Genomic DNA, 144,179 nt, shown 5'->3' on the forward strand with positions numbered 1-144,179 from the left:
CGGTCATTCTGGGAACCTTTGAACATTTTCACTGCAGAAGCAACCTCCATCCCTCCACTAGTTCCTTCACAGTTTCTCTGACAATTCATTTCATGCTTAGTTTGCTTTTCAGTACTCTTGCCTGCTTGCCTACAACCCTGACAGTACATGGTTAACACATCAATATCCAACACTTTCCCATTGTCGATGCTGATAATAGATGCACATGAATTCTTTGACTGGAAACCTCTTTTTTGCCAGAATCCGTCGAATGATATAGCTATGTCAGAACTACTATATTCTGCTACAGCCTGCTGTAGTCATTGACTCCATAGCACACGCCTTGACACTACTTCTTACTATGGAGTTGTATTTGATAAATTTTGTAGGGGGACTAGGGAGGTTCAGTAACCCACAAAGAACCTTACCAGCGTAATGGCCTTTTCCTATGCATCTAAGTCCATAGAAGTATCTTAGATAAGTGTCAGAAAGTCCATTCTTTACACTTACTTCTGAAGTCTTGAAAGTCTTTTCGCTTTTACAGTACAAACACATTATTTGTAAAGTGCACACCAGACCATTGCGTTGAGATAGCTTTTCAGAAATTTCAATTTCCCCTCCACATATACGACAACACAGTTTCACACAAAGCTGAAATAAGTATATGGAGATTAACAATGATATTGCAGTTCGTTTCACTGTCTGAAGCTGCGTTGTATTTTACATCATTACCCAGCAGTTTTTTCTTGGAAGCACTCGAAGGAGTAGAAGGACTGTCACTACTTACAACCAAATTATCACGCCATTCGGCGCTAATCACTCTTTTTACTGCTGCTATATTTGTTCTGTAGTATCTGTTTCCTTTGTTTCGTATTTTTTAAACACTCCTTTTTGTTTAGTCATGACGAAAGCTATCACAGGAAACACAGAAACTAAAACGCGGCTAGTGGATAACTGTTTTTGTCAAACACAAACAAATGTACAGTTCAAAGAGTTTACTGCGAAGTACCGCCAGTGTAGCCAAATCGTGAAACGGCCAGTTCTCTACAAAACAAAAAGATACCACAGCCTTCTAGAATATATAGTTCAAGAGAAAAATGCCACTATGCGAAATGATGGAAAACTAAATTCTCGGAAATGTCATTGCATGATTATTTTCAAATATTTATTTAAAATAGTAACTCATCGAATATTTCAATAAAACCAACACCAAATTAAGCATAAACATCCATATTTTCATAATTTGCATAAAAGTAAAAATGTCAAATTTTTTCATTTTGGGCAGTACGACTCCTCTTAAACGCTTGCACAATTTGGACTTCGTAAGCGTGCAAGCTAAGTCGTTTGTGCAGCGCCTTGTTATGTGCTGACCAAGAGATGTTTAGCTCGCGTGATGTTCAAGAAATTGTCTTTGATGGTCTCCTTTGGAAGGTCCCTCTGATCTCTACCATTTCATGAGATGTGCGTTTGCTGACAGAACCGCTCCGTCTGTTTATACTCGTTGGGAACTTGTCACACCACGGTTTAATCGTCTTGATGTCTGGTGGCTCCCTTTGAAGTTCACATCGGAAATTTCTTTTGATTGTAACGCTTCTAATCGTTAATACTTACTAAAAATGTTTACTTCGTTAAACGTTAAAGCGTTGCTTTACAGCAGATTTACTGGAATTTATAGTTAATTGTTAACTCGTAATAGTAAACCTTACGTCGTGGGTGCAATGAATGAGGAAGTGAATCAAACGTATTATCGTTGCATAAATAAAAATCTTTTGGTTGCGGAAGTTTAGGTGGACCGTCGAAGGTAAACAAAGAAGCAGTGTAATCTTTCAGTTTTATACTTATTTGGTTATCAACGTTAGATCAAGGGAGAATGAAAACACAAGTAAATCAGATAGTATCTAACACGAGGTGCATATTTCCCTTCATGAACATCAAGATATTAAAATTTTTATCCGCAGCTAGGCTCGTAGTTAAGACAAAATGGTTTTGCCCCCACAAAAAAGTCGTTCGACTGCAGCACTCGAGGATATAGGGGTAATAAATTTAATAAATACGTAGATGCACAGTCACCGTAATGTTTGTCAAGGTTTTCGTTAGTCAAATGGTTCTGAGCACTATGGGACTTAACTTCTCAGGTCATCAGTTCCCTAGAACTGAGAACTACTTAAACCTAACTAATCTAAGGACATCACACACATCCATGCCCGAGACAGGATTCGAACCTGCGACGGTGAACAGGTTAAATGAACAAAAGATCTTTATTGGTACAAACTTAAATACAACAGAAATGCCATCCTTCCGGCGAAAATAACACAAGACATTATAGTCGTACAAGGCCAGCAATTTTTTTTATGAATAACGTGTAGGAAAAAAAGAATAATAATACTGATGTAAGCTAAGAGGTGTTTTCTGGTATAGTGCATAAAAGAAAGGAGGCTCGTGTCCATGCGCCTACTCCACTGTGGGTTACAATGTAGAAAGTAGCGCGGGGGGTCTCAGATTCAGCAGGGGGGGGGGGGGGGGGCGGGGGCGGGAGTGCTGTCGGCGTGTGGCACCATCCAACTGAGCGGGGGTGACGTAAAGATCGCATGTAGGTAATTGGCGAAGAAGACGCAGTAGCGCGGTCGATGTTCGACTTCACTGTGGGCGGTTTGTAAGTACTGCCAGAAATCAAGGCGTGATTTGTCGCCCTCATTATAAATGTAGGTGATCGTCATCCCTTGACCCATACAATCGCATGATTTTTGGTGGCGGGGAAATAAGTATTCTCAGGATGGATAAAAGTCCATGGGCCAATCGAGTCCGGCGGAACGCGGAGGTAACAGGCAACGAACTGTCGGGCAAGTTTCCAGACGTCACTGGTGGCAGCACAAGTCAGTTGATGGACATCGTCATCCACGAGGTGGCAAATGGAATAAAGTGGAGAGTCCAGTAGTCCGATGGCGTGAAGACGATGATTTGTGGCGAATTTTTCATTTGCGACTTGATACCATGTTGCCCGGACGTTGGAGGGACGAAAAGGCTGGTGGATGTGACGCCAAACCGTGGGCCACCGCGTGGACGGATGTCTCAGTTCGATATTGTTGCTGGATATGGAACGAAGGAGTGGGGAGTAAAAATCCTTAGGTCGAGGAGAACGCGTGGTCGGTAAGTGTGTGTGAGCATAACTGAAGTCGACGATGAAATCAGAAATGTGCGTCAGATGGTGCTTGATGTGTCCGACTGGTACTGGTGGTGTATGGTCGCGGGCACAAGAATTTCCAGCAAGCTGCGCGTTAGGGAGGTGCACCCGTGCCACTGCTTGTGCATGGTGGACATGTACAAGGACGCCGCGCGGAGTCGCACATTGACAAGGCCGAGGCCCCCCGCTCGCGGGGGAAGGGTGAGCGTGTCGTAGCGGACCTTAAAGAGCGTACCGGCAGTAAGGAAGTATCCGAAGGCAGCCTGGAGGCTGCGTCCAATAGCTGATGGCAGCGGGAGGGCCTGTGCAATGTGGACCATTCTGGACGCCACATGTTGATTCAGGTATTGGATACGTTGTAAAGAATCGAGTCGTCGGAGAAGATTTTGTCGCACCGTCGTGCGGATAGTTTGGAGTGCACGCCGAAAATTGATGGCAGCGGAGCGGCGCACGGTGGAGGTGAAAATAATACCAAGGTATCGTAGTTTTCGTACACACGGGAGAGGTGCTAAGTCGTCGTGTGAGAGGCCGCGTCCAATGGGCATTGCCGCAGATTTAGCCACATTCATGTTACTGCCCGCTGCAATGCCGTACGTTGATATCAAATCAAGTACCGAATGTGTTTCACTCCGTGAGCGGATCAAGAGGAGGAGGTCGTCCGCATACGCACGACATCGGAAACTGTGCTGTCGCAAAGTGAGACCAGAAAGGTGGCTCGTCAGACTCCCGATGAGTGGCTCCAGGCTTATGGCATAGAGTAGGGTCGAAAGTGGGCAGCCTTGCCGTACGGAACGCCGGATCGCCACTGGTCCCGCCACACGGCCATTAACCTGAATCAGCGATTCGGCGGTGCCGTACAGGCGCCGGATGACGTCGATAAAGGCTGGTGGAAAACCCATGCGGTTCATCACTGAGAACAGAAAAAGATGCCGCACTTTGTCGAATGCGCTGTCAAAATCAATGGCAACCACTGCGGCGCGGAGTCTGCACGCCGCTGCGAGTGCAATTAAATCGCGACATTCTCCTGTGGCCGTTTGTTCTCCTGTGGCCGTTTGTATATTAACTGAGCCGCCCGGAGTTGTCTGTTCCGGGGATAGAATGCTGGGCAGGACCTTGCGGCATCGCGTTGCCAGCAGGCGTGAAAAAACTTTACAGTCTGCGTTAAGCAGAGTCAGGGGACGGTAATGTGCTATCGTCACACCTGGTGTCGGTTTGTGGATGGATATAATAATTCCCGTGACAAAGGACGGCGGTACGGCGTTCCCCATCGTCAGCAGTTCATGAAACATCGTTGTCCACCGTGACGCCATTAGTGTGAAGAAAGCGCGATAAAATTCTATCGGCAATCCGTCGACACCAGGTGACTTATTCAGAGCACCTTTTTTGATTGCATCGTGGATTTCGTCACGCGTAATGGGTTCCATCAGCTCGTCCGCTTCGTCGCTGGTGAGGGTGCGAGTTACGTGTGGTAACACAGACTCCTCAGAGTGGTTGTTGGTAGTCTCCTCCTGGTACATTGTGCGGTAGTGGTCGACAAAGGCACTGACGATTTCGGCCTGGCAAGTGACGTGCTGGCCGTGACAGGTGGTGATCTCGGTGATGAGTTGTTGTCGTCGATGTTTCCTATCGGAGGCGATATGATGCATGGTCGGATGTTCTTGTTCCGCCGAATCTTGACATCGGGTTCGCACCATAGCCCCCTGCAGTTTGCGGCGTGTCAAAGTTACAATTTGCGCTTTAATCCTGCTGCGTTCCCTCTGGGTGTCGGGGGTGGGCGGTTGGGCGTCCAGGTCGCGGAGAACGGCGTAGAAATAGTCGGTAGTGTGCCGGCGCCACATAGCAACTTCCTTTCCATACTGAATCAAAGTACGTCGAATGGCAGGTTTGGCACATTCCAGCCACCAGGTCAAGGTCGTGCAGTATTTAGGTAAGCGACGTTCACAGGTGGCCCATGTCTCGGTAACACGTTGAAGACATTCGGGATCATGAAGATGGGAGGTGTTTAGCTTCCACGGTGCACGACTACGCCAGACCACTTGCTTGGGGAAGAGAATGTTGCAGATGTAGGCACAGTGGTCCGAAAAGGCCAGGGGCCAAAGTTCTGCACCTTGGACTGCAGGTGTGGGTTCCCGAGAGACGTAAATTCTATCAAGGCGGCTCGCGGAGTGACTCGTCTGGTAAGTATGTCCAGGCGCGTCGCCGTGCTGTACTTCCCAAGTGTCGCGGAGCAACAGATCTCGGACAACAAGACGCAGTTCTTGACAGGTGTTGTAGTGGGGTACTTGATTTTTAGGGTGCAAGACACAATTAAAGTCGCCCCCAAGCAAGTAATGGTCGCAGCGTCCAAGAAACAAAGGAGCGATTTCTTCTGAATAGAAGAGTGCCCTGTCGCGTCTGCGGGTGGAACCTGACGGAGCGTAAATGTTGACGATACGCGTCCCCATGACGGTGACGGCCATGCCTCTGCCAGATGGAAGGTAAGTGATATCGGCCACTGGAATGCCTTCTCCGGCGTAGATGGCTACGCCGCGTCCCAGGTGGTCACCAGGAGAAGGATAAGTGTTATATTCCGCGATGTCTGGAAGTGTGGCCAAGTGTACTTCCTGTAGTAGTGTGATATCGACGTCCGACGCCCATATCATCTCTCGCAGCAGGTGAAGTTTCACTGGTGAGCTAATGGTGTTAGTGTTGATCGTCGCTATTCGGTAGGTTTGGAGCCGTACCCCGCCGTGGAGGGGAACTCCACCAGCAGAGGGTGAAGAGTGGCGAGGCAACGGCGAGTCGTGCCGTACGCCACCTGACGGCGTTATCAGCGGCGTAACGATGCTTCCGTCTGGGGTAACTCTGTCCCCAACGTGAGGTCCGAGTCCTCATCGACGTCCTCACTCCACACCATTGAAGGCGCTGTCGCTGTGATGGTCGTACGTTCCACTTCGCTCGTAGGGGCGGAGGACGTCGCGGCGGCAGTTGCAACGGGAGTCCATTGGTTCAGGAGCACCTGAGCGAGCCAGTAGAGTAGGCATCGACACAGCCAAAGTCGGCGTCATGTTGTCGTCATTCGTATCGTCGTGCAGGTTCTCCGAGGCCTCGTCGGGTCGGGCGGCCTCTGGAGCCTCCGGGGGAGGTGATCCGTCTCGTTCCGAGAACGTACGGCGCCTCCTCTTGCGCCTCTTAGGTGAACGTTGTTTGCGGGTTCGTCCCTCCATGTCGGAAGACGGAAGGGAGTCGCGTCGCTCTGAGAGGAAGGCCGTCGCGGGAACGTCAAATGAAGGGGCGTCCTTGTGTTCAGGCGTGTGGGTGTCGGAAGTCGTCGCTGTTGGTAGTGGCGCCGGAGTAGCGTCAGGCTTTGGGCGCGACGTGTCGGCCCCGGCGGTATCCGTAGCAACTGGAAGGGTCACATGGTCCGATGGGCGTCGGCCGGTGGGAGGTGAAGAGAGCGCCGATGCGTAGGTGATCGGTAAAACGTCGTCGGAGCTGGAGGTGCCACGGTAGCGGCTGGCAATTGGGTGATTCGTCGCTGAAGACACTCAGATCTGAGGTGGCCTTCTTTGCCGCACCCGGAACAGGTCTTGGGTTGGCCGTCGTATATGACAACCGCGCGGCACCCGCTAATTTGCAGGTAAGATGGCACGTGGCGATGGAGGTAGATGGTGATCTGCCGTACACCGTTAAGAACGGGGTACGTTTGGAATTGCGCCCAGCGTTCGGCAGTGTGGCCATGTACAGTGCCATAGGGGCGGAAAGCCGCGATAACGTCTTCCGCCGGAAGCTCGAAAGGGAGTTCGAAAACTGGTATGGTGCGCATTCCTAAGCCGGCATGGTCGACAGTGACGGCTCTGACATTGCCGTCGGCGTGGCAAAAGCGTAATCCATGATTGGTGTCACGAAGTATTCTTTCACGTACCGCGTCATTGACGACTTTGACGTACACAGTACTGTTTAATATGGACAAATGGATGCCCAAGATGTCTGAAGCAGGGATCTTAGCAACGTCACTTAGGAAGCGTTCCACTTCCAAGGCCTTTGGTCGTGCGTATTCGTTGCTGAAGTTGAATCGTAATGTTGATTTTCGAAAACGGTTGGCCATGGTTCTAGTGCACGTAAGCAACACGTAAGTGACGGCCGCTGAAATGTAAACAACAGCGAGCGCGCGCACTTCGCAGGCGGAAACAACAACACGTCCGCACTGCACGGCGGCGAAAGCCGGACTGCGACCATGGCCGGCTCTCGTTAGTCTAGTGAGGCATTTTGCCTTTTATAAAGTAATGTTTAATCACCACACGAAATTCTTTTTCGCTCATTTTCTGACGATCACTCGACTTCCTTGATTCACACGAATGCCAAACACAAAGAAATACACCAATATGGATGAAACTTGGTGTGCGTTCTTTCCAAAGATGCTACTAACTAAACACGACCTCCATACGCGCCGGTGGTGCCATCTCTCGGACTTCGCTGAATGAGTCTTTTGATATGATAACCAGCTACATTTTGAGTAGACTGTGGGCTTTTCTTTCTGCAGACGTGCCACCACTAGACTTCTCTTTAGACCGAGTAACAGACATTAAAAAATCTTCATCTTCGATGTTGCTGGTTCCACAACCGCCACTTAAAAGTGTCTATCCTTTGAACTACCGTCGGCTTCGAGTCTCAAAGCTTCTTCTACAAACTACGACTATTTGCATTCGTCTTCTTACTACCTCCACTCGACTGTTGTCATACATTTCTTGCCAGGTCAGCCGGAAATTCGGATGAAATACCGCAATCAATCCATTAATTAAAAATATTGGCTGTAGTTATTCTAGCTCGCAGCCTTTACATTAATCGTCGCACTCCGGCGTAGACACACACTTACATGACCAGAACTTTTGAGAAAATTGCTTCCGCGCACAGCAGGAACCCATTTTTGTCATAAAATAATTTTGTCATAAAATAATAAAATTAAACGGTTAACGGACTTCAAGGAAGTTGACCGAAGTTAAACAGTTCGTCAACGTTTTTTAAAAGTAACTTGATACCCAGAAAGGCGACTTCGTGAATTAAAGATTAGCGGATTAACAATCTTTTGAGTAGACTGTGGGCTTTACTTTCTGCAGACGTGTCACCACTAGACTTCTCTTTAGACCGAGTAACAGACATTAAAAAATCTTCATCTTCGATGTTGCTGGTTCCACAACCGCCACTTAAAGTGGCATTCGCTTCAGAACTGCTACAGATTCGTAAGGCAACAGACCGCGCCGTTCGAACTGTCAACACAACTGGCATTGCTAAGAGTATCCAACGATTTCCACATCGCTGACAACGGGTTATACACAATGCTGGTCGTTACTTTGAAGGTCAGTAAATCTTTGAAACACGTATCTATTTTGTACCAGCTGTAAATAAATAGTTGCCACTGTTAAAGTTCCAACCCTCGTATAAGTGCTTAAAAATTTCACATTTTACACCGCAATGAAATTTGCCATTGACTATACTTTTGCAGCTGACTTTCTGAAGAAACTTAGATACCATTTCACATTAGGTCATGGTCCCCTTCTGATATGAAACACCAATAATCTCTGAAACATCATAAAGAGAATGATTCTGGAAACCTAGCCAGCTCAAGATTGTGACATACACTTAGTCAGCTCAGAATGACAGTATGGCACATTTCAGCAGATGCTGCTGAAAGTTATAAATAACCCCAGGACTGCTACACTGATAAATAACCGCATCCGCAATTACTTATGTGCCGACCATGTGCGGAGGGATATTGTTTCTGCGTTTTAGTACGAATAAGTTATATTTGGTTGTTATTTGTAACCGTTATCGAAAATTAACCTAATTGCGACAACTGGTATTGGCAACATCCCTACCACTAACACTGCCAAAATCTAAATACATGCCGACCCTCTAGACTCTAGAGACACGAGAAAAGGCAAAGGATAGCGGTATGAAGAAGAAATGGTTCAAATGGCTCTGAGCACTATGGGACTTAACATCTAAGGTCATCAGTCCCCTAGAACTTAGAACTACTTAAACCTAACTAACCTAAGGACATCACACACAGCCATGCCCGAGGCAGGATTCGAACCTGCTACCGTAGCAGTCGCGCGATTCATGACTGAGCGCCTAGAACCGCTAGACCACCGCGGCCGGCTAAACGTTCTTCAATAGCAGCCTGTAGCTCGGGTAATCATGGAATCGGCCTGCAGCACTTGCTGATTAAACGACAAGTTGTATAGCCTCTAGTGAAAAGATGATGCTTTTTTGTATTTATTTTATTTTATTTTATTTTTGTATTTATGGCACATGAAGTTTGGAACTTAAATATCAGTCTTCCCAAACAGTTTAGTTCAACTCTCAAAAATTCTCTAGAAAACCGGCGTTAGGTTTTCTGGGCGTCTTTATAGTACAAAATAAGGGCGTTTTTCTGGTGGTCTGTACGGCTTTGTTAGAACGCTCACCTGCGGTGTGGGCTACCGGTGTTAGATAACCAGTCATGGTAATTTTTGGACAAAGGTACATGTTCCATGAGCATTTCTGTGAAGCATAAAATACATAAAGATGAAAAAAATTATTATTTTTTTATTTAAACAACCTTTATTAACAATCTTCTATAAAAGATAGCGAATTAACAAAGTATATTTGCAATGAAATCTTGATTTCTGTTTGACACGTAATTAGAAACAAGAAGACGTGCGTTTTTCATAAAAATGACATTACATTTTTAATTAGCATGTATTTGACGAATTTTGTATTTAAATGACGTAGGTATTCGGTACGAACAGAAAAAAAACGAAAAAGATAATGATCGAAACGTGACTCGAACCAGCAATTACCAGTCTCAAGTGCTACTGATTTTTTTCCATCCTCATGCGTTTTATGGTTCCCGAAATTAGTCGCAGAACATGGCACTTTGCTTAGAAATTTGCATTAGCTTTCAAACGAATACAGCACCCCTACGTAGGAGGTGAGCATTCTACAACACAGCCACGCTGCTGACAAAAAATAGACCACACCGCGGGATATAAAAGACGCTCGTAAAATTGCAAAGTCGGCTTTCTTGAGAATTTTTTTAGAGTACTGTAGGGCGGAGTCTGTACTTTACAGTGTCTGTGTAGTTAGATGCAGGCACTGCCCTACTGTATTTCATGCCAAAGCAAGGCAATATGACGAGCCGAACAATGTATCTTTCTGCGCCGGAAATATACGATTTGTATGCATGCACAGTTGGGACGTAGACACTAGGGCGTATGGAAGTCTAGGTCGGTCCTGGGAAGCTGCGGTATCAGCCACCACCCGGTCGACCGCACTTTAAAATACGCGCACCGCCAGTCGAGCCACCGCGTTTCCTACAACATAAAGGTGCTGCCACGAACGCTTACGCCGCAGCCAACGATATACAAGCAGGCGCTCTCCGGAGCTCCAGCGGCGAGTCTACTTTCCCCTATGCTTTGCGTCCGCGTGTGTACGTAGTTCGCTTGTGTCGTAGAGACTTTCATCTGCACGTGTCCTCGTTTTGTTGTCGCCGCCATGTTCAGCTGTCTTCCTATCGTCGCAGCAGCGTCTCTCCGGCTCCTTCGTTGCCGTCGCTGCCACCGCCAGCGCCACCGTCGCAGTCTACTCGCCATCGTCGCTGCCGTCGCCACCATCCTCATCCGCTGTCATCACACCGAACGTCGCTGCCATAGTCCTCCACCATCCAGGCGACGCTCTGCTCCATGTAATTATCATCGACCCTCTGTCCCCTGATTCCACTGAACCACAAAGGTCACTCCAGATACCTCCTCCATTTACACCGCTTCCTCCTTTGCGCCCACTATCATTATGTGGAGGCACTTCCTCCACCCTCTCTTTCCAACAGTATCGTCCCCATCCGCAATCCCTTTTCCTTTGCCTGCCTCCTCCACATCTTCTACCACATCCTCTGCCTATCCCCAACTTTCAACATTTCCCACACCAATCACCTCCCCTGCAACTACAGTCAAAATAACAACTCGTCTAGCTACTGTCGTAAAGCCTGGAATCACATCATAACCAACAAGTGACCGAACACACTGAAGCCTACTGCAAGGATCTGCACCATGCCACATCCTGCCTCCTCGAATTCCCCAACGCCCATCCCATTCCACAATGACTAAGAAAACATGGAAGCGCACTAACCCAGAACCCACTACTAGCACTTTAACCAAAAGACCACAAACAACTCCCAATCCTATCCATCACATGGACAACACTCCCTCCTCATTCTCTCCCGAGGTTTCCACTTTCCTTCTGTCCAACCACGACCCCAAATTTCCAATTGCCAAATTCCTCACTCTCGAAAGACGATTGAAGTACATGCCTCACATTCCCAGACCTCAAGTCATCCCCATCAAGGTTCTGTCCTTATCAAGTCCAAGAATTCAAACTTCTACTACAACCTTCACCTCAAAATCTCATGTGCTACCTTTGGCCCTTATGCCAACAACCCCAGTCTCCCCACTATCCTCCCCCTCTACCTTCACTGACGCGATTAGCCCTGGGATCATGACAGAGAAGGTGGTTTCCAAACTCAATTCCCATCCTGCTTTACACATCTGTACAGCCCACCATATCTACAATGCCTCAGCTCCCACCTACCTCCTGCGAGTCTTCACAGAGTCTGCCCCCTCCATCGATCACCTCTTCAAAGAGGGAGACCTAATTTACCCTCATCCTACTATTGCTGAAAATACTTTGTTTATAATGCTCACCTCACTCCCGATTGTAATAATCCCCCAGCTGTCCTCACTATAAAGACTCCCAGTTTCTCAATGTCCCAACCTGCTACACCTACAACGTACAATGATTCCCACCCTACAAATCCTGCAAAGTGCAAGGCTAAACTCCCACCTGTCAAGCGAAGATTGACACCCATACTTCCTACTGATCATCTTATCCATCCCAATAACTCTCTCTGCTCAACTCTCACTGCTACAGACATCACCAGATTCCTCACCACTGTCCTCCAAAATATCCACTCCTTCCAATGACCACATACCCTACAGCAAATTTCTCTTGCTGCCTGCTCTGCTTTTCAACTCAATACCAAGGCCAACTCCCAAGACCAAGTCACTTCATTTTCGCCCATAACAACACCCTTATTAAAACCTCTCCACCCTGTCACACACAGAAACCACTCCCTAAGCCCGCATCATACGTAACAGCAACACAGTATCCTATACCACTCTATCCACTCCCTACCCACCAACAAACCTCTTTTCATGCATCTCTGATGCAAGACAATGTCGATATCTTCATCCTTAATGAAATAGTTTTCGAACAATATCATACCATCCGAATTGCTCCATATACCCTTCACTGTATAGGTAACCCACTTTCTCTGGCCAGAGATGGAATTGCAATCGGCCGCCACAAAAACATTCCTGCTTGGCCACAACCCTCTCTCAGTAATCCCATCAAACACCTTATCTTAGCTTCTTCTTCAAAACCCTAACTGTTACCTGTTCTACTATATACATCTGACCGAATAATCCCATCCTCTATCATTTCCTCAACAACACTGACCATACATTTTCCATCTACATTATTTTCACTGACCTCAACATCCATAGTAGATCCACTGCAGAACTCCACCAGTGGCGTCAGTTTGCAAATTTCCTCACAGGTGATGCAGTCCTCATTCCACAGCACACCTATCCTCAAAGCAACACCACCCCAGATGTCATCCCCACATCGCCCAGCTTTCTTGGGCGCCTCATTGCCTCAAGAAATTGATCCAGTTGGAGGTGACCACCTATCTGTTGTCCACACCATCTACTAAGCACAACCTTATTCCCATACACTCCATCCCATGTCCTATCTGAAAGGACGCCTACTCCCGTGCCAACTGGAATGTCTACTAGGCATCCACAGATATCTAGACTGGAAGCCAACCCCTAACCTTCCAGCAACCCGACAATATCTCGCATGATATGGCCTTCCTGCAGCACACCTTGTCCAACGAAATAGCTACCTACATCCTTACCAAGGCCATATATCCCCATCGCCCCACTCTCCCCTCATAAGCCCTATTCCTTATTCAAGAATCCTATCGCCTATATTGCTCCTTCCTAAGGACTCAAGACCAAGACACAGTCATTCGCCCCTGGCAAATACAGAGTCACATCATGCTCCTGACGTATCCATTAACATCAGAACTAACACCACTTGCTTCCCATCAACCAGTATGGTTTCCTTCCTACCTTCTGTTCTGCTGACCTGATCCTGCACCTCACCCATTTCCTGTAGCTCAACGTCTATAAATCCCCTACTTTGTCTCCATCAACTTATTAAAAGCCTATGACTGTGTATGGCATTTTGGTCTCCTTTTCAAACTCCATACTTATGCACTTTCACCTAATTATGTTCTTTTTATTGCATGCTTCCTCTCTAATCGTCCATCCTTTGTCACCATTAACAACACCAACTCCCACACGTTCCATCCCACTTCAGGCATGCCGGAAGACTCTGTCATCTCTCCTCTATCTCCACTATAGGGCCAATACACCGAAAGTGTCTCCACCAGTCCACCTTCCTCGTATGCTGATGGCACTGCATTCCTCGTTCTCTGTCCTAAACTCCAGAAATTCCAACGATTCCTCCAAACCTACGTTAATAAGTTAATTCCAGGTGTAAGCAATGGCTCCTCAAGATTGACAATAATTATATTATGCCCCACCTGCACCTTCCATAGCCATTACTTCTACCACTTATAACTACCCCATCCAGCTAAGTAATACACTAAAATATCTTGGACTAACAATCGACTGGCAGCTAACGTGTAAGCCCCACCTGTTATCCATCCAAAAGAAAGCCTACAATAGACTAAAAGTACCCTCCAGATTCCAGAATGCCGTGCACTTTGGGTCACTTTCTGCATCTGTTTACCATCTCTCACAAAGATCCTTTACCAACTCACTAAATACCCACCTCTGCTCACTCACAATTAAGACCTCCAAACAATCTACAATATTTGCATACTCGATTCCAATAATCCTGTAGTTTATCGTCTATTTTCCAGTCCAGTCCTCATATGCTTTATCAACACATCCCACCAACCCTCCACTTACACATCCTCCACATGCTCTCCCACAGAAACATCAACCATCTCCCCTCCCAGATCATGAACTCCACCCATCCTATCAGCTATAGGTCCACCCCATCCATCAGGTCTTTCTCATCCTCCCCTCCCCACATTTCCTTAGCACCTTTTTCCTCATTTGCTTTCCTTTCACCACCAAACTTTTCCCAGCAACTACCAGTGTCACCAATTCCTCCATCTACCTCACCCCTTCTTCCGTCCCAACAGCCACTCCTACACCATTGCTGCTATGCACCGGTCCTCCATCCTTGTACCACCACATTCCTACCCTCCTCACTGGCCAACCTTTTCCCCTCACCAACGACTCCCTATACAATGGCAGGCCCTTCCAGTTTCTTGTGACAGGAAAGTGCTTCTTTTAAATATCAATGTTCTGGCACATGTTTCATATGTGCACTATTGTGTTTCATTTTACCTTTCATTGTTGCGCTTTTTATCTATCAATGTAAGAAGTCATGTGCCATACATCTAAAAACTTCCATTTTATTTTTCCCCATCAAAAGTTTTTAAATTAAATGTAAATACCTCCATTATGTATTTCTTGTTTTTCTTTTCTTTTATCTTATATTATCAATTGGCAGAAGATTGCATTGCCTGTATGGCTGACAGCCCACCCCCCTGCCCGTAAGGGGCATGGGTAGATGAAACAACAATAGTGAAAAAAAACACAGAGCTCTTTTTATGTGTTTGCCATTTCATAACATTTACTGACTTTCACAGCAGTCAGGGCTACGGAATAGTCATTGTATTGAAGACTGAGTGAACTGCAAAGTTTTGTGTCTGTATGTATCTCAACATCTACTGTTAGCAACTGACACTGCAACTACAGCGATCAAAGTTACGTCTCACTTTTACTGTTTGATATCAGATGAAGAATAAATTAATATCTGAATTCTGTGTCTACGAACCGCATCTGTTTGTTGCTTCTGTATCCACCAAAAAGCGTGAAAATGGAGTTACAACTTATTGGCGACGGGGAAGGGATTAGTGGAACATGGAGTTTTTGATACCAGAGAAGGGCAACTTTTCTTCAGGGTGTCTACGTGGACAAGCAAAAATATCCCGGATTTCCCGGTTAAAAATACACTTTCTCCCGGGTGACAGTATATTGTCCCTTATCAATCCTTGGTTTTATACACGAGCGTACAATTTCCCGGCACTTTAGAAAACGAAACTCAGGGAAAAAGACACGTTCTGGAAATATCTTTGACGTGCAGCAACACGTACACTGCGTATTTTCATATTATGAAAGTATACATTGGAATTCCACCAAACACCGTGTGTTACTTTCCGAATCATTGAACTCGAGATTTCGATGCGCTTTTGTAAGCCGTTCTTAGCTCATGTCACGTGATCTCGCCAGCCGATGACGCGTATGTTCAGAGCATAGGACACGTGATGTCAGCCAACAGCAACATCACTGTTAAGTAGCACAAACACACGACACAAGGAAAGTTAATAGTTTAAATTAATATACATAGTGATACTGCAAGAAAAGCAAAGTTTTCATATATAATATTGGTCTCAAGCTGCAAGAGAAGATAAGCTTTCGCATATGCTGTTCATCTTTTCTGCGCGTGTTACACTTTGAGATATAACACACAAATGTGATAGTAAAATTTTTAATAATGACATACATGTTTGATCTTCAGGGTTCGAAATTCTTCTAAATGGCTCGTCATCAAAGAGTTGATTTTTAAATGAGAGTCAAACGCTCTGTGATTTAATAAATTTATGGTACATTATTGCACATAGTTCAACTTACGTAAAAGGATATTCACTTTGAAAGTAACGCCTTTCAAACCACTACTCGCAACATTTTCCCGCGACCTGTAAGAAATGGGTTCGTTTCAGCAGTTGCCAGCAGATAACAGGCGACACCGCGCTTGGGTAGCTACTATGACGTAGGAAGCCCGTAAAATTTTGAAAGATCATACATTATGTCATAAAAGAAACAAGACGTCAGAAGATACTCCAAGAGCATCGGAATTTCGTGAACAAAACTAAAATGTCCACTTTCGTATGTCCAGATTCCCAATGAAGTAGACCTCGACCTGATATTAAGCTTTTCAGTGTGGTTTTCGGGATGTAATTTTCCCTGAAGCACCAGTACTGTATTATATCATGTTTGGTTCTTTATTATGACATAATGCCATACGTGCTAGAAAATGAAAACGTGCACTTGAAATGCAGCGAACAATTGAAACTAGCCAGTACTATGAAATTAAACATTTCGATTCAAATACATTGAACTGCCTCTGCAGAAAAAGGTAACAAAAGTCAAATTTGTTTCGCAAACAGACAAAAATAACTTCATTGCTCCGCAAGGCGATTAATGGTTGACTGTCAGAAAGGTGGAAACTAAATAAAATCTGAAACTAATGACATATTTCAGCCTTCCGTAATTATGTGAATGTGTTTTAATTCACTTGATAGCTCCCGGCCACAGATACCCATTTTGTTTTCATTTGAAGTGAGAGTAAACGAAGGGGAAACAGCAAAATCACTAAATGTAAACACGGGTCATGTGGAGACAACCCACTATAACTCAAGACTGCTCTGCGCATCAGCCCCGGATCTACGACATTTGCGAGTCAATATTAAAAAAAAAAAAAAAAATCGAATTTTCAAAATATGTTCATCTTGTAGCGCACATCTTCCTGAAATGTCTGAAACATAAAACATATGTATTCGAGGAAATGTGAGACATATTATTTGGTCTTAAGTATGCCAAAGTGCAGGCCACGCCTCTTCATAAAACATTTTTCTACCGCACGTCCAAACTATATTCAGGAGGTGGAAATTGAAATGTCCTGTGGTGCCTCTCCTGCTCCCAGTCGGCCGGTTTGACAGCCTTCCCCTCTTTAAAAAGAATATCGCAATTAATAGCGGATGGGATTATTTGTAATCGAGAGAACAAGAACTCTGCAGAAAATCTGAACTCTTTATTGCCTACTAGTTAATAACTTGCTGTTTCGTGTGACATAAAATTAAATATAGGATACATAAAACCAATACTGACAAGAGATGAGCAAGAAATTACACATTTCTTCAAATCATAGGTCCTAGCATTTTTTTTCTCTCTAATCTTGCTACAGCTTTACATGGCGTGCTTTCCTTCTGCGAAAGAATCTATTACCTCATCAAAGTTTGTCAAACGTTTTGCTACATGAAAAATCGAAATGTCGTTATCTAATACTGAAAAGGCTGTTAATACAAATAATACCCAAGACTGGTGTGGTTTCTCGATCTGATTACGTCTATTTTGTCACTGTCTGCTAGATAAAACAAAATAGGCCTTTCTAATGTGGCAGCAATTTTGTAACACACCAAATAAACGAGACTGGCACAAATGGCCATTTTTATAATACGACAGAATATAATCCAAGAACCAATATCAAATGTCTATTACGCCGAGTACAAGCAAAAAGCTTTATGTTAGGAAATAGTTTCACATTTCATTCACACGCACCAGCTTCTTAAGCATGAGATCGTAAAGTAGTATTACGAAATTTTTATATAAATTTGGAATCGTCTTATTTTCCATAATTTGTGTGATGTTCCCGTTTCTTCTCCTTCCTCGTCCTAACAAACAATCTTGTCATCATCACCAATTCTGTAGCTATTGCTGCCACTGTCAAAATTTGTTCGCCGATTAACTTCACTAACCCTGACAGACTCACAGGTTTAGTTAACCCGCGATTATTTTCCGGTTAGGCGTTGTTACGTGTTCGAACAGCACGTTTTCCGCGTTACTTCCAGAATAGAACTTCGCGGCTGCTAGCCGGGGACTGTACTACTGGTCCTTACTAGTGTAGCAATCCGGCCAAAAATTTTCTGTCAAAATTTCATTTCCTTGGATACACCGAGAAGATAATACGTAAACTTTCTCACCTGTTATTCCTGACAGTCGTTTATTTCCATTTGGGTAGTCCGAATCTATGGATTTCACTAGTAATTATAACAATGCTGATCATTCGCAAACCCAATAAACCACATAATCAGACAGCGATTGGCATTCATCCGTATAGCCCCGTCCCCTTTTGTCTGCGGAAAGTTCATTTCTAGATGCGACTAAGATTCTCCTGACAGAGACATCACGTGGACTATGCATGCATTCAAAAGTCAACTTATGATTCATTCAGAAATCAACTTAAAATGTGTTCAAAAATGTTCAAAAACCAAAGGTAAAGCGTTTCAAAATCACATGAATAATCGATAGACAAACGTGCGCTGGATGCTAGACGCTTTGTGAAACAAGTTTTTTTCCTCAAGAATATGAATTTGGCGCTCCCTTTTGCCGGTAGCATCTAGCTGCTTGCTGCGACTGCTTGCACAGCCAACAGCCACATTCCTGTAGCCAGAGGCGGGAGAATCTACTACTCAAACGAAACTCAACTGCGCATGCGCATGAGCCCGCGAGTAACTGCTAAAACAAATCGAATGTAAACAGTTGCGACTACACGCTTATTGGAGGCAATTTGTTGTTATGAAGCACTGCATAGTCTTCTTAAAGCCTTTGACACATTTTCAATTGGCAGACGCCTGCATGAGCACTGTGTGTCGTTGTTGTATATGGCGCATTTCCTTTGCAATTTAAGTTATTTTCGTTTTTTTCTCTCGTTTATGTTTTATTGTTGAAGTATTATTCTGCAACATTGGAATACAGTAATATCCTTTGTTAGAGTATCGGTTCTTACCAGTCAAAATTACAAAAAATTTAACTGAAAACTAAAACAATGAAAAATTCCCGGAATTCTAAAAATATCCCGGGTTTTTCCCGGTTTTTTCCCGGATGAAAAAATTCCCGGGTTTTTCCCGGATCTCCCGGTTGTCCGGGGTCGTATACACCCTGTTCTTTCTTTCTACTACATATTGAGTTGATATATGTAAGCTGAAATATTTAAGTTAAGATTTTAAGACATTATGGCAAACTGAGGAGAGCAATATCTAAGTGTTGAGCAGCGCCTAACATCTCTTTAGTTTCAGAGGCAACAAATAACAGACCTGCTGACAATATTTTCTTGTCTGGCAAGCAGCCCAACTGCAAAACGCATCAGAAGTTAAAGACGGAGTTCAACTGCTACCTCTGCCCTTCTGATAATAATGAGAAGAAGGAAACATGGAGTGAGTACATAACACAGCTGCATCAACACTTAGACGCCAGAAAGTCACAGATGAATCACTCCAGCATTTTTCTTTTCATGTGAGTGAGTTTATACATACCAGCTATTACTGAAATTATTTTCGCTCAGTGATCCCCAAACCAATCCTACGAGATCATAATTGAAAGATTGAATTATTCGAAAGTCAAATACATGTTGCTGCTGAAAATTATAAATTTTTCTGTATACAACGTCATAGTGATCAGTTCTATAAAGAATGGATTGCGGGATTGCAGGGTATGGGTCGAGACTGTAAATTTAACTTGCATCAGTGGCGCAACTTGCCAAGATGAAATGCTTCGCGATGCTATTATTAAGAATCTATTAGATCGGAGATTGGGGGCCGAAATTCTAAAGCATCGCAATTCTAGCCTCAGTAAAGTTGTAGATGAACGTAAAGCTCAAGATTTAGCAAAGCAAGATTTCTGTCTACCAGTTATTGCTTCACTTGTGACATACCGTGCCCCAGCCATACCAACGGCCCCAGCATTCGCCGATCAGCACCGCATAAACAAGGCCGGACACACAACTGCATAAAGCATTAGCCACGCCGGTGCAAAGCTAATTCCACTGCTTCAGGTTCCCTCACAGTAAAGGCAGATGTGTATTCCTACGTCACTCATCATCAGAAGAATTGCTTCTTCAGACAAGCTTAATGCAATTTTTATAATCGCACCTGATATACCAAATCGATCTGCCTGTAAAAGGTAGAAAGCCCTCCTCCTTTTCACGGGGATATAACGTAAAGAAGGAACAGATGGAAATACATAAATGCCATTTCGTATTCAGATTCTGCTCCCCATTCTGCTAAAAATGAAACAATCGAAGACGCAGAAGACGCACACACAAGAGTTCAAGGCAAATCCCACACACTTCAAAAAGGCTCTCCCAATCTTAAAATTCACGAAAGCGCTCTAGTGCGCGTGTGAAAACAGACAATAGTTTTTTACAACACAGAACGAACATTTGCATTTAGAGAGCACACTGAAAACTGTGGACTGCATTGAAAATTTGTAACTAGTCAGTGCCTTTTCAACAATCTACATCTACATGGATACTCCGCAAATCACATTTAAGTGCCTGGCAGATGGTTCATCGAACTACCTTCACAATTCTCTATTATTCCAATCTCGTATAGCACGCGCAAAGAACGAAAACCTATATCCTTCCGTATAAGCTCTGATTTCCCTTATTTTATCGAGGTGATCGTTTCACCCTATGTAGATCGATGTCAACAAAATATTTTCGCATTCTGAGGAGAAAGTTGGTGATTAGAATCTCGTGAGAAGATTCCGTCGCAACGAAAAACTCCTTTCTTTTAATGATGTCCAGCCCAAATCCTGTATCATTTCTGTGACACTCTCTCCCATATTTCGCGTTAATACAAAACGTGATGCCCCTCTTTGAACTTTTTTGCTGTACTCCGTCAGTCCTATCTGGTAAGGATCCCACACCGCGCAGCGGTATTCTAAAAGTGGACGGACAAGCGTAGTGTAGGCAGTCTCCTTAGTAGATGTGTTACATGATGTGCGGCCAATAAAACGCAGTCTTTGGTTAGCTTTCCCCACAACATTTTCTGTGTGTTCCTTCCAATTTAAGTTGTTCGTAATTGTAATTCCTAGGTTGTTGTTGTTGTGGTCCTCAGTCCTGAGACTGGCTTGATGCAGCTCTCCATGCTACTCTATCCTGTGCAAGCTTTTTCATCTCCCAATACCTACTGCAACCTACATCCTTCTGAATCTGCTTAGTGTATTCATCTCTTGGTCTCCCCCTACGATTTTTACCCTCCACGCTGCCCTCCAATACTAAATTGGTGATCCCTTGATGCCTCAGAACATGTCCTACCAACCGATCCCTTCTTCTGGTCAAGTTGTGCCACAAACTTCTCTTCTCCCCAATCCTATTCAATACTTCCTCATTAGTTATGTGATCTACCCATCTAATCTTCAGCATTCTTCTGTAGCACCACATTTCGAAAGCTTCTATTCTCTTCTTGTCCAAACTATTTATCGTCCATGTTTCACTTCCATACATGGCTACACTCCATACGAATACTTTCAGAAATGACTTCCTGACACTTAAATCAATACTGGATGTTAACAAATTTCTCTTCTTCAGAAACGCTTTCCTTGCCATTGCCAGCCTACATTTTATATCCTCTCTACTTCGACCATCATCAGTTATTTTGCTCCCCAAATAGCAAAACTCCTTTACTACTTTAAGTGCCTCATTTCCTAATCTAATTCCCTCAGCATCACCCGACTTAATTAGACTACATTCCATTATCCTTGTTTTGCTTTTGTTGATGTTCATCTTATATCCTCCTTTCAAGACACTGTCCATTCCATTCAACTGCTCTTCCAAGTCCTTTGCTGTCTCTGACAGAATTACAATGTCATCGGCGAACCTCAAAGTTTTTATTTCTTCTCCATGAATTTTAATACCTACTCCGAATTTTTCTTTTGTTTCCTTTACTGCTTGCTCAATATACAGATTGAACAACATCGGGGACGGGCTACAACCGTGTCTTACTCCCTTCCCAACCACTGCTTCCCTTTCATGTCCCTCGACTCTTATAACTGCCATCTGGTTTCTGTACAAATTGTAAATAGCCTTTCGCTCCCTGTATTTTACCCCTGCCACCTTTAGAATTTGAAAGAGAGTATTCCAGTCAACACTGTCAAAAGCTTTCTCTAAGTCTACAAATGCTAGAAACGTAGGTTTGCCTTTCCTTAATCTTTCTTCTAAGATAAGTCGTAAGGTCAGTATTGCCTCACGTGTTCCAGTGTTTCTACGGAATCCAAACTGATCTTCCCCGAGGTTGGCTTCTACTTGTTTTTCCATTCGTCTGTAAAGAATTCGTGTTAGTATTTTGCAGCTGTGACTTATTGAGCTGATAGTTCGGTAATTTTCACATCTGTCAACACCTGCTTTCTTTGGGATTGGAATTATTATATTCTTCTTGAAGTCTGAGGGTATTTCGCCTGTTTCATACATCTTGCTCACCAGATGGTAGAGTTTTGTCAGGACTGGCTCTCCCACGGCCGTCAGTAGTTCCAATGGAATATTGTCTACTCCGGGGGCCTTGTTTCGACTCAGGTCTTTCAGTGCTCTATCAAACTCTTCACGCAGTATCGTATCTCCAATTTCATCTTCATCTACATCCTTTTCCATTTCCATAATATTGTCCTCAAGTACATCGCCCTTGTATAGACCCTCTATATACTCCTTCCACCTTTCTGCTTTCCCTTCTTTGCTTAGAACTGGGTTTCCATCTGAACTCTTGATATTCATACAAGTCATTCTCTTATCTCCAAAGGTCTCTTTAATTTTCCTGTAGGCGGTATCTATCTTACCCCTAGTGAGATGGGCCTCTACATCCTTACATTTGTCCTCTAGCCATTCCTGCTTAGCCATTTTGCACTTCCTGTCGATCTCATTTTTGAGACGTTTGTATTCCTTTTTGCCTGTTTCACTTACTGCATTTTTATATTTTCTCCTTTCATCAATTAAATTCAATATTTCTTCTGTTACCCAAGGATTTCTACTAGCCCTCGTCTTTTTACCTACTTGATCCTCTGCTGCCTTCACTACTTCATCCCTCAAAGCTACCCATTCTTCTTCTACTGTATTTATTTCCCCCATTCCTGTCAATTGCTCCCTTATGCTCTCCCTGAATCTCTGTACAACCTATGGTTCTTTTAGTTTATCCAGGTCCCATCTCCTTAAATTCCCACCTTTTTGCAGTTTCTTCAGTTTTAATCTACAGGTCATAACCAATAAATTGTGGTCAGAGTCCACATCTGCCCCTGGAAATGTCTTACAATTTAAAACCTGGTTCCTAAATCTCTGTCTTACCATTATATAATCTATCTGATACCTTTTAGTATCTCCAGGGTTCTTCCATGTATACAACCTTCTTTCATGATTCTTAAACCAAGTGTTAGTTATGATTATGTTGTGCTCTGTGCAAAATTCTACCAGGCGGCTTCCTCTTTCATTTCTGTCCCCCAATCCATATTCACCTACTATGTTTCCTTCTCTCCCTTTTGCTACACTCGAATTCCAGTCACCCATGACTATTAAATTTTCGTCTCCCTTCACAATCTGAATAATTTCTTTTATTTCATCATACATTTCTTCAATTTCTTCGTCATCTGCAGAGCTAGTTGGCATATAAACTTGTACTACTGTAGTAGGCGTGGGCTTCGTATCTATCTTGGCCACAATAATGCGTTCACTATGCTGTTTGTAGTAGCTTACCCGCATTCCTATTTTCCTATTCATTATTAAACCTACTCCTGCATTACCCCTATTTGATTTTGTGTTTATAACCCTGTAGTCACCTGACCAGAAGTCTTGTTCCTCCTGCCACCGATCTTCACTAATTCCCACTATATCTAACTTCAACCTATCCATTTCCCTTTTTAAATTTTCTAACCTACCTGCCCGATTAAGGGATCTGACATTCCACGCTCCGATCCGTAGAATGCCAGTTTTCTTTCTCCTGATAACGACATCCTCCTGAGTAGTCCCCGCCCGGAGATCCGAATGGGGGACTATTTTACCTCCGGAATATTTTACCCAAGAGGACGCCATCATCATGTAATCATACAGTAAAGCTGCATGCCCTCGGGAAAAATTACGGCTGTAGTTTCCCCTTGCTTTCAGCCGTTCGCAGTACCAGCACAGCAAGGCCGTTTTGGTTATTGTTACAAGGCCAGATCAGTCAATCATCCAGACTGTTGCCCTTGCAACTACTGAAAAGGCTGCTGCCCCTCTTCAGGAACCACACGTTTGTCTAAGTTGAATTTAAGGCTTTTAGATTAGACTGATTTAGCGTGTAACCGAAGTTTAACGAATTCCTTTTAGCACTCATGTAGATGACCTCACACTTTTTGTTATTTAGGGTCAACTGCCAATTTTCGCACCATTCTGATAACTTTTCTAAATCGTTTTGCAATTTGTTTTGATCTTCTGATGATTTTATTAGTCGATAAACGACAGCGTCGTCTGCAAACAACCTAAGACGGCTGCTCAGATTGTCTTCCAAATTGTTTATATACATAAGGAATAGCAAAGGGCCTATAACACTACCTTGTGGAACGCCAGAAATCACTTCTGTTTTACTCTATGACTTTCCGGCAATTACTACGAACTGTGACCTCTCTGACAGGAAATCACAAATCCAGTGACATAACTCAGACAATATTCCATAAGCACGCAATTTGACTACAAGCCGCTTGTGTGGTACAGTGTCAATATACTGGAGCTTCTGTTACGTTGTTTAACCTAGATGCAAGTGAAAAAATTGGCGAACCACCTTTGCCGACATCAAATCTGCTTCTCACTGTATGCAACGGAGACAGCATTTCTATGCTTCAAACATGCCACTTAACTGCAAAATACAAAATCGACTACGGAAGTAGCGCGATCACACAAATAGTAAAAGTTAATGGTTTAAATTAAAATACATACCGCATACTTACAAGAAAAGCTTTCACATATAATAGATTGACAAAAATATTTTCCTGGTACTTCCGAGGGCGTGATAGGCAGAGTCCTACGAACACAGCTTAAACTGCAGCAGTTGAATATTTCCGACAAGCACGATTACAAATTTCAGTCCGTGCACCTAACACTTCTTCGGTTGCCTGCTGAGAACAAGTCCCGTTGAGCACTACTTCCTTTCCATGGAAAAGCCAACTATGTGAGCAGTTGCTCGGAAAATCGCTTCACACTTTTTTTTAAGGATAATAACACTTTTTGTCATCGTTATTGCATAATTTGTAATCCTTGAAAGAACTAAAATAAATATGAAAATTAACATTGAAATTTGGTCCTTTTTTAGGGTTCGTCACCCTTTGAGATATATCAAACACGAATGCACCAGCAAAATATATTTTTTCGAGTGGCTAGTCCTCAGTGTTAAGTTTTGAATGAGAGTCTAACGCTCCGTGATTTACGAAATTCATCTCACATTCTCACATGTAATGTAATTCATCTTGCGTAAAAGGAAATTTACTTGAAAGTAACGCTTCTCAAATCACAATTCGCAATATTTTCCCGCAATGTTACAAACGGAAACGGTTGTGACGTCACGCTCATAGAGACGAGGCCTACGAGAAGCAAAGGTTTCTGTGCTTGAAATTGGGCCATTGATATGGTTATGAGAATGGCTGACCCACGGAAGAGAGGGAGAGGGAAGCTATAGTGCCACGTTTCATAATCATTGAGATCATTAGAGGTGGAGCACACACTCTGACAGGCAAGCCTGAGAAACCCAGTCGGCTGTAGAATCGGCAGGATCCTAGAAGAAGAGTGGTTCTGACTATTTCCTGTGGTTAATCATCAATCGTGTAATCAAATTCACGATGCATACATAATATGTCACATTTGTAGCTGTGATGGTGAAACGTGTAGAGTGCTAGACTCCAGTCCCGGTGGTCGTAGGTTCATCCCAGATGGGGGATGGGATTTCCTCCTTGTTCCAGTTTCTCCAAGACGGCCGCTGGTCCACTCAACCCAAAAATCAACGTAAGCCGTGGATTTGCTTAGCGAATCTTCAGGGGCAAACAATTAACATGCATTGATTTCTGCCAATTTACTCTGCAGTCGTTGACACAGTCTGATGACTCCAAATACAGATCTTGTGAAAAATTCCGATTGCGAACTTCTAAATCAAGCATCGACGAAGGCAGTGTATATGATTAGCTTATCTTCAAAGACAAAAAATTAACACACTAATTTCTAACACTCTACCCGGCAATCGTTAACGCTACTACAGATCTTGTGAATAATTACGATACCTGATTTCTATATTAAACATCAACGGAATCTCTGGATTTTATTAGTGTATCATCAACGACAAAACATTGATATACTTTGATTTTCGCCACTTGATCCCGGAATCGTTAAAATGTCAAAGAGTTACTTTCTTGAACTGAGTAACTTCAGAGTTGTTATTTTGGAGCATGGAGACGTTAACGGTTTTGTTCTACGGGCAGAGTCAACATTTAAAATAGCTAACAGTAACTGCGTGATTCATTGAACATATAAATAAACGGGTACTGTAACGAGATCCAAGTCAACATTTCTCGAAGTAGATCAACGGCAAACAAGTTTCCTTCAAAATACCCGTCAGAAAAGTCTTACCAGATTACTTAAATAACATCTCAAATACCGGTGAATTCCAAGTCACGTACTCCATTAACAGCAGTGCTACGCTGTTAAAACGATAAGACTGGGCACCAGTATCTAAAATACATACTTGAATTGTAAGGAACGCAATCTGAATGGCCATGTTACCCAGCCCCACTACGGAAAAGCTGTGAAATATTATATAATGGAAGTGTGTACTCACTCGGGTACTTCCGCTTGTGTTCAGCGTCCACTTGCCTAGCTTGGGCGAAGTACTGGTCCTTGTCGGCCTTGGTCATTGATTTCCACATTGCACCGAGCCTGTAACACGGAGAAACTCGCCGTAAGCAATTTAGATAGTAATGCTTTTTAGCCACGCTACGGATCGATGCTAGATTCAAACGTTCCCTGAATTACAAAATACCAAATGATCCCGAGAAAACAATGAACGCCAAAAATCATTTGATGTGTCAAAAGCCGACAGTTTTCCGCATAGCAGGTGATGAGGATGGCGCCACAAAATACTTCAAGCGAAATCCAAACTGGGTGGATTGAGTAGTTCAGTAGATGCTGTTGCCAGTCCCAAGCCTACATAAAGGAAGAGAGTTGGAGTACAGGCGAACCGTAAAAATGTACCCATCCAGTGGATACCAAGCTTTTGAGGTGCTGGTCTCTTTCTTCTGATATTTACCTTACTTCTAGGCAAGGGGATAAGAGAATGAAAAATTCGATAGAATGCAGCGAAGCATACGTGAATATCAGAAAGACAGATGGGACCTACGAGAAATTAAATAATTCTTTGGAGAAAAAGAGATGCATCTGTACGAATATCAAGGTAGGCCGGTACTAAGCAAAGAAGAGAAAGCTGAAAACTGAAAGGACATGTATTGGGGCTGTACAAAGGGAACAAACTTGAAAACAATTCTATGGAGAGACAAGAAGAAGAAGAAGAAGCAGATGGAGATGAGATAGGAGATACAGTATTGCGAAAAGAATTCGACAGAGCACTGAAAGACCTACGTCGAAACAAGGCACCTGAGAACTGTTCAGATTATTAAGAGAACAAACCATGACGTACAATGGAACACTACCAATCATCAATAAACGATCTTGATAAAAGTTGGCGGATGTGTAGAGGGTCAAAATAATGTAATACGTTATTTTTTTGTTTGCGCCTAGTTTTACTTTTAAGGGGTAAAATACACCCTGAAAAGTAGTTTGGCATAATAGGTTTGGAGGGTATCAAGTTTTAGCAACAACTTGATATGCTTCAGGCACTAAAATAAAATTGTGGATTCCTAAATAAAGAAAAGAAATAAATTTAATAAGTATTCAGCTTCACAAAAATTATGTAGCAAATAAATTTAATAAACATTCAGCTTCACAAAAAATATGTAGCAGTCTCTAGTACAGTTAAATAGTTAAATTTAGCAATTAACCTGTCACAGACAGGTTTCAAATCACCAAATAAACAGCGGAATAAATATTTAAACACTGCAGACATAATCAAGAAAATTTCAAATTTATGGCGCAATTTTTGCACCTTACCCAAAGAGACGCCAAAACGAAAACAAGTTTTTCTAATAGAATGAAACGTGCTCTATTGAATAGTGTTAATGAATGTAATGTGACAGGTGTCCATTTTGAGACACATGACTTTGAACTCGGGTATATGTTGATACATTCATGTTTTTTAGTCAATTTACAGGATGGTAGCACGATTATTCAACACACAAGCCAGGCCCAAATTTGTGATTACTAAACACCCAGACAGACAACAGTTTGGCAAAAAACCAGGTACATAGCGCACTTTCTCCACTACATACGCCTTGTTAAAGTATGGGGAAAATTTCTCGCGACGTGATCTGTCGCCCACTTTGAACTGTGATTATGCCAAATGCATTGTTTTCCGAACTCTACTTCCATCATTTTTGTGTAGGGCACAAAAAGTTGTACGACTATACCCAGAAGCAAGAGTCTAGCTCTTTTACATTAGGAACAGTGGAATGCCAAACTTGAAGATTTCTTCGCGACTTTTCAGTCTCGGTAAAAGTGCTCTTCACAAAAGTGGCTCCAGCACCTCAACCAAGTTACAGGTGAGCCCTGAAACTCTGCATAAGTTCACGTACGGCCCTCAGGTACAAACTTTACAAAATTCATCAAAATTGAAGATGGCTGAGCTCGGAGCCCTAGGACACTTCACGTGGAATGACCCTAATGAGTTTTGCTATATGGTAAGCAAAACAACTGGTGATTGTTGAAGTAGAGAGCGCATAAAATGAAGACTGGGGACATAAAATGTAGACTGGCTATGACAAAGAAAGCGTTTCTGAAGAAGAGAAATTTGTTGACATCGAGTATAGGTTTCAGTCACTTTTGAAAGTATTTTTATCATGTGTAACCCTGTGTGGAAGTGAAACATGGATGATAAATCGTTTAGACAAGATGAGAATAGGAGTTTTCGAAATGTGGTGCTACAGAAGACTGCTGTAGATTAGACGGGTAGATCACGTAACTAATGAGAAAGTACTGAACAGAACTGGGGAGAAGAGGAATTTGTGGCACAACTTGATTAGAAGAAGGGATCGGTGGGTAGGGCAAGTTTTGAGGCATTAAGGGATTACCAACTTTGTATTGCAGGGAAGCGTGGAAGGAAAAAATCGTAGAAGGAGACCAAGAGCTGAATACAGTAAGGAGATTCAGAAGGATGCAGGTTGCAGTAGTTACTTGGAGATGAAGAGGCTTGCACAGGGCAGAGTAACATGGAGAGCTGTATCAAACCAGTCTCGACTGAAGACCACAACAACAACAATACTAAACCACAGTGGCATGTGTTATTTTAAAATAGATATAACTATACTTCATTCATGTTTATGGAATTATTTAAGCTTTGTGACCATGTTCTGAATTTAAGAAATAAATGATGTAAACATCTGAATGTGAAAGTGTTTAGGGAAAATGATATGTTTATTACTACGCTTTGTGTGTGAGACAAATTTCCAGCAAAAATGATTAAAGTAAGTGACCTAATCTCACTGGCACATCCAAAAGATAATACTCTAGATACTTCAGATCAATGTAATGCACCTGATGATGGCAGCATGCTACTGAAACGGATCGTACTAATAAATATTAGTAAAGAATGACTGAAGCAGTTAAAAAATTATTTCATAAATACAACTATTTCTTGAAATAGGGATGTGGGCCATTTTTCACTCAAATACGGTCAGAGAGTTCTATTTGCTGTAAATTGACTTCCAGGACTTCAAGATTCGGGAGCTGTTACGAATAAAAAATTCGAGTTTTTTTACAAGAGATGCCTCTGGATGCGTGCATATCATTCGAGTCTTGTTATCGGAGAAATTTTAAGTTCTATTGCTCAATGGTAATGCCTGACTACAAATGCAAAGGTCTTGTTCGATCCCCAGTCAGTCCTAGCGTTTTTATCTGTCACTTGCCACTTCTTTCCCCTCTGGGCAATTTTTGTTGATCTGAAAACTGCCGAACAGCACCGTGGTTCGGAATCCACATTAAACTGTAGGTCCCCACTTGTCTGCGTGGGTTACGTCAGCTCAAAGGTCGGAGGAAGGCAACGGCATACCACCTCCAACAGGACAGTACCTAGTGTAGCACTGTGGTATTCAAAACAATCTTCGGACTGATGACTACTTTACTTATTATAATTCTATTTTATTATCAAATTGAAGGATTAATTAACAAAGATATACTCATAATTTTCTAATGAAAGCAACATCTTTCATCTTTATTTTTAATTACCAATTGCAAGAAAATGTGAGTATTCATAATGAATTAAAATTTAATATAACAATATGAAACAACAAATAGAAAATAAAATCCTTTTTCTTTCTACTCTTTACGAATGAATACGTAAGCATAACATCTAAAACAGTTTATTCATTCGAGGGGACTTCAAAAAATAATTAATAATTAGTATGGCAGATCAAATACATGTTATCGAATACTTCACTACACATGAAACTGACACATATGCATGACACTATTTTGCAACAAAGTCGCCAAGTCTCTGTAAACAAAAGTCTGAATGTTCCACCAATTCATTTATTCTTTGACAACAGAAAACCGGTGCTTGGCAGCGGTGCCCTTCGGAAACCGCTGGGCGCACAGCCTCGTCGTTGGAAAGTCTCTTTCCCCCAGCAGTTATTTGAACTTGCCGTAAAAATTGCCTGGAGCCTCTCGTCTGTGATCGATGTCGATGTCTTTCCTTCCTGATCAGCAACATCCACGTCTGTGCAGCCTCGGTAAAATCTTTGACACAATTTCACTGCTGTTGGACGCGATATTGCATTGGTCCATATATCAATCACACTAAATCTGTGGACAATTTCGACGTTTTGCCCACAAGAATCGTACTGTTGCCCCGTTTGAGTACGTTTCCGGCTACTACGTCACTACACTCACATCCTGTTATGTGTTACCTGTACGGCAGCAGAATCCGCCCCAATAGCTGAACGGCTGCCGGCACGGTAGCTCAGCGTGTTCGGTCAGAGGGTTAGCTGCCCTCTGTAATAAAAAAAACTGAGCTAATCGATCAACAACAAACTTAAAACGGGTGTCTAACGACGCCCGCCCCGAGCAGATGCAACGAACGAAAGCGAACAAAAATGAGATTTAAAAAACAAAAAGCTCAGCGCGTTGGAATGCTACCCACGGAGCCCCGGGTTCGATTCCCGGATAGGGTGGGAGATTTTCTCCCCTCAGCGACTGAGTGTTGTGCTGTCCTCTTCATCATTTCATCCACATTCTCGACGCGCAAGTCGCCCAATGTGGCGCCCCACTCAGTAAGTCTTGCACTTGGCGGCCAAATTTCCGGCCACTGACGCCATACGATCATTTATTACTTTTTGAAGTCCCTTACGTATACAGCTTTTGGGTAAAATTGAAACAGGGGATAGTGGGCCCACAACAGATTACATCAAAATAGGAAACTAATGGTCGGAAATGCGTATTTACTGTGTTATGCACATACACAGCGTACATCACATAACGAAAAAGTACACAGTAACTGTTCAAAGCGACGACTACCAGTATCAATGCATGTATTGGGATGGCGTATACAGTTCTGCTTCACTCTCGCAAAAATCCTGGGTGTCTATTGTAAACTGAAACAGGCAGCGGGTGAAAAACAGCGTCACCCCTGACCACCAAACAGACTTGATGTATATAATTTAGCTCATAGCACGTGTCGTGTGACGACCGCACCGGCGCGTTAGCCTGTACCAAACGCACACCACTATCACCTGATGTCAGTTGTCCATTGCATCAGACAGCTTGTGATGTGTTAGTGGTGAGGCGTGTTACTGTGTACAGTGCACCACGCGTGGTCAAAAATGGAAAGTTACTCATCACGAAAGTTGACACACATGCATTTAACGTACGGTGCGGCAGGATGTAGTGCCCCAACGGGGGTTATCCTAATCGGAAGAATTTTATCTCCGTGGGTGCCAACTTACGAGTGGCGGGGTCGTTCGCACCACAGAGAACCGGCCAAGATTCCCGCCATGACACATCCAAACACCAGATTTAGGTTGCACTGCCGATCACCTAGCAATAAGCACCCGTCAACTTGCCCGTCAAATGCACACTTCGCAGAATGCAGCGAGGAGAGTACTGGTGGAACATGTATTACACCCCCATCATAAAGATCGTGTGCAAGCACTGAGAGCAATGGATTTTGAGCCCCACGTTCACTTCCGTAAATGGTTTGTCCACCACAGTGTTGTAGTTCCGAACTTTGTAGTTTGTGTTGTTCACGGATGAGGCTTCATTCACCCGTGATGATGTTTTAAACAACCGCTACATCCATGTCTGGAGTGAGGGCAATCCCCGCACCGACCACATCGGTGGCCACCAGGCAGGACTCTCTTGCCAATGTATTATCTTTAAGGTCGTTAGCGATTTAGCTCAAACTAGTGTTGTAGGGAATCGAGTGTGACCCTTCTGCAAGAATTATCCCGACATTCGCTCAAAGTAATTCAGGAAATCCGTGGGAAACAAACTCTAATTCGTCTCGACAGATGGTTAACTGAACTTGTGTGTGTGTGTGTCAGTCATTATTGTTTTGAGTAAAGTTTCTCTTCCTTAAGTATTGTGGCAACCAATAATTTACGTTTCATAGACGGTGGAGACCTGATTGACGTCATGGTGCATCCACTCTCGTTGCATTACCAAAGTAATGAGGATGCTCCTCTGTCTGTTAAAATTCTGATATTAACAGATGCTAAAGTTCTAGTAAGTACGAGGAAAGAAACGGCTCACACATTCGACTTGAATTGTTTCGATGAAACACTACTGTGCTGAACTGTAGTGGTCGTATTAGAATCTATCTTTTATCGTTGCTGCTACTCTACTGTGCTAATCTGTAATGGTCGTATTAGAATCTATCTTTTATCGTTGCTGCTACTCGTGTGATGGATTTCCTCCAAGGTCAATATTGACACTGTGCTAACAGTTAAAAATACAGTACAAAAATGGTTTTCACGCCATTTTCCATAAAAATTTTGGCAGTGGTGACTATGATGTGAAGTTCGTTTATTTGTTACTTATAATTAGTAACTTTTAATTTCAACTGTCAGCGTATTTATATCAGGATCTCCCCCACATTGTTCTCAGTTTGAGCAGCATCACTATTGATCCATAACGTTCGTTTACGGAGAAATGACACAGTTGGAAAATGGCAAAGTTGAGAAAAAAATTGTATTAATTTTATACTTTAAGTCCCTCTGGATTACCATAAATTACCAAGAAAATGTGGTATGAAACCTTATTTGCTGCCTCTACTGGTCCACGTTCCAAGGTGTTCCTGCGAGATGTGCTGCCACTGTTCTTTGAGACAGTATTACGAATACTTAGATTTTCATGCGATTAGCAATTAAAACGGAATGACGTAATTTTTATTATAAATTTGGATTAATATTTGTTAATTAATATTTCAACATGATAATAAATGCAAAATGCAAATAAAAGTAGAGTTTGTCCAACGAGAATCGAACCAGTGACCTTGCGGTAACAAAACTACAACGCTATACACGTGCACTCTGTCAATATCATAATATCTTTTTTCCGCGAATCGATGTGGTTTCAACACGACGGCACACCAGGCCACTTCGATGCTAATGTTCGCTAGCACCGGAATAACACGTACTCTCATCGTTGGATTGGAAGTGGGAGGTCCTGTCCCGTGGCCACAGCGGTCGTCCGATCTCACACCTCTGAACTTTTCCCCCCGTGGCTACAAGACGCCGGTGTATGAAGCCAAAAAGATACGGATGAAGACCGACTTGTTACGGTCCAAGCTGCCTGTCTTCTGGTTCAGGGATCATTGAGAGAGTGCAGCAGAACGTCATGCGCCGTTGCCACGCATGAATTGAGACTGGCGGTAGTCAGTTTGAACAATTAGTCTGAGCTACGTTGTTGTTACGTGGCGTATGCTATGTTGTATGTCCACAACATAATAAATATCCAACCATTAGGTCCCGCCCGAACAGGCCGTGAAGGTCCAACGGTATCGACCGGCCGTCGTCTCATCCTCAGATGGGGAGATGGAAGTACATGTGGTCAGCACACCGCTCTCGCGGCCGAATGTCAGTTTACGAGACCGGAGCCGCCACTTCTCAACCAAGTAGCTCCTCAGTTTGTCTCACAAGGGCTGAGTGCACCCCGCTCACCAACAGCCCTCGGCAACCGGGTGTCACCCATCCAAATACTAGCCCAGCCTGACAGCGCTTAACTTCAGTAATATGACGAGAACCGATGTTACCACTGCTGCAAGGACGTTGGCCCATTGGTTCCCTACCTTAATATAATCGTTTTCGGACCCACTATCACTTGTTTCAGTGTGACCCAAAAGGCTTTGAACATCCTGTTTATGATTGTATCAGACAGCAATATGACATTTCGAATTTTTGTACCAAATTGTAATCTGTTATGAAGACTTAGATTTTTATGCTATTAGCAATTAAAACAGAATGATGTAATTTTTATTACAAATTTGGATTAGTATTTGTTAATTAATATTTCGAAATGATAATAAATGCACAATTCAAATAAAAATAGAGTGCGTCTAACAAGAAGCGAACCAGTGACCTCTCGGTTACAAGACTACCGCGCTGCACACGCACTCTCTGTCAATATCTCAAGTTTGTACTCAACATCGCTCGGAAATTTTCAGTTTACGCTTATTTCACGTCCGGCAATGATTTAGTCATATGAAAAACGTCAAGCTGTAGCGTGGTAACAAGATCATGAAATTAAACTTTACAGTTCCTCAACAACTGGCTGGCTAGGTTTAAAGATCGGAGGAAGAAACTGCATACGAGCTCCAACAGAACTATCCCTAGTAAATCCCCATCCTGTTGGAACCAAACTTCTGTTTGAGGATACTTTCCTTTTGTTCTTGCAGCGTGGAGTAGACGCGTGGACTGGGGCGTTCGGTCACGGTTCGCGCGGCTCCTCCCGTCGGAGGTTCGAGTCCTCCCTCGGGCATGAGTGTGTGTGTTGTCCTTAGCGTAAGTTAGTTTAAGTTAGATTAAGTAGTGTGTAAGCTTAGGGACCGATGACCTAAGCAGTTTGGTCCCATAAGATCTTGTCAAAAACTTCCGAAAAAATTTGCGTTTGTTCCTCACACTTTAGGAAGAGGAACTGGGTATTAACAAAGTTTGTATCACTTACAAACTGTTAGATAAACAGGCATTCAAAGTGAATGACTGCAGAGGATTTCACTGATAATTCTGTCTGACGCCTGTCTTCTGCAAATTATCATCATTGCAGATGAGACCTTGTGCTAACAGTTCGATCCACCGTAGTGCAGGCAGCTATCATCAACGCAGTACACAGCTACCTACATCCATCAAAGTTTTTCAGAAATCTTAAAGTGTGGAACCTGTACACTCGAAAAAATTTCAATAATAAGACTTCGATGATTGTTGCTAGAGTCTTTACATACGTTACTACAAGTGTGTTACAGTGACTGGAGGTTATTTTGAATATGGTTGATGATATTTTTTTGTTTACTACGATTTATTTATTTTATAACAAACAAGTCACTGTATTCTGAATATGAACCTTGTTCAGCAGCCACCTCACTACATCACTTTGGCATTTTCGATCGCTGAACTGAGGCAGCTTTCAGCAGATCGGCTTCTGTTTTTAGTGGATTTTTTCTATAACAGACGGGCCAACACATCAGTATTCCTAATTCATACGGATACTTGTCTACTTCCAGTTCCTTTACTCCAGGGTATTTCATGTCAAACGTACTTGCTAATTAGTTGTAATCCAGATGGTCTTAAAATATAAAATTAACACTAATTTTTCCTGAACTGTGCCATTTTTCAGGCCGACGGAGGTGGCGCAGCTGTTACCAAACTGGACTCGTATTCAGGAGGACGTCGGTTCAAATTCGCGTCCGGCCATCCTGATTTATGTTTTACATGATTTCCTTTAATCAATTCAGGTAAATGTCGGGATAATTCCTTTGAAAGAGCACACCCGACTTCCTTCTCCATCTTTCCTTATTCCGATGGGACTGATGACCTCGCTGTTTTGGATGCCTCCCCCAAATCAATGAACCAACCATTTTTCGGCAACTGAGCATTATGGATCAATAGTGATGGTACACAAACTAGGAACGATGTGGGGAAAATCCTGATATAAATACGCTCATACACTACAAAGTAAAAGTCGCTAATTATAAGTCTTAAATAAACGAACTTCACCTCGGAATAGCTACTGGTAAATTTTTATAGGAAACGTCGTAAAAACTTTGGAAACACAAGTGCAGTAACTCTTTTATGTCCTATATTTTTAAGAGTTACCACAGTGTCAACATTGACCTTGGAGGAAATCCATCACACGAGTAGCAGCAATGATAAAACGATAGATTGTAATACGGCCACTACGAATTACTACACTCATGTTTCACCGAAACGATTCTAGCCGAATTTGTAAGCCGTTTCTTTCATCGTAATTACTAGAGCTTTAGCATTTGCTACTACCTGAGTTTTAACGGGCAAAGGAGCATCCTCACTACTTTAGAAATGGAATGAGAGTGGACACACTTTGTAGTCAATTAGGTCTCCACCATGCATGAAACGTAAATTACTGGTTTCCATAATACTTACGGAACACAAGCTTTTCTGAAAGTAATAATGACTGATCCACATAGACATACGCAATCAACAGAGTTCAGTTAACCATCTGTCAAGGTGAATTAGTTTCTGTTTCCAACAGGTTTCCTAAATTACTGCAAGCGAATGTCGGGATAATTCCTGCAAAAAGGTCACATTCGATTCCCTACAACACTAGTTTGTGCTAAATCTCCTCTCCGCCTCGTGATGACTGGGTGTTGCGTGATGTCCTTAGGTTTAAGTAGTTCTAAGTTCTAGGGGACTGATGACCATAGATGTTAAGTCCCATAGTGCTCAGAGCCATTTGAACCATTTGCTAAATCTCTAACGACCTCAAAGTGGACGAGATGTTGAACCCCACCCCTCTCTTTCCTTCAAGTTCGGAGGTACTTTCAACTCAGAAAGGAGCTCAAGCGAAATTGTTTTTTCGACTTACGCGTGGCATCCATCCCTATTGTTCCGTTCCCCAACTATATTAAGTTACGGCCGAAGTTAGTAACTTTATATTACTTTTTACGTCAGAGTCAAAGTATTACTCGCCTACCAGAAAGTTACATTCTGGATACTGTCCACAATTTGTTACGCTTTAGGGTAATATCTTTCTCCTATTTTTCACCAATACGATATCGCATTCTTCGGCTCTTAGTGTCCTTAAAATGATGTTCTTATACGTATATTACCTAACTTCAAAGCGAAATAATGACATAAAACAACTTGTTACCTGTTTTTTACTTCTTGTACTTGTTTTAGCAAGGTTCCATGTTTATCACAATAAAGCCTCACAAGCATTTATTTTACAATTTACAAATATCAGTATTCCAAACTATATTCAATAAACTTCAATGGAATTAAATCGTCTCAGTTAATCAGTATCAATAAAATACTTACAACGCTCTCCATAACTAACAGGGGTCCACATAATGACTGTGTGGAGACGGATGAAATGCACAAACATGGGGAAAAAACAAGATGATCAAGTTATGCTGCTCCCAATGTGACCAAATGTCTCAAGATAACTGTATTTGACTGTCATCTCAAAACAGGTTTCCACACCAGCTGTGTCATAAGAGATTTGTAAGGTTGGTACCCTTTTAGACACGCAGTTGAGTGGATCTATAAAACGTGTAATAAATCTAAGGCTTCATGACTCCATTTGTAGGCATTAAAGCCACTCGTTGCCCACCTGTACAGTTCCAGATTAGTTAGCTCACTATAATTATGTGTTGTTATTATAACTACCTTCAGAAAGATTGTTAATTGCACTATCCATTCAAGCTGACCAACACCTCAATCTGAATAATAGTTAGCTGACACATTGCTTGTTGAAAAAACAAATAAAATTCTGACCTGAAGTACTTCAAGCAAACTTAAAACACAAACCGATTTATAACTCTTCCCTTATAGAATCTATCATTATCCTGCTATGACATCTCATTAATTTTTTTTTACTGTGGTGTGAAGGATATGCACAAGACACAATAATCAATTTTATGGGGGAAGTGCAATGGTAGAAATCGTGACAAAAAAGCTTATCATACTGCAGCGTCAGATTCATCATGAAACAACAAAAATTATAATCTATCTCATCTTACGAAACTCAAACCGTAACACAATTTCTGATCTGTAATCTTGCTTTAAATTAATAACGCATGTTGTAAGACACTACGACCATGGACTAACAAGAAACCAAATCAATAAACATGTTAAAAGGCAACAATATGCTATGGTAACACTCCATAACCCATCCATGAAGAAGGTTTAGATTTGGAACTGCAGAGATTAGGTTCGGGGCTGTGGATGTCAAAAGATGACATTGCACCAACAGACTCCTTATGGCAAGACAGTAAAGCACCTGGGAATCGAGTGGTGAAGGGGTTGAGACTAGTCTGAATGTTGGAGAATGTTCGACAGCGTTCTCAAATGTCCCATTATCGTGTTTTGGTGTTAGTTCCAGTTGTGTATAGAGCGTGCCAGGAGGTACGGTCAACATTCAGGAATATGACAGGAACGATCATTCGAAGCAAAAAGTCTAGTAAACAGGCGATTCAAACTGCTTACCTTTGGGGATATGAGCACTTCTTCATCCTCGATTGTGTGAGACAGATCTCCTCTACCACAAGCTCTTTATTTTTTATATTTTGAAAGGTGGCTGTATCAACTAAAAAAATATAAAAATGTATAGGAAACATGTGGTCTAAAGTGCACATCTCAAGAGCTATGAGCACTTGTTCATCTTTGCTACTGCGAAATACAGCTCTTCCGCTGAAGTTCTTAAGGTATACATTTATAAACCGTGTTCATTAGATATCTTTTCTTGTTTTGGTTCATATTGCCTCCTCCCAAAATATTGGATGCAAAAAGCTTGCAGCAGAAGAGGTTTTTTTTAACAATATCGAAGATGAATACGTGTGCACTGCTCTTAGGTACGCCTTTGAAGAATCCATGTTTACTAGTCTGTTTTGCTTCGAATGATCGTTCCTGTCGTATCCCTGAATATTCACCATTTCTCTTGGGACAACCTGTATATAGGAGGTGACGAGACACATGCATCAGTGTACAGTACTTATGGAAATGATTACAGTGTATCAAGGAAAAGTGAAACAAATTTTAGTGAAGGTTGCGGGCTTTCAAATAACTACGCACCCTCCGACTCAACGTTAAAATATTGAAAGTTTTGGCTGGATCGTTGCCTAGGAACTGGGATACGTAGTTGCTGCATTTCAGGCCAAATACTGCTGAGTCTACAGTATACAATAGGAAAGCACACATGAATCGAATGGTCGAAGGTTTCTATCACTCAGCAATTGCGAGTTATGAAAGAAACATAAATTTATAAATGAAAAATTGCAATTAAATAAAATCTGCAGGTACTATCTTAACGACTTTAAATGATGAGTACGATAGTAGAAGTACTTTTGAGAATGCGGTATATTTCTGCAAAACACTTATTAGTGTTGATAGTCCAGCAATTAAATAAAATATAAGTTGAATAACAGGGAAACAATAGATTCCTACTGCACATAATTAACTATGAACAACATAGCTCGCGAAATATTCACTTCTAAGCGCACACTACGCCTTCGCAGTAGAGGCCACGGAAATCTCACAAGTGCACAAGTCGACACTCCGAAGTATTTCTATCTGCCGCGACCATGCGCAGACCACTCCACTCTCCAAGTCCCCGCGACTGTGCGTCCGTCGCGCCCAGCACTTCCCGTGTGCTGTCCCGTACTGTCCAGAACTCCCGCACTGCCAGAGTCCTCTCCGGAAACGATGCTCACGTACACTCACAAACATATTAAAACACGTACGAAATACTGGATTTACATTTAAATACACTCCTGGAAATGGAAAAAAGAACACATTGACACCGGTGTGTCAGACCCACCATACTTGCTCCGGACACTGCGAGAGGGTTGTACAAGCAATGATCACACGCACGGCACAGCGGACACACCAGGAACCGCGGTGTTGGCCGTCGAATGGCGCTAGCTGCGCAGGATTTGTGCACCGCCGCCGTCAGTGTCAGCCAGTTTGCCGTGGCATACGGAGCTCCATCGCAGTCTTTAACACTGGTAGCATGCCGCGACAGCGTGGACGTGAACCGTATGTGCAGTTGACGGACTTTGAGCGAGGGCGTATAGTGGGCATGCGGGAGGCCGGGTGGACGTACCGCCGAATTGCTCAACACGTGGGGCGTGAGGTCTCCACAGTACATCGATGTTGTCGCCAGTGGTCGGCGGAAGGTGCACGTGCCCGTCGACCTGGGACCGGACCGCAGCGACGCACGGATGCACGCCAAGACCGTAGGATCCTACGCAGTGCCGTAGGGGACCGCACCGCCACTTACCAGCAAATTAGGGACACTGTTGCTCCTGGGGTATCGGCGAGGACCATTCGCAACCGTCTCCATGAAGCTGGGCTACGGTCCCGCACACCGTTAGGCCGTCTTCCGCTCACGCCCCAACATCGTGCAGCCCGCCTCCAGTGGTGTCGCGACAGGCGTGAATGGAGGGACGAATGGAGACGTGTCGTCTTCAGCGATGAGAGTCGCTTCTGCCTTGGTGCCAATGATGGTCGTATGCGTGTTTGGCGCCGTGCAGGTGAGCGCCACAATCAGGACTGCATACGACCGAGGCACACAGGGCCAACACCCGGCATCATGGTGTGGGGAGCGATCTCCTACACTGGCCGTACACCACTGGTGATCGTCGAGGGGACACTGAATAGTGCACGGTACATCCAAACCGTCATCGAACCCATCGTTCTACCATTCCTAGACCGGCAAGGGAACTTGCTGTTCCAACAGGACAATGCACGTCCGCATGTATCCCGTGCCACCCAACGTGCTCTAGAAGGTGTAAGTCAACTACCCTGGCCAGCAAGATCTCCGGATCTGTCCCCCATTGAGCATGTTTGGGACTGGATGAAGCGTCGTCTCACGCGGTCTTCACGTCCAGCACGAACGCTGGTCCAACTGAGGCGCCAGGTGGAAATGGCATGGCAAGCCGTTCCACAGGACTACATCCAGCATCTCTACGATCGTCTCCATGGGAGAATAGCAGCCTGCATTGCTGCGAAAGGTGGATACACGCTGTACTAGTGCCGACATTGTGCATGCTCTCTTGCCTGTGTCTACGTGCCTGTGGTTCTGTCAGTGTGATCATGTGATGTATCTGACCCCAGGAATTTGTCAATAAAGTTTCCCCTTCCTGGGACAATGAATTCACGGTGTTCTTATTTCAATTTCCAGGAGTGTAACTTGAAATTAAATAATATTCCTGCGGGTGGACCATAAACACGCTCTAAAACACATTATTAGATACATAAACAAATTAAATAAAGATATATCAAAGGAATAGAACAAAAGGTAGGCCAACAGCCTAATGTGTCTGTGTTTTCTAAAACACAGTAAATATTTATCCAATTTCTTCATGAATAGCATATATCGGATATAAACAAAGACATAAATGAATAAATATATTTATAAGCATGCTGCTACCGTTTTTTCGTGTAACTGTGGAGGTCTTATGGCCTGACGCGATCGATAGTAATCGGCCACTTTGACCTCTAAGAACTCGTGTACTATTCAAGTTACATGCCTGTAATTTACACCTGTTTAGGTTTACACTAATAGCTTTCTATAGACACGTAGATCGACGAAATCGGATGAACCGTTCAGATTTTGGAAATTCGTTGCTGGATGTTACTTGTATAATTTACCGTCACATACTAAACTTTAAACTAATAAAGATATTGAAAATCCGTTTACACCATCAGAATCGTCATGCAAATAATAGTAATTTACATGTTTCTTTTAGAGGTATCATGATTCATCTGACTACTATTAATTTCTATACGAACTTTGAAATGTCTGCCATGATGGTTTCACAAAGTCCGCCATCTTGGCGTACAAGTTTCTTTCATTGACACAGCGTCATCAGTCACTCGGCTGGACCATGCGCTGGGGCTACCCCTCTCGTCCGGCTAACGTCAACACCGACTCAAAGGAAGGCCTCGGCGCTTGTTGGTGACGTCACGTCAGCTAGGCACGGCGACCGCCAGGTCTGTTGGCAGGCAGAAACGCCTGGGCGTGCTTATCACTATAAATGTCTTATTTTTGGACAAAATGTTTGGTATTGTTTTGGGTTCTGCAGTTTTATTTAGATGAAAGATTTTCTTACTATCGTAAAGCTGCAAATGAAGATCATAGTTCTGTATTACTGAATCCTGACGAAACAAACGTAGATCAATATGAGAAGACGCTTTGCCCCTTTGCAAGCTTCGGAAATTTTACATTCAAGTAACTATATTTACTTGATCCATTTTGTTATCGAAACTTACCCAAACCCCCTTACAATGAACTCGTTTCTTTTATTTTATTGCCGGCCGCGGTGGCCGTGCGGTTCTGGCGCTGCAGTCCGGAACCGCGGGACTGCTACGGTCGCAGGTTCGAATCCTGCCTTGGGCATGGATGTGTGTGATGTCCTTAGGTTAGTTAGGTTTAAGTAGTTCTAAGTTCTAGGGGACTGATGACCTAAGATGTTAAGTCCCATATTGCTCAGAGCCATTTGAACCATTTTTTTTGTTTTATTTATTTATTTTCGTCACTGGAAATGTGAACTAATTTACACGTGTAAATGTCCAACTGTTGCCAGTCATTAGATTGCAGTCGTTTTCAACGAAAGGAATTCTAAACAGTAAACAAAATTGCTTCATACATCGAAAATACTGCTGAGCTTAAACTTTTTTAAACATACACATTAGAAAAGATAAATATTCCCCTCTTGGAACGGAAAGGAGAAACTTTATAAGATAAAAAAAATTTGTTTGATAAAACAAGTATCTCTCTCTTGCCTCTTCTTCTGTCCCCCACCCCCTCCCCCAACGTGTACAGTCGCAAGATATTTCATTAACATTCAGTTCTCCTCACCCCATAGCCAACCAAGATACCTAAAGAAGAGCACCAATATGTTCACAGTTTCTTGTAAAAGCAACCCAGTACAAACGTAACTTCCTCAGATTTACAAATAAGGTAAAGAAGCACGAATTCTGTTGCTGCTGGACCATGAAGTTGTTATTGTATGTCAATCATTAAAACAGGTGGAAATTTAAGTTCAGGAGTACACAGTTTGGTAAGAAGTGTAATGAATTGCACAATTAATTGATTGCAGAAATCTCTCAGAACAATGTGTGTTGATCAACTACCGCCAATAGTTTCACATTTTCCTGTGTCAGGGAGGGAGACACCACCACTATGAGTATGCCTGCAACAGAGCTGGCGTTCGCCGTGCCTAGCTGACGTGACGTCACGAACAAGCGCCGAGGCCTTCCTTTGAGTCGGTGTTGCTAACGTTCGCCACCACGTCTTTGCTGCCGGATCCGGTTGGCCGAGCGGCCATGCGAACTTAGAATATTTTCAGGGCGCCACAACTCTCCCGTTACCTCACATAGTGAAGTGCTGAAGGTTAGGGACTGCGTATTAAGCGGAATTTTAGTGTATAATATTAACATTTAATACGATGCCGAACGTAAAAGAGGAGGAAATATTAGCAATGGTGATTCAAAATAATGAAATAGAAAGAAAAGCAAAGAAATGAAACAGACGAGGAGCGAGAAGCAAATTTAGCTTCACAACGAAAGAGAATAAATAAATTGAAAGAAAACGATGAAATCAGAGTAGTGGGTCGAGTGAGGTACATAACAAACAGACAGAGAGAAACTACTGAAGGGACAAGGCGTTTTTAATATTTATTTTTACTATTTTCTCAAACGTTTTCAACTGAGCTGTAATGTTCTCAGAAAAAACATTAAAATAAAGACCAAGAGAAGCGTGTCTTTTCAGATAGCTGTCAACTAATTTCACGCTCTTGATGAGCTGATGAAATTATTGTAAACGATGTTTCCGGCCGTTACAGAAAGTATACCCCACCAGCTGCTAATAAATTTCATTAGATGTTCAACTACAATAGGATAAGGGAAACTGTAACTTTCACAGCTGCTGCTAAAACTCCTAAGGGCAGGTCCAGCCGCTTAATTATGTTTTTCTGTCCTATGCGATGGCACCTTTTCTTCGCGAAGAGCAAGAATTGTGTGTTTAGTGTATCTGGTAAATGTAGGTGGCTGTAATGGGTGCGTGAAAGTGTGGTGTCACGTTTGTGTTGGATGATTATGAGAAGGGAGAGGACGAAACACTGTGTCGACATACAGTTTACTCTTCCAGAATAGCTCCAGGGACGCAGCCGAGCTTAACGTCCACATTCGACAGACGGATCACACTCGAAAATGTCAAAATGCCCTCACTTCATGAGACACAGTGGGTGGGTTTGGAATCTACTTCAGGACATTGACACAAAGATTGGTGTTCAGAAACTTAACAGCACCACCCCCAGCGGCACGTGGTTTACTCGGGCTGTTATCCACCCAAGTACTCGCCACGCCCGACATCGGTGACGAGACAACTGGTGTATTGAGCTAGGTAAGACCATTGGCGCCCTATTTACAGGGTGGCGCACGAAATGTGTTACCATTTTGTTTTTAAATATAAACTTTATTAGAGCCGTCCGTGGAGATTTGTTCTAACTCAGCACATGCTCAGAATGTCCACCGTTTCGTTTCCTGACTTCCTTGAAACGAACACTGAAGTTAGTGATTACCCTACGGCACATGTCTTCCGTAATTTCACTGCAAGCTTGAAGAATAAGTCTTCTGAGCTCCATTAAATCACGTGGACGTTTCGGGAAAATTTTTTCCTTTAGGTACCCCCAAAGAAAAAAGTCACATGGATTGAGGTCTGGACTATTGGGGGGCCAAATTTGTCCGTCACTGAAGCGACCTGGAAACCTGAGTGAAATGATCCGCATGTCGAAATGCTTGTGTAAAAACTCCAACACAGTGTTTGCAGTATGTGGCATTGCTCCATCTTGCATGAACCACTGCGTGTTGAAGGGCAAGGCAGTAGCAAGAAGATGTGGAATGAAGCTATTGCGAAGCATGCTCAAATAATGCTCGCTGTTCACAGTTTCTTCAAAGAAAAGGGTCCAGTAAGTCCGTGACTGGAAATTACTGCCCACGCTGTAATCCTCGGAGCATAATGTTGTTCATGAAGCACTTTTGGGTTTTCAGTGGCCCAAATGCGTACATTTTGTTTGTTAACCACACCGTCTAAATGAAAATGCGCCTCGTCTGAAAATCAAACGTTGTTGAGAGTTTCTTCCCTATCCTCCGCCCACTGAGCAAACAGTAGTCTCTGCCGCTTGTGTTGGCTAAATGGCTCTGAGCACTATGGGACTTAACATCTATGGTCATCAGTCCCCTAGAACTTAGAACTACTTAAACCTAACTAACCTAAGGACAGCACACAACACCCAGCCATCACGAGGCAGAGAAAATCCCTGACCCCGCCGGGAATCGAACCCGGGAACCCGGGCGTGGGAAGCGAGAACGCTACCGCACGACCACGAGATGCGGGCGCTTGTGTTCCTCAGTGAGCTTCCGTGCACAGGTCATCTTGTATGGGTACATATGGAGGTCACTTTTAAGAATGCGTTGAAAGGAGCGTCTAGATATTCCCAGTTGCACTGCTGCCTTTCTACAAGATTTCCCGGGACTTCTCTGTACAGCAACTCACACCCCTTCAATATTCTCCAGTGAACAAACAGGCTTAGGCCGAGGTCGCTTCGCTTCCAATACTGTTCCTTCCTGTACAAATTTATCGGACAGCTTGTGGCTGGTCTTCTTGTAAGGGACCCATCGTGTGTTAAACTGTTGTCGAAAACGCCTCTGAGTCACAACAAGGCTTTTCGTTTCATGAAAAAGTAACACAATCGCCGATCGTTGCTGTGTCGTCAGTCTTCCATTGTCAGCCATTGCTGCTTACTAGTCTCCTAGCGGCAGTATCGTGACTTACACGTCATTTCGTAACTCATTTGTTTTTCCAAGCTCTGCTGGTACTGCTGTAGAGATCCCAGCAGGATATCTTATGTGCGTCGTAAATTGTGAAAGAAACAATTGGTAACACATTCCGTGCGCCACCCTGTAGATGCAACAGTAGGCTCGAAGTCCCTCTGTTTCCGCTGAAAAAAAATCGTCAAGTTGGTAAGGCACTCACCGGACGCTGATGTCCTTGTTGCTCTCGCGCGGGTAGTTGACAGCCAGTTTCTTGCGCCATTCGTTGGCGAAGATCATGAAGGCGTTGGGAGGGCGCGGGATCTTCTGGCGGGTCGTGAATTCCACGGTGGACGGCGACAGTTCGCACACACGCACCGAATCCACCGCTACCACTGAAACATGCGTCAGCACTTTTACTCTTCGCGTGGTAGATAAACAGAGACCACCTCATACTGTGCCACATATGACGTGCTAAAATCTGAGACTGTGTCACATGAAAGAGAAACGAATAGCATCATAGCGCCACTTTTCAAGAAGGGTTGCAGGAAATTATGTCAAAATTATAGTAGATACTTTCTTGTCCCATTTGAGAAAATTCTGGTAAAGAGAGTACGACAGATAGAAGGAAGCGGACAGAGTCAGGAACAATACTTGTAGGGATGAGGAAGGTATACACTGTGCCAAATTTTTGTGTAATCCAGCTCCAAGAGGAACACTACATATACGGTAACGACTTAGTGACAGTGTTCCTGGATGCTACGAAGAATTATGATAATGTGAAAAGAAGCAAGATTTGGAAAGCCGTTTGGAAAAGGAAATTGGAAGGCTGACTTGAGAGGAAAAATAGAAATGCTCAGTTAAGTATGAGTTGCGTAGAAGTGGGAGGAGAGAAGACTGATTGGTTGGAACATAAATAATTATTTAAATAAAAATAAATTTTACGATAGCATGTTTTTAAATCGACCGAGCTCAACACGGATAGCCCTGAAATTTTGTCGTTGTCATTTTTTTATAGCTGTAAAAATACTCGTAAGATATAAAACGGAAAACGTGGTGCGTATGCAATAGACAATAGTAAGAAGGCGTATTACTCATTCATATCGGTGATGAATTGCTTGCGCCCCACGTTTTCCGCTTTAAATAATATAAGTAGCTATCAAAAATTCACAATCACAGATTTTCAGGACTATCTCTATAGGATTAAGAATCAGTATGGGGCTAGGAGAAATTATTCTATACCTTTTAATTTAAAAAAAAGTGGCACATTAAAAACTGATTTTTATTTAAATAGTTATTTCTGCTTTTTAGTCGTGTGTGTGTGCGTGTGTGTGTGTGCACGCGGGTGCGTGCGTACTTGCGTGAGTGTGCATGTAAGAGATTTTTAAACCGATTTCAAACATTTTGATGATATTACACCCAGAGGCAGGTGATAAGTTTCAGGCTAATTTCAGTTCCTCTTCACTTGAGTTAATGTACTGATTATACTAAACTCTCGCTAATACGGCCCTCAGTATTCCTGCCTCTCAGTAATCCGGTACACTTCCAGCTTCTCGACGTTCAACCTGAAATGACGCCTACAATAATACACTTTGAAATTGTGGCTTTCATTATGGATCATTATCATGCCTTATAAAGGAAAATGCGTTATGCTAGACCTCAAGCAGAAACCCGAAAGTAGATACAAACTGAAGTTCTTCACAGAAAACTATTGTTGCTAGCAACAGTGTTGGACGAACAATTATTTATAACCAACTTTGTAGTCCTGTCTTCCCCCGTTGCGTGTAATATTACGGTATATTGATAATTTTTACTTATGGACCGTCTGACAGCAACTGAATAAAACACAATATTAGTGCCATACGCGTTTCGCCTTTATTTTCTGCAAGGCATGATCAGTGGCAGGTTGCGTGGACAATTTCTTAAATATTATGCTCCTGTTGCATTTTTGGTGTTGTTCTTCTTCTTATGAATGCCAATTTGCGGTTTTTTCCCCACATTCCACAGCACTATGAACTGAACGCTTGTTCAATGCAACAGGAGCGTAATATGAAAGAAATTGTCCACGCAACCTGCCACTGATGATGCCTTGCAGAAAATAAAGGCGAAACGCGTATGGCACTAAAATTGTGTTTTATTCAGTTGCTGTCAGACGGTACATAAGTAAAAATTATCAATGTACCGTAATTTATAACCAAACATGAGCAGAAAAGAGGTAATCATACGCTCATCGGAAAGTTACGATAAAACTGATAAAGAAGAGGACATACGAGGAGAGAACATGAGGATATCTCAAACTGCTGGTGCTGAAGCTGGAAACGTCTTCCTGGAGTATATTATGCAACAATGGCAAGACCTATAAAATGATTGTAAAGCCGTTGTGTGAAAAGCATACTACGGTCGCGTATCATCATGGTGGCAACTAAAACTTTCGGACATGTTTCATAGTGAATGTCGCCTGATACTAATATGCATGTACACACTCAAGGCCTACGTTTTCTGTAATAATGAATTGATCTTTTGATTTGATAAAGTACAATCCCTATGTGTTTATACTAAATTTTAGACACAGTCAACAATCCGGCACTTCCGCTAATCCGGCACCCGTATGTGCAAGGAATGGCGGGTTTAGCAAGAGTCTAGTGTACTTCCTCCGACATATTTATACACACTACGTGATCAAAAGTATCCGGACGCCTCCAAAAACATACTTTTTCATATTATGTGCATTGTGCTGCCACCTAATGCCAGGTACTCCATATCGGCGAGCTCAGTACTCATTAGGAGCGTAATAGAAGAGAGTGGGAGTAATGATAAAAAGATAAGTGAAAGGGAAGAGCAAGCACATGGATTCCTGCAGACCGTAAGAAGTCTGGTCTGGAGCAAGGATGTACCACCATGCTCCAGTTCTCATGTGTGGTCTAGAAATGTGGGTAATGAACAAAGGGATCGCGAGATGTCTTTCCCAAGAAACAGGATAGAGCTAACAAGAAAGGGCAGAATAGGGAATAATACGGTGAAATAATTGTGACAGAGAAGCCGATGCAGGAGACCACAGAAACGAGTGGAACATGCAGGATACGAAGACAGGCTCACGGGATGTCAATAGGTAGCAAGACAACTAAATCAAGACAGAGAGAAGGATGGATTGCTGGAGTGAAGAAACTGTGTGGAGAAGGGAGGAGAACACGGGATAGGTGGGGAAGGGGGGGGGGGACGAGGTGCGAGGAAAAGAAAGCGTAAAGAGGTTTATGTAAACTGTATAAGAAGAAGAAGATGATGATGATTATGGGAAGTTCTCGATGTTATATATTCGAGTCGGAAGTAAGTACACTACAAGGCGTAATTACCACTACAAACAAAAGAAACGGATTTGTTAAGCTACGCTACTGTTGCCCAAACTCTTGCAACATCAGCAGCGCTCCGAGTTGCATGATGCAGGGCGTAGCAGACAGACCAGTGCGTATTCCATGGCGTGTTCTCCGCAGCCACAGTTGATGCTATCCACAGGCGGGTACCACTCCCGGAGGTTCCTCCTGATTCGTCCAACTTCAGAACGGAGACGAGTGAGTGATCTCTACATGATCCTGTTCTGTTCATGCTCAGGTGCGAGGGTTTCCGAAGGGAGTGGCCAGGTCGAGTTATTCTCAAGTCACGACATTCGCAGTTGTCTCCTTACTGTAACTCCTTTTTTTTTGGCAACACTGGAATGGTGATGATGAAACTTTTCCGGACATAAACACTGGTGCTGCCACAATAATATAATGGATGCTTTTGTGATAAGCCTGATTTGTTTCTTCCACATTGGCACCTACTTCACGATGAATATCTGGTTACACTTTTTTTCTCAAGTGGCGTAGGTTCCAAGCATCCTGTAATAAGCCTACACGTTTCGTTATGTGCCTTATGAACCTTGTTTGCTTGGGTAGATTTAACCAGACTGGGCACACATACTCTACAGCACTGTAATATATAACATGTTGCTAATGGCGTCGTTCTCAGTGCTTGTAGTCGAGAGTTCCAGGTGCTACCAGTGATCTTGCGGGGGATATTACGGTGCGGTCACAAACGTCGTGGAATACATCCTAACATTGTGTCGCACTTTCTTTTGCCAGGTTAGTGCAGCAAGTCGACGTAGCATGGACTGAACAAGTCATTGGAATCCCCCTGCAGAAATATTGTGCCATGCTGCCTCTATAACCAAAACTGTGAACGTGTTACCAGTGCAGGATTTTGTGCATGAGCTGACCTCTCGATTATATCCCACAAATGGCCGAAGGCATTCATGTCGGGTGATCTCAGTGGCCAAACCATTCGCTTGAATTGTCCGGAATGCATCAAACCAACCGCGAACAACTGTCTCTCGATGACATGGTGCACAGTGATCCACGAATGGCTGCAATTCGTCTCCAAGTAAGCGAACATAGATATTTTCAATCAATGATCGGTTCAGTTCGACCACAAGATCCAATACATTTCTTGTAAACACAGCACGCACCATTATGAACACATCACCAGCTTGCACAGTGCTTGTTGACAGCCTGGATCCATGGCTTTGTAGTCGACTGAAATCGGGACACATCTCACCAGGCCACGGTTTGCCAGTCGTCTGGGGCCCAACCGACATGGTCACGAGACCCGGAGAGGCTCTGCATACTTTCATGGTATCATGGTATCCGCTTTTGGCTGTCAATAGTTGTGTTCTATGAAAATGAATTTGTTGTTCTCCTGACTGCAAAGCATGTTGCGTAAAAGCTGATCTGACAACCTCTTCCTTTCAACAGTTAACCTCGTGCTCTTCTAGTTGTTTTTTGATAGTTCTTTTTTTTTCACACGTACACCTCCCCGCAACCCAAGGATGCTCACAAACCGCTGGAAAAAGCCCTTGTTCACGCGCAATTGAATTTCGTGAAACTGAATGACATCTGGATCCAGCTGCTGAAGACGATGTGTGTGAGCCTTCGACCATGGGGTGATGGCAACTGCGGACGACGGCGACCGATAACTGCCAATTGCACCGTATATTCACAGCATCTGACGTCACGCCATAAAGCGGGAGCACGCGTAAACGGAGGCTACGATCCCCCTTGAAAATGTCCTCCTTAGGTACGGACGAAAGATTCTAATGTCGAATACATCCTACCACGGCATAGTAACCCGGAATATTTTATTAATTGTGACATACTGTATTGATACCAGTGTTGCAATTGATCATGCAGTCACGCTTGACAAGGCTCTGCATGTACCTTCAAAACAGGCAACACAGTGAGCACGTGACACTGGAGAAAGAACTTCGATTGGCTGGTAGCTGGTACATCCTCTCGACTCACTGTAAGGTCCAGCTCAAATTTATTTTAATCGATATTTGGTCACTTGTTGCTGAAATGTATATAATCAGTTCTACAATGCGATTTTACATTAGACATCAGAGTTGAGATTTAAAATACAGGTGAATATATATTACACAATGGGTAATCTGTTAAAACTGTTGTACATTATTGCATGTATTTTTTAGTTTCAAAATATTTTTGATACAAGTGCGTTGCCATGAGTGAAAAATTATTATGGAGTACAAAGCTTCGTATTTGAAGCTATTTTGGTGCATATTCTGACGTATTTAGATACTAACATACATTCCTTTGTATTATGGGCAAATGCTCGTAATAAAAGAATTTCTACAGCCCAGTTGTGTGTGTTACATTTTAAGCTAACTTAACCAAGCTGTTTGTGTTACATTTTAAGCAAACTTAACATCACATGGCAAGAGCTATAGTTAGTAAACACGGCCCATCCAAAATATCTGGGAGTCACTCTGGATGGTACTCGGACGTACAATGAGAGGCAAAAAGATTGCCCGGCTCGAATAATTTATGAGTCCAACAACGAATCATTGCGCATGCCCAAGTTCAGAAGTGCCGGCGGTCCCTGGAGCTTCAGCCTGGTGTTTATATCGTCCAATAGAGGCAATGTAACGGTTGGGATGCAGTACATGTCGAGATTCGTTGCAATTTAACTCATCGTGTCATTTCTTTTGAAAATCATTAAACGATTGAAATATAACTCCACGTCGGTAGAATTATCACGACGAGCGTTTCACATCTGCCGGCCGGTGTGGCCTAGCGGTTCTAGGTGCTTCAGTTTGGAACCGCGCGACCGCTACGGTCGCAGGTTCGAATCCTGCCTCGGGCATGGATGTGTGTGGTGTCCTTAGGTAGGTTTAAGTAGTTCTAAGTTCAAGGGAACTGATGACCTCTGATGTTAAGTCCCATAGTGCTCAGAGCTATTTTTTTGTTTCGCATCTGTTTAATGGCTGAGCGCATAGTACGGCTTCAGCGGCCAAGCAGTGCGGGCGTGCTGTGTTGTTTCCGCCTGCAGTGCGGGCTCGCTCGCCTTCTTCACTTCCTTCGGCCGACACTAACGTTACGCCGTGACAATTTCATGGCGAATCAATACCGAAAATCAAGTGACATTCACTTTTAGAAACGACTTTGCTAGGCTAAAAGCACTCAATGTCGAGGGCTTTTAAAAGGAAGAGGCTGCTGACATCGTCGGCATCCACTTTTCGATCGTAAGTAACACCGTCTTTGAAATTTGCGAACGAGGTAACGTGCGACAGAGTTCTTCGACACTTAAAACATGGACTACGCTTCTGCCACGCAGACGGAAATGTTGGCAACATCGAGGTTGCTCATTTCGGACTGGGGCTGCGGACTATACACATATATGAACTATCTATTGGCGGTCGTTGTGACCGAGCGGTTCTAGGCGCTTCATTTCGGAACCGCGCTGCTGCTACGGTCGCAGGTCCGAATCCTCCCTCGGACATGGATGTGTGTGCTGTCCTTAGGTTAGTTATGTTTAAGTAGTTCTAAATCTAGGGGATGGATGACCTCAGATGTTAAGTCCCATAGTGCTTAGAGCCATTTGAACCATTTTTGAAGTATCCTTTGAACTCTCGGCGGCAGACGCCGTGGCGGCGCTCCGTCCCTATGATACATTACACGAACACGTGGCAGAAAAGCGGACCCAATTTAAGAAGTACTGGTTCCTCAATGGCGTACTACAGGTAGGCATCGAACTCCGAAGGCTCGTAACATCATACCTCCAAACAGGAGGCTATCGGGCCACAGTTATTTACGACGGGCAGCCCAAAACGTGTTCCGGATACGGCAAGGACGGCCACTTCCGTTCCGAGTGCCTCCAACGTCAGATGACATAACTTCCACCGCAGTATGTGGCACTTCCACCGAAGCCGGTAATCCTCCCAGTAACTTACGCGGCAGAGCTCACGACGTTTCCGTCCGACAAAACGCAACAGACCGACGTTGCAGTATCTGAACCACCATTTCCAGACAGACATCGGGTCGATTAGTCAGACTGGAAAGTGGCAGAACTTCGTCCAGTGCCATCGATACTAACGGACACTGCAGTCACTGCTGAGAGCAGGATGGTAATCGATACACTTATGGTACTGACGGAAGTATTTGTGGCGGCGAGGAGTGAGTCAGTGCCATCGTCAGACACGGAAGGCCACACATGAAAACAACGTTCTCCGAAGCGGCGAAAACTACCGCATCGGAACGCGACAGCTCCCACTCGCAGACGGAAGAAGAAATAATCCTCAAGAACGCCGACCCGGAGAATGACTCCTTCCCTGCAGAACAGACGGCGGGGCGGGCGTGGCCAGTCTGCCAGTCCCACAGCGAATAGTGATAATCAGGAAGGTTCCATTGCAGGTTGCGAAGCCGTTCGGTCCCTCCCTATCAACCACCACGATCTAGTGGAACATGAGCAGACTTCTGCTCCCACATTCCCACATCATGGGCCGAGGACGTCGAGACTCAGCAGGACCCCGATTCGGGGCCCGCTGATGTCTGAACAATACCGGGAGGGCCGCGGGTCGGTGGGCTGTAACGTCACTCGCGACGTCCGCTTCTCTCCATAATCACCACGGGTAACCCTACCCAATCACCATATCGCCAAGCCAGAATGAATACTAACATGATTAGCTGTCCAGCAAAGATCCAACAGCTTAAGAGAAACAATATGAGCCACAGGAGTCGACCTTTCATTCCTGCAAGAAGTGTGAACAAGCGTATTCTAGAACGTTTATGGCTAATCAACGCACTTGACGCCTGGTGGTCCCACGCACAGGACGGTATCAAAGCCACCGACATCATACAGAGTGTATACGTGGACAAGGAAAAAAAATTCCCGGATTTCCCGGTTAAAAATACACTTTCTCCCAGGTGAAAACAAGCGTTTTCCGTGTTATGTGACAGTATATTTTCCGTTATCAATCCTTTGAATGGTTATGGATTTATACATGGGGGTAGAATTTCCCGGCACATTTGAAACCGAAACTCAGGGAAAAACACACGTTTTGGAAATATCTTAGATGTGCAGCAACATGTACGCTGCGTATTTTCGTATTACGAAAGTATACATTGGAATTCTACCAAATACCGCATGTTACTTTCCGAATCATTGAAATCGAGATTGCAATGCGCGTTAGTAAGCCAGTCATAGGTCATGTCACGTGATCTCGCCAGCCGATGCCAGCGGATATTCAGAGCATAGGACACGTGATGTAGTCAACCAACAGCAAAAGCACAAGCAAGTAGCACAAACACAAAACAGGGAAAGTTAATAGTTTAAATTAATATACATAGTGTTGATACAATAAAAGCAAAGTTTTCACATATAATATTGGTCTCTAAGGTTAATAAGATGCAAGAGAAGCTAAGCTTTCGCATATAATGTTGATCTTTCATCCGCGTGTTACACTTAGAATATATCACACGAATGCGCCAGTAAAATGTCTGATCTTCAGGGTTAGAAATTCTTCTAAATGGCTCGTCATCAAAGAGTTGATTTTTAAATGAGAGTCAAACGCTCTGTGATTTAATAAATTCGTGGTACATTCTCGCACATAATTCAACTTACGTAAAAGAATATTTACTTTGAAAGTAACGCTTTTCAAACAACCATTCGCAATATTTTCCCGCGACCTGTTAGAAATAGGTTCGTTTCAGCAGTTGACAGAGAGCGCAAATAACAGGCGACACCCCGCTTGCGCAGCTATCATGACGTAGGAAGCCCGTATGTCATAAAAGAAACAAGACATCAGAGGATACTCCAAGAGCATCGGAATTTCGTGAACCATACGAAAATGTGCACATTTAAAGTGCATACTTAAAGTGCACATCTGTATGTCCAGATTCCCAATGAAGTAGACCTCGACCTGATATTAAGCTTTTCAGTGTGGTTTCCGGGATAAATTTCTTTAGCAAACAGACAAAAATAACCTCATTGTTCCGCAAGGCGATTAACGCTTGACTGTGAGAGAAGTGGAAATAAAACCAAATCTGAAACTAATGACATATTTTAGCCTTCCGTAATTATGTGAATGCATTTTCATTCACATGATAGCACCTGGCCACAGATATCCGTTTTGTTTTAATTTGACGTGAGAGTAAACGAGGGATAAACGGCAAAATCACTAAATGTAAACACGGGTCACCTAGAAACTATCAACTATAACTCAGACTGCTCTGCGCATCAGCCCCGGATGGATCTACGATATTTGCGAACCGAGTCAATACTAAAAAAATCGAATATTCTAAAATATGTTCATCTTGTAACGCATATCTTTCTGAAAAGTCTGAAACATAACACATATGTGTTCGAGGAAATGTTAAGACATATTATTTAATCTTAAGTGTGCCAAAGTGCAGCTCCACGCCTCTATATAAAGCATTACAACCAAAAAACTTTATGTTAGGAAATAGTTTCACATTTCATTCATACGAACCAGTTTCTCAAGCATGAGATCGAAAAGTAGTATTACGAAATTTTTATATAAATTTGGCACCGTCTTATTCTTCCATAATTTGTGTGATGTCCCCGTTTCTTCTTCTTCATCGTTCTAACAAGCAATCTTGTCATCACCAATTATGTAGCTATTCCTGCCATTGTCAAAATTTGTTCGCCTATTAATTTCACTAACCCTGCCAGAATCACAGGTTTAGTTATCCCGCGATTATTTTCCGGTTAGGCGCTATTACGTGTTCGTACAACACGTTTTCCGCGTTACGTCCAAATAGAACTGAAGCGGCTGCTAGCCGGGGACTGTACAACTGGTTCAAATGGTTCAAATGGCTCTGAGCACTATGGGACTTAACAGCTATGGTCATCAGTCCCCTAGAACTTCGAACTACTTAAACCTAACTAACCTAAGGACATCACACAACACCCAGTCATCACGAAGCAGAGAAAATCCCTGACCCCGTGTACAACTGGTCCTTACTAGTATAGCGATCTGGCCACAAATTTTCTGTCAAAATTTCATTTTCTTGGATACACCGAGAAGTTAATACGTCATCTTTCTCACCTGTTATTCCTGTCAGTCGTTTATTTCCATTCTGGTAGTCTGCATCTATAGATTTCGCTAGTAATTATAACAACGCTGATCATTCGCAAACCCAATCAACCACATAATCAGACAGCGATTGGCATTCATCCGTTCGGCTTTACTCCGCTCAGCTCCTATAGCCGCGTCCTCCCCTTTCGTCTGCGGAAAGTTTATTTCTAGATGCGACGAGGATTTTCCTGACAGATACATCACTCATTCAAAAATCAACTTATGATTCATTAAGAAATCAACTTAAGATGTGTTCAAAAACTAACGGGGAAGCGTTTCAAAATCATTTGAATAGTCGATAGACACACGTGCGCTGGATGCTAGGCGCTTTGTGAAAGAAGTTATTTTCCTCAAGAATATGAATTTGGCACCCTCTTTTCCCGGTAGCATCTAGCTGCTTGCTGCGACTGTTTGCACAGCCAACGGCCACATTCCTGTAGTCAGAAGCGGGAGAATCTACAACTCAAACGTGACACAACTGCGCATGCGCACGAGCCCGCTCGAAACTCTAAAACGCATCTAATGTAAACAGTTGTGACTTCTTAAAGCCTTTGACACATTTTGCTGTTGGCAGACACACTCATGAGCACTGTGTGTCGTCGTTGTATATGGGCCATTTCCTTTGCAATTTATTTTCGTTTTTTTCTCTCGTTTGTTTTTTATTGTTGAAGTATTATTCTGCAGTACCGGGATACAGTAATATCCTTTGTTAGAGCATCGGTTCTTACCAGTCAAAATTACAAAAATTTAACCGAAAACTAAAACAATGAAAAATTCCCGGAATTCTAAAAAATTCCCGCGTTTTTCCCGGTTTTCTCCCGGATGAAAAAATTCCCGGGTTTTTCCCGGATCTCCCGGTTGTCCCGGGTCGTATACACCCTGTCATCATATACCTCCCCTCCGCACAAGTATTAGCGATCAGGCACTTGACCCGATTCACTAACGTTTATGAACCGTCGGGCACCACCAGACGTCGTGACTAGACCAGGTTCTACTCCACTGACATTGCACCCCTTTTACTACGACGGTACGAACACAGTGTCTTCGCTGGCTATTTTAATTGCGTATTTCATTCGGAGAACCAAATCCCTCACTACACGCCTTGCCTGGAACTCGGTATGGTGATTCACGATCTTCATTTGCACTAAACGTGGGAGAAGATACACGGCGACAGTTCTCGACACACGCATCTCACCAGTCATACGGCGAGCCGACTGGATCGCGTATCTGCGTCACAAGGTCTTACACAGGAGTAAAAATATGAAATGATCGTGTGGTATTGTTGGCCGGGGGGCCCATCCGAGGAAGTTCGTCCGCCGGTTGCAAGTCTTATCTCAGGTGACACCACACAACACCCAGTCCTCAAGCGGAGAAAATCTCCAACCCAGCGGGGAAACGAACCTGCGCCCACTGCATAGTGGACAAACACATTACCACTCAGGTAAGCAGTCGGACAGACAGGGAGTGGTGGCTGCTGAACGATGGCCTCTAGCTTTCTCTGATCATAGTGGATATATCTGCACGACGCATCTCCACACTCAACAAGCCTGGCATAGCAACAGCTTCCAGAAGACGAATGTAGCGAACCTCCAGGAACCGGAACGCGAGCCAGCGGTGAACGACGTCACTCACGATAACAATCGACTTTGGCGTAGTGGCACATCTGCGCCAAACCAACAGTCCTCAAGATGCAGTTCATCAAGGACACGGCTGCATGGCACCGGGAGACTATGCGGCGCTTCGGCACCTCGATGTTCTATCCCCATCACCGGACGGACAACGAGAACAACACCGACTCAAAGCTCACACACTGTCGTTGACGAAGCGCTGCTTAGAAGGTACCATACTCCGCTCGCGCTACATTGTGGCGGACATGCACCGAGACCGCTGACAGTTAATCACACGCCTCACGATGCAAGAAATCGCTCCTGTACGACCCAAACGACTATAGCGAAAGCCATGAAGGTTCATTTTAATCATATTTATCAGGGAAAAGCTGTAGACGACAAGGCCTCTGCGGAAGCATTCCAACAGGTGACACGCACTACTGACAGGACAACGGCGACGAATCGTCTGAGGAGGTGGACGACACCTTTGATAAAGATGCGGCCATCAACAAGTCTCTTGGGCCCACTGGATTATCAGTCGAGTTTTACTGGCCTTTCCGTGCCGTCATGATGGGTTACAATGTTCTGAGATCTCATGTCGCCAGGCTGTGCCTTACCACCTTCCTTCACAAAAGTACTTCTCATACCAGTACACAAGACAGCAGGAGGACAATCGCTCAATTGACTATAGGTCACTTACAATGTTGAACGCAGACTGCAAGATCTTCGCCAGGCTCTTAGCAGGCCACGTTAAGAAGGCTTTGCCAATGATTCTCGCCCCAGAACAGGCGACTGCAGGTACTTAAAAGCAAACTATTTGGGCGAACTGCCGGATGTTTGCAACTTCCTGCCACAATATTTCGGCGCAGAGTCTTCTTGCCATCTTCAGGTGATACCGGCGGAAACTCTTTTTTTTTTCCTTTATTGTCATTTCCATTCCCCATCAGAGGCGGGCTGGCAGCAGCATAAGCGCTGCTCTTCAGCCAAGAGACATCAATAGACAGGAAGACATTTAAAATTAATACAAAGGAGACAACATAGCGGAATAAAGAAACAAAAAAGGCGGAACAGAAGTAAATAAGACATACAAAGCGGTGACTGTAAATCGGAGACAGAAATCTAAAAAAGTATGTTACACAAAAAAAAACCACACACTACATTAAAAGGCACCAGGCAAAGTACCGCCAGAGCATAAAAGTCCATAGAACAAGTAAAACAGCCACATGACGGGCGGCGTAGCAAGGAACTGTCATGGACAATAAACAGGTCGAGCACACAATTAAAACTCACATCACTAGATGACACTGTAGAACGGCACCGAAACACAACACTAACGGCACTGAAACACAACACTAACGTAGCACACTGATACAGAATAAAAACCTGGGAGGATCTCCACGGAAGGGGGGGGGGGCTACAATGGAAATGGGAAGAAGGGGAAGGAGGCGAGGAGGAGGGGAGAGAGAGGGGGATGAGGTTGGGGGGGAGGGGTGCGTGCCGAAGGAGGGCTGGGAAGGGAAGGGATGGCAGAGGAAAACAGCTGAGGAGGGGGTGCAGGGATTCAGGGAGGGAAGGAGGAAAATCCGCTCTGGGAGGAGGAGGGGTGGGGAAAAAGGGGGCCCTGGGGAGAGGGGTAGAAAGGCCAGGTTATAGTTGGAAGGAAGGGTATATGTCACGGCGAAGTTCATCATCCGGGAGGGGGAGGCGCTGGAAATTACCCTGATGAAGGAGATGGAGGGTAAGAAGGTGGAAGGTGGAGAGAGGGTGGGATACAGCGATAGAGGCGCGGCAACGGGTGGGGGCGGGGGTGTGGAGAGGAAGAGGAAACCAGGGGGTGGGGGGATCAAGCCTGTGGACAGTGTAAAGGATGCGGAGATGTTGGAGGAAAAGGAGGTGGGGGAAGGGGATGAGTTCATACAAGAGCTGTGTGGGGGAAGAAAGGCGGATACAGAAGGCAAGGCGGAGCGCATTCCGTTTGAGGATTTGGAAGGCCTTGTAAAAGCGAGTGGGTGCGGAGATCCAGGCAACGCTGGCATAACAGAGGATAGGATGGATGAGGGATTTGTAGGTGTGGAGGATGGTGGAAGGATGCAATCCCCATGTCCGGCCAGATAGGAGATTCAGGAGGCGGGGGCGGGAATGGGCTTTCTGCTTGATGGTCAGGAGGTGAGGCCAAGGTATCTCAGGGTGAGGGTGAGCTGAATGGGTCGACCGTAAAGGGTGAGATAGAAATCATGGAGACGGAAGGAGTGGGTGGTTCAAAATGTGTGTGAAATCTTATGGGACTTAACGGCTAAGGTCATCAGTCCCTAAGCGTACACATTACTTAACCTAAATTATCCTAAGGACAAACACACACACCCATGCCCGAGGGAGGACTCGAACCTCCGACGGGACCAGCCGCACAGTCCATGACTGCAGCGCCCCAGACCGCTCGGCTAATCCCGCGCGGCGGAGCGGGTGGTGCGGCCTATGATGATTGTCTGGGTTTTGGAGGGGTTGAGACGAAGGAACCACTGGTGAGCGAAAACTCCCTGAGCTCTGGTATTTAAGGCCCCTCCGGTAAGTGTGTGGTGGATGCACTTGGCATTGCGCGTGCGCTACTTGAGCGCGTTCGATTCTGCTGCGCCGCGGTTCCACCATAGACCTACGCTGGCTACGGAGGACACGACGTTTTTCGACGATTGGATTCCATGCCGAATTCAATTAGTAACCGCCGTCACGATTAATAAGAGACTCATTGTCAGACAGCCGTATTTCCACGGATTCATTAACAATAGAACTCCAAAAGTTGGCCATCTGGGCCACAATTTTTGTCTCATTGTAATTCATGGCATGACCAGTGGAAATACAGTGTTCGGCAATGGCAGACTTACAAGGCTGAAGAAGGCGAGTATGCCGCTGATGTTCTACAATGCGATCCTGTACAGTACGCGTCGTTTGCCCTGTATAAGATTTGCCGCATTCACACGGAATCCTGTAAACACCTGCCTTGTGGAGCCCTAGGTCGTCTTTGACAGATCCCAACAACGACGAAATTTTTGCAGGAGGGCGAAAGATTACTCTCACTTTATATTTTCTTAGTATTCTGCCTATTTGCGCTGAAATATTACCCATATACGGTAAATAGGCAATCGTTTTAAAGGCCTCTTCCTCTTCTTTGTTCCGTTGTTTACAGGTCAGCAGCGCTCTCTACACTTGCTGGGACGAGTACTCATTCTTCAGAAACACAGTCTGCAGGTGCTCCAGTTCCGTTTGCAAGCTATCGGTGTCAGAGATAACATGGGCTCGGTGAATCAATGTCTTCAAAACATCCATCGTTTGTGCTGGATGGCAGCAACTAGCTGCTTACAAGTGAAGGACTGTGTGAGTGGGCTTTCTATACACCGAATGACTAAGTGTGCCATCGCTTTTACGTCGCACTAATACGTCTGAAAACAGCAGGCAACCCTCCTTCTCCAACTCCATAGTCATTTTTATGTTTTCGTGTATGGAGTTCAGATATTGTAGGAACTCTCGCAGACGATCCAAACCATGAGGCCAAATTATAAAAGTATCATCAACATATCGCCAGAATACTGTTGGTTTAAAAGTGGCTGAGGCGAGTGCTCGCTACGACTCGAGTACACACTTCAAATTATTAAAGATGTCGGTTGCAGCTCCTACACAAAAATGAATACGAAGGCAGAAAGACCTGCTGCTATCGATGCTGCTGCCAGATAAACTTCTGCTAAACAGTCCTCGTGTTGCGCACTAAATAAAGACTGCACGCTAATTGACGAAGGGGGAGTATGGAACCTTTTGAATGTTGCAACTTACACAGACTCAGCAATAACCTGCAATATTTTACCTCAGACAGCAGCGAAGCTTGAGAAGAATCCGAGAAGAGTCTGGTGGTCTACCACATGCCTCAAAATCAAAAGTTTACGGGATAGAATCCAAGTGGCCACAGTTTTTTCACTGTTTTCTAACCTAGCATTCACCTCTTAACAATGCGGACATTCACCCGAAGTGAAACGTGATTCGGACTGCATGTTAAATTATAGGCCTTATTTTTTCCGCAGATCTGAGTCGAAGTTGAATTGGGAGGCGTAGTGGTAAAGGGAGGGCTTGATAATCAAAAACACATCAAATGAATTCGCAATTGCGAATATGGACTACCATCAGCTGTAGATTGGAATGATGACAATGAAAATTTGTGCCGGATCAGGACTCGAACCCGGATTTCCCGCTTATCGTGAGTGGTATTTTATTCGTCATTGATCGTTGCATGCCTTCGTGGCGGGTGGCCCATGACATCCGATAAAGTTCATCATTGATCTATTCACTCATTTTTTTTATTACAGAGGGCAACTATCCCTTTGACCGAACACGCTGAGGTACCGTGCCGGCGCTGTTTGGCTATCTGTGCACGATTCACTGCCAACCCCAAACTTCCATAGGTCGCCTACCATGAGTCTACAGGCATGCATGTCCAAAGGGTCTTTGCATCGTAATCAGGACAACACAGGCGCTGCAATATCGTGATAATCAAGCCAGCTGGTGTGGCCGAGCGGTTCTAGACGCTTCAGTCTGGAGCCGTGCGACCGCTACGGTGGCAGGTTCGAATCCTGCCTCGGGCATGGCTGTGTGTGATGTCCTTCGGTTAGTTAGGTTTAAGTAGTTCTAAGTTCTACGGGACTGATGACCTCAGCTGTTAAGTCCCATAGTGCTCAGAGGCATTTGAACCATTTGATAATCAAACGGCCGCGAGATTGAATCCCAGTCAGAAAACGAAATTTTCTCTCTGTTTTTTAACAGAGATAAAACAATCAGCTCTCAATGATGTACAGGTTTGCCAGAACCGAAATGTGTTCCGGATTCCATGTTATGCGGAGTTGGAGCGCCCTGTAACGACAATGTTAAATTTTGTCATTTGGCTACCCTGTAGTTCAGAAACCACTGAAGAAACTGGCATCAAGCCTTTATAGGACCTTACATGTTATATTCTGAGTGTACTGAACTACAAACATAGCATTTCAGTCACTGCTTTCGGAAATACAATTTTTTAACTACACGGTTAAAATTTTATATAATTTTTGTACTTTCCCCTAAATAATTTTAATTGGACTTTACATTATGTTTATTCTTTTAGTTCAGTAGTCTCTGGATATGTATGTTGCTACTCCCTGAAACTCTGACTACTCTACTCCATGGAATTTCTGAGTTTTAGGAAAAAATGCAACAGAAAATCTAAATTTTCAAGGGAGGCTTCTAGGATTTCAAATGACTAAAACTTACTTAATATATGCTTTATTTTTTTATTTACTCGCTCGGAAGTACCCTGCACCACATTGTGTACCATCCTCTTGATCTTTTTCCAAGGTTTCTTCTTTTCTTCTTTCGGTATTCCTTAGTGGCCAATTGTGCTGCTAACCCTGGTTTACCGGTTCCCAACTTGTCCTTCCGTTCAAATTCTCTGATGCAGTTCGCTCCAGAATTAATTCCCTTATGCTGTAGCACTTTCACCGTTTTGATGTTGCCATCATTAAAACATTTTACTGTCTTCAAACCAAAAAAACATCTTTTGCTAATCAATTCATATGAGATTATTGAAAGACTCATTTGGATTTTGAGTCTAACCATGCAGACACTTCTCCAGCAACTCAGCATTTGCCTTGTCTCCGTAAATAGATTTTATTACACTCATGACTGTTGCTGGGATGGAACGTTTATGACTGTACTAATTGTTGGAGTAGTGGGCATTGCGATAACTGCGTCATGTATCTGGTCCGAGAGGGTAAAGTTGGTGTACTGGTTTTTCATCTGCTGACAGTCTGTCGAAGAAGGTAGCCCATATTGCTTGCTTCATTTTCAACATGTCACCAGTATTATTTCTTACGGCCATCCCATAATACTGCTGGTCATCAATAATTTTGTCTGTTAGCCTGGGTCTTATGGTTTTCAAATGGTTCAAATGGCTCTGAGCACTATGAGACTTAACATCTGAGGTCATCAGTCCCCTAAAACATAGAACTACTTAAACCTAACTAACCTAAGGACACACAGACGCCCATGCCCGAGGCAGGATTCGAACCTGCGACCGTAGCGGTCGCGCGGTTCCAGATTGAAGCGCCTAGAACTGCTCGGCCCATTCGGCCAGCTTCTTATGGTTTTGCCAGCAGAAAGTTTCTTGTCCCTCAAACTTTGTTTCAACTTCCTCAATCTGGTGCCCATCCTCTTCTCGACATGACGAACACATTCCACTTTTGAGATACTCTGTGCCATATGGCTGAGCGGTCAGTACATTGTTACGTGCTTTTGAGCCCCCATCTCCTAATAACTTTGTGTAACAGACAACACTTTCATTCATAGATTAATTAAAAATTTCAGTAGCTGCAGATAAGGTCTTCTTCATTCTCTAATTTACATTTATAGCAATGTTTTCTTTCAATCTGGAAGTCTATTAACATTTCAGAATCCACACTTGTCACTGTAGCAAAAGAATTCTTAGAACTGTAGCTGCACTTCTGCCGAGTGCCATCAAAAGCTGCTAGTACGTCAGCCACACCATCATTTATTTCAACAGCTTCCTTTGTGGCACCTTTCATTGACTTACATGCAGCAGATTCCACAGCCGCTCCAATAAATCCTGTATGCCTGTAAGATATATAAGGTGGGCGTGGCATACTCACCACATCACATATGGTTTCTGCTGCAGTGTGTCCTTTGCCAATAGCTCTCAATCGATAAAAATCACGTAACATTGACTTCAAAAAAATTACCTTCACACTAATCAGAATTCCAAAAGAAATGAGTATTTTTACAAAACTGAAACATTCACCTAACACCTTTGTTAGGGTGTTTAAACTATCAGAATATAACCTAACATACCATTCACAATACTTTCGTTTTCAGAAAACAATATTTCACAACGTTTTATTTTAATCTTCGAAGCACTAACGGGTGTTTCTCTACATACTGACGAGTTGGGTTGTGTTTCGTTGTCTGTAACTTCACACACCACATGTTGAATGCAGCGTTTCCCTTTCTTCGAAAACCTATTACCATGAAACCCATGTTTTTTAAAAAGCACTTCGTTTCGGCGTCATACTTTCCTTTTTATCAGGTGCACCTATTAATTCATCGGTTTTCGTCGAGAAGACGTTAGCACTTCGACCTACAACGCGTGTTTATACCACGTTTTTGACTGTTTTTGATAGTGCTACCAGTACAAACGAAGGTAATTTCAGCTTTATAACACTGCAATCCACAGTCTTTTATGTAAAAAGCTACCAATTTTATTAGAGCCTGAAGTATCGCGTGTAAAAACTTTAACTTTTTCAACCTGTGTAGGCGCTATTTAAAAAAATACAAATAAAATACTCCCCGTGAGAGTTTATAAGTGATATACATACCGTTCTATTTATAAAACTGGAATCTGAAAATGTGGAAATTTTTTCCGTTCTAACTCCCCTTAAACTCAGACCGCATTTTCCGGGTTGGATAACTGGGTAGTGAGACGCAAGTCGCCGAGGTGACATACAGTAGAAAGACATATACCAGGACAATGAGCCACAAGAAATTATTATTACTAGAATCTATACATTCATTGCCGGACGGTGGTGTGGCCGTGCGGTTAAAGGCGCTTCAGTCTGGAACCGCGTGACCGCTACGGTCGCAGGTTCGAATCCTGCCTCGGGCATGGCTGTGTGTGATGTCCTTAGGTTAGTTAGGTTTAATTAGTTCTAAGTTCTAGGCGACTGATGACCTCATAAGTTAAGTCGCATAGTGCTCAGATCCGCATACTCGCTTGAGAGCCCTGCCGACAAACGAGCCACGGCGTGGTGCCTTTGATGCACATTTCGCATTTTTTCAATTTTGGATCGGACAGTCCACTCCGCCATTAAGGTGCATTAGTCAATAAGGAAGGAACAAAAAAATTCATATCACACATTTTTTGTGAAAATATTTAAAACAGTCCCTCTATTGTAGGCTATATAAAAAACAAAATGCGTTTCATTTTTAAATGTGAAAGAGCAAGACAAATTTTCGCTGAAATCATCGTACGCCCCCAGAAAATGTTAATGGTAACCTCCGAGTTTTAGCAGATATAGTACTTACCCGTAATCTTAAAAAATCAGCACAGATACTCGATTGCCGGCCGTTGTAGCCGAGCAGTTCTAGGCGCTTCACTCCGGAACCACGCTGCTGCTACGGTCGCAGGTTCGAATCCTGCCTCGAGCATGGATATGTGTGATGTCTTTAGGTTAGTTAGGTTTAAGTAGTTCTAAGTTCTAAGGGACTGATGACCACAGATGTTACGTCTCATAGTGCTCAGAGCCATTTAGATACTCGATTGTAGATCTTGATAAGATTTCCAAGTGGTTCAAAGATTAACAGGTTGCTTTAAATGTTCAGAAATACAAAGCTGTGCAATTCACAATTGGAATCAGTCACCTCATACAAATTTGAGGATATTTCAGATGGCAACATCACACAGGCTCGGTTGTAAATAAAGCAGATGGTAGTCTTCAATCCATTGGTAGGATACTAGGTTTTGGCATTTTTGCCTTCAGTCTACCACGTATATTGCATAAAAAACAAACGCGCCGATCATCGTCTACAGGGTGTCTCACGATAGTTGGTCAAGTTTACTCACTTCAAATATTGTTACTGTACGTATGGCGAAGGAAGTCGGCCGTGCTCTTTCAAAGGAACCATCGCGGTCTGGGCCCGGTCCTCAGGCAGAAACACCGTGTGCGTGTTTCTGTACTCTGTGGCTGAGTGTTCGGGCGTTTTGTTTTGAGTTTCCTGTCGAGTTTCCATTCGGTATGGTATAAACGTAGGGTCAACGAGTGTTTCTTGTGTTGCACTTTACAAAAACAAAATCATGTGTGGAATGTAGGCTTGAATTCATACGAAAAATTCCCGAAGTGTATGTTCCCAAAGATTCGATTACACGCAGATGATTATTGAAGAAATTTAAAAAGACTGGATCTGTTTAGCACAAACGAAGGCCAAGAAACTCTCGTGTTTTAACCGAAAATAAACGAGATAGAGGAGGCCTTGGAAAGAAGTCAGATAATATCTCTGCAGGCCAGAGTGGCCATTTGTTTTGGTAAATAATTGGAGAATCTACTAAACCTTAACTTTGTTTTTATATTCCAGGGTCTGTGCTCTTCTGGATGTTTCTTGCAACACGCGAGTAAGACATAAAAAGCAGACCAGTAAGTCAACCTACGCTCGTCTCCGCTGTAAGCAACATATCTACCTCCTGAGCCTAACATACAAGTCTTTTTGTACTGTTCCCTACCACAGAGACCTGAGAAATCTCATGACCTCGTCGCCGTTTCACTCCTACACGTAGCCGCTCGCGTATCATACGACGGCTGACATCAAATCCCGCGTCACTTCTGATCTGAGAGTGAGCTGCTGAAGTATGTCGCGACCCTCGTCAGATTACGAACATGTCTTCATCTACATCTGCATATACATGGTTACTCTGCAATTCACACTTAAGTGCCTGGCAGAGGGTTCATCGAACCATTTTCATACTACTTCTCTACCATTCCACTCTCGAATGGCGCGTGGGAAAAAGGAACACCTAAATCTTTCCATTCGAGCTCTGATTTCTCTTATTTTATTATGATGATCATTTCTCCCTACGTAGGTGGGTGTCAACAAAATATTTTCTCATTCGGAAGAGAAAGTTGCTGATTGAAATTTCTTAAATATACCTCGCCGCAAAGAAGACTGCCTTTGTTTCAGTGACTGCCACCCCAACACGCATATCATATCAGTGACACTCTCACCCCTATTGCACGATAACACGAAATGGGCTGCCCTTCTTTGCACTTTTTCGATGTCCTCCGTCAATCCTACCTAGTGAGAATCCCACACCGCGTAGCAATATTCCAGCACAGGACGGACAAGTGTAATGTAGGCTGTCTCTTTAGTGGGTTTGTCGCATCTTCTAAGTGTTCTGCCAATAAAGCGCAGTCTTTGTTTCGTCTTCCCCACAATACTATCTGTGTGGTCTTTCCAGTTTAAGCTGGTTATTCGCATCCTCTGTCACAATATTTCATGTTTTATTAATTTTTTACTAATTTTTGCTTATAAAATATACTAACCAGCGCACGGTAACGTATTCACTGACTCGTTCCATCATCAAGGAGCTTTGGCTCACATGATCCCTTGGAGCCTGATCAATAAATACCACACATATACGGGTTTCTCCCGGTCTATGAAGTATTCAAATATCTTACAGGAAAGTAGCAAGTGACGTCTTCGACAACCGCCAATATTCCGACAAGTGCACTCCCTGTCATTTTCAAGACACAAATGCAAACAAATGCAACGAGAGAGCAAGGACATCTAATATTTCGGTATTCAGAGCATATACCGAAAGATCAAACATATACAAACACAGAGACAAACACAGTAACACTAGCGCCACCACGTAACAAGAGATGAATATTAATACCCAACGGGTGAGGTGACATTCACTCTGTCCCTCAGATGTTTGATAAGAGAGTAAACAGAGTACTACTCAGCATTTAAGTAAAAACCTCCACCTCGATTGCTGATTTAATCGCAATTGCTTCCTTAATAACACTATCCGAATAACTATGAAGTGAATGTCAGAATCTCCGTGTTGTCATATTCCACAGGATGACCAATGTCAAGGCAGTGTTCTGCAATAGCAGATTCTACTGATCCTAAAACGGCCCCAATCTTACTTCACGTTCGAAAAATACAGTTCACGTTGTATTTCCGCAGATTATGACCAATCCTGTTGAAAATGCGTCGCGCATAAGGCAAATAAGCCGTAGACCTTGGTGCCACAACGTTATTACCGACGCTCACCCTGTTCACGGCTGGTCGAGAGCGCAACTCGGGTATGATCTGTCACCATGCGGCAGGGCCGACGTCATTTTAGATCTGAAAGTTTGTCAGCTGAGTTAGAAACAAACTTCATTCGAACAGGCCGCAGTGTCATCCACAGCCCATAGGCGTCACTGGATGCAGATATCGGGGTGCATGTGGTCAGCAGTCCGCTCTCCCGGCCTTTGTCAGTTTTCGTGACAGGAGCTGCTACGTCTCAATGAAGTAGCTCCTCAGTTGGTCTCACAATGGCTGAGTGCACCCCGCTTGCCAACAGCGATAGGCAGACCCGGATGGTACGTCATCCAAGTGCTAGCCAAGCCCGAAAGCGTCTAACTTCGGTGATTTGACGGGAAATGATGTGACCACTGTGGAAAGGTCGTTGGCTCAGCTGTGTAAGACCATCTCGAAATTATCTGTCATCAGAATGATTACAGTGAAAGACAGATATGACGCCCTTGCGCTACCGACTACAAAGTGCAACGAGTTGGAGAGGATAAAAACGAGATGACATAAAAGTCTACGACCGTTTTGGTCGTATTCTGTGGAAATATTATGTGAAGTGTGTTTAGATCACCATCTAAGGCCAGGCAGGGCCCTTTTAGTATCAGTAGAGGATGATGTTGGTTTGCGAAAGGTGGGTCTCTATCACGTTGCTTGTACTTGTGGCATGTCGTATATTGGTCAGACCATCAGAACCGTTGAGGACCGGTGTACCAGCATAAGCGTCACACAACACGCTTACAACAGCCGATCAAATCTGCTTTGGCAGAACACTGACTCGACATAGGTTATCCTATGGAATATAGCAAGACGGAGATTCTGGTAAAGGAAGCAGTTGGAATCAAATTAGCAAGCGAAAGGAGATTTTTTGCTTAAATTCTGCGTGGAATTCTGCTCTCTGTCAGATCAATGAACAGAGGGCCAAAGTTAATGTTACCTGACCTCCTAGTTATTAATATTCGCTATCGATAACTTCTGTCGTTGATCATCTTTGGTTGTGTACATGGGCCACATTGGAAGAAGACTAGTACTTTGGGCTGTACATAATATATACTAATCAGCCAGAACATTATGACCACCTAAATAATAGCCGGTACGTGGGCCTTTCGCACAGATAATGGCGGCGAGGAATTCGTGGCATGGAATCAACGAGGCCTTGGTAGGACGCTGGAGTGAGTTGGTAAGCACATCTCCACAACGAGTCACCTAATTCCCGTAAATTCTGGGCAGGACGACGATGAGCTATGACGTCACGTTCAATCACATCTCAGATGTGTTCGTTCGGGTCCAGATCTGTAGGAACTCGCCACTATGTCCCTTGGATCACTCCATCACACTCCTGGCCTTGTGGCATGGTGCATTATCTCGTTGAAAAATGCCACTACCGTAGAGAAACATGATCGTTATCAAGGGGTGTACATGGTCTGCAACCAGTGAACATACTCCTTGGCCGTCATGGTGTTTTGCACGAGCTCTACTGGACCCATGGATGGGCACGTGAATGTTCACCATAGCATAATGGAGCCGCCGCCAGCTTGTCTCTGTCCCGCAGTACAGGTGTCAAAGAGCTGTTCCCCTGGAAGACGACGGATTCGCGCCCTCCCATTGGCATGATGAGAAAGGCATCGGGGTTCATCAGACCATGCAACGCTCTGCCACTGCGCCAACGCTCAATGCCGATGACCACGTGCCCATTTCAGTCGTAGTTGCCGATGTCGTGGTGTTAATATTGGCACATACTGTACATGTGTCGTCTGTTGCGGAGGCCCTTCGTTAGCAGTGTTCGGTGCTCTGTGTGTTCAGACACATTTGTACTCTACCCAGCATTAGGTTGATGTCATTTCCCCCACAGTTTGCCACCTATCCTGTTTTACCAGTCTGTCCAGCCTACATCGTCCGACATCTGGAAAGAGCGATGGCCGCCCAGCCCCACGACGTCTGGGCGTGGTTTCAACTTGGTTTCGCCACGTGTTGAAGGCACACCACAGCACTCCTCGAAAACCCAACAAGTCGTGCAGCTTCCGAAATGCTCATCCTGAGCCTCCGAGCCATCACAATCTGCTCTCTTTCAAACTCTAATAGATCGTGAACCTTCCGCAATATACACACGAACAGCATGCTCGCTGATACTATAACCACCGTGCGTGCGTCTGACTGGCAGTCATTCCTCTCGCCTGGACGTGGGCGGGAGGGGAGAGAGAGAGAGAGAGAGGGAGGGAGGGGGGGGAGGGAGAGAGAGAGAGAGAGAGAGAGAGAGAGAGAGAGAGAGAGAGAGAGAGATGCATTTGTGCCTTGCAAATCTGCATCTACGTCTATCTGCTCTATCTGCATGGCTACTCTGCAATTTGGACGTGCCCCTCCCGCCGGCGGTTTGAGTCCTTCCTCGGACATGTGTATGTGTGTTGTCCTTAGAGTACGTTACTTTAAGTAGTGTGTCAGTTTGGTCCCTTAGGAATTCACACACATTTGGACATTTTTTGAAAAACGAACACTTAAATCTCCCCGTACCCGCTCTGACATCTCTTAAGACGGTCATTCTCTCCATGTAGTTTGACGACAGTAAAATATTTTCACATTGTGAGGAGAAAGTTGGTGATTGAAATTTCGTGAAAGGACTCGCCTTTGTTTTAATTATTACGATCCGCACTCGCTTGTCGTACCCATAATGTTCTCTCCCCTATTTCGCGATAATACAAAACAAGCTATCCTTGTGTGAACTTTATCGATGTTCTCCGTCAATCCCATACAGCACAGCAATACTCTAGCACAGGATGAACAAGAGTAGTGTATGCAATCCGTTTAGTGGACCTGTTGCATCTTTTAAGTGTTCTGCCAATTAAACTTGTTCTTTGGTTTTTCTTCTCCACAATATTGTCCATGTGATCATTCACACATAAGTTTTTGTAGCTATAATTTCTGGGTGTTTAACCGAACTGACAGCCTTTCAATTAGTGTGATTTGTAGTGTAATCGAAATTCAACGGATTTCTCTTGTACTCACATGTATGATCTCACGTCTTTCCCTCTCGAGGGGCAATTGCCACTTTTTGCACCATTCAGATATCTTTTTTTTATTTTTTGCTGTCACGTCTTCGTATGAAGCATCTGCACAACGATTGGAATTCACGAGATCCAGTTTTATGGCGCTATACGATAAGTTCGTTGATTTGAAAAAAGCATATGGGGCCTTAAGATGGCAAAATGAACTGTCGAAACTGGTTGCTTTCAGAATAAAATAAGGTATTTTAAAGTGTATGGCTGTTCGTAAAGTTTATTGACGTTGAAAAGTACGTCCCACCCAATTTCCCCTGGTCGTAATGGACCAACTGAGATTGAGATTTTCAGATATGGTATTTAAGCAGTTTTCAAATTTTTTCTGATCTTCTGATGAGTTTACTAGATGTAAATGACAGCAACATCTGCAATACGTCTACGAGGGCTGCTCAGTTTATCTCCTAAATCGTTTATGTACACATACCGAAAAAAGTTTTGCCTCATCCCGGTTCCCAGAACTCCTGAAGATAGACGTTGACTGTGGATATTGTATTAAGGACACAGTCCCTTTGTTCAGAGATGTTACTAAACCCGCCCAAAGGTGTAATCAACCATGCATGAGCAGCGCCTATTAGACGGAGGGGGTCCGACAGCCTATCAGTTCCAGACATTCCACCAGGAAGGAGGTACACGGCTCGTGTTGTCTGTAGTTCAACCATGCCTAGACGCTCAATACCGCGGTTCGATCGAGTCCGCATTGTTACTTTGTGTCAGGAAGAGCCCTTAACAAGGGAAGTGTCCAGGCGTCTCGGAGTGAACCAAAGCTATGTTGTTTGGACGTGGAGGAGATACAGAGAGACAGGAACGGTCGATGACATGCCTCGCTCGGACCGCCCAAGGGCTACAACTGCAGTGGATGACCGCTACCTACGGATTATGGCTCGGAGGAACCCTGACAACAACAACACCATGTTTAATAATGCTTTTCGTGCAGGCACAGGACGTCGTGTTACGACTAAACAGTGCGCAATAGGCTGTATGATGTGCAACTTCACTCCCGACTTCCATGGCGAGGTGACATCTTGGCAACCACGACACCATGCAGCGCGGAACATATGGGCCCAAAAGCTTGCCGAATGGACCGCTCAGGATTGGCATCACGTTCTCTTCACCGATGAGTGTCGCATATGCCTTCAACCAGACAATCGTCGGAGACGTGTTTGGAGGCAGCCCGGTGAGGCTGAACGCCTTATACACACTGTCCAGCGAGTGCAGCAAACTGGATGTTCCCTACTGTTTTGGTGTGGCATTATGTGGGGCGGACGTACGCCGCTGGTGGTCATAGAAGGCGCCGTAACGGCTGTACGATACGTCAATGCCATCCTCCGACCGATAGTTCACCCATATTGGCGAGGAATTCGCGCCCCCATCGTGCACATCTTGTGTATGACTTCCTTCAGGATAATGACATCGCTCGACTAAAGTAGCCAGCATGTTCTCCAGACATGAACCCTATCGGACATGCCTGGGATAGACTGAAAAGGGCTGTTTATGGACGATGTGACGCACCAACCACTCTGAGGGATGTAAACCGAATCGCCGTTGAGGAGTGGGACAATCTGGACCAGCGGTGCCTTGATGAACTTGTAGATAGTATGCCACGACGGATAAAGACACGCATCAATGCAAGAGGACGTGTTACTGGGTATTAGAGTGTGTGCAGTAATCTGGACCATCACCTCTGAATGTCTCGCTGTATGGTGGAACAACGTGCAATGTGTGGTTTTCAGGAGCAATAAAAAGGGCGAAATGATGTTTATGTTGATCTATATTCCATTTTTCTGTACAGGTTCCGGAACTCTCGGAACCGAGATGGTGCAAAACTTTTTTATAAACAGTAGAGGTTTCTTGGGGGAACGCTGGATCTCACTTGCGTTTTGCTTGATGATTTTCAGATGATTACTAAGTACTGTGACCTTCCTGACAGCAAATCTCGGATCCAGTCCCACAACTAACGTGATGCTGCATAAGCACGCAATTTGAACATAAGCCCCTTCTGAAATTCGGAAATTTGTGGTAAGGTTTTACGGGACCAAACTGCTGAGGTCATCGGTCCCCTAAGCCTACTCACTACTTAATCTAATTTAAACTAACTTCCGCTAAGAACATCACACACATCCATGCCCGAGGGAGGACTCGAACCTCCGACGGGCAGAGCGGCACTGACCGTGACAAAACGCCCTAGACCGCGCGGCTTCCCCTTCTAAAGAACAGTGTCAAAATCCTTCTGGAAGTCTAGAAATGTGGATTCACTTTGAGATCCCCTGTCGATAGCACTTTGTGCGAATAAAGAGCTGGTTATGTTGCACAAGAACGATATTTTCTGAATCTGTACTGACTGTGTGTCAACAGACTGTTTGTTACCTTCCGGGTAACTCATAACGCTTGAACGAGATATATGTTTAAAAAAATGGTTGAAATGGCTCTGAACTCTATGGGACTTAACATTTATGGACATCAGTCCCCTAGAACTTAGAACTACTTAAACCTAACTAACCTAAGGACATCACACAACACCCTGTCTTCACGCGAGATATATGTTTCAAAATCTTAATGCAGATCTACGTTAGTGATATGGATCTGTAATTTGCTTCCTTGAGTGTTGGTGTGACCTGTGCAGCATTCCAGTCTTTCGGTGCGGATCTTTCGTCAAGCGGTTGGTTGTATATGTGATTGCTACATATGGGACTATTGTGTCAGCATGACACGGTGTGTATCTGTCTAAACATGCGGCTGTCGAAGGCATCATTCCCTGCACCAATCTTAATTTGTTTGAACAAGTAGCAGGGATTTTATTACAGTAAATGAAACGACAGTCTAATTTTTTTTACACCAGATGAAACATATACTTGTTGGTTTAAATAAAAAAACTCGACGTGCCTCAGTCAGTAAAAACGGAACCCTTGAAGGGTCATTTTGTTGTCCGCCTGTCTGTTCGACTTTTCAAAGTCCTTTTTTTTCTGGAACGGGTAGACGTATGTAGTTGAAATTTTTGTCACGTGTTAGGACCTGCGGTCCCTTGGCGATATGAAAAAAGCGAAGGTTTTAAGTCAATGCAATAAAAAGATACGGTCATTTATGTCACATTCACTGGAGCGCCAAAGAAACTGGTATAGGCACGCGTATACAAGTACAGATATATGTAAACAGGTAGAATATGGCGCTATGGCCGGCAACGCCTATTTAAGACAACGAGGTGTCTGGCGCTGTTATTAGATCGGTTACTGCTGCTACATTTGCAGGTTATCAAGATTTACGTGAGTTTGAACGTGGTGTGATAGTTGGCGCATAAGAGATGTGACGCAGCATCTCCGAGGTGGCGATGAAGTGGGGATTTTCTCGTACGACCATTTCATGAGTGTACCGTGAATATCAGGAATCCGGGAAAACGTCAAATCTCCGACATAGCTGCAGCCGGAAAAAGATCCTGCAAGAACGGGATCAACAACGACTGAAGAGAATCTTTCAATGTGACAGAAGTGCAACCCTTCCGTAAACTGCTGCAGATTTCAATGTTGGGCTATTAACAAGTGTCAGCGTGGGAACCATTCAACGAAACATAATCGATATGAGCTTTCTGAGCCGTAGTCCCACTCGTGTACCCTTGACGACTGCACGACAGAAAGTTTTAAGCCTCGCCTGGTCCCATCAACACCGACATTGATAACTGGAAACATCTTGCCTGGTTGGACGAGTCTCGTTTCAAATTCTATCGAGTGGTCGGACGCGTACGGGTATGGAGACAACCTTATGAACCCATGGACCCTGCATGTCAGCGGAGGACTGTTCAAGTTGGTGAAGGCTCTGTAATGGTATGGGGCGTGTGCAGTTGGAGTGATGAAGGACCCCTGATACCTTTAGATACCTCCCTGACAGGAGACAAGTACGTAAGCATCCTGACTGATCACCTGCATCCATTCACGTCCATTGCGCACTTCAACGTACTGGGGCAATTCCTGCAGGACAATGCGACACCCCACACGTCCACAATTGCTACAGAGTGGCGCCAGGAACACTTTTCTGATGTCGAACACTTCCGCTGGTCACCAGTCATCACAGACATGAAAATTATTGAGCATATCTGGAATGCCTTGCAACGTGCTGTTGAGATCTCCACCCCCTCGTACTGTTACGGATTTATGGACAGCCATGTAGGGTTATGGTGTTAATTCCCTCCGGCGCTACTTCAGACATTAGTCGAGTCCATGCTACGTCGTGTTGCGGCACTTCTGCGTGCTCGCGGGGGCCCTACACGATATTAGGCAGGTGCACCTGCTTCTTTGGCTCTTCGGTGTATTTTGGTACTCCAAAACTCATTCATTAAAAACTTACAGGTACTTCCCCCTAAGGTAGAATCATGAAATTTTGGCAAGGTAAAAGGTTTAACAGTAAAAGTCAAGGAAAAAGAATCATAAATCTGTTAATTTGTTATTATATCTCACGGAAAAATATTTTTGTCATGTGTTAATTGACTTGAGACTTGAACCTAAAATATTCTCGAAAGTCTTTGGATCCCTGGGACCTGTATCTTGCCGGTATCAATGTCCATAGGAGGCAAAAATCGTTGAGATTCTCGAATCCCTGAATGGATTGAATCCGTATACATAACAAAACGTGTACGAGTCCTATTCGTACCTGGCCATCTTTTTAATATTCATATTCTGTAATTCATCTCCAACTTTCTCCACTACTTGTTCTCATAATGTTTGTTTTTGTCATAATGTTTCTTCATAGTGCAGGTCTTTTTACGCGTCTGTTATGAAGTACTCTGTGTCACTGGAGTTCTCGGATAGCGCTGTTATGAACCTACTTCTGTTTTGTTTTTGTTTTGCTTGGGTGCGCAACTGGTTGCGGCTGTGGGTGTTCTCCAGTTGCCTTCATTTTTACTTTTTTGTGCGAGTGTCTGTGTCGTGTGCTTACTTGGACACGTGTCATTTGCCAACTGCGCTGCGTCAGCGAATTGTGCAGCAAGCAACCTTCGTAATTAACAGCCACACGTGACAAAGTGTGCCGTTAATGTGACAGCGGCCTCATTCCCTCCCCCCCCCCCCCCCTTCGCGCTTCAAAAATAGTTCGAGGCACGTGGCGCTTAATACATTAGCCACGAAGAAAAAGCTATTGTTTACAGGTCATTCACCTTTTGGTTGATGTCCTGTTGCCGTAAGCATAGATTTCTTTTTCCTCTTTTTTCTGCCACTCGGCTGCCCAAAGCATGCAATTTGTGTAGGTCTGGGACAACAGCTGGGCAATTAGAGGTTAAATAAATATAATAAAAATATTACATTGGATCGAGAGCCAATGCTCTGACAGATGCCACGTGCGTCTTCTCAAGAAACTGCCCTCTCGATCTCTGCAATCGAAAGGTCGGAATTATCCCTTCCGCGCTGTCGAGATGAAGTTCTTGTTACTGATATGCAGTTTTATTTAATTGAAACGCAATAAAAATTTCGATACATACTCGAATTACCGATAAGACTCACTGTTTCACTTTAAATGCTTCCGCTCGTTTATCGAAGCTCAGTAGTACGACAGAAATGCTTGGAGTAAAGAAACCAGCATAAAATAAACATCTATATGTAGCTTTCTTCTATAACGTCTATATGAAATTGAGGTAGCACAATTCCGCGGGAAAACAGAAGTATCTCTTCGTCTGAAGTAAACTATCTATCGACAAGACATTAAATCTCAACAATAAAATAGATTTCTTTGTTGCACGCAGTTCACCGCCGTGTGTCCTCCTGTCGCTGGCTAAAAGCAAATACGTTATCATCAACAATGCAACGACGTTCAAACAATTGTGAATCATCCGCAAATACAGTTAGGCTGTGAGAAGTCATATAATTAATGCAAAGGCTGTACTCTTCAAATCATCCGTTAACCATTGTCTACATTTAGATTAATACCATATGTCTCCTTTTTCTTACAAAATGTGGCAGCACAGTAAACGAAATGGTTCAAATGGCTCTGAGCACTATGCGACTTAACTTCTAAGGTCATCAGTCGCCTAGAACTTAGAACTAATTAAACCTAACTAACCTAAGAACATCACACACATCCATGCCGGAGGCAGGTTTCAAACCTGCGACCGTAGCGGTCACGCGGTTCCAGACTGAAGCGCCTAGAACTGCACGGCCACAACGGCCGACGCACAGTAAACAACGCTCCGCATAATTATGAACATTAGTTGGAAAAGTTGCCCTTCTGACCTGCAATACGGCTTTAGTCAACAAGTCAACGCTGTATCCACTATAATTCGCAGCCACCTTCAGTAAAAAACAGGTGTTTCTTTTCTGAACAAAGTATAGACAGATGCAAGACATGAAAAAAACTGGAAATGCGTCATCAGTGCTCACCACGTGATTGCAAATACGCCGGCCAACGCAAGCATAATCGAAGGATACTTCAAACCTATGGGCCATGCTGGACAAAAATATTACAATGTTTTAACGAACTCCAACTGTGGAGGTTAATATTCCAGTTTGTTAACACTACGAAGGATGTAGTAAAAACGTAACAATGGGCACTCATTTGATGCTTTCTCAACATCTTCAATGTTGCCATCAACGGATGTCTGTTTATGATAGAAAAAATGAATTCTGAGACTGGCCTACTGTTAATAGACTTTGGCGAGAGTGGTGACCCCTGAATCAGTCCAAATTACGATCTCATTGGAAGTCTAAACGGGGAGCAAATGAATCTGTACTCTGCACCGCGTGAAGACAAGCAGGGAAGTTATCGAAATATCGTGGAGGGTAACGACTATATGAAATGGGAGATATCTCTCTAATTTGGTACAGTAGGACGGACACTGCCATGCACTTGAAGTGGTTTGTAAAGTCCAGATATAGATGTAGACATAAATTTTACCATGACAGTGTGCATCTGTGATGGCAGCGATATCTGTTTTGGCCATATGAATGTAAGTTACTCAATATCTTTCAACCACCGGTTCACCACACTGAAATGCATATCCTTTCACGCTGTGAGTTATTAGAGTGAAGATGCGAGTTATCTTCCTTTTTTTTACTTTTGAAGATCACTCATTTCCGCAAGTAGTGGTGCACTGGACCCAATTTTTCAATTTTGAATATCTCTTCCCACGCACCCCATTCGCTATAGATATGTACAGGGATTGCAGAGATCGAGTTCAGAAATATTTATCACTTCGATGTTGAAATTCAGAATAGAATGATTTCGAATCGAAGTTCTTACTCTACCGACAGGAAGATTGTTAAATAACATTCAGGTTTTAGGTCAGGAAAGTCATCTACTAGTCACATAATTTAACCCAACACATCGAGGAAAGGTGTCTAGGAAAGCAGATTACAAAGGGTTGCTTTTATCGATCTCACAGCTATAGGTTGACTCTTACTGAGAAGACAATTGCAACCAGCCACTTTTACAATGCTATTTATTTATTTAAATACCGTGAATCATTAACTAACAAAGAATTTGTATATAACCGACAGTTTATTCAGTGTCTGCTGCAGAACAGAAGATTTTTTTCTCACTCTACATGACTAAAGTGCCAAACGAATACAGAAAAATGGCATTCCCCAAAAAGGACTTTCGCTCCCATTTTATATGACATGTACAGCTACAACAATCACCAGCCACATATCACTGCAATCTAGTCCTTCGTCTATGCGGATAACACAGCTATCGCCGCTCAAGGAGCGAGATTTTAAGAAGTAGACTCCAAGATAACATCTGCTCTCGTAGAAGTTGGTATCTGCTATGACGACAATGACTTGAAACCTAATCCGGATAAAACTCAAGTGTGTGCATGAGCGGAGAGCAATGAGAGAAGCGTTCAATGACCTTCCAACTAAAATTTTGTCAACCGATCAGAGTAAAACCCCTAAGATGTCTTAGCTTTACATAAAAATGGTAAGCGGTTCTAAACCATCTATTCATTCATTCACTCAGAGACTATACTGGCACCGAAACGGATGATAACTAAAAGATCGCACAAATACCGAAATCGGTCTTCCGAAATTGTTTCACAGCGGAAGATCAAACGCAGGCCCTCCTTTCAACCATCGCAGCACGTACGTCAAAATGGCAGATACTGAGATAACCGATCGGGTAATAGAAAAGCAACTATGGCTGCTTAGTAGTGTAAAGGCATCAGGACCAGACGAGATACCTGTAAGATTCTTGAAAGATTATGCAAAAGAACTTGCTCCCCTTCTAAGAGCGTTTATCGTAGATTGCTGGAGCAACGAAAGTGACTTCGCGACTGGAAAAAAAGCCGCACCATTTCTGTTGTCAAGACAGGTCGACGTCCATCTGCTGTAGAATTATGGTAAATGTTTTATGTTGAATAATCACGACGTTTTTGTAGAAGGAAAATCTCCTCTACAAAAATCAACACGAATCCCGCAGAGATCATGCGAAACTTTGCACACACTGTTCCTCCATGAGACTCAAAGCGCTGTGGACAACGGCTCTCAGATTGATGTCGTGTCCCCAACATCAGGAAGGCATTTAACACCGACCCGCACTGCCGTTTAGTGAAAATAAAGAAGACGAGCTTACCGAGTATAAGACCAGATCTTCGACTAGATTCAAGACTTCCTTGCAGATAGTTATCAACACGTCGCTTGTAACGGAACAAAATCGACGGATGTAAAGGTAATTTCTTAAGTACCTAAAGAAAGAGAGATAGCACCGTTATTGTTTACAATGTATATAAATGATATGGCAGAAGGCGCTGGACGCTTTTAAGACTGCTCGGAGATGATGCGATTGTCTATAACAAAGTAGCAACATCAGAAGACAGAATCGATTTGCATGATATGGTAGAAAGCGTTGGGCGCCTTTAAGGCTGTTCGCAGATGATGCGGTTGTCTATAACAAAGTAGCAACGTCAGAAGACAGTATCGATATACAGAATGATCTGCAGAGGATTGATGTATGGTGCAGGCTCTGGTAGTTGATCCTGAATAAATATAACATATTGCGCATACACAGGAAAAGAAAGCCACAACTGGACAACGACGCTATTGACGACAAATTGCTAGAAACGAGTCTGTAGGGGTAACTATCGAGAGTGACCTTAAGTGGAATGACCACATAAAACAAATCTTAGGGAAAGCAGATGCCACATTGAGATTCATAGGAAGAATCTTAAAGAAATATTATTCATCCACTAAAGATGTAACTTACAAGGCGCTCGTAGTACCGATTCTTGAATATTGTTCATCAATCTGGGACCCATATCAGGTAGAACTGACAGAACAGAGAGGTAAGATCCAACGAAGAGCGGCGCATTTCGTCACGGGATCATTCCGTCGGCACGAGAGCGTTACCGAGATTTTAAAGAAACTCAATTGACAATCGTTACAAGAGAGGCATTGTACGTTACAAGAGAGGCATTGTGCATCACGAAGAGCTGTACTATTGGAATTCCGAGTGAGTACTTTCCAGGAAGGCGGACAACGCATTACTTGCTGCCACATGCGCAATGACCACGACGCGAAAATTCGAGAAATTAGAGCAATCCAGAGACTTACCGACACCAGAAGTACTCTCCCCCACACACCATTAGGGGCTTGCGTTGTATGATGTATATGCATATGTCCAGGCATTCCAGCTGCCCAAAAAGAACCAAGAAGAAAGCTGAACATGACCTAGAAGGACGCAGTTTAAATCACTGTGTTCATCTAAACACTTAGGGTTAAAATTGGATAGTGTCTTTACTTACAAACAACAATGTATAGGCACTAGACGGAGGGTATGCACCAGGATCTACCTCGTCCGCAAACTGACAAACATTGCGCGAAAAGCTTGGAAATTTGTGGTAAGGTCTTATGGGACCAAACTACAGAGGCCATCGGTCCCTAGGCTTACGCACTACATGATCAATCTTACACTAACTTCTGCTGAGGACGACACACACACCCACGCCCCAGGGAGGACTCGAACCTCCGACGGGAGGAACCGCGCGAACCGTGACAAGACGCCCTAGACCACCCGGCAAACGTTACGTGGGGAGCGTGGCCCAGCTACTCCGCATTTATAGAGGGCATTTAGTAGACCACGCGGCAAACGTTACGTGGGGAGCGTGGCCCAGCTACTCCGCATTTATAGAGGGCATTTAGTAGACAAAGTTTTGACAAGGAGTGTACCTTTCGGATGTAAAATGAGTTCATTGCCGAATCTCCCGCTTCACGGTACACACACACACACACACACACACACACACACACACACACACACAGCGGAGACAATCAACTCTGACCTGTGCGCTCTGCCGGCCGCAGTGGCCGAGCGGTTCTAGGCGCTTCAGTCTGGAAGCGCGCGACCGCTACGATCGCAGGTTCGAATCCTGCCTCGGCAAGGATGTGTATGCTGTCCTTAGATTCGTTAGGTTTAAGTAGTTCTAAGTTCTAGGGGACTGACGACATCAGATGTTAAGTCCCATAGTACTCAGAGCCATTTGAGCCTGTGCGCTCTTACAGGTGCCCGTAGCATGGGTAATGTTTAGAGCACCCGTTGTCAGGGGTTCTTCTAAGTGAGGAAGTGGAGAGGGCGTTGCGCCCGTGCTTCACCACAGTCAACCCTCCTAAGGCCGGTATTACACCATCACATTTCTTTGACAAAGAAATATGAGAAAGTATTCGTCAACTTTCTTTGACAAAGATCTTTGACGTGGCGTTAATAAGGGCTGTTACACTATCATCATAATTTTCATCAATGTTCAAGATATCGGACAGCAACCACTTGTAACTATGCGATACTACTGCTTGTACCATAACTGCATTGTGTAAGCATTTGGAAGAAAAGGGGCAGAAAAAAAAGGAAACAATACGTGGGTCTTACGTCGAGATAATAAAATCATTCAGCAATTTTTTACGAGAGCTGCAAGTGGAGGACGTCGAGTCTTATATGAATTACTTACGCGAGGACGTGAGTGCATTTCAATATTTGCTTAGTAAAGTGGCTCCTCATATTACAAAACAGGACACTCAGTTCACAAATGCTGTATGTTCACAAGTCAGGCACGCAATAAAACTGCGAGTTCTTGCTACAGGAGGGAACTATTGTAGCTTACAATACAGCACTCCAATACCATAGAGCACATTAACCAAAATAATTCAAGAAACGTGTGAGGCGATTTATAAAGCACTGAAGGAGGAATATCTGAAGGTAAATAAATGTTTAATACACACAACTTGGCAATAATAAATATTTTTATTTTTGAATAATTTAATTAATGGAATTAGTGTTCCATCAACTGCAAACATTTATGAAAATCACGAAACAGATGAAGCACTTTTTAACCAGTGTTCAAAAATCGACAAAGTAAAACGGAGAGCTAAGAATTTTTTATTTTATTTTATAGTGTTTCCTTCTCCTCTATACCTACTAGCTGGAAAGCTGACTGGGTGTTTCCAGACGTGGAGATGGGTGGCTGTATCTGCTCAAATGGTTGAAATGGCTCTGAGCACTATGGGACTCAACTGCTGAGGTCATTAGCCCTCTAGAACTTAGAACTAGTTAAACCTAACTAACCTAAGGACATCACAAACATCCATGCCCGAGGCAGGATTCGAACCTGCGATCGTAGCGGTCTTGCGGTTCCAGACTGCAGCGCCTTTAACCGCACGGCCACTTCGGCCGGCCGGCTGTATCTGTGATTGTGGATTGAAAGTCGCCTGTAGTATGTTCCAACTGCCAACCAGCACACGATTATTAGCGTGCGTTATGCCCCTTGCTCAGCCCTCAACCCAGCTGAAGCAAGATTATTAAAAAAATCAATGGAACACCCCGACTAAACTTTGTAGTCATGTTCACAAACACACTACAGACGTAAAATAGATGTAGCGATGCCAGCGCTCAAAGCGGTTACATTTCACATTGCAGTACACAGAAGACATACGACTTTTATAATCAAATCTACAGCGATGCCCTAGATTTGATTATAATTCTTTGAAGAAAGGTGAAATGTGACAAAGTTCAATACTACACTATCAAATTTCTTTGACAAAAATATTTGCCATATCACCTTTGAGAAAGAAATATAATAGTGTAATATTGGCCTCACCACAGTTTGGGCGCCGTTAGAAAATCCCTGACAGTTGCAATGGGCTCGGCGCGGCAACTTTGAGCGCCTAGTTCAACCAATCACATACGCAATTCTGTAAACGCCTCCACTACAACGCCTCAGTGTTGCCGCATCTCTATAGAAGGCTGTTGTCTCGCCTATAGCCGCTTGCAGTTCGCAGCTGAAAGCTGCCACCAACGTTACTACCTATCAGTGTACTTCTTACGCCGTCTGGACTGTAGGCGCAAACATACCAGTAGAGATGGGCAAACTGAAACACGTAACTGTTTCGACATGCTGTTTCGAAACAGTGAAACAGTTTGTGTTTAGTAATCTAATAAACCTACACATTTTATCATCTTGAATGTCTACTGTATAAGTATGTCCATATAAACACAAATGAGGAGCGAGAGCGCTAATCATATTGCAGAAAGTATGAAGCTATCACTTAGGCGTATAGGCATTTCGTATTTCCTGCAGCAAATGCACTGCTTTCGTGTCGTGTGACTTGCACACTTTTCAATTGGCTGAGGACAGCTATAGCTGAAGACAGAAGAACCACCACGAACGAAACTGGAGGTGGGAGCAAACTGCAGAAACTACGGACGTGCTACTGGGATTCCCACATTCCGTTAGTACGGGTAATATACCCATCCTGCTAATTTCCATGCACACAAAGGGAATCATTGTGGATAATAGGCACATTGACTATAGACTCACAGATAATTCGAATAAATAACAAAATATAACAGAAAAAAATGTTGTCTTTCAAGGTGTTTCGAACCGTTACTATAAATTCACCATGCTCCCCAGCCCTTCCCGTTCACCATTACACTATAAGTGATATGTCAAACAGATTGCTTGCAATTATACCTACATCAAATTTATGTATGTGTCTAATAACTGTCACTCTACGCCTTCGTTACTCAAAATGTTGTAGGTTTACTTGTGTTTCTTAATATGATTACTGTACATGAACAGAGAAGCGTATGTTATTTAAAAAGTGTAATTTAACTGAATGATTTTCACATATTTATTATTTTGAATGTGAATAGTATGTGTTGTTTTATTGTTTGGTTAGTGTTTATAAAGCAGATGTTACGCCATTTCGGAATAGAACAGTCAGCTAGAAACGAAGCTTTATTTTCAGATACCTTAAGCTTCATGCTATTGCCTGTCAAAAAGATTTCGACACTCTTGAAAGTGTTTCATGAAGTGGTATGTTGTGTTCCAGTACCTGTGCCGGCCCGAATCTCATCCGACACAGAGCGGAATGAAACATCACTGTTTCGATACAATTAGTCCGTTCCAAGCACAGGTGGACTGAAACAGCCTTATTTTGAAACAACGATACAGTTTCTGTGTCTGGCTCGAGATCGAATCTGGTCCGGTTATCCGAGACAGAGGCGGAATGAAACACCACTGTTTCGAAATAGTGACCCACAGCCGTTCCGAAACACTGAAACAGTTCCACGTATCGATACACTGTATCGAAACATAGAAACAGTGGCCAAGTCTACATACCAGTTTCTGGCAGCCGTTGTTATAGGTGGCCACAAATAGTACGTCATATCATAATTACGTCTGGGACTGACGACGGTGCTCTCTTCTCCGTGATTTGAAAATGTTCTGATCTTCAAATTCATTTTATATTCAAACGATACATTTCCGGACATAGGTTCCTTCTCAAAATGTTCCTCTTCGATACCTAGAAGTCTGTAATAGCCACTCTCTCTACATACAAAAATCTCAATTTCTTGCATAGAAAATCTCAGAACTTAAAAACTGTGATTGAGACATTAATTACCAAACATGCTAATGCTTCCAGCTTATAAAAATGTTCTTTACCGAGAGGTTTGTGCATATCATTTCCTGTTAGTCAGGAAAAACTCAGAAACTGTAATTACTTCCTATATACACAGTTTTAATAGTTAGTGACAAAATGGTAAGAAGTGAAAAAAATGCCGTGAAATGAACCCACAACGGCACTGAAAGCATTTAGAACCCAAACCCCTCTGGCGTTTTCGGTTTCAAGCACACAGTTGCGAACAGCGAAATAGTTCTTAATTTCACGACAAATGACTGTGTGCTTGTCACTATCCATTACATGTTCTGGCCTCCTTGAAGCTTCACTGGATTCATGGTTCTGTCTGAGTTGTAGGACAGCTTACAAGTTCGGGTTGCAAAGAACAAAGTTTATTTTTGGGGGGAGGGTGCTACAACGTTGGAAATAAATTCTCCATTTGAGTCGATATGGCAACACAACTGCACGACAGAAAAAAGTGGAAAATTCGAAAGAGAGAACATGTAGTAAAATCTCATTTCAGTATACATGAATTGCTTTGGATTTGCAGCAAACCGAAACTTCATGTTCTCACTTATATATTATTAATGACGTTTCACTGATTACAACAAAAAGCTTGGTAATAGTTCAATACATTGTACCTCAGTTCCTCGAATCAGAATACAATTAGTCAACCTATATACAATCAGGACTAATTTAGCTTAATCAGATATTTGCGTTAATGTATGCGGATATCAAGTGTTGCCAAGGTTTTATGCAGCTCTACCTACTAATGTGGTTACATTTAAAAATTCGGTCAGAAAACTACATTAAAATTATCAGACCTGAAACTTATTCATTTTTTAACACAACAGCCCATTTCTCATTATCCTAGAAATAGTTCACATAACAGCGGATAGAAGGCACGCAAGGCAAAAAAATAGACATAAAAGAAAAAATTAAGCTTATCTTTCAGAAGAACGTATGTGTAATAACATATCCTAAAATGAAAGACGATAATCACTTGCGAATTAGAGGTTACTTTTGCCTATGGAGTATCTTTCAATTTATGGAACATACCAGAAACCTCAGTGTTAAACTGGCTTATGGCATGCACACAAGGGCAGCGTTATGTTCTGATTCTCGAGCACTGGACGTGCATAAAGTTGGTCTGGAAAAACGTTTTGAAGGAGTTCAGAGATGAGCTGGAAACTTTGTTAGTGGGTGGTTTATCCACGTCTAATGTACGAAGATGCCCAGAAAAAGTAACTGGGATCATTGGAGAAAAAGTGACTTTATTTCCGCCTAACGGTGCTGTAAATTTAAAAAAGGGATTCAGATGCATCAGAAAATAATTCTACTATGTTCATTACATTTTTTTCGCAATGATCACAAAGTCACAGAAGATTACGTACGGCCCGTACCGTGTGTATAAACGTCGTGTCTCTTTGTTAACGATACGTTTTCAAAGCAAATACATAGAAAAATGTTGGTGCTAACGACTCTCTACCACACACCATATTTGAGTTCTGTAGAATAGCCATACTGATTTATCCCGATCGAGATGCAATGAGGTTTGATACTAAATGCTGAATAATTTCTCACAACGAGTAAGGGTTCATAATCATAAGACGTCAGAAAGATCACAATCTGATGTAAGAACACCTGTGTTTCATTTCAGAACTTTCGGCACGACAGTCACTGGGACATTAAGAAGATGCAGACACGAGTATCTCTAATACCACGTATGTCTCATATTGCAACAGAAATAGTTCTGTTGCATTACTACCCTACAACACGCAAAAAAGCATGCTAAGAACTTTAGTTCCAAAATGTTATTCGATGTAAAGGGGCAGACATGTGGTACGTGCATGATACCGTTATCTGTCTGCCGTTAGTGCTCATCTTTAATTGGTTCTTACACAAAAGATTGCTTATTTCGTCGCCGTTACTTCAAAAGATAGAATTTGTGAGAAAATCGAATGTCAAAACAAGCGAAATTTAGGAGTTTTGGATTTAGATATAATTATGGGAAACAACTGTGAACTTATTGCATCAGAATCTAATACTAAAAACACAACGATAAATACGTTCGATAGTTTTCTACGGTTCTCGGTTCTGCTGCTGGACTGCGCAAATATGTTGGGTAGATGCTGCATTGAAATTACACGTGATCTTAAGAGATGCACGGGAACCATAAATTCAACATGACCGCCGGAAAGTACGATGTGATGTTCCGGTTCCAAAGCTCTTTTCACCACATTATGGTTGGACACATTCTGTGCCCAAGACAATTATCTGGATTATTCCTGTCCCTATTCCACAGAAGATATTATTTACTCTAGGTTGCTGATATGAGGCATTAATTTATGCACCTTTGCGTACTGCAGTTTCAGACGCAACCGCTTTTTTCTCAAATTTCGGTGTAAAACTGATTTCTGACCATAATATCTCAGTTCATAAATAAGCGAAAAAAGATACACGGTACACCAGGTGCTACTGTTGACATCAGGGGTCAACTGTAATACGCAACAATACACTACATGAAAGCGAAAGTACCGCCATATTGTTGAAAGGTTGTCGGGAAAAGGAAGGAACGCAATACTCTCAGAAACAAAGATCAATCAGTCTAAATAACATTTTATCTTTTACATATTTCACATGAGACGTTTTACTTAGCCCACACAGCCTTCACCATTAAAATGTAACTAACGGACACATTTAAAATTCTCGCAATCTTGCAACATCCGTAATCAAACCTGATATCAATGCATTTAAATCATACTTTACGACCCCCTCCCAATAAAGCAGGTATTCACCCCAACGAAACTTGTGAAAGATGCGTTACGCGAAGAGTTAGTGAGCCAAATCTATCCGTGGAGGGGACGTTCGTAATTTAACATTGAAATACAGCCACATCCAGAACCATACGAGCTAAATATTTCATACGATTCATTCATAACGACTTCTGGCCAGAAATAGGAGCCACCGATTTGCACGACAGTTCAGAAACCACATACCAAAATTCAATGCATAACGTCCTAAATTTGGATAGAATGGTGCTAGCGTAAATTGACAACAGGAAAAATCCAAGCCACTTTTACATTGAGCTCTTAAAGAAAGAATTCCAATCACTGTGATACTGTGCTAAATACATTAACTAAAAATGCATATACCACGTTACAATTTGTTTCGCCCTTCCATCAGATATTTTAGCAATTAAGTAATTTTCATACAGAAAAGTACAGCAATTTGACGGGGCAACACCGAAGATTTTTTGGGCACATTTTGCATGTCAAATACTAGCAAACAGACACTCACGCTTGTCGCTGGGTGCCTTCTTGCCTCTTCCCCTTCCTCGCGGCATGCCGATATAGCCTTCACCCACCAGAAGGTGCCGTGCCACTAAATCGTCCGACAATAATTGCTTGCGCTACCCCCACCACCAAAAGCCAGCTGATCGCGGGTTGTGGCACTGTGACCAACACAATTCTCGAAAACCCCGCCCAGCGCGTCGACATGTGTCTACTTCCCCTTTCATTGAGGGCGCATCGTCGTTTGAGCGCTACTGCCAATGCAAACGTTCCGAGAATGTTACGATTTTCTGTGTGTTCCTGATTGTGAATTAACACGGCAGGAACACTCTTCCAAAAGCCATCTCATCTATACATTTGCGTAATTGAAATAACAGTAATCAGATTTACATTGTTCCGTCATTGATATTTCCTGTAAATACATAATGTTATGTTCCTGGACATAGTGTTAGGTGTTTCCAGCAAATATCATGATGGAAAAATGTACGTCGGATCACTGTTATTCCAATTACGCAAATGCGTAGCTGGGATGGTTTTTGGACCGATGATGGTTTGATCCTAGACCGAATTGATCGTCTCTAATAAAATATACCGTTACAGCTGTACACTGCATAATGCAGTTCCTAGCATATCTGTTTCTCGACGGCGAATCAAACATGTCGTCAGACCTCACTATTCCGTTTTAATTTCCACCTAGTGCATAACAGAATCAATGACAAAAATAAAAAAATAAAGAAGTAGTCTTAATGCCGTTCATCAGCTTTCTGAAAACTGCGGGGTGCCGTGAATACGAAACAAAGATCGTGTCAGTTTCTTCGCTTCAGAAGTTGGTATCGCGTCGCTCTTTTGGGGCATTCATACATAGAACTCGGCATGTTTACAAATCATTCCATACCTCCCGAACAGCGATTTCCAACACTTGTGAAATCATTACCCCTGAACGAGCTCCAATATTGTTGTTGTTGTGGTCTTCAGTCCTGAGACTGGTTTGATGCAGCTCTCCATGCTACTCTATCCTGTGCAAGCCTCTTCATCTCCCAGTACCTACTGCAGCCTACATCCTTCTGAATCTGCTTAGTGTATTCATCTCTTAGTCTCCTTCTACGATATTTGCCCTCCACGCTGCCCTCCAGTACTAAATTGGTGATCCCTTGATGCCTCAGAACATGTCCTACCAACCGATCCCTTCTTCTAGTCAAGTTGTGCCACAAACTCCTCTTCTCCCCAATTCTATTTAATACCTCCTCATTAGTTATGTGATCTACCCATCTAATCTTCAGCATTCTTCTGTAGCACCACATTTCGAAAGCTTCTATTCTCTTCTTGTCCAAACTATTTATTGTCCATGTTTCACTTCCATACATGGCCACATTCCATACAAATACTTTCAGAAACGACTTTCTGACACTTAAATCTATTTTCGATGTTAACAAATTTCTCTTCTTCAGAAACGCTTTCCTTGCCATTGCCAGTCTACATTTTATATCCTCTCTACTTCGACCATTATCAGTTATTTTGCTCCCCAAATAGCAAAAATCCTTTACTACTTTAAGTGTCATTTCCTAATCTAATACCCTCAACATCACCCGACTTAATTCGACTACATTCCATTATCTTCGTTTTGCTTTTGTTGATGTTCATCTTATATCCTCCCTTCAAGACACCATCCATTCCGTTCAACTGCTTTTCCAAGTCCTTCGCTGTCTCTGACAGAATTACAATGTCATCGGCGAACCTCAAAGTTTTTATTTCTTCTCCATGGATTTTAATACCTACTCCGAATTTTTCTTTTGTTTCCTTTACTGCTTGCTCAATATACAGATTGAATAACATCGGGGAGAGGCTACAACCCTGTCTTACTCCCTTCCCAACAACTGCTTCTCTTTCATGTCCCTCGACTCTTATAACTGCCATCTGGTTTCTGTACAAATTGTAAATAGCCTTTCGCTCCCTGTATTTTACCCCTGCCACCTTTAGAATTTGAAAGAGAGTATTACAGTCAACATTGTCAAAAGCTTTCTCCAAGTCTACAAATGCTAGAAACGTAGGTTTGCCTTTCCTTAATCTAGCTTCTAAGATAAGTCAACATTGTCAAAAGCTTTCTCCAAGTCTACAAATGCTAGAAACGTAGGTTTGCCTTTCCTTAATCTAGCTTCTAAGATAAGTTGTAAGGTCAGTATTGCCTCACGTGTTCCAGTATTTCTACGGAATCCAAACTGATCTTCCCCGAGGTCGGCTTCTACTAGTTTTTCCATTCGTCTGTAAAGAATTCGTGTTAGTATTTTGCAGCTGTGGCTTATTAAACTGATAGTTCGGTAATTTTCACATCTGTGAACACCTGCTTGCTTTGGGATTGGAATTGTTATATTCTTCTTGAAGTCTGAGGATATTTCACCTGTTTAGCACCGTGAATACGAAACAAATATAGATCGCGTCAGTTTCTTCGCTTCAGATGTTGGTATCGGCACGCTCTTTGGGGGCATTCGTACGTAGGACTCAGCATGTTTAAAAATCCTTCCATACCTCCCGAACAGTGGTTTCCATTTGTGAGATCATTACCCCTGAACGAGCTCCAATATTAGCCACCTATTACCCCCCTCCCCCCCCCCCCCCCCAAAAAACAAAATTTTATAATGAAAAGATAAATTAACATTTCTGTTTATAAAATGATCAAAGTAGGTAAAACTTAGTTAACATCCGGTCAAAGAAAATCGCATCTTCAAACATATTCTGCAACACATTGTCATGCGCATGACGAAGAGTACTTAGCATTCTACCACAAATGACTCTTTCTTCCCGTTCCAGTTTCATATGAAGCACTGGAAGGATGAATGTTTAAAGGCCTCTCTACAAGCGCTTTGTAGCCTATACTCCTGTCATTCGCCGTCCCTACGGGCACGACATGTAGGTTCGATTATCGAAAAATGTTCCATGACTACCAATGACATTCGTCACAACTTACACGTGTAAAACTAGTCTTGCGACTACGATGTCGATGAAGGCAACAGTGGGAACCCGAATGTATCTCGAATATTAGCGGACACCAAACAACATAAAAAGCGTTGTCAGAAATGAACAGCAACTATTAGTGACCCATTACTAACTCAGGTGATAAATTACGACGAATGCATGCTGTTGGTAGCGATAACACACTTGTCCACCACCAGTTCAGGTTCTCAAAGGTGTATGCCAACTTGGTCCCTCGCCATCTAAGAAATGGCCATTAAGAGCTTTGAAGGATCGTCTATGAGGAACTGCTTGCCCGTTAGGAGACAATTTTTTGTCGAATGTCGTCACAGACTATGAAACATGGGTTCATCACTTCGAATCGAAAACCAAACGGCAATCCATGGGGTGACTCTACATCACGTCTCGTCCGTAGAAAACGTTCAAATCCTCACCCGCAACCGGTAAAGTCACGGCGACGATCTTCTGGGGTTCTGCTTGATGTCCTCCCTCATGGTGCAACGATCAACTGTGACGTGTATTTAGTTAGCGTCAGCAAATTTAAGATACGACTTCAACGTGTTCGTCGCCACAAAAATGCAGACGAATACCTCCTTCTCCATGACAACGCAAGCCCTCACACAAGTCTGCAAACCCGAGAAGAGCTCACAAAACTTCATTGAACTGTTCTTCCTCATCCACCTTACAGCCTTAATCTCGCACCTTCCTACTTCCATCTGTTTAGCCCAATGAAGGATGCATTCCGCGGGAAGCAGTTCGTGGATAAGGAGAGGTTATTGATGCAGCAAGTTGTCGACCATGGTACCATGCGGCCATACAGATCCTCCCAGTAAGGTGACGTAAGACCGTCGCACTGAACGGAGATTATGTTGAAAACTAGGGTTTTATGGCCAAAAGACTAGGGAATAATAATATAGGGTATTGTATTGTATTGATCTGGAGAACTAGAAGTGACGGAGAGGCTTCGTCCCCGCCGTAGCCTCGGTGGTACACAACCCCACAACAGGCTACTGCAGTCCACTCATGCTACCATCGCCCCACACCGAACTGAGGGTTATTATGCGGTTCGGCCCCCGGTGGACCGCCGGAAACGTCTCACACCAGATGAGTGTAACCCCAATGTTTGTGTGGTAGAAAAAAAATGTTCAAATGTGTGGGACTTAACTGCTAAAGTCATCGGTCCCTAAGCTTACATACTACTTAACCTAAATTATCCTAAGGACCAACACACACACCCATGCCCGAGGGTGGACTCGAACCTCCGCCGGGACCAGCCGCGCAGTCCATGAGTGCAGCGCCTTAGACTGCTCGGCTAATCCCGCGCGGCTGTGTGGTAGAGTAATTATGGTGTACGCGTACGAGGAGACAGTGTTTGCCCAGCAATCGCCGACATAGCGTAACTGAGGCAGAATAAGGGGAACCATAACGCGTTCGCCGAGGCAGATGGGAAAACGCCTTAAAAACCATTCACACCGGACCTCGACACTAATCAACCGGACGGATTCGTGCCGGGGACCGGCACTCCTTTCCGCACGGAAAGCAGAGCGTTGGACTGCACGGCTAATCGGGCGGGCTATAATAGCGGGTACTGGAATCCTGAACAAAACCAATCTACTTTCAGAAAAAAAATGTGTTACATTACTAACTGAACGCTCCTCGTACAAGTGTCCAAAGTACTGAGCATGAGCACTGACTAATGTTATAGAGCGATTGTGGACTGACAGTTCTGTAGGTTGAGTATCATCCGCATTCATGTAGCACAGGCTATTTCATATCTAAGGAAATCATCGGAATCTCCTGTCGTTTTAATTTTCCCCATAGTTAAAAGTCCAGAAGTCTTGTAAGCGTGGAGACCGTTTTGCATCTCACGAGCAACCGATCCAACGATCTCTAAATAATGTCAATTAATAAAATATTCCAGGCTATTATGCCGTGGTCGAATGGAATTCACTTTGGATTTTAAAGTGAAATCCATTCAACCACGGTGTAATAGCCCGGATTTGATTAATTGTGGCATTTCCAGCCATGAAAGCTGATATTCTAAATAATCTGTTACCTTGGCTCCCACAAGGAATCATGTGACTCTCATCGAAAATGGGTCTCCAAGACTTCTATCTTAAATACACCTCCGTGATACTGGTAAGGGCGAAATTAAGTCAATAATTAAATCGCCGAAGACTAAAGACTCTCATGCTGAGAATGGGGTATCCAACAGGATACTAAAGCACTATGCTGCGTATATCAGCCCAGTACTTAGTCATATTTGTAATTTTTCCTCGAGGACTGATCAGTTTCTAGAACGAGTAAAGTACTCAGTAGTAAAACTGCTTTAAAAAGGAGAATGGGGTAGACAGACGATCTTAGACTTATTTCTATGCCACCGGTGTTTGCAAAAGTTATAAAAAGGCTGTTCAAATCACGATAATTGACAATTTCGGTTCACATAAGATGCTGTCAAATGTGAGGTTTGGTGTCTAAAGAGGGTTAACAACCCAAAACGTTATATTCCGTTTTCTCGGTGAGGCACTGGATGGATGAAACGAAAAATCTATTACTAGACATATTCTTTAATTTAACTAAGACGTTTGACTATGTGGATCCTAAGATATTGCTGCAGAAGTTGGACTATGATGAAATAAAAGGTACGTTTACACTGGGATCATGTATCGCGACATGTATGAGCGACATGTCAATTTGACATGTCGCGATACATCACCCCATACAAAAATTCACGGAGCTTGAATGCGGACCCTCGAGCTCATACATGTCCCGTATACATTTTATATATCGCTTTTTGGCCATATACGCGACATGTATGAGCGACATTTGAAGAACTCGCGCATGCGCTGTCCCGTATACATTTTATATATCGCTTTTTGGCCATATACGCGACATGTATGAGCGACATTTGAAGAACTCGCGCATGCGCAGTACTATCATTTCCTGTCGTCTTGCTCTTTAAAAGTAATTGCCCTCGTAAAACGAAGATTTCATGACAAAACATTTGCATTGTCGCGCGATTGCTAATGCCAACGTCTCACACACGATTGTCGGCATTAGCAACCATTGTCAACATTATCACGCGAGGCCGCCGGAATAATAGCAAAAAATTGATACATGTGCCAGATGCATGAAAAAATTATATAATGTATTACATACTCTGATATATATAAAACTTTTACCTTTACTTCTTCGGATAAAACTTGCACAATGGCCTCACAAACACGAAGAATAATATTGCATATGGCACTTTTTGATATTCTATGCAGATACATTAACGTCGAAAAGGAATCCCCAGTGGCCAAAAAACGGAGTGCTACTGCCAACTGATCCTCTGGTGGAATCGCTTCCCGAAAGTTTGCGTTGGTTTTGGACACAAGAGGAGCCACAAGAGATAACAAACCGCGGAAGTCCTCCATACTCATCCTAACATAATTTCTAAAATGTGCGCCATCCTCTAGCGTTAATTCCTGAACGAGCGTTGCGTAAGCTCCGTGAGTACCGCGTTTGCGAAGAAACTCTCTCTGCCACCATCTACGCTTCCTCCGCCTTTTCTTCCTATCATCTTCCAAAAGAATAAGTGTACCAGCACATAAAAATGTGAAATCTTCCAAATCGTCGTGGGAAGCCATCACACAGTGATACAAATCAACCAGTGTAAACGCACGCTCATACATGTATGACGTTGATACTTGTCAACTCATACAAGTCGTGATGCATGTCGCAAAGTCGCATATACATGTATCTCATACATGTGCCGATACAAATCGCAGCGTAAACGCACCTTCGAGGAATAGCTCACGACTGGTCACTCTCAAATCTTGTGAACAGACTGCGAAAGGGCATTCTCCACAGTAATGAGAATGGATGTTGAGTGGCGTTTGATTGCGGCACGTGTAGATGAGCGGGAGGGGGGGGGGGGGGGGGGAAGGGGGGAGGTGCCCCAAGCGGTCAGTGCTGCGACTGCTGTTATAAATGCATTATTCTAATATGGCAGGTGATCCTAGACTGTTTTTGTTTTTTGACACACTAGTTTGGTAGTGAAGGATGTTGAGTGAAAATAGGAAACGTATCAAATACTGCAGTTCAAGGTATAAGTTCATGGCTTGTAGAAAACAAATCGATGCTAAATCACTCTAAGACTCAGTTTTTACAGTTTCTAACACACAGTTCAACTAAAACTGGCCTTTTGATTCAATGGAATGGGCATATGATTAGTGAATCTGAACTATTCCAATTTCTACGTGTTCTGATACACAGTGAACAGTCATGGAAAACACATATTCAGGCTCTTGTTCAAAACCTGGACACTGCTGTATTTACAATTAGAACAATATCTGAAATTAGTTAGGGTGCAACACGAAAATTAGCCTACTTTTCTTATTTTATTTCGCTTTTGATATAAGGCATTATGTTCCTGGGTATCTCTTTTCACTTGCAAAGAGAATTTTTGGCTCAGAAACATGCAATACGAGCAATATGTGATGTTAAGTTCGTGTCCTCTTGTCGACACCTGTTCAGGAGTCTGGAAATTCTGACATTGGCCTCTCATAATTTACCTTCTTTTTTCATGACGTTTGTTTCTAACCGTTGATATATTTTACAACTATAACTATTTTCTAACTGTACTCTGTATCTTTACAATCAGCGGCTGGTAGTACAAGTGCATTCTTTGCCTTTGTCGTGTGCGTTGTGTCTTTTCATTAAAGCATGTGTTTACAAGTGTGTAAATGTACGTATTTGATGAATACTACCAGGATGTAGGCCCAGGAGCGTGTTAAAAGTACACTTTCAGGAAACTCAAAATATGATTCTGCTACAAGTTTTTCTGAAGTTATCTCCACGAAGCTGATTGTTTTTTATTTGTGATGATATTGATTCCAACAACCAACGATGGATTCCACGAAAATTATCAACATCAGACTTCCGGAAGAAAAAAAGAACTGGAATACTTCGAAATAAAAATAAGCATTCGTTTACGAGGAATTACTGGTGCACTTGATGATATGGAAAGCAGGTTAGTGAAACCTGAAGTACTTCTAGAAAGTGCGACCGCTGAACAAAAGGTGGCAAACAAAAGTGCATTAGAAGCTTTCAATAAAGCAGACAGCTAAGCTTTAATTCAAATATGTTGGAAGAAACTTTGTAGAAAATAATGCGTCTGAATACGAATATAATTGCACAAAATATTTAATGATGTCACTGAAGATAAAGTTTACAACCTTTGCTTGCAGTTCTTTAGATACAAAAAGACGATTTTGCAACAAACATTTCAAAACTGAAAAATCTGTGGAGTGATATGAAACGGGGAATGGATTAGGATTTAGTAAATGATCCAGAAATCCCTGATTTCTTTTGATTTGTAAAATATTAGGTCTGAGGCGCTGCAGTCATGGACTGTGGGGTTGATCCCGGCAGAGGTTCGAGTCCTCCCTCGGGCATGGGTGTGTGTGTTGTACTTAGCATAAGTTAGTTTAAGTTATATTAAGTAGTGTGTAAGCCTAGGGACCGAGGACCTCAGCAGTTTGGTCCCATAGAACTTAGCACAAATTTCCAATTTTTCAACAAAACTCTCAGAAACTACAGTTAATACCGACATAATTGAAGCAATGGAAAAGGTCCTACAGACTTTGACATCGATGCAGCAGTTGGAGGAAAATGGTACAGAATTACTCAGTCGTAAGTATGATATGTATCTCAGGTTCACAAGAATCTATTCCCAGTTCTTTCTGCACAGGAAAAACATCCAGAAAGTAAATTCATACCAACTGCAGAAATTTGTAATTTCAATGTTGATGAAGTCACTAGATTGGTAGGTGTGCATGATCGCCTTGGGGAACTTTTTAAACTGGCTATGGGAAATGTGAAACCTAGCTCCTTCGGTGAAGTCAGTGCCACTAACCAGACAATCTTTTGCAGCTTTATCGTGAAAGATTTGGTCACCTGAACAAGCACCATGTGAAGTCCGTACTTAGCAGTGAGCTGAATATCAATGTGGAAATGGACGGTGAGTTGTGTGAAGGACGTATTTATGATAAAGCTCATCGTTTACCGTTTGGAACTAGGAAGAGGACAGTGGTACTGGGTGAACTACTTCACACAGATCTGTGTGGTTCATTTCACAATTTATTGTCGAGATATCATTTATGTACATTTCAAAGATGATTACAAAAGTTTAGGGCAGCATATGTCATCAAAGAAAAATCTGGAGTTGCAGAAAAGTTAACGGAGTTCACAACTGAAGCAAAAACTGCGGGACATACTATCAAGGAACTTCCGAGTGACAATGGAAAAGTATTTGACAACAAAGCAGTGAAAGAAATTCTTCGGAAAAAAATGTACAACTCGCCGTCTCACAGTGCCGTATATTCTAGAGGCGAATGGACGCAGTGAAAGAGAGAACTGTACAGTCGCAGAAACTGCCAAGACATAATTCACGCACACGGAAATATTCCACAAAAGCTTTTGAGCGAGATGAAGAAAACTGCAACCTACACCATGAATTGAACAGGGTCTTCTAACATTCCAGGAACATTTCCAAATCAACCGATGTATAGTAAAAAGCCTAGACAGAAACATTTTCGGATGATAGGCTCCACGTACTACGGCCATATTTCGAAACAACAGAGAAGGAACATGAATAAGAAAGTAGTGAAAGAATCCTTATTGGATGTGATCACAGTGAAGGTTACAAAATTTATTGTGAGGAGAATTGTAAACTCATTAGATCACAAATGTCATCTTTGAAGAGAGGCCACTGAAGTGGGAGAAAGGTTCAATTTCTCCAGTGACTGTTTCTGGTCATCAGGATCCAGCACCTCAGACTGATGAGCAGCCTGTTATTGATATTGAGAGTGAGGAGGATAAAAGGTCCTTGAATGTAGATGAAGACCCGCAGGAGGAAGATGAGGAAGATATAAGTGAAGAAGCATTACTACTTCTATGTGAACGATCAACTCTCAGTTTAGAGATTATGTGATGCATCTCTCAACATTTTTCAAGGTATCAGGAACATACAGTGTAGCCATGAAGTCTGTTCAGAAGGATTTTGGAAGGAAGTCACGGATTGTGAAATAAAAGCTCTTCAGTAAAATAAAATATGGGACTTGGTTGAACAACCATCAGGTAAGAGGGATATTCCCAACAAATGGGTGTACAGAGTTAAAACAGATGCTGACGGATCCATCGATGAATTTAAGGTAAGACTGATGATTAAGAGTTACTCACAGTGGAGAGGAGTTGACTATGCCCAAACCCTGTACCATTTGAGCAGTACTCACTGTTGCAGCGAGTTAGGGCGTGAAACTTGTACTGTTCTAGCAGCTTTTCTTTATGGTGATTTAAAAGAAACTATTTACGTGCAGCAACCTTAAGGATGTGATCATGGGTTTATGTATGTTGCTTGATCAAAAGTCTGTACAAACTGAAGCAGGCTCCTCGTTAATGGGATGAGAAGTTCAGTAATCGTCTCAAATAACTGAGCTTCCTGAGGCGTGAAGCTGATCCCTGTCTTTCTATGAAACAGGAAGGATCTAAGAACATTTTCTTTGTGCTGTATGTTGGAGGTGGTTTAGGTATTAGAACTTTACAACATGAGAAACTGAAAGGCTGTAACTAGTCCGGTTATTAAAGACAATGACACAGAATAAATCCTCACAACTCTGGGTTTCCATACAGACAGGCTGTTGGTGCTCCAATGTGTCTGATGGGTGGGATACGTGCTGATATTGTGTATGCTGTTAGTAGGCTATCAAGAAATCTCGAGGTACCAACAGATCGCGATGTAGTTAAGGTGTAAGGATTTTACGATACCTTAGAAGTACAACAGATTTTGGGTTTGTTTACAAAAACAGATCAAAATATTGCACCCTGTGTTCGAAACCAAATTATTGTTTCTGTTTATTTTATTTTTATTGCTTCCATTTATGTGCCCATGTTCGTAGAAGGTTACTACACGTATGTTTCTTATCAAATTAGGGGATGCAAGGGCGTTATATTAATTGTAAAATTACAACGGGATTTCACAAGAAGTGTCACACATTTATCATAAAACATATGTGTGTATAGTATTTTGAGGGGTTACAACCTTTTTAAATTCTCAAATTCTGATATTTCATTCTCATATCAGTTCTTATATTAATTCTACACATTATTTATATGTTTATTTTTCAGGAAGATTTGGTGCATTCTCTTGGCTCATGCCGATCATAGAAACATTCAGAACACAGATATTACGGACACCAAGAGCATTGCGCGGAGACAGGTTTGTCACAGTGACATTTCTTCGTGTGAATCTCACTCGGGAAAGAAACGTCGTTAACACTGGTGCAGATTTCGCCCATTGGCAATAATTTCGCGGCAAATCACGTGAAAAGGATCATTTTTATGAAAACTCCCGCTTGCAGCTGATTACGTATCAATATACACAAAAAAAATTTCACCGGAAACGATTTCAAATAATTTTCTCAATTCTTTTTTTAAAAATTCATTCGCCTGATAATACTATCAGTAGACGAATAAGGACAACGTTATAACAATATACACAAGACACATTCGCGTAGTAATCTTCTAGAGACATGGCTATGTAAATGAAAAATAAAACTAATTATCGGGTTTCAACACGGGGCGCTAAAATTAGCAATCCGCGACGCTCACCACTGCACCAAGACTTCGTCTGACGATATCCCGCCGTATAAGGCACATATTGTGGCTGGAAAACATCTCGAAAATTTTAACCATCGTTTCTTCAGAAACAGTCGAGTATCTACGGGTAAGCCGAGACACGTGTTCGCCTATTTTGACGCCTCTTGCAGTGCGCGAAGTTTCTGGGAAATCGGGTGATGGCACTTGCCATGTTATACAGAGGGGTCCAAAAAATGTATCCACTGTTTAAAAGTCCATAACCGGCAAACTATTTGACGGAGTTGTCTCATCTTTGGTAGTGTAATAATTTGTAGTTCCGGCACTCGCCGCACAAGCGTTGTAATGCTTTGTTTAGTTTTGTCAGATGACAGTCGTCAGATAGTCAGTGTTTTGTTCTTAGTTGCACCTAGTTACTCGAGTGAACATGGCTGGCGCGAAGCTTACGTTCAATAAAGGAAGTCAGTTTTGAAGTGGTTTTTTAAGTACGAAAACGTTAATGAGGTTCAACGGCAATGGCGAAGTGAGTATCAAACAGAGCCACCGACACGTTTAACGACTCGTCGCATTCGAGACAAATCTGAAGCCGAAGGCTGTGTTAAAGACGTACACAAACAACGATCTGGGCGACCTGTAACAGTAACAAGTCCAGTTAACTCCTGTCGTGTGTTACAACAATTCACTCGCTCACCACAGAAGTCTGTGAGACAGTGTGCCCGTGAAACTGGAGTGAGTCGCTCAAGTGTTCGGCGAATTTTGAAGACAGCAAAGTGGAAGTGCTACATCCCACGATTGCTACACGCAGTGAACGAGGACGACCCAGATCGTACAATGGAGTACTGCGAGTGGTTTACTAACATGGTGCGCAACGATGAAGAGTTTGCAGAGATGATTGTGTGGTCTGATGACGCACAGTTCAAACTCAGTGGTACAGTAAATCGCCACAATTGCATCCACTTGGCCGCCGAAAATCCGAACGTCCATGTAGACAAAGCCGTGAATTTGCCAGGAGTAAATGTGTGGTGTGGGTTGTTTTACCGGGGCTTGATCGGGCCATTCTTCTTTTGACGGCACAGTTACCGGTGAGTTGTACCTTTAGAAGCTACAGACATCGATTTTACCTGACATCCGAGACTTGTATGGAGACGGAAGAGTTTACTTTCAACGAGATGGTGCCCCAGCCCACTACCAAAATCGTGTTAGGGCGTATCTCGACGAAAATCTACCAGGAAGATCCTCTGGACATTTATCTGTGGGGAACAATAAAGGACGTCGTTTATCGAAAAAAGCCACACACATTGGATGAACTTCGAGAATCCATCGTACATTCACGTGCAAATATCCAACTGAACACGTTGCAGTCAGTAGTGCGTGCTGCAGTTAGGCGGCATCGTTTGTGTGTGGATGTTTATGGTGACCATTTCGAACACCTACAGTGATATCTTTAAGTTGGACTTTAAGCTACACTTTCACCAAAAATTAGACATCTCCGTCAATTAGTTTGCAAGTTATGGACTTTTAAACTGTGGATACATATTTTTGGACCCCTCTGTATACTCGTCAGTTAACACTAGGCAGAAATCCAATACGCATTTGAATCGCACCTCCTTGACTACTGTGTAGAAAGGCAAACAGTAGCCCGCTGCATCCATTCTCAATAAGCTGCCACAAAAATTAGAAAATCTTAGCAGTAATTCTCGCACTTTCAAGTCTAAATTGATGAACTTATTCATCGTTCACTTCCTCTGTTCTGTCGGAAAGCGCCTGAAAAAATTGAAGAAAGTTCCTGTGTTATTCTATTGATTACGTTTTACAACGTTCAATTTGTCTTTTGCCACTGAATGGAGCATATCATCTTGCTGGATGCTTCGATATTATGTTGTGCTCGTTAGCTATGATAGCATCTTGTGTTGTATCATGTATGACATGAGACTTTTTATTTTTATTCTTTCCTGGATGATGGTTTAAGACCGAAACGGGTCGGAATGAAAACGAAACTAAAAACAGCACTGAGTCATGCGCTTTATGCAATATATTTCGACTGTTACCTGTCGCAAAAAAAAAGCATGAGTTTCGAACAGATGGACTGGTCGAGGGGAATCTACAAGTGACCAGCCCATACGCCAGATTTGAATCCAATGGATTTTTCCCCTTGGATACATATAGAATCCTTAGTGCATTCAGCGATGATGTTCTGTGGGAGCGTATCCAAAATGGATTCAACCACGTTCAGAACACGCCGGGAATTTTCCACAACGTACTACTAAGTACGGAACCCAGGTCCCGGGAATGAATGAAAGTAATAATGTCTGTAAATATAAATGTGTATGGTAAATGGATCGCTTTTGTGTCACGAATAATAAATCTTTTTGTACTTAGCAAAAGGCGGATTTTTGGATCCATGTTTTTGTGTACTGCTTGTAATGTGTGGATGACAAGAATAAATCCTTAAGGATCTGACACATCTTTTTATATACCCTGTATATCTAGGAAGGGAAGGGTCGTTGATAAACAAATAAATTCAGTATCAATTTCTGGAAAGTTAGAAGGTTTAATAGGTATTGGCTAGCAGCAAGTCCAACGAGAGGTATTTGTCTCGAAATCTCAGAATTAGACTATGTGATCAAAAGTATCCGGACACCCCGAAAAACATATCTTTTTCATATTAGGTGGATTGTGCTGCTACCTGCTGCCAGGTACTCCATATCAGCCACCTCAGTAGTCATCGTGAGAGAGCAGAATAGGGCGCTTCGCGGAACTCACGGCCTTCGAACCTGGTCAGGTGATTGGGTGTCACTTGTGTCATACGCCTGTACACGAGATTTCCACACTCCTAAACATCCCTAGGTTCAAATGGCTCTGAGCACTATGGGACTCAACTGCTGAGGTCATTAGTCCCCTAGAACTTAGAACTAGTTAAACCTAACTAACCTAAGGACATCACAAACATCCATGCCCGAGGCAGGATTCGAACCTGCGACCGTAGCGGTCTTGCGGTTCCAGACTGTAGCGCCTTTAACCGCACGGCCACTTCGGCCGGCCCATCCCTAGGTCCACTGTTTCCAATGTTATAGTGAAGTGGAAACGTGAAGGGGCACATACAGCACAAAACCGTAGAGGCCGACCTCGTCTGTTGGGTGACAGACCACCGACAATTGAAGAGGGTCGTAACGTGTAATAGGCAGACATCTATTCAGACAATCACACAGGAATTCCTAACTGCATCAGGATCCACTGCAAGTACTATGACAGTTATGCGGGAGGTGAGAAAACTTGGATTTCATGGTCGAGTGGCTGCTCATAAGCCACACATCACGCCGGTAAATGCCAAACGCCGCCTCGCTTGCTGTAAAGAGCGTAAACATTGGACGACTGAACAGTGGAAAAACGTTGTGTGGAGTGACGAATCACGATACCCAATGTGGCGATCCGATGGCAGGCTGTGGGTATGGCGAATTCCCGGTGAACATCATCTGCCAGCGTGTGTAGTGCCAACAGTAAAATTCGGAGGCGGTGGTGTTATGGTGTGGTCGTGTTTTTCATGGAGGAGGCTTGCACCCGTTGTTGTTTTGCGTGGCACTATCACAGCACAGGCCTACATTGATGTTTTAAGCACCTTCTTGCTTCCCACTGTTGAAGAGTAATTCGGGGTGGCGATTGCATCTTTCAATACGGTCGAGCACCTGTTCATAATGCACGGCCTGTGGTGGAGTGGTTACCCGACAATAACATCCTTGTAATGGTCTGGCCTATACAGAGTCCTGACCTGAATCCTATAGAACACCTTTGGGATGTTTTGGAACGCCGACTTCGTGCCAGGCCTCACCGACCGACATCGATACCTCTCCTCAGTACAGCACTCCGCGAAGAATGGGTTACCATTCCCCAAGAAACCTTCCAGCACCTGACTAAACCTATGCCTGAGAGAGTGGAAGCAGTCATCAGGGCTAAGGGTGGGCCAACACCATACTGAATTCCAGCATTACCGATGGAGGGCGCGACGAACTTGAGAAGTCATTTTCAGCCAGGTGGCCGGGTACTTTTGATCACATAGTGTATATCGCGGTTTCTAAAAGCTCCAAGTAGCATTATACTTTCACTTCAAAGTCTTTTTTTCTGTTGCTACCAGTCCGGAACCACGCGACTGCTACGGTCACAGGTTCGAATCCTGCCTCGGGCATGGATGTGTGTGATGTCCTTAGGTTAGTTAGGTTTAAGTAGTTCTAAGTTCTAGGGGACTGATGACCACAGATGTTGTCCCATAGTGCTCAGAGCCATTTGAACCATTTTTTGTTGCTACCACCCAAGTTAAAACCTACCTAAAGCTGAATACAGATAGTATTTCGATATGTCTAAATGTTGCCTTCCTAATAGTATCGTAATATGTATAAATCATTTAGATTGCACTGTCTCAGTGATGAGTAGATATTCGCCAGGAATGACATGTGGTTTGGTTCAAATGGTTCAAATGGCTCTGAGCACTATGGGACTCAACTGCTGAGGTCATTAGTCCCCTAGAACTTAGAACTAGTTAAACCTAACTAACCTAAGGACATCACAAACATCCATGCCCGAGGCAGGATTCGAACCTGCGACCGTAGCGGTCTTGCGGTTCCAGACTGCAGCGCCTTTAACCGCACGGCCACTTCGGCCGGCGACATGTGGTTTGGATTCCACATTAAACTGTAGGTCCACTTTCCCCGGCAGGATTACTCGGATAAGTTAGGAACAAGCAAGTCGCTGAAGTAGCATCCAACTGAAAGTTTCCATGAGTCCACCGAGCCACGTGAGATTATTATTATTAACCCTCCGGCCTCCACGTAATGCGATGAGTCGCGGGCGTCCGACAACTTGTAGGCTACCCGTAATTTCACTGTCCTTCAACCACTTTCCGTGGATTCTCACGACATTAGCACGCGAACTATCTATCAGCTTCGCCGTTTCCGAGGTGCTCGTTTCCAAGCACCGGGCAGTGTGCTCTTTGTCTAACAAGGAACCCCTTGAGTGCGAGATCGCAAAAGGCCAGTGATGTTTACGGCATTCGACGCCCCACATTTTGTCTACCATTCGACCACAGTATTGGCTGCTTAAAAGCAACGGGACGCGGGTTGGAGGTATCAGATGGTGAGCGCAGCATGCGGCAACAGAGCGCAGTTGAACTGCTTAGTCGACGAGTAACTCACGACAGTGTTACAGTGCTAATGGTGTTGATACAAAGCAGAGCAGTGGAAACAATAAACAAAACAAACATCGCATTGTACCTACAATAGCAATTGCCGAAGTTGGTATTTCGTCAGTAAGAAACCCGAAGAATTCCGCAGAGCGAGAAAGAAGTGGCAGATGAAATTAAAATTTCTGCAAGATGAGTCAGCGGAATATGTGGTATCATATATGCTCGACTGTGCGAACAATGTACATGAGTGGCACAGTGATGAAGAAACGTGCTTAACAAGTGAAAATGATATTGAAACATGTAGTTCATCATTCCTGTTGGACAAGGAGCCACAAATCCTGTCTCCAGTGAAACGTTATTAAGCACAATCGTTGACCAAGAAGCAGGCACTAAACATAATTACGTACATGGGTGATCATCCGCAGCATGGTTAAAAAAAATTATGAACAGATTTCGAATAAATCCGCCGCAATATGGCAGTGTAGTGCATAAGAAAAACTACGGATATCCAAGGGACAACAAGGTGCACTTATTACAAAAACTGCTGTTTTGTTGTTTGCACGTTTCATGGATACTCGATACAATTTACAAGATGTGCACGATACTGACCTACTACGTTACGCACATTAAATTCCGCGCGACATAGATTACAGTGATTTCAAGGGAAGCAGTGGATAGTTGCACAACTTCAAACAGTGCTACAGAACTGGAAGACGTAAGATAACGAAATTTCAAACAAGGCATCAACTTGTCTATTCAAAGCAAACTGCGGAACCAGTCCGATAATTTGTAGAGAAGATAAACAAACATATCCAATCGTTCAGCAAGAAATTTGTTTTCTGCTCAGATTGGTTTTCAACTCAGGCCAATCAGGATTTGAAGAAGAAAATCACATGAAAGGAACGCTGGAAATTATAGGTACCAAGAGGGTTGTATCAAGATCAACTAACATAAAGGCCTTAACGCTTTCGTATTCAATTATGCCGACTGTTAATCTTGATGATGTCCGCCCCTGGTAGCTGAGTGGTCAACGCGACGGAATGTCACACCTAACGGCCCGGGTTCGATTCCCGGCTGCCTCGGAGATTTTCTCCACTCAGGGACTGGGTCTTGTGTTGTCCTTATCATCATCATTTCATACCCATCGACACGCAAGTCGCCGAAATGGCGTCAACTCGAAAGACTTGCAGCAGGCGAACGGCCTACCCGACGGGAGGCCCTAGCCACACGGCATTTCCATTATCTTGATTGTTAATAGGCTAGAAAGTTATTTATTTTACTACGAGAAGTTGGAGGCGCTCTGCCACCTACGATTCTTTCTCGTGTGCGTCATCTTGTAAAGGAAGGAGAGAATATTTACGTCACAGCGAGCAAAAGTCGAAAACTGGGCGTAAGACTACTATAGCTATGGTATGAGCACTGAGTATGGCCATCAGCTGGTCAAAACAACGTGCTTTTGCATGATTCCTGGTCTGTGCATAAAAATCATACTACTTCAGAGCAAATTATCTGGACGTTTGTTTTTTCTGTGCCTAAAAACGTATTATCGCACTATCTGCAACTAGCCGTAAAGGGTAGCCAGTTTCACGATAAGCTTCACGACAGAGTGTTTCGCATTCGGTTGGATGCCATCACATTTCATCAGTTTTCATCCGCCCCGTTATATCAATATGATTCTATATGCACTCTGGATGCCAAAGAGATCGCCTTCGATCTTGACGGTGCGCACCTTTGTGATCACTGTGGAGCACCATTTTTCATCCGGTGTTCATGGTGCAAGTTAATGGTTTGTTTTGAACATATCTTAAGAGTCGATGATGTCCTATTTGTGGACTGTAAAACGTACATCCCAAAGAAAGTTGATTTCTGCGCCTCCCACACACTCATTTTCTCTCGCCCATCTGATGCACATGGTGAGTCATTAGCATTTAATATTTTTCCTGTCATAATTGTTAAGATAATGCTTTCCAGTGGGCCTTACTAAAGACTGAATTTGCTACCTCGTTCTCGTGGTTCCTTGTAAGACGTTTATGTCAGCGTAGCCGGCAGCTATGACCGAGCGGTTCTAGACGCTTCAGTCCGGAACCGCGCTGATGCTACGGTCGCAGGTTCGAATCTTGCCTGGGGCATGGATGTGTGTGATATCCTTAGGTTAGTTAGGTTTAAGTAGTTCTAAGTCTAGGGGACTGATGACCTCCGATGTTAAGTCCCATAGTGCTTGGAGCCATTACGTACTTTCCCTATCGCATCTCGTGCCTGCAAAGCCTTGGGTAACACTTGTAACGATTTGGCTCATCAGGGCGTGGTTGTGTGAATGTGTGTGTGTGTTTGTGTTTGTGTGTGCGTGTGTGTGTGTGCACGAGTAAAACTTCATTTGTTATCCTTACTGCGGTTGCTGTTTTAACGACCAGCAGTATGTTTCAAGGCTGATAACTTGGATCCATTCTGTTTGCTTTAAAAACGCTGAAACAAGATAAATAATGCTACAAATATCGGGGAACAATGTGAAATGATCATACAGCGTACTGTAACGAGCCGCACGCTAGCTTGAGAGACAGGAATGTGAGCCGCTGCCGTGGGCTGGTACTGGCCAGTCTGACTGTGGCTTTTAGGCAATTTTCCACATTAGTTTACGCAAATGCTGGGCTGATCCCCAAATTCCGCCTCAGCAAATACAGTACACAAACCGTGAAATTACAGTAAAACGAAGAATAAAGTTGGCACGATTCACAGATACATGGCGCGCTTGAGTTCCCCACATTATGTTACCTTGACAACTGTGGCCTCAGGAAGAGCATCTAGCCACTGAAATAAATAATACAACAAAATCTGCAAAATCCGGAAAATCAGCCATACACTAGGCGAGATAAACGCTAGGGGAAAGAAGAATTAGGTTAGCTTTTCATGTATGATTACTATCTGTAATTTTTCTTGCACGGAAAAAATGTAAGTGAAAGTAACGTACTTTTCAAAAGACACGACGTAATGTGCTTATTCTGCAGATAAATAATGCTTGCACATGGTCGTTAAGCAAGTACTTCACAACAGTGAGCTATTTCTGAACTGTTTATCATGAGATGTAGAAGCTTGTGTAATGAAACTAAGCTCGCCAAATGAAGAATTATCATCCTCGTGCGCAAGCACAGATGAATGGTTAAGCCTTTGCAAATGGCTCAGCGACTGAGTCACATGCTCAACGGCGTGCACACTTCATCTGTGTGAGCATGAGGCCGTAGCGATCAGTGAGACATTTGTGATTCAAGCGAACACTGTACGTAAACATGGGTAAATGCAAGAACGCGACAGAGTGGCAAAACGGGGCAATCTTATTTGGCCGCGCCCGTGGCCACTTGGTGTGTGAAATTGCTGGATTTGTTGGTGTTTCGCGGCGGACTGTTCAACATGTCTACAACCAGTGGGCCACGAAATGCGGCGACAGAACTATGATAGGAAGAAGATCCTGACTCAGGCGGACCGGAGACGCGTTTCATGGTTTGTGAATCAAAATCGCTTCCTAACTCGGCAGGAATTTCTGCAGACAGTGAATGAAGGTCTTTTCCCACCTGTTAGCGAGAGAAAATTGCCGTGAGAACTGTGTTCAATGAGCATTTGGAGTCAGTCTCATCGCAAGAAACTATTGCTGACACAAGCACATAAAGACAACAACAGCAAAGTTCATCGGGCTGGAAGAATTTTTGACTGGTTTTCTGAACACTCCTCCACGCTATCATATCCTCAGCGAGTGGCTCAAATTGATTGGTTGGTTGATTTGAGAAGAGGGGACCAAACAGCAAGGTCATCGGCCCCATCGGATTAGGGAAGGATGAGGAAGGAAGTCGGCCGTGCCCTTTCAATGCAACCATCACTGTCTGGGCCCGGTCGTCACACAGAAACACCGTGCGCGGGTTTCGGTACTGTGCGACTGAGTGTTCAGGCGTTTTGTGTTGAGTTTCCTGTCGAAATTCCATTCGGTATGGTATAAACGTAGGATCAACAAGTGTTTCTTGTGTTGAACTTTGCAAAAACAAAATCATATGTGGAATGTAGGCCATCCTGGCATTTGCCTGAAGCGATTTAGGGAAATGACGGAACACCTAAATGAGGATGGCCGGACGCGGGTTTGAACCGTCGTCCTTTTGAATGCGAGTCCAGTGTGCTCAGCAATGCGCCACCTCGCTCGATGCTCAAATTGTATGCGATTTATTTACACATACTTATGGACACTACCTAACCGAATCCAGGCGGTTATCAAGCCCAGGGGCGGAATTACAGGGTATTAAATGCTGCCTGTAATGATTTCTCTAGGGGTCACTAATTTTTTGTCCGGTAAAATTAGTATCTCGGAACTATTCACGTGGTGAATATAACAAACTGCGACTACTTTAAAGCGATTGTACGCACTGGAGACTGAAGTGCAATGGGTGCAGGCGGAAAAAGGTAGTCGTTTCGAAATCGACCGTAATTACGAGAATGCACTAAGAGTACAAAAGGTGTGCTTCATTTTCAAGAATAGAACAACACGTGTTGAAGACGGAACCCGAAACACGATCACACGTACACCAAAGGGCGTATCGCATCACTGAATATATTTACAAGATCGACCACAACAGATCTACGGATAATTTCATTTTCCGCCAAAATTCGGACGACACCACGTTCTCCTCAGTCGCAGGATTTCCAGTCACTACTTAATACACTCATCATTTCAGTAGGTTCGTGGTACGAAAATTACAGACACTTCAAATTAGGTATCTCGCTAAGAGCAGAAAACGAATCAGAGACTGTCAAGAAACAGTTGCACAACTCTATAAGTAAATATTGTTTACTTTTGAATGTTTGTAGGACGTCCAAAAGCGATGAAAGATATGTTGAGCGACGACGCTTCCTTCCTGAGTTACTGTATGACGAACAGTAGGAAGGAAGGAAGATTAAGGTTTAATGTACCATCGACGACAAGGTCATTGAAGACTGAGCACAAGCTTGGACTTGGTAAGGAAATCGGCCGTTTTCTTTTAAGGAAATTATCACGGAAGTTACCTTAACAACGGAAACCACAGAAACCCTACATCCAGCCTTACCACTGCTCCATGTCATTCTATGAAGTATTCGAGAAAAAACGGAGTGATTGCATGACTGGTAAGGAACCAAGACGATCGAAATATTGAAAGATAAAAATTACTTGCCGTGATCCGAGATAGCGCGTTAACATTGTGCCTTAAAAAGATATTGTCATTCGTGAACAATGCTCTGAATCTAACTACAGCTCTAATCTTCATATAAATTTTCCCTACAAAAACTAATAAATTTAACATCAAGTGCTACTCATTAGGGACATGTTTCTCCCATCTTCACTTCTCTGGAGATGCCTCTTCCACTGCATTTTTGAAGTCTCGTGCACTCCTATTATAACATTTTTTGCAATGTACAGAATTTGATAACCAGAAAATGCAGCACAAACCTTCAGCATCGATAATAATTTAGATTTTGTTCTTCTTACTGTTGTTATTTTTATTGTATTATTCTTTCTACAGCCAAAAATCAACCTGAATTGTAGAATGTCTAACGTAGCTTTCAATGCGTTTCCACTACTTTATGTAGTTTATATAAGGTGAAGTGTTATCATTCCCCTTTCTTAGATCTTCCCGTTTTGATAGGAATTTGCTTCCAAGTTTCCTACAGTGTTACGAAACGTTTGGTACTTCAATGTAAATCATTCTGAATGGACCGTGGATGACATCCACTGGATGTCCAAAAAAGTAGCTTCTTCGTTCCTGAGTCATGATCAAAGTCTTAGTGCTTCAACATTGCAAACGGTCGACTGCTTCTGCAACTCAACTCTCATAAAGCGTTGTTGTCGGTTATGCTACTGTTATACTTAACGGAACGCTATCATTTCATATTGTTTTCACTATGAAATTCCTCCGGTTAAATTTGTGTAATTACAATTCTTCTTGTACTGTAGAGCAGCCAAATACATATAACGAGCGAAAAGTCAAATTTTAGCAAGTGCTAGACATTATCATCTAATCGTCGGGCTCTAAAGCCACCGTTGATTAATAACACAGGAATTAGGGAGCAATCAAAGGAACACTTTAATGAAACTATTTGCTGTAATAACTTGTTCCATAACGTGACAAACGGAGAAGCAATTCAGGGCGGCGAGGAGGGGGGGAGGGGTGTTTAATAAGCCTGCTGGAATCTACCCAGAGTTTCGGAGATCCGAAGAAGTGCCAAGAATGGGAAGACGGGAAAGGTTTACTGCTGTTACAAGCCTACTGCTGAATTATTCAAGAAAGTCATGGAGTGGAGAGTATACGTATGTTTCAAACAGTACTTGCGATTCTAAAGAGAAAGAAATAGGAAGCCATCTGACTTTTCAGCCGCTCACAGGAAATGTAGGGCCGGTTCGGGAACATTTTCTCACACAAACAACATTTGGCGCCCTTCCCTTTTCCCTCGTACACTTTCAGCTGTGCTAGTTTTCGTTACTAATTGTGGTGTGCACTGTATAAAAATCTTGCACTTGGGCTTGCCTCTGACCATGGCACCACAAGGTGCCGCTACTAATTGTGATACTCTTGTATAGAAATCGTATAGTTGTGGTGCCGCTCTTAGCTTGGAGTCTCAAGCTGCGGCTTGTGTCGTTTGGATCTTAACCGTTTGAATACCAGAGGTTTTTGTCTGAAACCACCAATTTCATAATATTTTTTGAAGAACCAGTGCCTTTGCATGAAAGCAGCGATGCTGTTGCAAAACAGAGACGTCTAGTGGTGCAATGAGATACTTCTACGAATGCAGTGCATTAAATCAGTCACTTAGCGCTCAAAGTAACAGACGGCGCGGAGATAGTGCTACTTGATTGTAGGAGATTGTGAAATGTAGGATTTTTTTTATAGTGATAATATGAGTAGATCACTGGCAGTAAAAGTAGGTATACGTAAAGGTAATGTAACGTAGATGTCGAGACAACACTAACGCTGCTACTGTTATGACTGGTATCGAAACGAAACCACTGCAGAGTATGTACTTTTGATTTAAATTTATTGAATTTAGACCCATTTTGTTTTTTATTTAGGACTATACTTTTTGCAGCCATTATGAATTCACGGAAGTTTCGAGATGTGGGACTGCGTCTAGGACAAACGTGAAATTGCTTTCTAACCTGAAAGCAAAAGTTTAAAACAGTTGGTTGTTTACTTTTGCATATTTCTTCATGTATTCATAACTAACTATTATGATGAAGGTCAAATTAGCGAAAAATCTTAAAATTAATTTTTTATGTTGTTGGGACTCACGGGGTTAAACTGGTCCTGGGAAATCCATTATACGCTTCAGAATGTGACACTGTGCTTTGTCGCGCTGATACTTCCACCATCTTCTCGTGAACACATATCAGATTTGTTGTTTTCTGATAGGAATTCATTAAATGGTTTGGTGCAGAGCTTGCCCTGTGCTATTGGTGACGAAAACTAGTTCGATGAACAAATGGAATGTTCTGCACTAGCACTTTAAGTTGTAATTTGAAAGCCGCTAAAGCCTCTACAGGAAGTAATATTCGCGCAAACAAAGTTGACACTCGGAGCGATGGCTGATTGGGAGCGACTGTAAATGGGAAATGCCAATGTGTGCCGATCTTCAATGTGTCTGGCTCATTTTAGCCACTTAACTAAATTTTCATGTTATTATGTTAAGTTTCTCTTCTTATTTTGTTACTCTACTTGCTAGGTCTTTGCACTTATTCGTGCATGGAAGCTTATACCCATGTTAACAAATGAGTAAATTTGAAGAAGAGGCTTTCCTTTAATTCTGAACAACTATGTGAAATAGTTGTTATGAAATACCAGACCTGATACCCAAATAACACTTACAAAGGAAGATTCCAAGTGTCAATAAACGATCCGAATGAAACTTGGCGGGTGTATACAGGGGTCAAAGTAGTGCAATACGTAACCCACACAGAAAGGTAATTGGCATTTTAGGTTTGCAGGGAATATCTTCGAATCGATTACGTATGAAAAATGTTTTTTATATAAAGTTTGATATGTAATCAACGTTCTTGAAAACTGTGTAATCAACTTTTGTAATAATTTGTGATTTTGCAAAGTACTCCACAACCGTTATTAATTCTGACAAATGAAAACTTTTGTTACAACATAAAAAAGCTTTCAAGCTACATACATCCCAGTGTAATAAAGCGGTTTCTGAAATACCATTATGGGAAAATAAGCTTTCCCCAATGCGCTGTCGGAGTATTTTCAACATCTCTAATTAAAATATCTAAACATTCATTACTATTCTAATTATTTATTTTACTTATGTTTGGTTTATGTTTTGAATTGTTATTTTACGTTTTACATCTATATTTTTTTTTAGTTTACCATTTCACATGCACGAATTTTGTTAATTAAAAATAATAAGTAACACATTATGTGATAGAAAATAAGTACAATAACGAACATTTGTAAATAGATGCTTAAAAATAATGTATTTTTATACCATGCACATAAAATGAAAGAAATTTCTTCAAGTAATATACATGACGGAGAAACCAATATAAAACAAAATTCTGGAGGATTTCAAGTTTTCACAGGTGAATCTCTTAACGTCTTGATTTGTATCAGGCATATTTCAGTACACTGGTAAGCCTTGGCGAAGAAAATTGTTTATGTATTAATGACAGCAGCTTCGTTGTATTGTTTCCAAGTGGAGACTGAAATCATAATTATTCAACAGAAATTTATATGAATGTCTTCTCACAAAACTCTGCCAACATCGAAAGCTGTATACGTCCCACTGTTACGTAAAATACAAGAAAATGTTGTAACGCATTTATGTATAGGCAAAGAAAAAGACAGGCAAAGTACAACAAAGTTACAGTCCGTCCGCGCAGAAGTACTGGAGTATGGCACTCCACTGGCGGAACCTAAACTTGATTTCGGCCAGGTGTGATAACAGATTTCAAGACTAACACGAACAAATATCGCTAGTATGGATGATTTCATATACTTTATGCTATGACAAAAACGTAAACAACACAGACTGGAGAGCTGTAGCGGAAAAAAAAGAAATCGATAACTACTAAATTAGATCAAAATTCCCGACATTTACTTGTTTAAAACTAGGCTATATGCGACCACGTGCACAAAACGTTAAGTGTCACTAACGCTACGTAGAATTCTATAGGAAGTACAAGAATTTAAAATCACTTCTCCTTACGTGAGTGAAACACAAGGAGGATCCACTAGCAAGAACTATATTTAGTGGTATCGTTTCTGTTCACTCCCCTGACTTGTAATATATGTATTTACAGGTTTCAGCCAATAATACAGACACATATCCTTTCCATATTGCACTGTGAAGTGAGCAGCTTACACAGTTCGTCATCACTAACACTGCATTTGCCCGACAAATGCACTAAAACAGACTGGCTAGTGAATAATCGAAAGACTCTTCCATTTACTCGCTTTAAACACTTAGGGAGTAACGTCTCATCTGTTAGTCTTAAAGGCTGATGCAAATTGGAATAGAAAACGAAACTAAGGCATTTTTGTTTCGGGTAGAACTAAATATAATTTCGTATACGCCAGGAAACGAAATAAAACTACCTATGGGATACACACACACTCCAAAAATACTTCGTATTTGAAAGAATCAAGCAGTGATTAAAGCTGCTCGAACAGCAGGCATTTTGGATGCGGTATCCAGTTGTAAAACATGATGGTCAGTGATTTATAGCAAATTGTTCCAGTTATGTATTTATTTTAGGTTATTTTCATACGAGGGCTACAATAAAAACAAAATTTACCCTATCATATTTTTCCAGCGGTTAGGGTAGATATTATGGAACTAAATACAAGAAAACGTTTTAAAGCATTTATTTATAGGCAAAGAAAAAGACAGGCAAAAGCAACTAAGTTACAGTTCGTCCGCGCAAAAAAAGTGATAACGTATGAAACGCCACTGCCGAATTGTTTCCCTTCCGGCCAGTATCCATATCTCTATTCTAGTTTAACAGCGCGATAAATTTAATATAGTTATAACGAGCGAAATTTCTAGTATAAATCTTATTTTACAAGCGCTGAGTGATTTATGAATGAAATAACGCTGCATCTACAACCTACAGTGTTAAAAATGAATCGAGCGGCACTTTTCTACAATAATTTGTAAGCATTAATTATTGCTCAATAATTGAAATATGGATGCCATACCGTTCGAATCATTTGCAGAGTTCGTATGCAGTTCCATCAGAAATAGTTTAAATCAATGAAACAAAGTGCAGACAGCGTCAGATTGCAAATGCTGGTGGACGATGATCGTATTTTCGTCGATGTTTAAAGCACTTTTAAACAAATTAGTTACAACTGTTAGCTACAGTATCGTCCTCACTGACGGACGCAAAGAGTTTAGTAATTTCGTTATTTGTTTTCGGATTTCAATTTTTCAGTTGCATGGCAACAGCGCTCTGACATGAGTGTGAAATAATATTTCTTATCAGATTTATTGCTGATCAGAAGGGTTAGGAAAGCGTCGTGATAGAACTGTTCTGATGTCACAGTATCTGAACACAAGCTATTCATCTACTAACGCATACTACTAGTTTCTTTTTCATTAACGGTTTTTATTTTCCTACAAGATTCGCATTGAAACCAAAATATAGCACTGTGTGTTACAAGATACGATGAAAAATTTTGAAGACAGTCTTTAATAAACGAGTAGTTCATTAAAATAGCTGTTTATAAGGTAGATCATGACGGGCTCTTGTACCTCAACTAAAGGTTTATTGTAAGTTCCACATAATTCTTACTTGAATTTAAACTTGTAACAAATATAAATTGTATAAAATGAAATAATGTCTGTACGAGGGGTAGTTCCATCGTTATTCCCATCGGGATCCTTGTCCTTTATCCTGGTAGGCCCACGTTGCAACTTGAAGCGCAGTATCTTTATTACAGTACGTAAATCGAACATCAACCGTTTTGGATGCGGTATCCAGTTATGAAGCATTATGAGTTACAGCAAATTGTTACAGCTACACATTTATTTTAGGATATTTTCGTATAAAAAGCATACGAGATAAAGTGAAATTCGCGGTCTCAGACTTCGCAAAGTGATTCCTCACATACTAACAATACAAAAATGGCTCTCATAAAATTTCGTCCTGCTCATGTTTCCTGCAGTAAATGGACGTGAAATATTGGTAATCTGGCAACACTGTAATCAAATGTACCGCTACTACCTCTGTCAGCATGTAGGTTTAGTGCTGTGCAGTTGGTGCAGGGGATAGTGTTTTGGGTCCGCATGCGAGAGGGCGAGATTTCGGTTCTGGGTTGAGGGGAATTTGTTTTTACTTGCTAAATGTAGGCTGTGTGGTACAGTATCTTGCATCTTAATCGTCATACAGCGATTACAGTCGGTCTTCTACAAAACTTTTTCACTTATGTTCTACGAACACAGAAATGGAGATACAATCGTTTTCATTGGTTAGCTTTTAAAGGAGCCATTTGCACGTCGTTGACGCGAATTGTTTCCCGCCACTACATCTACTAGATTTCAAACCGATTTTCTATGTACCGTCCCCCAGTGCTCCAATCGATTAGTACCAACTATTATTCTTGCCATGTTCAGGAGCACTACATTTCGTTAGGAATGTACTATGTAAGTGTCAGATACGTATGGCTTAAGAAAAGATATACAGGGTGATTACAATTAAAGTTAAACTTTCAAAACGCTGTATAAGTAACACTACTGGTGAGAATGACGTCAAATTGCAACGGAATACTATCGGAGAAGGGGGAAAGCGTATGACAGAAGAAAAAAAATAGACTGAAAATTGATCAATAGATGCCGCTGTTTGTATCACAATACGTAAATGAAAACATCTGTCACGCGCACGACCCCCTGAAGTTGGTATAAACACGCCGGGTACACGGCTTTTCCTCCTTTCGCGTCTGCGACGTTCGCCGTAACTGTCTCAATGCAGGATCGCGCCGTGCTTGTAAAACTGTATTACAAGAATGATTACTGTGCACACATCGCTCCACAGAAGTTCCGGACACTGAAGGGTTTGGAAAAAAAAGGCGTTGGTCCGTGGGTCTGGAGAAAATGATACGGAAATTCGAAAAGACGGGTTCTTTTGATGTACAACCTGATAGAGGGAGGAAACCAATTGATTCGACGTCAGCGGAAACAATGGCCACAGCAATGCAGGAGGAGACGAGTGGTGGTGTGCAAACGTGTAGTGCATGGAGAATTGCCCGAACATTGGACATACCCGTCTGCACGGTGGGTAAAATCCTACGAAACATCCTCCTTTGCTATCCATTCAAAATTACCCATGTGCACGAGTTTTTTCCTGTTGACCTGCCAGCAAGAGGGATCTTTGCTTTGGAATTTCGTGCTCGCATGGAACTGGACGATGACTGGCCGTGGAAGATTTTGTGGACGGACGAAGCCTACTTCCATCTAGCAGGATTTGTCAATACTCAGAATTGTCGAATATGGGCAACGGAAAACCCACACGAAAATCAACCACTACCACTTCATCCTGAAAATGTCTCTATGTGGTGGGGCCATATTTTTCGAAGAGACAGGTGCTTCCGGCCCTGTTACCTGTACCTTCACTAAGCTATGAGTTGTGGAACATGCTGTTTCTCGATTTAAGCTTGTTGCAGAAAACGGTGGACAGCATATTGAAAATGTTTTGCGCCAGTCACACGGAAATTAATAATCCGATTTGTTTTTTCAATGATGCTTTTTATGCGGTTTTTGGCCTCAGGACAATTAAAAACCGATGTGATTGATGCTTTTTATGCGGTTTTTGGCCTCAGGACAATTAAAAACCGATTTTTCCCATCCGATGCCCATCTTGCCGCGGTGGACGGGCTTACGTAACTAACAGTATCACACCTGTACACCCATGCACACTGAGTAGTACATTTAGTTTAACGTCAAACGTACACCTTAGACACTGTTGTATGATTCATTCGTCATTTGTAGTCAACCACTATTAAATTATGATGCTTACAGCGCCATTTATTGCTACAGTTTGTAACTATTTATTTTTCTTTTCCAGTACTTTTTCTCCCTTCTCCAACAGTATTCCGTTGCAATTTGACGTCATGCTGACCAGTATTGGTATTTCTACTGCGGTTTGAAAGTTTAATTATAATCGCCCTTTATATTGAAGTATGTTATGGCAGAACGAAACTGGCAAAGAAAAACAAATACCCTCGACCCAGCATCAAACACTCGATCATCTGCATGCCAACCCAGAAAGGCTATCCATAGCACCACCCGGGCAGCACTAGCCGTGTGTGCTGACAGAGATAGTTATCGCACATTTATTACAGTGTTGCAAGACTGTCGATCTTTAACGACAATTTACTGCCAGAAATAAGCGCAGGACGATATTTTGTGACAGACATTTTTGTATTGCTAGGATGTGAGGAACCATGATGCGAATCTCGAGGGCGCGAAGTTTTCTTCATCCTGTATATCGTGTAAATACACTGCTTGGGGCAAATAGTGAAGCACCCAGAAGACATGGTCGATGTAAATGTAACTTCGTACAAATACAACCCATTGGCGAGTATATAAATGATTAGAGCTGTAATTCTCTATGGCATATAGAACGGCGACCAGGGTATGTTAGTGTTGTTCATGTTTAGTGTTATCACCAGGCTTGATAAAATACGAGGGCTGGAACTTAAATAGTGGCAACTATTTATTCACATCCGATACAAAAAACTTACATGTTTGCACCTGTTACTGTCCTTCAAAGTAGTCACCAGCGTTGTGTAGAAGTCGTTGCTAGCGATGTGGAAGGCGTAGTTTACCTTTAGCAGAGCCTGTTGTGTTGATGGTGCAAATGGAGCGGTCTATTGCCTGTCGAATCTCTGGAACAGTTCTGAAGCGAATGTCACGAAGTGCATTCATCTTCGGAATCAAATCAAAGTCACAATGACTTAAATCCGGGGAATATGGTGGATGGTACAGTACTTCCCAGTCCCATCGACTGAACAGAGCAGCCACAGATTGCGCTGTAAGCGCCCGCGCATTGTCGTGCAAAATGATGTGTGGGTTGCGCAGAAAGTGTAGCCACTTCTTTCGCAAAGCTGGTCGCAGGTTATGCTTAAAAAACGAACAGTAATACGACTTAAGTCCTTGTGACTTTGATTTGATTCCGAAGATGAAAGAACCACTTCGTGGCATTCGCTTCAGAACTGTTCCAGAGATTCGACAGGCAGTAGACCGCTCCATTCGCACAGGCTCTGCTAACGGTATACTACGCCTTCCACCTCGCTGGCAACGGGTTCTACACAACGCTGGCGACTACTTTGAAGAACAGTAACGGGTGCAAACATGTAAGTCTTTTGTATCGGTTGTGAATAAATAGTTGCCACTATTTAAGTTCCAACCCTCGTATATAAGGGGCGTGAACAGCTTCAGATGGTGAGTAATCATCGAGGGATACAGAGATGCCACTCACTCGTTTATGACAGCGTCATCAGCACCTGACAGAATTTGAAATAGGCTACATTGTGGGTCACCATTTGGCCCGCTGGTCGAGTCGTGCATATCTATGAGACACTCAGAGACGACAGTGCCCCGACATGGGATTGCATAGGAACGTGACGGTAGGCATACTAGTCGTGAATATCTCGGTTGACCACGTCTCACCAACCACAAGGGACGATCGCCGTATTGTGCACCAAGCACATCGTGAACCTTTACATCTGTGCTTGCCCCCTACCCCTGACGGCAATCGTCGTCAAGTATGGCGGTGACCTAGGGAAGGTCCCATTCTTCCAATATTTGCACAGCTTTGTTACTTCTGGGTTTATGGTGGGGAATCATGGGGTATGACTTCTGGTTATAAATGGGAGTCACTGAGGAAATCTGACGAGACAACGGTACATCAGGGACGTCCTAATTCTTCACGTGTTACTTCTCATGCGAGATTATCGTAGTGCAACTTTTCAGCAGAACAGATCTCGTCCACACAAAACACGTGTCTCTATGAACTGTCTGGGTGATGCTGGGGTACTACCGCGGCCAGCAGGATCCCCAGATCTGTCACCGATACAACAAGTGCCCCAGAGTCATATCCAGCATATCAAGGATCACTACAACAGTAGTGGGCCAGCTTGCCTCGGGAGAGGATTTGACGGCTTTATGACACCCTGACCAACAGACCAGCGCTGCATCCAGGCTAGAGGGAGTGCAACGTCATACAGGTAAGTGGATTCACGCTGCCAAGTTCTTTGTAACTTTGACTCGATTCATTAATCTGAAATTATATCACATAATCTTTTAATTGGAGAAGCTTCATTTCACTTCCTCCTTTCCTTATTGGCACCAAAACTTTCTTTGGCAGTCAGTGTAATTTATCAATTACGTTAAGAATTCTTTATTTATATTTTAAATTAATTCCTACAGAGCGTTCTGAAGATAAAAAAGTTGGACGATTATTTGTAACGATCTTGTTGAGAGCAGAGTCCCGTAGCTTCAATGGTAAGTTCAGGATGAATTTTAAGCAGCTGTCGGAAAGCTGTGACGTACTTCAACAGCAATGGCACAAATTAAGCGGAAATTCTGTCTTCAGCTACAAGAATCTAAAAGAAAATGTGGCCACGGTGAAAGTACTTGCAAGCGAAAATCAATAATTAATTACTAATCGCATCTTCACGGAATTCTCGCGCTACTCTCTGTGTTCATACAGTGAATTCACTGCTTCCCATACACGGGTCTGTCAAACAAGTGCAGAGACGTACCATCAAAGTTTATCAAATTTAACCTCACTTTTCGAGCAGGTGTCACACTGAATCGAAATATTTTGACACTACAGGAAGTGTGTATCAATGCAGACAAAGCGATTCTTGCATAGACTTCAGCACTGTGTATAACAGAAAAAATGAAAACAAGATGCTGGTCCAACGAAGCGCTGAAATTGAGAGATAAGTATACCACCATAACCTAATGAAAGTTCTTTGAAATAAAATGGTTCAAATGGCTCTAAGCACTATGGTACTTAATATCTGAGGTCATCAGTCCCCTAGAACTTAGAACTACTTAAACCTAACTAACCTAAGGACATCACACACATCCATGCCCGAGGCAGGATTCGAACCTGCGACCGTAGCAGTCCCGCGGTTCCTGATGAAGCGCCTAGAACCGATCGACCACAGCGGTCGGCTCTTTGAAAAACCAGGACGTGAGAATGTACGTAGGCCATCCAAGAACCGGAGAGCTTCGATCTTTGTTTTCTATTTATTGCAGACGTTTTTGTTGTTGTCCATCAAATACCGATTTACTTCTCAACATCTTCGTGCGTGATATGTGGCTGTGAAAGATGCAACACCCCTACGTTTTTGGTAACTGCCAGTGCTCTTTTGTTTTATCCACATACTTGACCGTAGTTTCCACAATTGTGGCGAGAAAAATTCTTTCTCGCTGGAAATGCACAGCGAAACTCCAACACAAACATCATTCGACATCTTGTCAGATCGGCCGTCAATCAAAATTTCTGTCCAACACAGTCTATGTGTGACACATACATCAACTGAAGCCGCACATAGGCAAATGATTTGACACATTAGTGAAGTTTGGCATTTTGTTTCATCGTTTACAGGGGCCTTTAAAGTGGATCAGTAGGTCTTGATTCTTATAGAACTGAGTATGCTACAGCATTGCTCAGGCGTCAAATTCCACTGTTTAATCGAGTCTAAAGCCGCCTGCAGGCAGGGGCAATAGTGGCGGCCAAGTGTACTAGCCAGTACTGGCCGGTAGTTATTATCCCTCCACTGGCCCCGTGTTTAGGGGTGAGTGCCCTTCATCGTCCAGTATCTTACTGGCGGCCAGCGGACACAAACATGTTTGATTTAGTAGATACCTAAGGATCAGAACACGGTCACGTAATCTGGTAGCAGCCACTACTGGACATGTCTTTAAAGGTACTGACGCTAGACGTTGTTGCGAGTCGAGCTACCGTTGTGCACATTGTCGCGAAGTGTATTCAACGTCTGAACAAGCGCAGTTAAAACCAACTGCCAGTGTTAAATGGAGTGCAGACAAAATAGGAACATTTTTAGTAACATTTGTAAACTATGAACTATTCTGGAACATACGTCATTGTGATTATGCCGACAAGGCGAAGAGGGAGATTTCTACGGTGAAGTTACAGAATGACTTAATGGGACTATGGATCGCAGTTCCCAACGTGTGCTTTTTAAGAGCCCATATTAAAACTTATAAAGGCCACGTACAGAAGTGAACTCTTACAAGTGATTTCATCAAAGACATGACATCTACGTACCGAGCTACCATGGTTCACTGCAGCCTACAGTTTCTTGAGAGATGTAATCATCAAGAGGAGTTTAACATCGAATTTGGTAAGTTTGCTTTTTAATCTTTGTGCGTGTGAAATCAAAACCGTGAGCCCAGCTAAATCAGTAAATAGGTATTCAGTTAATTGTCACCTCCCTAGACATTAGGTCATATAATTTCAGTTACCTACTAAAACAGAAACAAAATCAACAAACATATTTGTAAGCATAAGAAGGAAAGGATAATAATAATTACGTCAAAGGAAAACATTCTGAAGAGCATGTTTTTTAATAGGATACTAGGCTACATCAAACGACTACGACTGCGAAGCCATTGTGTTTTAAGACGTATTGTTAATGTTATCAACCATTAACACTTAAACGAACTTTGTGATTCACTTAACTATAACACTGGTAAGATGTTCAGAACAATTATTTTTACAGAGATAGTCAATAGCTAAGTAGGACCTAAGTACATTTGCCGTGCCTGTTATTACATGCTAATAGCCTTCATCTGCCAAGATACTCGTCCTTTGCCACTGAAGTTCTCAGTCAGTTCTAGTCTTGTTTCCGAGACAGTGTTCGAAAATGTGTTTGTCGAGCGAGCCCCTCTCAATGACGGTTGTTCTGCCCCAGTGGAACGCCACTGGCCGGGGTGAAAAACTCTAGTGCTAGTTTCTTCATAGTAAGGACTTCCTTTTCCATAGTACGTTACGGGTGACGTTGCTCGTAACCAGTTGTACAATCAAATCTATAGCTTCTAAATCAACTTAGATTTCCTTTCGAAAGATTCTAAATCTTGCTGTCGTTATGCAAAACGCATTTTCTACCACTCTGCGTGCACGCGTTAAATGATAGTTGAATACAAACTCTCCTAATGTTACATTTCGTTTTGAAAAGGGTTTCATTAACGTCGGTGACAAAGGGAATGGGTCATCACCCAAATAAAGTGGTCATTAGGAAAATTTAGTGTACGATTTTCTGAGGTTGACTTAAGGGATGAAGACGGGAATACACTTGCGTCGTTGGCTCTTCCATTGGTTCCCACATCTGTGAATAGAAACTTGCAATCAGCATCTACCAATGCCAAAAAGCATACCGCTGTAACATCCTCCGTAGTTGAAAAACTGAGAGTAACTCCCAAAGGGATGGTTTACGGCCACGTGCTTTCCGTCAATGGCACCACAACATAAATGAAAATTTCATTGCGTTTCAAATTTTTTTGTATTCCCTCTCATTCCTCCGTTGTTTTCTGAATCTAGAAAAGAAATATTAGCTACAATCAAAAATTTGCAAGTTCGTACAGACACATCAAGGCAAACATTGAGAGCTGTGAATGCGGCTAATTATTGGTAGTCAGATTACACCAGCCACCACTGGTAACTATGAAGAAGAAGAATAAGAGCACGTGTAAGAAAGTTGGCAAAAGTTGAAACTTGACAGTGCCATTGAGGAGTTACAGAAAATATCCGAGAGTCGTCCATAAAATTCAAACAGACCTTAGCCCGACGAGGTTGACTTATTTGGAAAATATGTTGCAGCTCGGTAGAGAGACCTTCCCTTGAAAAATCAACTTACATGCCAGGATCAAACTCAGTCAATGTTGAAATAAGAGAGACTCAAATTGTTGGAAGCCCCACAACTATGAACAACGCCGATGTTATCCACACCTCGTCCAACGCCGAGGACTCAGATGACGAGTTTGTAGATAAAGGATATTTTCTTTACGGACATTTGCAGTGAAATGGCATTGCCTACAAACAGGTTTTTTTCTGTATACAATATTTAATAATAAACTGCACTAAATAAAATGTATATATTTTGTTTAATCATCGCTTGCCAGTAGTGACAATCCCAAAATATACATTCATATTTCTGCATTTAATTACGTTTAACACCTCAGTATTGCTAAGAATGTGTTCCTATTTTTAGAAATGTTTATTACATGATGCATAAAGAGAGGCCCACTCTAAACTCTTCTTCTGCCAGATACTAGAAATTAACTAGTTTGCAAGCAATAACTTGTGAGATCACACCATCATATATTCTTGTAGTGCTGTAAGTACTGCTGTTAAGCACTTCTGGTATAAAACTTGAAATGGTGTTGGCTGGTCTTCGAAACGTGATTGCTAGAGTCACCAGCAGCAAAAAATCGTGTAAGACAGCCTCTAGTTTTGGACGGGCACGAACTCCGTTTCTCATTAGCGCATCTGCTTTTGATATTTCGTGTTTATTTAAATTATACAATTCTTTCTCATAATTCCCTCGTATTCTAGAGGATCCTCCTCGGCAAGCTCCCAGCTGATCTCTACGACACACTCAGTCTTTAACCCAGCACGAACTGCTTTTGGTTAATACTTCTTGACGCTCTTCACTTAAACGCTGTACTGTTTCACTCACAGCCTTATCAACAGCTTCCTCGTACACATCATCAACGTCCTTCATGTTCTCACACGTCCTCGGACAATGTTGCACACACGACATCTACGCACAAACTAGCTACTGGCTGCCACTAGAAAAAATTCACTGGAAGCCGTTACTATCTTCGTGTGTAAGCCTACTGTCCCAGCCGGTTCACAAACCGCCACAGTTGGCAGTCCCTATGTGCAACGCGCTGTTGACAGTGTTCTTTTTTTTAAATATCTTTTGCTCAATTCATCTCTTCCTATTTCATATGTGCTAATCTATGTATACCTAGCTACAATATTTGGAGTCTTAATTACAGTCTGCATTAAGTTAGCTCGCTTCTGACATTTAAGGTCCATAGTTTCGACGATGTCGCGACAAGCAGAGCTGTCAGCAGGCAGCTACCACAGCATTCCACTATGCTAAGGATCTCTATAGTACCTTTAAGCACGTCAAAAATGAGTTCTTAATTTTAAATGGTGTCGCATTGCTATTTTTTCTTGAAACAGACTAAATGTTTCCAACCGGAAGTTTTCTGCTTCAGAACTGTCGAAAGTGAGAGGAAAAAGGCCATAGCATACCGCTACAATACATACTGATTACTGGTTGTAGAAACGCACGGTAGTGTAAGACCAGTCTTCTGGTTGATGACAGCCAGGGCGGTTCCCTAAACACAGGGCGGCGCACGAAATGTGTTATAAATTGTTTCTTTCACAATTTACGACGCACATTAGATATCCCTCTGGGATCGCTACAGCAGGACCAGCAGAGCTTGGAAAAACAAATGAGTTACGAAATGACGTGTACTTCACGATACTGCCGCTAGGAGACTAGTAAGCAGCAAAGGCTGACAATGGAAGACTGACGACACAGCAACGATCGGCAATTGTGTTACTTTTTCATGAAACGAAAAGCCTTGTTGTGACTCAGAGGCGTTTTTGACAACAGTTTAACACACAATGGGTCCCTTGCAAGAAGACCATCCACAGATTGTACCATAAATTTGTACAGGAAGGAACAGTATTGGAAGCGAAGCGACCTTGGCCTAAGCCTGTTTATTCGCCGGAGAATATTGAAGCGGTACGAGTTGCTGTACAGAGAAGTCCCGGGAAATCGTGTAGAAAGGCAGCCAGCAGAGCAACTAGGAATATCCTGTCACTACGTTCAGCGCATTCTTAAAAGAGACCTCCATATGTACCCATACAAGATGACCTGTGCACAGAAGCTCACTGAAGAACACAAGCAGCAGAGACTACTGTTTGCTCAGTGGGCGGAGGATAGGGAAGAAACACTCAACAACGTTTGGTTTTCAGACGGGCACATTTTCATTTAGACGGTTTGGTTAAGAAACAAAATGTACACTTTCGGGCCACTGAAAATCCACGAGTGCTTCATGAACGACAACATTATGCTCCGAGGATTACAGTGTGGGCAATTTCCAGTCACGGACTTATTGGACCCTTTTTCTTTGACGAAATTGTGAACAGCGAGCGTTATTTGAGCATGCTTCGCAATAGCTTCATTCCACAGCTTCTTGCTACTGCCTGGCCTTTCAACACGCAGTGGTTCATGCAAGATGGAACAAGGCCACATACTGCAAACACTGTATAGGAGTTTTTACACGACCATTTCGACATGCGGATCATTTCACTCAGGTTTCCAGGTCGCTTCAATGACGGACAAAATTTGCCCCCCAATAGTCCAGACCTCAATGCATGTGACTTTTTTCTTTGGGGGTACCTAAAGGAAAAAATTTTCCCGAAACGTCCACGTGATTCAATGGAGCTCAAAGACTTATTCTACAAGCTTGCAGTGAAACTACGGAAGACATGTGCCGTAGGGTAATCACTAACTTCAGTGTTCGTTTGAAGGAAGTTAGGAAACGAAATGGTGGACATATTGAGCATATGCTGAGTTAGAACAAATCTCCATGGACGGCTCTTAATTGTAGTATATGTTCCTTTCAGATTGTATTGACAATAAAGTTTATATTCAGAAACAAAATGGTAACACATTTCGTGCGCCACCCTGTATGACTTCTCCATTACTGTCCATATCGAGCTTGTGCTCCGTATCAAATGATACCGACGTCGTCGGAACATTAAATTCTAACTTACCTGCCTCCTACTTTGTAGAAGCTCTTCATTTTGTACTCTGTCTTTCCAGTCACTTTGTAGTACACTCATGTAGCATTAAATTTCGAATCCTTTCTGTCTCTCTTCGTACGGTTTTCATCCGAGGCATGTCTCACTTCGTACACTGTCGCATTTCTGACACACATGTCAAATACTGAAGAAGCGAGCGGTATATAGTGCGTAACGGAGAAAACACCAGACTGTGATGGAACTAGTTGAAGACTCATATTCTTTCATTCAGACATCTCGTTCCTTAAATCCCGTCATAAATTAGAGCTTTCAGGGATGAGGAACGAGCCAAGTTTCACAATAATAGGCCATAGCATCTGCAGGCTACTTTTATAAGCTATACCGACAACAAATTATGACTAGTACTAGTCTATAGACACCGAAAATCAAAGGAATTGCTTCTAAATTTCTTTATGCAAGTTTATGTATGTTAGGAGAAAATCAGCTACTGTGAATTAAGCCTTTGATGCTGATCTTCTAAGTTCCTGTTTTTACCTAATCTTTCAAAGTGTTTATGTAACTTCACACAGATACGATTAGCTGTCTGTATACTGACGACGTCAAGGTCTGTTTAATGCTAACGAGTTATGCGGAATTCGTATCGTTGAGTCCAAAAATCTTGGTAAATTGTGGAAGGAGGGGTAATGAAGTGTTGTTTATTTTGGCTTTGAGTATTTGCGGATTTTCAGTTTCCTGGCTGGTATCTGCTGATAGCAGACTTTCGCACAGAACGTAAGAGACAATCAAATGAAAACGAGAAAGACGGTTAAAAGCAAGTAAACGGCGTGTTGTTTCAGAAATGATCGTCGTGATCTCTGAGGTAAGACGATCAGTGCCTTCATGGAAAAATGTTTACGGTTACGCATGGTACCGTGATTGTACCCAGACGTGCACCTGTACGTCCGAAGCAAATCGAGGCCACAGGTGTATTTTTTTCAGGGCTCCAAAAATATGAAATCGCACGGGAGAGAGCGAAACCTGTACACCCTAACAGAAACATCCTTGTCAACTTGTAGACCCGCTAACATATTGCCAAAGTTGTTTCGAATAGGCTACGCTGCAGAAGTTGAGCTGAAAAGTCCTTACACATCCCCCGTACAGTTCCGATCTTCCTCGAGATATTTACATACCGTATGTTTGGAGCCCTGAAGAAAGATATTTGTGACCGTCAATTTGCTTCGGATTAAGAGGTACGCACTTGGGTACAATCATAGTTCTCTAGATAAGCGCAAACGCTTATCCTTCAATGCACTGACCATCTTGTCTTTCAGTGGGATAAGTATATTAACAGTTATGGCGATTACTTTAGAAATAATAAACAGTTTATTACATTTTTTCCGCCTGTCTCGTTTTAATCCCACTGCCCCTTACAGAAGTTCTGAAATCTACACAGGGATGCGTAGTCTCTGTGGAAACTGTTTTTATTACTGTAATAATACTGCAGTGAGTTGCACAGTTCCTCTTAAGTGCACTGTTGCCGTTAACCTCAAATAACATTAGGGGGTATACGAATTAGCACGTAAATACAATAATCCCAGGTTTCCCGAAGATGTTAGGCTATCAACCTCACACTATTTCTTACGGGAAAGTTCTACCATGATATGGTAATGCAAGACCGCGGAATAAAAATCCGTTACATTGCTGAGGCTGTAGGCACCTCAACTGGGCTAGTGCATAACATCCCAAATGGAAAATTGGCTACGAAGAAGCTGTGAACAAGGTGTGTGTCCTGACAGTCACAGTCGACCAGAGGTGCATCTGTCTCAACATTTCAAAATAATGTCTGGCCATGTTTAATAGGAAATGAGACACTTAAAGTAGTAAAGGAGTTTTGCTATTTAGGGAGTAAAATAACTGATGATGGTCGAAGTAGAGTGGATATAAAATGTAGACTGGCAATGGCAAAGAAAGCGTTTCTGAGGAAGAGAAATTTGTTAACATCGAGTATAGATTTAAGTGTCAGGAAGTCGTTTCTGAAAGTATTTGTATGGAGAGTAGCCATGTATGGAAGTGAAACATGGACGATAAATAGTTTGGACAAGAAGAGAATAGAAGCTTTCGAAATGTGGTGCTACAGAAGAATGCTGAAGATTAGGAGGAGGTATTGAATAGAATTGGGGAGAAGAGGAGTTTGTGGCACAACTTGACTAAAAGAAGGGACCAGTTGGTAGGGCATGTTTTGAGGCATCAAGGGATCACAAATTTAGCATTGGAGGGCAGCGTGGAGGGTAAAAATCGTAGAGGGAGACCAAGAGATGAATACACTAAGCAGATTCAGAAGGATGTAGGTGCAGTAGGTACTGGGAGATGAAGAAGCTTGCACAGGATAGAGTAGCATGGAGAGCTGCATCAAACCAGTCTCAGGACTGAAGACCACAACAACAACAACATGTTTCATCGAAATTCACAAGGCTTTTTGCGCCAATTTGTGACTGTTGATGAAATCTGCATCCATCTTGGAGAAAGTGCATCGAAGAAGGCAAGCACCATTTTACCTATAGGCCTATACAGTATCTGTTTTTTCGGACACATTTTCTTCTATGATTTGAGTTGATGTCACTTTTGTGACTGAGTGGCCAGTGTGTCTGACATGTGTCGGACATGTCTGAAAGAACAGACAGTGTGTATATAATTACAGCGAGATGATCAATGATCTCTTCAGTGCAGATGCGCACCAGGCTCTAAGGCTTAATGGGAATCGGCAACATGTTGCGAGTAATGAGGGTAAGGGACAAGGGGCACTACAATAGTCGTATGGATAAGTTGAGAACTTGGATTTGACGGGAGGCGTGCTAAGGTAGTTCATGGTGTTGCAATGATTACTGTGTCTGCGTGGTGTAGTGGTGAGAGCATCTGCCTAGTAAGCAGAAGTGCCGGGTTTGAATCCAGTCTGGCACAAATTGTCAACTTTCCCCATTGATTTCAGTCAGTGTCCACTCACAGCCAGTGTCTGTAATTTCTTTGTGTCTTAAATACCATTTTGTCAACTTGTCAAGTGATGACCAATGTTTTTTGGGATTCCCAAAGAATAATCCTCATAAATTACTTGGTAAAAGGCAGAATCAGTCTGGACCTTATTATGCTTCACTGTTCAATGGTTTGAAACTTTTGCAGGCTCAAAAGAGATCAAGACTGGCACGCAAAATAGTGCGCTTTCACTGGAATAATGCACCGTCCAACACATCTGTGGTAACAATGATGAAAGTGTGTGAATTTGGCTTTGAATTGGTTGCTCATCCAACCTATTCACCAGACTAGCCCCAAGTGACTCTTTTCTGTTCACTAACTTGAAACTTTGGCTTGCTGGGAAGAAACTTCTATCAAACGGGGAAGTGACATTGCAGTCAACGAGTATTTTACAAAATTTGGCAGAATCTATTTTTCCAATGGGATGAAAAAGCTGGAGAATCGCTTGATCAAGTGAATCACCCTCAGAGAAAACTATGTTGGGAAGAAAGGCGAGGTGTTCATTAAACAAACACTTTTTCTAGCTTTTTTACCACACTTATCAAACCATCCTCATACACCACTTCTCTGCTGCGCCTCACATCAGCGTTGGAGGGTCACATGGTCGCCAAGTACCATTTCTATTCCATCTAAAGTGCTCCAAACTGATAAGTGTGCTCTTTGAAGTGGGAGACTAATAATTTATCTGGTGATCTTATCTGATCCATGTTCACTGAGCGCCTAGTTTGGTCATAGAAGAAGTACCTGTTCATTCTAGGCAATTTGTAGTCAGATAAGTTTTTTGGAAGCAGCTCAGAAAGAAAGTATTGCCTTAGACACTACAGTTATCTGGGGAGGGGGGTAATAGCTGCTCTTGAGAGAACTGACTTCCCGCCACTAAACATCACAGCTGTTGGTTATTCAGCTTGATAAATGAATTGCTTCGTAACCCTTGCTTCTGCATCAGTGGAAGTGGTAGAGTGGTTGATGCATTGGGCTTGTATTTGAAAGGAAAATAAAGGAAGGCTAGAATGTAATGCTCCATCGATGCAAAAGTGATTCAGCATAGAGCTCTGTCTCCAGCTGGGCAAAGATGGGGAAGAATATCAGTCCTGGAGTTGTTGAAGGGACCATTTCAGCCTCAGCCCCAAGATGGGTAGGTGATGAGATGAACTCTGCTTCTTCTGAATAAGAGTTCAGTGTGTTTGGAACTGCTCCACCTGTCTTGATTGCATTCAGACAAGCACAGGGTCAAATCACAGTCAGCCACCCCGGTTTTAATTTTCTGTTATGTACATTAGTCACTTCAAGCAAATTCCAGGATTTTTCCCCATAACACATTTTATTCTACAATTTGAGTTGGTGCCCACTTTTGTAACTGAGTTTCTCTCTCTTGATGAGAGATTGGAAAGAGGTCCATTCAGCTTTGTGATACCAGCTGGAGAGCTAATGAATGAGAAGTAGTGGCTCCGAAGTCTGGGAAGCTGACAGTGGCCAGTAGAGCAGTATACCAACCACATGCTCCTCCACACCACACCCAAATGATACCACTGGTAGAGGATGCCATGGCGGCAGTTGGCACTGAGTGGCCTGTCCTGGCCAGAGTGCAGAGCTGGTGTTTCAGTTGGTGCTCTAGCTTTAATGACCTAGATGTTGGTGAGACTATAAATACCTTCCTTTTCCTTTTACCTTTCTACAGATATTTCCACACCTTACAAGACGCCTTATGATGTGTGGAAGAGGGCATTTCCTTTACAACAGTCACTCCCCATTTCCTGTTTATAAACCTGTGTGTGAGCTCAAATCTTTATAATTTTACCTTATGGTCTTTTCACAAGATATGTAGAAAGAAGCAAAATGTTGGTTGGTACTCCAGTGAACATGTACTATTGGAATTTTGACAGTAAACCACCTCATGATGTACAACACCTGCCATGTAGTTTCTGCCACTGGAGTTAGATGAACACCTCTGTGAGGTTTTCATACTTGCTGAACAATTCCGTAATAAGCATGCTAGTTGCCTTTCTTCAAATCTTCTCAATGTCCTTTACCAGTTGCATGTGGAATGCATCCCTGACTAATGAACAGTACTCAACTATCAGCGGAACTAGCATTTAGTGAGCTATCTCCTTTGTTCATATGACTACACTCCTGATAAACTTGAGGACTCTTCAAATGAATCTGTCTGGCATCAGTCATTGCTACAATTAGTTTTTTGTGTTTGTTATACTTAAAACAGCTCCACACTAATACTCCCAGTTATTTAATGGATACAAGTGTTTCCAGTGATTGTTTGTCGATCATGTATTTAAAGAATAATGGGTTTCTTGACCTGTTTATTCCCAGTATATAATTTGTTTATTTTAAGGTTTGAATACCAATCCCAGCATCAAGCGTTGATCTCCTGCAGATCTTTCATTTTGCAACAATTTTGTAGTGTTGTGACTTATCTGTAAACAACAGCATCATTTGCAAATAAATTGTTTGACTTCCAGTTTTATCTGCCACTACTGTCATTTATGTATAACACCTGAAAGATTTGTTATATCTAGCAAGATAATGATATTGTATTCATATTCTGGAAGAATAAGGTTGAAATCTTTCTCTCACCACAAGGATTGACATTTCCCATTATTTCCCCAATGTCAGAGTAGTTCTTTCAACAAAACCTCACATGGATGCTTTCAAAATCCATTGTATCTAATGACTCTAAATTCTACTGAATTTTAAATTCTGACCTTCTTTACTTGTAATTTTACATGCACACTAGATGGAATCTAATAGTTACTACCACACAAATTGCATTCCTTTCCCTTCATTTTTATTGATGTTTGGTCTAAGTACCTTACAGCCGGCAGCTTATTACAGGAGCGGTACATATGATGATTGGAGTAAACAGATAGCTTATAGTAGATCCAAACAACATTTCACAGTAACTGGCTACAAATACCATCATTTTTGACTATTAATGGAAAAGGGATAAAGAATTGTTACAATACACTATTTTGGTACGAGTTTGTGTCTGGGGATCGGGGGTGGCGGGGGTGGGGAGACAGAAACACAAGGAGTTTTGAACTCATTCTCCCCCATAGCTGTAGGTACTGTCAATTTTTTAATGAAAGTAAAAGACTGAAATAAACGTAATCAAATGGTTCAAATGGCTCTGAGCACTATGGGACTTAACATCTCAGGTCATCAGTCCCCTAGAACTTAGAACTACTTAAACCTAACTAACCTAAGGACATCACACACATCCATGCCCGAGGCAGGATTCGAACCTACAACTGTAGCGGCGGTGCTGTGCTTGATTCAAGTCCCATTGAAGGGCAATACAAAGCTGACCAGACAGCTATTTTGGCAAAGAATTTCACCATAGAGAGAAGCTTGAACTTCCAGTAGGTGTGTCATCCATCCCTAAACAAGAACAACAGAAAACATACATTTTAACTGCATTTCTGGAAACTGATTTCCAGGTTCCAACAACATATGTTAAACCAGTTCATTGTATGAACATTCCTGTGCACACTCCACTTAATTACTACAGACTTTCTTTTATTAGGTTCTTCGATTATTTCCCTGGAATCAAGGTATACAGAAAATGACAAGACACTTTTCTGAATAGTTTTCTTTCAGTCAAAAGATGTGAAAAAATATAGATACAATTATACTTGTCAAGGTATGAATAAACATTCTGTTTTACTGCACTGAAAATCTTAAAGCAAAAACCAGAAGCTTTAATGCTAAAAAAAAAAAAAAAAAAACAAAAAAAAAAAAAAAAAAAAAAAAAACTGTGAGGTAAAAGGTAAATGTCATGCTTTCGGAAACTTATCTTTTTGTTCCGTTAAGTTGTGATTTGCTGAGTTGTATTACAAGAACTTGAAATATCATCTGGGGGGAATGTTGTTGTTGTTGTGGTCTTCAGTCCTGAGACTGGTTTGATGCAGCTCTACAAGTTATAATATGAACATCCACCAAAGTTAAAAAAAAAAAAAAGAAAAGAAAAGGGTAGTGGATCCGTTAAGTGATGCTGAAATATTCAGATTAGATAATGACATGCTAAAAATAGAGATGAGCTTTACTCTGTGGTAACAAAAAACTGACACTGGGAGAAGTACTATAAAGAAATTATAAAATGCAGGTTGGAAATAGAAAAAGTTTTTCTGGAAAAGAGAAATACGTTAACACCAAATATAAGTTTAAGTGATGAATTATTTTTTGAAAATATTTTTCCGGAGTGAAGCCTTAATATGGAACTGAAATGTCGATGATATTCAGTACATACAGGAAGAGAACAGGAGCTTTTTAAATATAGTGCTTCAGAAAAATGCCCCAGAATGAGAGAGGTTGAACTCACTACAGATGAGTCTCTCTCATCCTTTGTTCCGAGTGAGCTGCGTTCCCTTTAACCTTCCCCACTCTCTTCCTCTCTCTTCCTCTACAAAGGAACTGTTAGTTCCAGAAGCATGTTTCTTTTACTTTTATATTTGTCTACTGGCAATATTACACATTTTGCCACCTGGAAGTTAAGTACTGGCCAGAAGTGCTATCTCATAACTTACTGAAATGTGATGTGTGACAAACATGAATTTCTTAATGAAAATAATCAATTTTTGAAAATATAATATAACTGGATGGATAAAAAAATCTACTCAACAAGCAGTGGCAGAAGAAAACACATATAATGGATATGGAAGTGCAAGCCTTTTTGCGTGTTTTTCTATATTTTTTACAATGTTATTTTCTTACCTACTTTTCCCTGTCCCCACCAATCTACCATGTATAATGCATCTAGCTTTCTATTATTATTGACTCTTGAATGATACTTTTCAGTAGTCTGTGTCTTGCTTATTACTTTGTCTTCTAACTTTAAGCTCTTAGGTTTTCAAATCTTGTCCATTGCAGGCACCAACAATCAGTCATTTCTTCTCATCTCGACTGCCAAGTCTCCCCTGACCCAGGGTTCTGGACAACTTTTCCATAAATCTCTCTACTTTCTAAACCTTGCTTTTCTTTTTCCTTCATCACTCTTCCTTTCCCTTCAGTGCTTCTGCCAGTAGTAGCCACTGGCTCCAAAAGCTTAAACGCTTTTCCGTGTCCTTTATATGTGTTTCCTCCTAAGTAGATTTTTTATCTATCTAGTTATACAACAGAGATTTCTGTTTTATTTTCTTCGTACTGAACTAATATTTTCAGTTTCCCACATTTTCTCGAACACAATCCTGAATGGTTTTCTTTGATTCGTCATACTGTATCACTTTCCTGTTAGCATTTCTTGAAACTCTTACCTGTCCTTTTTTCACTTCTTTAGTTTTCTTCATACCTGCTACATCTTTTGATGTTTGCACAAGTTACTTTGACACATTACCTGCAGCTGTTTGTTTTGTGTTTTGTGTAACTGATGCTTCCAAGCAATATGTTGAGTGGCTGTGAAGGTCTCGATGAATGTGTAAGTAACTTTATTAAATAATGATCCCTTCTGGGTACATATGCATAATCTTAATTTTATGATATGGTAAACTAAGTAGAATGTGAACAAAATAAAGTGGGCAATACCGTAGTAGATAGTGCGTTAGAGGAGGGAACAGTGGTAGTGGCGGGGGGTTCCACTGCGAGCCGCCACTGCCCAGTAGGGAAGGTGCAGCTAAACAGCTAAAGCCTACTCTCAAGCAGAACTTCTAAGCTACAGTTCAATAGCATCAACAAGTTATGCCACTATCACCAGTAATTCTACAAGTCAATAGTATCTGACTAGAGCACCTAATACGAAAATCAGTTTATAAGTGACTTAGAGGCCAGTTCTAGTGGATGAATTCACAGCTCGATGGGTTACAGTGAACTGTGGTGGCTGCCTCTTCAGAACAAACAGGTAAACATGCCCAGCACTGAGATTCAGAATGCATTTCTGTGTATGTTATTTTGTGTGAGCTATACTTAATATAATATAGTATACAGGGTGTTACAAAAAGGTACGGTCAAACTTTCAGGAAACATTCCTCACACACAAAGAAAGAAAATATGTTATGTGGACATGTGTCCGGAAACGCTTACTTTCCATGTTAGAGCTCATTTTATTACTTCTCTTCAAATCACATTAATCATGGAATGGAAACACACAGCAACAGAACATATCAGCATGACTTCAAACACTTTGTTACAGGAAATGTTCAAAATGTCCTCCATTAGTGAGGATAAATGCATCCACCCTCCGTCACATGGAATCCCTGATGCGCTGATGCAACCCTGGAGAATGGCATATTGTATCACAGTCATCCACAATACGAGCACGAAGAGTCTCTACATTTGGTACAGGGGTTGCGTAGACAAGAGCTTTCAAATGTCCCCATAAATGAAAGTCAAGAGGGTTGAAGTCAGGAGAGCATGGAGGCCATGGAATTGGTCCGCCTCTGCCAATCCATCGGTAACCGAATCTGTTGTTGAGAAGCATATGAACACTTCGACTGAAATGTGCAGGAGCTCCATCGTGCATGAACCCCATGTTGTGTCGTACTTGTAAAGGCACATGTTCTAGCAGCACAGGTAGAGTATCCCATATGAACTCATGATAACGTGCTCCATTGAGCATAGGTGGAAGAACATGGGGCCCAATCAAGACATCACCAACAATGCCTGCCCAAACGTTCACAGAAAATCTGTGTTGATGATGTGATTGCACAATTACGTGCGGATTCTCTTCAGCCCACACATGTTGATTGTGAAAATTTACAATTTGATTGTGTTGGAGTACATACTGATGAAATTAAAATGAGCTCTAACATGGAAATTAAGTGTTTCCGGACACATGTCCACATAACATCTTTATTTGTGTGTGAGGAATGTTTCCTGAAAGTTTGGCCGTACCTTTTTGTAACACCCTGTATATCCCAATTCTTAAAAAAGTTGTCATACTCTGCCTACTGTCTGGTGAACTGTTTTTTTCCTAGTTTTATACACTGCCAGGAAACAAAATACACCACTTTCAAGGACAAGATAATTTTATTAATAAATGAGGTAACAGTTACTTCATCATTACAGGAGCGTATGATAGCAAATTCAGGCCAAATGAAACATACATCACAGAAAAGAGTGTAGTGTCTAGGAAGCCTGCATACTTGGTTCACTAGACAAACAATCAAACAAGTCATTTTAATGAGTTTTATTACAATAAGAAATGATACAATATTCACTAGACAAAAAAATACTAACAAAGAGATAGAGGGGCTGGCCAGTACTTACCTCAGCTCAGTACAGCCGATAGATAACACAAAACAGAACAGAAAATTTACATTCCTAGCTTTCGGAACTTTGTTCCTTCATCAGGGAGGAGAGAGGGGAAAAAGGGAAGAAGGGAAAGTGGATTCAGTTACTCACAACCCAGGTTATGAAGCAACAGGGAAAGGTAAACAGGGAGGGTAGCAAGGATGGAGGCATGGTTGTCAGCGGGAAGCCAAAGATATTCTACTGTTAAGTAATGTGCCAGCTTAAAACCAAAGAGGATGCATACAGAAGTAAAGAGGTATATAGTATAAAGATAAATACAACTATGTAGGATGAAAAGATGCATGAATGGCTAAAGAGGAGAGGGAAAAAGAAGAAGACTGAAGAGCAAATGGGAGTGAGGTTGGTTAACGAGGGTTCAGTCCAGGAGGATGGCGGGATGAAGGATGTGTTGGAGTGCAAGTCCCCATCTCCGCAGTTCCGATGGACTGGTGTTGGGTGGGAGAAGCCAAATGGCACATACGTTGTAGCAGGTTCCTAGGTCCCTAGAATTATGCTGGACGGCATGCTCTGCTACTGGGTATTGGACATCTCCTAGGCTGCACTGAGCTGAGGTAAGTACTGGCCAGCCCCTCTATCTCTTTGTTAGTATTTGTTGCACACCTTTATATGAGATTTTCCATTAATCATTAGATCACTAGACAAACAATCAAACAAGTCATATTAATGAGTTTTATCCCAATAAGAAATGATACAATACTTAACTTAAACAATTACACAGATGTGTCACAAGCAAAGGGAGACATACGAAATAATCAATCTTCTTCAGTATAGACAATCCCAGGTCTGTGCTATATAGAGAGTACAAGTGAAGTTACTAGTGTTGATGCTGCTATAGAAATTGGTAATCTTGAAGGTCTTATTAAACAGGATCATCACCAGTCAGTTGCCGCACTTATATCCTCTTCACATAGGGGCTGTTGCCATCGCGTCGTAGTCCTGGAGGGAGGTCCGGCCAGTGTGCAGTTGGCTGACTTCCTTTCACAGCCTTCTCTTCTTGTCATTCCTGACTAGCATCCTGGTGCTTGACTTTAAGCCATAGCAAAGAGTGACCAAACAGTTGCATCCATACACAGTGTACCTCCCTGAGGGTATGTTTTCTCACATGAAAACTATCACAAAATTTCCAAATGGAATCCTGTCACATCTTGCACGTTTTGTTGCAGTTCTGCAATAGTTCTTCACAGGCCCTGGAGAATGAGCAAGTTCTCGACTCATCATGTCCCATTCATCTTGAATTGCACAAACAGTGTGTTGCATCCCAGCAGCTGTGTGTGGGCACGCATTACCCTGCTGAAAAAACATATCAACTCCCTATTGAAGAAGTGGCGGTAACACAGGGGCAATACCCTGTGCGATGTAGTGGGCTCTGATTGCTTTACCCTGTGTAAATGCCAAAATGAACCATGAATTGTAACTGATGACCCCTCCCTCCCTTGAAGCCTTGGATGGACTTGTGTGTCATGGGCAAATGCACTCTGGAATAGGCGGCTCACTAGGTATATGCCATACATGTGTACATTCATCACTCGCCTATACACAGAATCTCCTTACATCACTGGAGACAGTAGACTGCCATTCCACTCTCCAGTCGACTCTTTGATGACACCAGAGTGGCTGTGCTTGGCAGTATCATGTTAGCTTGGCCAGAGGAACATGTGATCTTAATCCTGCTGCAAGCTGACAGTTCTCAGTGGTCCCTGGTGACACAGCAGGTAAAACATATGCCTGAATTTCACCTCTTGATGATATTCGGCTGGTGATTGGTGGTCACACAATGCACCTGTTCTACATGGACATCCAGAACCTGGTCTATGGGTGTGGGAATGTTCTGCAGACCACTGTTGAAAGCAGCAACACACCACTGATATATTGCGCCAAAAATGTGCAGCAATCCATCCATCCATCTTCTTGCAGGCCCACTGCTCAAATGGCCAAACCTTTTCAACAAGAGTACACACTTGTCAGTGGCACGTGGTTTTACCCTACAATGAAGGTTGCAAACACCATTCACACCTAAAATCAGCCCAGTTACTGCCTGCAGAGTAAAAATCAAAGATACACAGACAGGCTCTCGGGAGCACCATGTGATCGCTGATGAACATGAGAATTGAATCACTAACACTAAAACACCTCTATATTTACATATTATACCCCGACACCACTAGGCACAGTCCTTGAGAGTGTTCTTTTCACAGCAGTGTATCTACTTTCAATCATTTTACTCTGCGCCTTGTTGTCTACAATCATTAACAATTCTGAAGAGGTTCAAGGCTATTATATCCTGAATGATTTCTTTATTGTTTGATAAAGTGTAGTCAGTTTCATTTTAAATTCCATGTGGCCCTTCCCAAATATTTATTTATTTGTTTACTTTTGGGAGAATATGTTAAGACAAACATGTTGGTCCTCTTAATAAATTCTACTAATGTATCGCCTCTATAATTTAGATTGTTTTCAAAATGTACCTCTTCGAATTGTTTCTTAGTTATGGCCTACTTTTAATGTAAAAATGCTCCATTATCATCTCAATTTGGAATTTGCTGTAACTTAAGAATTTCTGTAATTTTTCCTAGTGGTCTTCTACAACTTCGGACTATAAGATTGGAACACAATGATTTAAAGTGTTGAATGATTTCCAAGGAACACCTTTGTTTATTTTTAAGACAAATCTAGCTATTCTGCCTAAGAGTCCTCCAATACTTGTCATATTATTTTAAATTTTTTGGTTTACAGTAAACATAAATTACCTTCCTGCTCAGTTTCTCTGTTGCTAAATGTATGTCCCAAGTTTTATTCTACTTAGTCTTCAGTTTTTCTGTACGATATTGGTAATCATACTACACTGCTGGACCAAAAGTCAGAAAATCCTCTGAGAGTTTTCCAATATACTCAAATTTATTGCAGAAACAACATATTGGGTGGTTAGAAACAGTCTGAAAAGCTTGTAGGGGTGTTGCAGGGTAAATTGTGTTGACAAATAATTTGCAAGAAAAAATTTGATATCTTACATCATTTCCAGATTAATTAGCATTGAAGTTACACAAGCAGGCATGCTCATGCACCTTAAAGCTTTTCACACTGTTTCTCGTCATCTTGTTTATGGTCCAGGTGAAATAATTACACATACAGATCAATACCTCAAATGCTTCTGGGGTAAAAGGGATGGTTCCATTCTGAAACACCAATATATGTAGTGATGCCTCTATAAGCGACAATATGTTGCTGACTCTTGTATGTAGTCAATCAGATCACACAGTTGGTGAATACTATTGTGGAACACATTATTTCACACTTATTTGCATAGCTTTCTAAGGTTAGTGGGTGGGTGAGTTACACTAGTCACTTGTCTAGTGAGTCCTACACATGCTGAACTCCAGCTGTTGTGCTAGCCATGGAAGTTGTTGCATATCTTGCACAACTTTCTGAGTTTCACAGGCGGTATCAGGGTGAGTATATCACTTTCCTGTTGCAAAAATTGCTGAAGAACTGGATGAACAACATTCTATACATATAGAGCACTAATCAGCATGTCCTCTACAAATACCAAAGGGAAATGAGAGATATAATTTATCAAACCATAGACCAAAAGGCCTGTGAATGGGTTCAGTGTGTCTTGGACAAATGCAGTGACATGTGTGAATGTGAGTACAGACAGAACCTGTTTTTATTACTGAAGGTAATGCCATTCCATCCTCCACATGATCCTTTAATGGCAATAGTCAGGTTGTGCATGTCAGTGCTGTTGCAACAGTGGAAGATGGGTCTTTAAGCAGGCTGTAGAAGCTGCACAGGCTTCCCTTCTAAAGTAACAACCTGGCAGCTCTCTGTGCATGTGAATGTACAGAATCACATCTACAAATGTCATGTGCCCACTGTTGTTATCTTCACTGCACAACTGACTTGGCATGTCCAATTTGTGAGGTAACTCTTTGAGGGAATATTTGAAAGACCACAATTTGTTTGCTCTCAAATAAAAAAAAGATTGTATGTTACTGTACAAATTTGTCAAATTTTTACAGATAAATAATTTGAAGAGAAATAAGCATTCCTTCTATTGATATATACTAGTGGTAGTCCATGTAACACATTAAAAAATATGTGTATATATCATTTCTATTAGGTATTTACATTAAGATAATCATCAATTTAACTCATATGTTCATATAATTATATAATTTTTAAACTCACAATTGTGCAGTTTTTAAATGCCACATAAACACGACATGTCCAAATACTATTGTACAGAACAGTTCACAGACAGATAAGGCTATTTATATTATTATTATTCACTCAGTGGGCTATAGGAGGTATGAGTGTGTCTGCACAGCATGGTGCCTATTTACTCTATAAGTTTGTACCATGCCAAATCTTATAGCTATGGGCATTCCTTCTTAAAGGGTAGACACATGTGGCACTTTGGTAGCTATTCCACTTTTCACTTTGGCATCTGCTGCTGAATTACACTTAAACCATTATCATTACATCCACTGTCCCACTGGACATTGTACGAAAACTGACATCATCTTTCCAGGTGTTCTTTTTTCCCTCTGGCACTGTACACTGACAGGCCAAAACATTATGACACCATGACATAGGACTCCACCTGCTGGCATTGTGGGCACATGACGAGCAAGTGTTACAGTGCACAATGGTCATTGTGCATTGCTGAACATGGAGCCCCAAGCAGACAACCGCTGCATGCTCACATGCTAACCCAGTGACAACATCAATTACGATTGCGGTGGGCACAGGACCATAGGTATTCGTCTGTCAATCAATGGAAACATGTTGGATCTTTGAATGTATCACATTTTTGCTACACTAGGTCAATGATCATCTCCGCAAATGTAATCACTGAGGCAAAGGGTGGCTCAAAACGTACAGTGCACCACAGACGCACGCTGGTGGGAGCAGAATTATACTATGGGAGACATTATCCTGTGCTTGCATGGGACCTGCGGTAATAATCAAAGACATGCTGACACATGTGTACCACCTGCATCCCTTCACGCTTGATGTCATCCCCAGTGGCTACGTCATCTTACAGCAGTATAATTGTCCATGTCTCAGAGCTGGAACCATGTCACAGTGATTTGAGGAGCATTATAGTGAACACATGCTGATGTCTCCATGAGCAAGTTTGCCTGATGTAAATCCTATGGAACCCATCTGGGTCGCTACCTGGTGCCATCACCTTACACAAATCTGTGGTCCATTATTTATGGGAATTAGGAGACCTGTGCGTAGATATCTACTGACATGTAGCTCCACAACCTACCAACAAACTGTCAGATCACTGATACACAGAATTTCATTCCAAAGATGGACAAACAAGCTACTGAGCAGGTGATTGTAATGTCTGAATACTATTCAAAGAACTGTGAATGACACCCGAACAACAGGGACTTACATGCATTGAGAATAGAAAATAGGGCATTGAGAATGGCTAGCTACTAGCCGAAATCTGGATTTGTGTAGTAAAATCTAAAAAAGGACAACTGATTGCTGCACTCTATAATTTATAGCTTCCCATTGTACCAGTTATTATGGCCTCTTCCCATTCCATTCATGTATGGAGCATGGGAAGAATGACTGTTTAAATGACTATGTGCACACTGTAATTAATCAAATCTTGTTCTCATGAACACTATGTGAGGGATATGTAGGGGATTATAGTGTGTTCATAGAGTCATCATTTGAAGATGGCTATTGGAACTTTGTAAGCAGGCTTTTTCAGGATAATTTGTGTCAATCTTCAGGCATCTGCCACCTGCCTAGGTGCCACACTTTTTCACTGTACTCCACTGAAAACAGGCACAATGTACTACAATATTCATGCAGCTTTGGCATCTTCAATACTGATACTTTGCTTCTGCTAAAGGTGTAGTCAGTACTGAGTCAGTTTGTGGAATGCCCTTGTCAGAAATTACCCACTTCAAGCACAAATACTTATTTCAAATGAGAACACCTGCTGACATTATAGTAGCTTGTGAAAGTTGAAGTATTAATTTTTAAAAACTTTTGTATTTATTACTTTTTTGATTATTTTGGTTACAATTACACACTAAATAATAA

The 144,179-nt window shown here is 42.6% G+C and overlaps 1 protein-coding gene across 1 annotated transcript; it reads right to left on the reverse strand.

The window, feature by feature from the left end:
- Positions 1-6,042: 6,042 nt before the first annotated feature.
- Positions 6,043-89,279, reverse strand: LOC124712320 (transcription factor SOX-8-like). Its single transcript, XM_047242614.1, has 4 exons — positions 89,234-89,279; positions 46,349-46,520; positions 26,796-26,893; positions 6,043-6,677 (listed from the first exon to the last, which is right to left on the reverse strand). The coding sequence occupies exons 1-4, from the start codon at positions 89,277-89,279 to the stop codon at positions 6,043-6,045; spliced, it is 951 nt and encodes a 316-aa protein (XP_047098570.1).
- Positions 89,280-144,179: the final 54,900 nt, after the last annotated feature.

Source organism: Schistocerca piceifrons, chromosome 8 (genome assembly GCF_021461385.2).
Source record: "Schistocerca piceifrons isolate TAMUIC-IGC-003096 chromosome 8, iqSchPice1.1, whole genome shotgun sequence".
NCBI classification, from domain to species: domain Eukaryota; kingdom Metazoa; phylum Arthropoda; class Insecta; order Orthoptera; family Acrididae; genus Schistocerca; species Schistocerca piceifrons.

Excerpts from the sequence above, each read along its gene's own strand:
- LOC124712320 (XM_047242614.1), bottom strand. The coding sequence starts at position 89,279 with ATGCCGCGAGGAAGGGGAAGAGGCAAGAAGGCACCCAGCGACAAGC. Across the intron at positions 46,521-89,233 it reads GAAGGCACCCAGCGACAAGC|TGGTAGCGGTGGATTCGGTG; the intron begins GTGAGTGTCTGT and ends CGCATGTTTCAG. Across the intron at positions 6,678-26,795 it reads ACACAAGCGGAAGTACCCGA|CGACGAATCACCCAATTGCC; the intron begins GTGAGTACACAC and ends GAGTGTCTTCAG.